General features: G+C 34.3%; 13 protein-coding genes and 1 long non-coding RNA gene across 18 annotated transcripts; 7 read left to right on the top strand and 7 right to left on the bottom strand.

The window, feature by feature from the left end:
- Positions 1-6,913: 6,913 nt before the first annotated feature.
- Positions 6,914-8,534, bottom strand: LOC146958970 (FBD-associated F-box protein At3g52670-like). Its single transcript, XM_085740483.1, has 3 exons — positions 7,745-8,534; positions 7,478-7,645; positions 6,914-7,395 (listed from the first exon to the last, which is right to left on the bottom strand). The coding sequence occupies exons 1-3, from the start codon at positions 8,471-8,473 to the stop codon at positions 7,120-7,122; spliced, it is 1,173 nt and encodes a 390-aa protein (XP_085596609.1). The 5' UTR covers positions 8,474-8,534; the 3' UTR covers positions 6,914-7,119.
- A 678-nt stretch (positions 8,535-9,212) lies between these two features.
- LOC146958969 (protein DETOXIFICATION 16-like) lies at positions 9,213-12,907 on the top strand. 4 transcript variants are annotated; one of them, XM_085740474.1, is made up of 9 exons: positions 9,215-9,401; positions 9,549-9,598; positions 9,919-10,463; positions 10,933-11,019; positions 11,147-11,203; positions 11,339-11,577; positions 12,167-12,285; positions 12,382-12,468; positions 12,627-12,907. In XM_085740474.1, the coding sequence occupies exons 1-9, from the start codon at positions 9,302-9,304 to the stop codon at positions 12,702-12,704; spliced, it is 1,362 nt and encodes a 453-aa protein (XP_085596600.1). In that variant the 5' UTR covers positions 9,215-9,301; the 3' UTR covers positions 12,705-12,907. The 4 variants fall into 4 exon arrangements, with proteins under 4 accessions (XP_085596599.1, XP_085596600.1, XP_085596598.1 ...); XM_085740475.1 differs by having other exon boundaries at positions 9,304-9,401; positions 12,382-12,518; XM_085740473.1 differs by having other exon boundaries at positions 9,213-9,598; positions 12,382-12,518.
- Positions 12,908-13,720: 813 nt separating this feature from the next.
- LOC146958968 (putative FBD-associated F-box protein At3g50710) lies at positions 13,721-15,424 on the top strand. The gene is made up of 3 exons (XM_085740482.1): positions 13,721-14,576; positions 14,676-14,843; positions 14,927-15,424. Exons 1-3 carry the CDS (start codon positions 13,854-13,856, stop codon positions 15,212-15,214), a joined length of 1,179 nt encoding a protein of 392 aa, XP_085596608.1. The 5' UTR covers positions 13,721-13,853; the 3' UTR covers positions 15,215-15,424.
- Positions 15,425-19,109: 3,685 nt separating this feature from the next.
- Positions 19,110-22,032, bottom strand: LOC146958967 (B3 domain-containing transcription factor VRN1-like). The gene is made up of 7 exons (XM_085734142.1): positions 21,858-22,032; positions 21,080-21,527; positions 20,810-20,973; positions 20,431-20,689; positions 20,266-20,343; positions 19,828-19,982; positions 19,110-19,668 (listed from the first exon to the last, which is right to left on the bottom strand). Exons 1-7 carry the CDS (start codon positions 21,957-21,959, stop codon positions 19,420-19,422), a joined length of 1,455 nt encoding a protein of 484 aa, XP_085590268.1. The 5' UTR covers positions 21,960-22,032; the 3' UTR covers positions 19,110-19,419.
- A 3,087-nt stretch (positions 22,033-25,119) lies between these two features.
- Positions 25,120-29,145, top strand: LOC146958966 (ATP synthase subunit beta, mitochondrial-like). Its single transcript, XM_085740468.1, has 9 exons — positions 25,120-25,695; positions 26,600-26,675; positions 26,783-26,871; positions 26,971-27,088; positions 27,195-27,298; positions 27,378-27,536; positions 27,656-27,880; positions 27,992-28,303; positions 28,760-29,145. Exons 1-9 carry the CDS (start codon positions 25,213-25,215, stop codon positions 28,871-28,873), a joined length of 1,680 nt encoding a protein of 559 aa, XP_085596594.1. The 5' UTR covers positions 25,120-25,212; the 3' UTR covers positions 28,874-29,145.
- A 235-nt stretch (positions 29,146-29,380) lies between these two features.
- Positions 29,381-34,488, top strand: LOC146958965 (ATP synthase subunit beta, mitochondrial). Its single transcript, XM_085740467.1, has 9 exons — positions 29,381-29,907; positions 30,763-30,838; positions 30,945-31,033; positions 31,128-31,245; positions 31,336-31,439; positions 31,535-31,693; positions 32,852-33,076; positions 33,188-33,499; positions 34,065-34,488. Exons 1-9 carry the CDS (start codon positions 29,434-29,436, stop codon positions 34,185-34,187), a joined length of 1,680 nt encoding a protein of 559 aa, XP_085596593.1. The 5' UTR covers positions 29,381-29,433; the 3' UTR covers positions 34,188-34,488.
- Positions 34,489-48,550: 14,062 nt separating this feature from the next.
- LOC146958964 (uncharacterized) lies at positions 48,551-49,738 on the bottom strand. Its single transcript, XR_015022189.1, has 2 exons — positions 49,511-49,738; positions 48,551-49,013 (listed from the first exon to the last, which is right to left on the bottom strand). It is a non-coding gene; the product is annotated as an uncharacterized LOC146958964 (long non-coding RNA).
- A 6,601-nt stretch (positions 49,739-56,339) lies between these two features.
- Positions 56,340-58,192, bottom strand: LOC146958963 (putative F-box protein At5g55150). The gene is made up of 2 exons (XM_085752844.1): positions 58,073-58,192; positions 56,340-57,119 (listed from the first exon to the last, which is right to left on the bottom strand). Exons 1-2 carry the CDS (start codon positions 58,190-58,192, stop codon positions 56,340-56,342), a joined length of 900 nt encoding a protein of 299 aa, XP_085608970.1.
- Positions 58,193-60,441: 2,249 nt separating this feature from the next.
- Positions 60,442-69,043, top strand: LOC146958962 (FAD/NAD(P)-binding oxidoreductase). Its single transcript, XM_085740466.1, has 5 exons — positions 60,442-61,040; positions 67,219-67,318; positions 67,422-67,517; positions 67,601-67,681; positions 68,702-69,043. The coding sequence occupies exons 1-5, from the start codon at positions 60,487-60,489 to the stop codon at positions 68,762-68,764; spliced, it is 894 nt and encodes a 297-aa protein (XP_085596592.1). The 5' UTR covers positions 60,442-60,486; the 3' UTR covers positions 68,765-69,043.
- A 2,370-nt stretch (positions 69,044-71,413) lies between these two features.
- Positions 71,414-74,460, bottom strand: LOC146958961 (FAM133-like protein). 2 transcript variants are annotated; one of them, XM_085740464.1, is made up of 3 exons: positions 74,346-74,460; positions 74,092-74,175; positions 71,414-72,720 (listed from the first exon to the last, which is right to left on the bottom strand). In XM_085740464.1, exon 3 carries the CDS (start codon positions 72,659-72,661, stop codon positions 71,702-71,704), a length of 960 nt encoding a protein of 319 aa, XP_085596590.1. In that variant the 5' UTR covers positions 72,662-72,720; positions 74,092-74,175; positions 74,346-74,460; the 3' UTR covers positions 71,414-71,701. The 2 variants fall into 2 exon arrangements, with proteins under 2 accessions (XP_085596590.1, XP_085596591.1); XM_085740465.1 differs by having other exon boundaries at positions 71,414-72,686.
- An 11,829-nt stretch (positions 74,461-86,289) lies between these two features.
- Positions 86,290-93,244, top strand: LOC146958960 (Endosomal targeting BRO1-like domain-containing protein). The gene is made up of 8 exons (XM_085740463.1): positions 86,290-87,069; positions 87,614-88,564; positions 88,663-88,752; positions 89,469-89,537; positions 91,253-91,393; positions 91,849-91,897; positions 92,145-92,248; positions 92,427-93,244. The coding sequence occupies exons 1-8, from the start codon at positions 86,386-86,388 to the stop codon at positions 92,955-92,957; spliced, it is 2,619 nt and encodes an 872-aa protein (XP_085596589.1). The 5' UTR covers positions 86,290-86,385; the 3' UTR covers positions 92,958-93,244.
- A 2,232-nt stretch (positions 93,245-95,476) lies between these two features.
- LOC146958959 (S-adenosyl-L-methionine-dependent methyltransferases superfamily protein) lies at positions 95,477-98,317 on the bottom strand. Its single transcript, XM_085740462.1, has 4 exons — positions 97,784-98,317; positions 97,593-97,698; positions 96,109-96,765; positions 95,477-95,966 (listed from the first exon to the last, which is right to left on the bottom strand). Exons 2-4 carry the CDS (start codon positions 97,683-97,685, stop codon positions 95,628-95,630), a joined length of 1,089 nt encoding a protein of 362 aa, XP_085596588.1. The 5' UTR covers positions 97,686-97,698; positions 97,784-98,317; the 3' UTR covers positions 95,477-95,627.
- Positions 98,318-99,853: 1,536 nt separating this feature from the next.
- LOC146958958 (uncharacterized) lies at positions 99,854-107,217 on the bottom strand. The gene is made up of 11 exons (XM_085740461.1): positions 106,759-107,217; positions 105,754-105,811; positions 104,381-104,470; positions 103,857-103,951; positions 103,674-103,727; positions 103,284-103,421; positions 102,317-102,374; positions 102,116-102,230; positions 101,257-101,326; positions 100,389-100,460; positions 99,854-100,232 (listed from the first exon to the last, which is right to left on the bottom strand). The coding sequence occupies exons 1-11, from the start codon at positions 107,161-107,163 to the stop codon at positions 100,116-100,118; spliced, it is 1,272 nt and encodes a 423-aa protein (XP_085596587.1). The 5' UTR covers positions 107,164-107,217; the 3' UTR covers positions 99,854-100,115.
- Positions 107,218-114,624: 7,407 nt separating this feature from the next.
- Positions 114,625-115,538, top strand: LOC146958957 (uncharacterized). The gene has a single exon (XM_085740460.1). It carries the CDS (start codon positions 114,753-114,755, stop codon positions 115,272-115,274), a length of 522 nt encoding a protein of 173 aa, XP_085596586.1. The 5' UTR covers positions 114,625-114,752; the 3' UTR covers positions 115,275-115,538.
- The last annotated feature ends 5,768 nt before the right edge of the window (positions 115,539-121,306 follow it).

Genomic DNA, 121,306 nt, shown 5'->3' with positions numbered 1-121,306 from the left:
GGTTAGGTACATTACAAGAACAAATGGATATTCATATCCAAGTTTCAATTGTTTTCTCTAATTTGTGTGTTGCTGATTGTTGCAAATGGATGTCCATACTCAAAATTGTTGTTACGCCACACTATTACACTATTAATAAGTTGCTTCTTCAATATAAAATGATTTGGCTAGTGAATCTGTGTCACAAATGAGCATATAGTCGAGAGCATAAACTAAGGCATAACAATAAAGAAGGAAAGTTACAGGTCACAAATGGGTTGGATTGGATCGGCAAAGCCATAAAAGCATACATCCACAATTGAGAGATCCCATGTTGCCTTGGTGAGAAAAACGGAAGCTAGCAGCCTAGGACATGGTTGAAATTCAGAATCGTCAGGGAACATTTATGTTTATTTCTTCTCAAAACTAACAGTGTTAACCACAAGGGAGATTAGTGTCTAATTTAAAACTAGAGGGGGTGTTTGCGACATTCAATAAAACTTCAAGGGAGGTGAGTGCAATTTGCCCTAATAATTTTGAATATCATGAATCAATGATCGGGGTATGACTAGTTTCACTGTTGTGTTATTATTGATTGATAAATGAAAATGACGCAAACACAGATGTAGATAGATTTCCATGGTGTTAAATGAAGGTCTTGTCCTGTTGTTGACAATGGAAACATCAAACAAATCTTGAGACTCCACTGTGATCGGATCAACATAGAAACTATGAACTCGAAGCACAAACAAACATCTGGTCAAGGTTGCTGCAGCAGAGAAGATGTTGAGAAAGCTAAAAAGCAACTATGTACATTTTGGTATTGCGGTCGATACGGGAACGGTCCTAAGATTTTTGGTGTTCTGGGCGAAATAATTAAATTGCGCGGTTGTGCCCTTTTAATTATTTCAATAGTTTTCATTTTACATTTTTTGTTGCAAAGATTCATTTACGATCAAAGTTTTCTAAAAATATATTCTCAATATAATTAATCAAATCGAATTAAAAAGATATATACATATATAATACTAACTACTAAGTGAAAATAATAATTTTGGTGCCCCTAAAATAATGGTGCCCTGGGCTACCGCCTCTCCCACCCACCGACCCTCAGAGCCACCCCTGGGCGGGTATACCAACTTTGATTTTGCATAAGGTATAAAATGTAGCTTTTGAAAAATCAGAGTGAATTGCTGTGATTCTGATAAACTCATCGTGATGTCAAACTAAGGCGAAACTATGCTTGTATGTGGCATGGTAGTTTTGGCTATCCTATTTTTTTTATTTGAATAATTTAGTACATTGTGCAATTAGCTACCTCAACAATGTATATTTAGCTTATACAAATGAGTTTATTTCTCGAAAACTAATAGAAAAGGACACATAAAAAAATTAATTTATTTAATCTTATTTTGATACTTTCAATCTCGTAAACAACTACAAATAGAGTTTTGCTAACAATAAAAATTGTCAAAACAACACAAAATATATTTTATTTATTTTTTTTAGATTTGGCCCCCTTGTTAAAAATGGCTAGCTTCGTCGCGGATGCCAAACATAGGCTATGGCTAGCAGGGCGTTGTTAGTTTGTTGCAAGAAAAATGATATTTGTACAATCAATTTGTGACAACTCTCTCTCTCTCTCTCTCTCTCTCTCTCTCTCTCTCTCTCTCTCTCTCTCTCTCTCTCTCTCTCTCTCTCTCTCTCTCTCTCTCTCTCTCTCTCTCTCTCTCTTACTCGTGTTCTCATCATATTATTGTCTTTTTTTTTGACAAGATAGTATGGTCTTATTTTCTCTCTTCCTTTTTCTCTCTCTCTATTGTTTTTAACCAATGAAAAGAGATAGAAAAGAAGTTGTCATAAAAGTCTATAATGATTGTTCAAATATCAAAACTCTTGTTGCAATATAATTTCCAAATGATATCTATTAGGGGAAATTACACTCACCTCCTTTGAGATTTATTAAAATGACACTGATACTCCCTCTAATTTTAAAACTTACATAAACCTCTCTTAAGTTTTTATGAAATAGACAAACATCTCCCTTATCTATTAACACCACACCGTTAATTTTCCGTTATCTTTTCTAGTTTGAAGAATAGCGACGCGAACAATGAAATTGGCAACACAAACAGCAAGAACATATTCTTCATGATTGTTGAAAGAGAACATTCTAACATACATGTGTTTTTAGCTTCTCATAAATCAACAACACATGAAATGAGTTTAATAACAATAATTCCATTAAAATCTCCCTCAAAAAAATTCCATTAAAATTGACGCATGCATAAATAACATGGTAAATTTAAGCGTCAAAAAGTGAAAAAGATATGATGGTGCTTTTGATATTCTATCGCATGTCGCATGCTGTTCTTGAATTGTTTGGAATTTTCTTTAACGAAATTAATCGAGTAAACTGATTTGAGTTGTATATCTAATTTCGTTGGAATAAAAGGTCTTTTGGAGATTTAAATGTTCTAAAATGTTCCACTAGTTTCTCTTCAGATTTGTTTTGAAAATCAGTTCTGAATTATAGATTTTTCTATGATGATTTCTTGAAAATTAAAAATATATGTATGTTATTAGAATGTCGTCTATTTAATTTCATTCAAGTGTTGGTTGATTTCTAAGAAACTAAAAACATATGTATGTTAGAACGTTCTGTTTCAGCAACAAGAAACAATATGCTCTTGTCATTCATGTCGTCGTTTTCATTGTTCGCATTGCGGCTTTCTAAAATTTCTAAAATTTTGTTAACAGAAAGTTAACGGTGTTAACGAAGAAATGAGGTATTTGTCTATTTGATGGAACTTAAGGGAGGTCAATGTAAGTTTTAAAACTAGAGGGGATGTTAGTGTCATTTTAATAAACCTCAAGGGCGGTGAATGTATTTTCCCCTATCTATTATGTTTGTTGGTCATCATTGGAAACTACCTCTTTCATGTGCTTCCTTGGGTAACTCATTTGGTAGGTGGCTAATCTTGATGTTCATGATAGGTTAATGTCATTCTAGTGCATGTTGTACAGGATAATACTTGGGTGACATTGTGGTTGGTGACATTGGTGACATTGACCAACCACAATGTCACAAGTGTACAAAGAAACAAAAAAAATATTATGAAAGAGAAAGAAGAAAGGCACTTGTGACATTGTGGTTGGTCAATGTCACAATGTCACCAACCACAATGTCACCCAAGTGCTATCCGTTCATTTATCTAAAATTTATGTTGATTCATCTTACAAATGTACATGACTACAAGTATATTTGACATGTTTGAACGTGGGTTTGAATCCGCATCTCCCTCTTCTCTGTATTTAGTGTGTGAATTCCATCATTAGTTTCTTTGTCACACAAAAACCAAACATAAGATTAAACCAACGTACAAGACCTCCTAGTTATGGTTCAACTGGATCAATAAGATGACAAAAAAAAAAGGTACAACAAATATAAATAAATGTAAAAAATATATAAACTGGTTGAACCAACCATGGTTCAATTCAGGGGCGGATCTAGACATGATGATTTGGTGTGGCAAAAATTTATAATACGATATATATATATATCGGTAATGAGAAAATTAAATAGAAAAAACACTACAGCCAAACGGCTAAGGTAAGAATGTTTCAATTCTAAGTCTCATGTTCTCATGTTCGAATCCCATCCACTACTTTTTTGATGATTTTCTTGTTAAAATATGGTTTTCTTCTTAAAAAAGTTAAAAACGGAGGCACCTGTTTGTTAAAATATGGTTTTCTTCTTAAAAAAAGTTAAAAACGGAGGCACAGGGAATTGAACCGCAGACATGACAATGGTTAAAAGGCATCCTACCACTGCGCCGCACCTTGATTTCTGAAAAAGTTGTCAAATTATGTTATATATTACCTTGTTGGGCAATAATCTGGTGTGGCAACTGCCACACCATGTTTCAAGCTAGATCCGCCCATGGTTCAATTACAATACAATCTAATCCAATTAAACTACGATACAATCAGAAACGAACCAACCAACGTTCAACTAGTTTAATCGGTCAATTCAGTCCAATTTTCAAAACACTAATTGAAAGTCTCATATAGGACTAATTGTAGAAAATCAAGAAGAAAAAAAAAATACTTTGTTGATGACCTTCATTACAGCTTTTAAACTAATCAACTATGCCACTTGGTTTGTAAGCATGTCTGAATTTTCTATGTTTCAAAGATGTCTTTGAAGACATGCTAGGAGTTCACACACAAAGGGCAATGTTTCTCCTTCTAGTGTTGAGCATTCCCTTGGTTTTGATTTGGTTAACGCAAGCAATATTCTCATAGCACTAGGCCAAGACCATGAAATATCAACAGAAGCTGCTGGAATATTTAATAGGTGTATGATCCCTGGCCTTTTAGCATATACTTTCATTCAATGCCTCAATAAATTTCGACAGATACAACAATGTTTTTCCAATGCTTATAAGCTCTGGAATCACAACTTTGGTACATATTGTCTTTTGTTGGGTTTATGTATTTGAATATGATGAATTAGGAAACAAAGGAACAGACTTGGCAATCAGGTTGTCCTATTGGGTTAATGTGTTTATGTTGGTGATTTATAAAAATTCGACCCAGCTTTTGGAAAGGAGTTTCCAAAGAAGCTTTGAAAGATATTCTTAGTTTTTAAAGCTTGTTGCTTCAGCAGTTAAGATATGGTAATCTAACTCACCTTTTTCTTTATTAATAAAACTAGAACATTTTCCCCTTTCACTCAAACTCATCTCTATCTCTACTAAGGCAATGCTTTAAAAATCAAACAGGAGACGGAAAAGGTGAGATCTCTGGGGCTTGGTTTAATTGGTTCCACCATGGTTGAATAAAAAAATTAAAAAGTAAAAAAACAAAATGAAAATCGGTTCAATCAACTGCAATTGAACCTGGCTCAACCCAATACAACCTCAGTTCAATCTGGTTCGACAGACTGCTAAGTAACCATTAGCCAAGAAAACTATCGGACCAACTGACTGATTCCTGATTGAACCAATTGAGCCATCCAGTAAAGTTCAGTTTTAAAAACATGGTATGAAGAGAAAAGAAGAAAAATATTATAGTGTAGTGTTAGTGAAGAATGCATCATGACCCCTTTCTACAAATTACAGCAGCATCCTATATATTATATTACCTTGTGGATCTCTTACGACAAACAATTTGATGCAGCAAAGATCATTTACAATCTTAATCTTAAAGCCAATACTAATACATACATAAGATAAACAAGATAAGGACAGAATGAAAATAGGTACATAAAAGCTACTATTCACAACTTAAAAATTTCTATAAGTTAATCAGAAACATTTATATTTAAAACTATCATAAGTATAATAATTGGAAGCATTTAGTACATGGGATCATTTCTTCAATCAAACAAAAATATAAGTCAAAAGGTCCTAATGCAAAAACAACAATGCTTGAAAAAACAGAAAGTTGAGCAAAACCAAAACCAAACCAGAAACACCGATAGAAGGAATCACATAAAAATCTAAAAGAACCAATAATAATAACATAATGAAAAGAGGCGGTTAAAATGGATGCTTAATGGGTAATCTCAAAACCACGAGAGTGACAGCATGTCAATAAAGAATCCAGACAAATGAAGAGGGAGAGACTCTGAAACATAAATTCATAAAAATCAGAGTTCGCCAGGAAATTGGCCAAAGCTTCATGTTCGATGTAAAACCATTCATGGATTTCCACCAAAGCAACTTAAGCTTTTGGGAGTGGTTCTTGAACATGTGACAACTTGGCCAAAGATGCTTTTATACTGTGGTTAAATATAAAAGGATTATGTAAAGAGTGACAAAGAGAACTAAGAATTAATATGAATTAGCCAGAGGAACAGTAATTGTAGAGGATTACAATTCATAAGCTAATGTATCCCATCAACAGAGGAACAGTGAATTAGCCAGGCACTCAATACTAGAAAGTATTGAGTTACCTTTCTCACTTTGAAATGAGTCAATTTTTTCAAGACATAACTAGAAATCATGTTAATAGTTGGTTATAAGGCCTACAATAAATTTTTTTTTGCACTTTACATAATTAACAAAGAGCATAAATTGTATCTAGTTCGGTTCACCGCCTAAACCAAGAACAAATTATACAAGCATAACGACAAGCAGGACTGTTTGTAAAGAGTTTTGTATCAGATTGCAGAAAATTTAGGAAAACTTGAAACTTCGGCGAGTTATTGGATCAGAACCACAAAGGGGCATAGCAAATTGAAATTAAATTCAAGACAACAAGAGAAACAGCACAGCGAACGCTTACCGTCCAGACAAAAGTTTCTTTCAAAGAAACACATATTGATCCATGCTTGCACAGGCGTATCTCACAAAACTCACCATTTTTTTGCAAGGATTGGGCATAGCATTTTGTCTATAATAACATGTGAGGAACCATGAGTAGTATGCATAGTGAATGAAAGGAAGATCAAAACAAAACACAGACACTGTCTCAAACCTGACTTCCATCCCCGTAGCAGCAACCTCATCTTATATGTGGCATATAGCCATTTTTGTAAGTCACTGCATTGAACAAAGGATTTAACAGGAATCCTTCTCCGTGTTCAATAGCAACTAGTAGCATTTTCAATATTTTCATTTTCACTGATAATCTCCTCACAATCTATCAATAGATTGATTATCTCTTCTAAAAGATGGTGATTTTCCCTCAAAAGTTAACAATTATGTAGTTGTCAACCATGCAATAGGTGAAGGACAAATTTAGTGATTTTCACCTTTAATGATCTAAGCTTCATCTTATTGAAAAACTATATATGATAATAATCTTTCTAGCAAGCATAATGAGTGAGGGCAGAGTTGCAGAACACATAGTACATAACAAACGAGAAAGCAAAATTGCAACATTAGAAGCAAGTTAAAGATAAACTCATATGGGAGAGAAGATATATGGTAGCTAATAGATAGTTAATTCGCTTAGATTAGCAACTAAATTTATCCATAGCTAAGAATAGACAATTAGGTTAATATTACAGTTAAACTATCCAATAATGAAACATAAATTGCAAAATTCTTCCACGATAATGGCAGTTAACCGTCAAATTAGATCATATTAAAAGGCTTCTTTCCTGTTCATTTGTATGAAGAGACAATCCTATGTCCTTCCACTAACTGAAAGCTTACATTTGCGAGAAATCCTTGGAAACGAGGATAATTCTTCTTTTAAAATACGCCGATTTGGCTTTGGATTTGATGTATGGCTAATGTTGATCTTCATGACCCCTAAAAGCTGCGCATTCTGTAAAATATATTTTGTAAATCGAAGTTCATCTTCCCGGCCTTCATAGTTTATAGTACATGATCTAAGCTGAGACGAAATGCATTCAGGAACAAAATTTGGGTATTTCCAATTTATATTGCCGGGTGCCAACTGCAAAACATGTACAAAATAAGATTTGTGAACTACAGTCAAAGTAAAGAAGGAACAAAAACAATCCACAAACATAAGAAACCTTATTAATTCTGAGAACTTGAAGCTTGGGGCAATGCTGAAGCACTTCCATTACATGATCCCAATGGTGAAAGTTATACATGCATAATTGAAGGAGGATTAAGTTTCGAAATATAGGAGAGCGTGTGTTATAGGAATTGATCTCCGGATCAGGAAGCCTGCTCCTCATCTACAATTAAAACAAAAATGAAACTCAACTTCAAGTCAAGTATTACGACAGAGTCGACTCATTATATATCATCAATAATTCATTGGTAACTTAACTTACAGTGAGTGCTAAAAACTCGACATTGTGAATTGCTCTAAACGGAACCTGGTCTGCATTGATTTGAACTCTGATTAACTTGGGTAAGATTTTAAACTCTCCAGTGGCGGTGGCTTTACCGAGAGTAAAAACCTCGTCAGGCTCAGGTGTTGGTTCTTTATAGTAAATGTTAGCAATCAAATCTTCCAAAACGGGACATCCATAAAGAATTTTGTCGAAATTGGTCTTATTTTTCAAATAAACGCGATCCAAATGAAGAATTTTCAGCAATGGAAGATCAACAGTGATATTACCAACGATTTTAAGCGTCTTCAATTTGAGAACAACGAGTGATGGAAATCTGAAAATACTTGGCCGCAAGGGGATCGATCGCCACGTACCGACGAGATGGAAATTCTCAAGGGGATGTCGTTTTGCAGTTCCGATCCAAAGGTCAAGATTGAAACGTTTCCAATTAGGAGAACCACAATTGAGGTGAAGCGTTTTGATGAGATAGGTGGAGAGCGTGACTGTGTCGACGAAGCGACAGAAACGGAGGAAGGTATCTTCGTCGAGAACGGATTCGTCGTCGAAGGAGAGAGATGTGAGTAATTTGTAGAGTGGGGACCACCTTTTGGAGAGAACGGTGGTGGTGAAAGCGAGTTTTATTGGAAGAAAAGAGAGGATTCTACAGAGTATATCATCTGGTAAATGGCTGATCCTATCGATTGTATTTGGGGTTGAGTTCTCCATTTTTAGGGTTTGTGAGTGGAGACGAAGCTGTGGCTATGGTTTGGGATATGACAATGGCCTTGCATTAAGGTCGACTTTTTGAAAGACTAATCTAAAAAATTAAGAGTATTCGTGTACACCATTGACTTGACTTGATTTATACCAAATCTAATCTATTGAATTACGGAAATACTTGGGTGTCTTTGGCTTTGGTGTCTTTGATGTTTTTAGTTCATTTTGGATGAGAGAATATTGAATAAATTATTTAGATTAAAGAGAATGGATGGTTAAAAGAGATATAGGAACAAAGGGACCAAAGATAAAGGTATTGAAGTGCAACCCTTGAATTACATCAATCCTTGCTTGAAAATCGTGCAGATAATTTTTTTTTGGTTTAATAGCAGTTTTAGCCCACTAACTTTTTCAAAGTTGCGATTTTGGTCCCCTAAGAAAAAAACTACAAAACCGCCCCCTAAGTTTTGCACATGTGGCAGTTTTAGCCCCCAAGACTAATTTTGACTCGATCTACGCTGACGTGGCACCATAAGTGAGTGCCACGTGTTATTTTATTTTTTATTTTTTTTGGCCTTGGGGCCCTAAGAAAAATGTTTACTATATCACTAAAATAAGAAACTAAAATTGTCACATTAGCCTAATAGAGACATAGCTACATCCATTATTTATCTCTAATATGACAAGGCTGGATGTTGTCCACTTGTAAATGAGATTAATATATTTTATGTAATGAATTGATGATTGGGGTATGATTAGTTTTTTATTATGTAATTGATGACTGATTAATGAAAAAGACGCAAACACATATATGTAGATAGATTTCCGTAGTGTTAAATGAATATCTTGTCCAGTACTTTGACAATGGAAACATCGAATCTTGAGACTCCATTGTGTTCAGACCAACATGAACTGGATGCCCAAACATTTGATCAAGGTTGTTGCAGCAGAGAACATGTTGTTGAGGAAGCTAAAAAGCAATTATGGCTTGCAGGGCCACTCATTGCTGTTAGTTTGTTGCAATATAGTTTGCAAATGATATCTATTATGTTTGTTGGTCATCTTGGTAAACTTCCTCTTTCAGGTGCTTCTTTGGGGAACTCCTTTGCCTCAGTCACTGGTTATAGTGTTTTGGTATGTGGGCTATGTTCATTTTCTTCTAATAAATCTTTGACTTGATTTTGTGATATGTTAATGTTACTTATAACTAATGACATGTCGATCAGTTATTTTCAGCTTATTTTCATAAGTTCTCCATGATAACTTGGGCAAATCACTTATAACTTATACGAAAACTGTTTGGCTTTATTTTACTTCTGTTATAGAAATAGGCTATACAAAATATTTCTACGATAAGTGCGTATGCTATGATCGCTTAGTTAAGTTGTTAATACAAACATGGCTTAGTTTGCAAGCTTAGCTGAACTTCCTATGCTTCAAATATGTCTTTGAAGTTAGGAATGGGAAGTGCATTGGAGACACTATGTGGCCAAGCCTATGGAGCAGAGCAGTATCACATGCTAGGAGTTCATACACAAAGGGCAATGCTAGTCCTTATAGTGTTGAGCATTCCCTTATCTTTAATTTGGTTTAACACAAGCAACCTTCTCATAGCATTAGGCCAAGACTATGAAATATCAACAGAAGCTGGAACATTTAACAGGTGGATGATCCCTGGCCTTTTTGCTTATGCTCTCGTTCAATGCCTTAACAGATTTCTACAGACACAAAACAATGTTTTTCCAATGCTTATAAGCTCTGGAATCACAACTTTGGTACATCTTGTCTTTTGTTGGGTTTTTGTGTTTGAATATGAATTAGGAATCAAAGGAGCAGCTTTGGCAATAAGCTTGTCCTATTGGGTTAATGTGTTCATGTTGGTGATTTACATAAATTCAGCTACAGCTTGTGCATCAACTTGGACTGGAGTTTCCAAAGAAGCTTTGAATGATATTCTTAGTTTTGTAAGGCTTGCGATGGCTTCAACACTTATGATATGGTAATCTAACTCCCCTTTCTCTTTATTTAACTAATAAAGTTATAACTTCTTCTCTCTCACTCAAACTCGTTTCTACCGGACATTGTTTTAGAAGTAGGACTAGATATCAAATCGGTAACACTTCTAAGTCATTATTCAATTGGTTCAGTCGGTCCATTTACGGCTGAACCAAATGACAAATAAAAGAATTTAAACTATTAAAAAAAGTCTTACAAAAATGTTAGAAAAAAAAAACCTTGTTGATCCAATTGCAGTTGAACTGTGGTTAAATCCGTTCAACCCCGACTCAACCAGTTTGCCATTTAATCTTTAACTAGAATCAAACCAACACATAAACTGACCAATCCCTGATTCAACCGGTTGAACCGGCCGATTGTTAAAACATTACTATGAGAACAAGAGAAGAAAAACAATGATGTATAACATCCATTTTTTGCTTTACATTTTCCTAAGTTTGTTTCTTTGACAGTTTAGAATATTGGTCCTTTGAGATGGTTGTTCTTCTCTCTGGCCTTCTACCAAACCCACAACTAGAGACATCTGTATTATCAATAAGGTACATTCCATTAACTCATTGATCCATTATTCTAAGACTACCTCCTCGTCAATTGGTCAAGGAAAAGTGAAAAGAGCCAATTGACCAAGATTCCATCATATTCATATGAACCTTTTCTTTATGGCAGTCTTAATACATGTTGGATGGTCTATATGATCTCTGTTGGTCTTGGTGGTGCCATAAGGTTAGTGACAATACGTTAACTGTTTTTATTTTATAATAATACTAACATAGTTGTAACTTGTGATGCAAGTTTTGTTACTTCTTGGCATGAATTTTTCTTGTTATAATACTTACTGAATTAATGGTTTCAATGAAGCACACGGGTGTCAAATGAATTGGGTTGTGGGAATGCAAAAGGTGCACTTTTGGCTCTCCGTGTCATGATAGTGATTGCCATAGTAGAGGGTACAGTAGTAGTATTGGTTACCATTTTGGTAAGGAATGTTTGGGGAAAGCTTTATAGTAATGAAGATGAAGTTATCAAGTATGTTGCCAAGATGATGCCTCTTCTGGCACTGTCTGACTTCCTGGATGGTTTCCAGTGTGTGCTTTCTGGTAACTCTCATTCCTCACAAGTCACAACAATCTAATCATGTGATCATATGACTATATAGGGCATGTCCAATTTTGGAAACCAGTTTTTGTTGTCACTTTGTTTTCAATTTTAATTACATTCTCTATTAATCTAGATTTCGTCCGGGAGGTAACGATTGTTTGAGCTAGGAATCAAACTCGACTCAAGTACTCCTAATCGATATGACTTTGACTGAAGTTCATTAATTACTTAAGGGAAACCTGTTTGAACTCTTTTACTGACATAAGCAAGCACTTGTGAGACTATTTGAAAGAACTTACGAAAAAAGCTTATGTCATGTCCATAACATCTTTTCACTATAAGCTTTTCAAGGTAGCTTGTGAAAACGATTAAAGACCGTTTAACTTTTTTTATTTTTTATTGTTGAAATAGCTTATAGACAAGCATGTAGAAGAGAAGTGCTTATGCTATAAGCACTAAATTAAGTTGTTTATCAATATAAAATGCTTATTTAAACCAAACGGCCCTGAAGTTGCTCATAATTCATAAATTTTTATGATACTAATTAACAAAATGGTTTCCATTTAATATCTTGTTTTGCTTGAACAGGAGCTGCTAGAGGTTGTGGTTGGCAAAATCTATGTGCATCTATAAACCTTGGTGCTTACTATGTTGTGGGAATTCCTTCTGCTATCCTGTTTGCCTTTACCTTCCATATTGGAGGGATGGTGAGTGAGATTCTTTGTCACCAAAAATTATGATTGTTAAGAGAAGTGTTTGTGCTTTGTGTTCCTGCTCACAAAATTGAAGATTGTTATTGGCAGGGGCTTTGGATGGGAATCATATGTGGCCTTTGTGTTCAAGGGATAGCTTTGGTTACAGTGAATGCATGCACAAATTGGGATAGAGATGTAACAAACATATTTTATGCTTCAAAGTTCAACCATTTCAATAGGTTGAGGTGAGCAAGAACCCAAGAGTAATCAAATAACAGACAAAAAGGCCAAAATGACATTTATTTGGGTATGCCAAACAAGTGTTGCAATTGATTAATATTAATTACATGCAGGCTATGAAAGCAGTTCACGCGAATCAGAAAACTGAAGCAATGACAGAACGGTATATAGATAGGCAAACAAGTGAATGAAGAGATGTGAATGAATACTACATATAACCGAGTTGTTTTTGGTCATATTTTGATATATGTGAGGGATTTACGATTGTTGAATTTTTATAGGAAGCACATGACATATACTTGTTGGATTTTTATAGGAAGCACATTTAGATACGAGGGATTCTGTACAATTATATCCTTTAAATTATAGTAGTAAAATTTTTTTAGATAGCTCACTATAGCTGTTTCTATTGTTGTTGTTTTTCCTTCCAGTGAACCAAGCAATTTCATTAGCTAAATCATAGAAAATTACAATTCCATTGGACCCAATGTGTTGAGACATTCTTTATCCACACTTTGAAACCAGAACAACTAGCTAAACAAACTAAGACTTTGGCATCATTGAACAAAAAGAAGAAATTCTCTTACTTATATGCAATAAAGTATGGATAAAAGATGTTTTGATTCAATCTTTAAATTTTTATAGAGATTGATCGAACATCCTTGATTGTTTGTGGGTGAAAAAGGTTGAAAATTTTAAAATTACAATGAATGAAATCAAGATTTTAAGGAAATTTATATAAAAGAGCAATTTTGGTATTATTGTAAAATTTTAAATAAAGTTAGGTGTAATAAAAAATAGATAGAATGTGAGTTGAAAAATTCATAAATTTTTTGCCCAAAAAAGATTTTTTTATTTATTGAAAGAGCACTAAAAGTAGAATATTAAGGTTTTAATATATACACTAATTTTCGGACGAGCACTTTATGCACATATGGCTATACTCCTTAAAAAAAAATGCACGTATGTCTATTCATTTTATTATGCTAATGGAGACAAATTACGAGCATACAAATTACAAACAGTAATGTAAAAATATTTTACACTTTTATATTATAACAAACTATATTTATATATTTCAATTGCATAAACAATATAGATAATATAATATTAATTCTTATATTATATTTTTCAATATAGATAAATCTAACAAAGTTTTGTTAAATTTCTAAAAAAAAACTTAGTTTTGTTAAAAAAATATACGAAGTTTTTGGTTTTAAGATTTTAACTTTTTTTCGTTCCCTAGCAGCTCACAACGACACAAGCCCTAAAAAAAACCTTAAATATTTTTCCATAGCCACTCCCTTAGAACCTTGCAACGTGATTCTATCGGTTCTCAGATGAAGAACTCACCCCCTGTCGATAGGATCAGCCATTTACCTGATGACATACTTTGTATAATACTTTCTTTTCTTCCAACCAAATTCGCTTTCACCGCCACCGTTCTCTCCAAAAGGTGGAAACCACTCTGCAAATTACTCACATCTCTCTCCTTTGACGACGAATCCATTCCCGACGAAGATACCTTCCTTCGTTTCTGTCGCTTCGTCGACACAGTCACGCTCTCCACCTATCTCATCAAAACGCTTCACCTCAATTGTAGTTCTCCTAATTGGAAACGTTTCAATCTTGACCTTTGGATCGGAACTGCAAAACGACATCCCCTTGAGAATTTCCATCTCGTCGGTACGTGGCGATCGATCCCCTTGCGGCCAAGTATTTTCAGATTTCCATCACTCGTTGTTCTCAAATTGAAGACGCTTAAAATCGTTGGTAATATCACTGTTGATCTTCCATTGCTGAAAATTCTTCATTTGGATCGCGTTTATTTGAAAAATAAGACCAATTTCGACAAAATTCTTTATGGATGTCCCGTTTTGGAAGATTTGATTGCTAACATTTACTATAAAGAACCAACACCTGAGCCTGACGAGGTTTTTACTCTCGGTAAAGCCACCGCCACTGGAGAGTTTAAAATCTTACCCAAGTTAATCAGAGTTCAAATCAATGCAGACCAGGTTCCGTTTAGAGCAATTCACAATGTCGAGTTTTTAGCACTCACTGTAAGTTAAGTTACCAATGAATTATTGATGATATATAATGAGTCGACTCTGTCGTAATACTTGACTTGAAGTTGAGTTTCATTTTTGTTTTAATTGTAGATGAGGAGCAGGCTTCCTGATCCGGAGATCAATTCCTATAACACACGCTCTCCTATATTTCGAAACTTAATCCTCCTTCAATTATGCATGTATAACTTTCACCATTGGGATCATGTAATGGAAGTGCTTCAGCATTGCCCCAAGCTTCAAATTCTTCTAATTCTGAAGGTTTCTTATGTTTGTGAATTGTTTTTGTTCCTTCTTTATTTTGAGTGTAGTTCACAAATTTTATTTTTGTATATATTTTGCAGTTTTCAGATGACAAAGTAAACTGGAAATACCCAAATTTTGTTCCTGAATGCATTTCATCTCACCTCATATCATGTACTATAAACTACGAAGGCTTGGAAGATGAACTTCAATTTGCAAAATATATTTTGCAGAATGCACGGCTTTTAGGGGTCATGAAGATCGTCCGTGCTTTTTTATTTAATCGAAAGCCAAATCTGCAACCTTTAGAAGAATTATCCTCATGTCCAAGGATTTCTTCCGAATGTAAACTTTCAATTATTGAAGGACATAGGATTGTCTCCACTTAAAAATGAACGGGAAAGGAGGTTCTTAATATGATCTAATTTGACGGTGAACAGCCATTATGGTGGGAAGAACTTTGCATTTTATCATTTTATGTTTCATTTTTGGATGAATATATTATTATTTTATCGAATGGTTTTTATTGTAATATTAAACTAATGGTCTATTTTTAGCTACCGATAAATTTAGTTGCTATTAACTATCTGTTAACTACCATATATCTTCTCTCACATATGAGTTTATCATTAACTTGTTTCTAACATTGCAACTTGCACTCTTGTTTGTTATGTACTATGTGTTCGTCAACTCTGCCCTCACTCGTTATGTTGGGTGGAAAGATTATTATCATATATAGTTTTCAAATGAGACGAGCTAAGATCATTAAAAGCGGAAAATGAATTTCTTCAGTTCTGCGCCGCCCTCAAATGTGAGCTTGATATCTTTGATATCTAATTTTTTTTAGTCAATACTAGATTTGAGTTTAATCAAACTGTCGAAGTTGAACTTATTTGAAATCTCTTTCCTTTTTTTGTCTAGATTTGAGTTTAATCATTCTGTTGAAATTGAACTTGTTTGAAATCTCCTCTCTTTTTTCGTCAATAAAGAAATTTGTATCAACAAATGTAGCTTGTTGAGAATCATTATGTTCTGTTAAGAGTTGTTCCAACATTCTATATTTATAGGATCACACTTATCATCGTCACACAGATTTCGGTTGCTATATATGTAGCTCATGCTTTTCGTATAATTACATCAAGGAACAAAAATGGCTATATGCTACGTATAAGATGAGGTTGATGCTACAAGGTTGTAGGAGTTAAAGTGCTTCAAACTGATGATGCTAACAAAAAATATCAATAGTACTATTGAATTAATATGCTTGTCATCAATAAAAAAAAAACTATATATTTTGTTGTCTTTGAGTTTCGGCAGATAGTTTGTGAATTAATATGTTTTCAAACGTTATCTAAAAGAGTTGATGGTCCCTTCAATAATATAGTGCATAAAATCAATGAAAATTCTTACAAGGTAGAACTGCCAGGAATCTATATGGTGTCTCAGCATGCATCAATGTTGCCAATCTTTCACCATATTGGGATGATGGATTTGATATTAAACTCGAGGGTGAGTTCTATTCAACCTGAGGAGTATGATATAGATTAGACAAATTTCCAAATTTTGCCAGACTGTTTCCATTGACGTATTGATTACTGCTTTCATATGTAATTTTGCCTCTAAAGATTAGTATAAATAAGGTTATTCCTTTCATGTAAGATCATTGAAGTTTATGTAAAATTGTGAGTTTCTCATTTGAGAATTAAATAGTAGATTCTTGGCTTTTGATCCACTCGACCATGTGAACCTCCAGCCTATCAAAGGCAATCAATTCTGAATCTGAAATGAATGAGTTAAAGGCTAACATCTCTTCCATTCTTTTAAAATCACCAATTCCTTTCCTTTCTAAAGATGCTATGATGGAGTTGAAATTGCTGAGTTCACACCATTTTGCCCCTGGTTTCGACAATATTAAATCTTTCAACTTACCCCTCATATCTTTTCCTCCCCGCCTTACAAGGCGCATATACATTTACTATAGAAACCGGAGTTTCCTCTTGTCCCCACAATCCATCCAAGCAAATAAAGTTATCCCCTCTAGCCTCATATTGTGATTTAAAAAATTTATAATTCCAAATCACCAATAGTCTTCCTGATCTTCCCTCTGATGCCTTGGCCGCACAAAATTTTGCAAACTTTCCTATACACCGCGGCTAATTAGTTCTTGTACACAATATATCTGGATTATTTTTCCTGATCACTTATAATATTCATGATAAAATTCCTTACTTCCACCCACATTGATCAGGGGCTTCATTAGAGTTACCAATGCCCTGTTTTCTCTATTTTCATGAACATTTAACTGTTGTGCTAACCCTCCTTCTTCGCCTGATTTCACCAGACTGATTCCATTCCCAAAATCCCAAACTCCTTGTGCTACTACTCTAGAATCACTATGCAATAATGTCGAGGATTTCCATTATGTACTATCAACAAAGGTTTATTGAGTTGGAATGATTGATACCTGATTTTCGCCGTTTGTCCTTTCCTTTTTTCATTCAGAATTGAACGCCTTCTTTTTCTTCTGTCTTTAGAACATGATGTTGCCAATGTATTTAGGTTGTGTATCATCTTGGTACGTCTTAATTGACTCATGGTTTTCAGATAATGAGATTCCCATATCAGCACCCTTTCTGTATTTTTTTCCTTTTATGCTGGAACCATTCTCCAAATGCTCTTCTAATTCATCGTCCTCGCTGAAAAATTGAACAAGGTTTCATTGGAAGGCTTATTCAAACTTGTATTTTCATCTCCTTGAATTTTGTGTTCAACAAAAATTGGAGAATTTCCCATATTTTCTTCATGACTTTGCTTTGCTAAATTTCGTCTCATACTCCTCTTATCTATCAGGTCAACAGAAATTGAGATCATTATGACAAACAAAACGTGGAACAGATAGCTAAAACATGACAAACCAAATTCAAACTTGGCAAAAGGATTTATAAGTCGAATGTACTATTTCCAAAATTTTAGATGCGCAAATGATTGCGATCTAAAGGAGCTCATACAGTGATGTAGCTTTTGCGATTAACAGTGTCATCCCCTTCAACATCGTGATTCCTCCTCCTCTTCTTCAAGCCACCCAATGGAGCCTTGAGCTTGAATGGCAAAGAAAGTGAGAAGAGTGCTCGTGGATAAGATCTTCAATGCATAGGATACCATACTTGCGCACTGATGGAGTCGTCAGTGAGAAGAGTTCGCTGCCTCTCTAGCTTCCATACCCTCGCTTATAGATGAGTTCCCTTACACTCTTCAAATTAGGGTATCCGTAAGTTACATAAGGCTCAACCTTGTGCAACATGTTCATTGTTGCTTTGTTAACTTAGGAAAACAAACATGTTCATTTTCTTAAAGTATTACTGTTATCGACCTGTCAGTGCCGCATCCATCCAATATTAGTATCGGTCTCAGTGCTTCATAGCTAGTTTGTGAGACTGATTGAGAGAGTTTATGAAGACATCTTATAACATGTCCATAATCTTTTTACAACTTATTTCACTAAGTTCTTCAAGACATCTTATGGAAACTAACTTATAAAAAAATAGTTTGACTTTATTTTTTCTTTTATTATAAAAATAGCTAACAGATAAGCACATGTTAGATGTCAGGGGACATATGTATGAGGCTATGAGCAGACTTGACATCTTTACACTTTCAGAAGAATGGATCCAAAGGTTCTCGAGACGAGACTGATTCAATTAAGTATCAACATTTTAGATCATTGTCAAATTGTTCATCTGAATAATAATAATAATAATAATAATAATAATAATAATAATAATAATAATAATAATAATAATAATGATAATAATAATAATAATAATAATGATAATGATAATAATAATAATAATAATAATAATAATAATAATAATAATAATAATAATAATAATAATAATAATAATAATAATAATAATAATAATAATAATAATAATAATAATAATAATAATAATAGAACTGGGGTACAAAACCTTCTAAGGTGCTTGGTGCATGGTGCATGGTTCATGAGTACTGATTTCACAAAAGTAGTGGAACTGTGGAAAAAAAGTGGAGGTAGCTACAATTTTCAGGCTGGAGTATATATGTTTTAAAAGAAAAATAAAGGATTTCAAGCATCATCTAAATTGGTAGAATCAAAACAGTTTTAGGAATATGGAAGGCAAACTTGGTTTCTGCTACATACAAGAATGTTATTTCTATGTCCTGTTGTTATATATCAAGTTTTGTTTCTAGCTTTCCGGTGGAACGGCTAATCTATGTGTATCTTGACAGTTGACATCTCTGGTGTATGTTGTGAGCATAACATGTGCGCAGATTTTGCACCATCTTTCAATATATTTGATTCTATTATCCAAGAAAATAACATGTCACAAGACTAAATAGAAAATAAATTGAATATACCAGCAACATAATGCATACTAGTATTTGAAAAATTTAGGTATTGTGAACCTACAGCCAAAAGTATTCAAACCTATGATCTATCTTCTAGATTTGGGACTAATAAATACCATAAAGGTCAATTTTATCTGTTGCATTGGTATGTAAGGAGTAATAAATCTTTGCATAATTGCGGTAATAACATCTCCCAATTGGTTGCCTAACTGCGTCCTCTGAAAATATGAACATCAAGCACAACATCTTCCTTGTTGGCAAGCACAAAAACACATACATCTCCAGCCTGCAATTTATTTTCTTCTACAAACAGACTCCAACCTTCACCCAACTTTGTTGCTGGTTCGGATGGATAATACATCACTTGTACAGGCCACAATTTTTCCTCAAACTGTAACATTGCAGTCTTCTTTTTGGGACCCAAGTACTTGCTCGAGAATGAATTTCGTACACGCTGCGCAAATTAGTGTTTCTTTTACAGTTAGTTAGGGTATGTCAATAACTGCATACTTGCTACTAGAATGCATGACATGAAACAAATACCACTCCAGTTTTAAGCATAATCACTAGATATATGTATTTGGTTCAAATATCATAAATACATATTCCTTACTGGTCTGTAAACATCCCAATGACTTGATCTCAAATTGATAGTGAAATTTGGTTTTTCCAAAGTGGATGTGAATTGATTGGCTTCTTTCTTAGCTTCAGAATTTTTGAAGGAGCATGGCCTAGCCTGCAGTGAATTTCTTTGAGTTTCCTTCGTTCCTGAGGTATGCCAACAAAAGCATATAATCAATTTACAAATAAGCTATGTCTATTTGTAAAACTTCAATAGTTGCATTTTTTTTCTTGATTCTAGTGTTGTCAATCGTGAGTCGTAAAAAAATAGAGGATTATTCAAGCTACATTGTAGTGCCATTAAACAGCATTTTGTATTAAATAGTGTATCGTAGAACAATCGTGATTTGTTCAAATTCCATCTTGACAATACTGCTTGATTCAACTTCAAATTCCCAAAGGGAGTCACAACAACGGTGTTGAGATTTACCTTTATACGACATAATAGTTTTACTTTCAACTTCTGTGATTCCTGCAGTTTCTAACCAGTTAATTCCATCTCCATGAACTGATTCAAAGGATGAAAAATATAATCATGATCGTGCAGATCCAAAAGATTACTAATAACTTTAAGGAAAAAACCATCTTGGATTACCTTGTGGTGGAAGGGAATGTTGTTCTTCGTCAACTCGAAAAATTAGTACTTTAAAAGCATAGGATTTTCTATTGATCATCTCAAAAAGGCAAACATCTCCCAATTTCAAATTATTATCAGATACAAATGTTTTCCATCCGCTACTAATTTTTCTCATACAATATTTAACAATCCAAGTTCTCTCATCATCCAAGACCTGAAGGGCGATTTCGCTTTGCTGTTCCTTCAAATACTTTTGTTCAAAATTTAAAGGGACATACTGGATTTTCATTTTGTGACAGTTAGAAAATGTAGTAACTACTTAAGATATACATTAGCTTAAAAAAAAAAGATAATAAACAATCTTAACATAAAAAATTGAAGCTGTTCAGAGACTCACCATGTATTGATTAACATATGAATGTATCATGACAGCAGTGAAAAAGGGATTGTTAGATTCATAGTTTTTTGCTTTGTTTAAAGCTTCAAGAATTTTAGCAGTTGAATTCCTCTGCTCTTGACCATGCTTCACATTCAGGCATTTAGTGGTAGAATCAATCTCTTCTGAGAAATTGAATATGGTATGTAATGAAAAATCAACATCAAAAATCAAAATCTTGATTAGATAAATGAAATGATAGAGATTAATCCAATCATGAATTTATTATACCTTTAACTTGGACAAGTTTAGGAATGTTTTGCGATTTGGAGCTTGTTCCGACATCTTCACTTGTGTCAATTCTCAATTTTTTAAGTGGTTGAGAACTTGAAATTTGTGATTTTGGTCTACTCTTCTTGTGAGAAGGTTGCTCATCCAAAATTTCAATTGGATTGTTCCGTTCATGTTGATTATTACCGTCAACACGATATTCAATTTCAAAAGTACTCTTGTCAAATATGTAAACCTCAAAATGAGAGGTTTTCTGATATTGAAACACAACCATGTGACCATGATCTAATGAATAATGTGTAGCAAATTCCTTCCAACCCCTTTGAATCCAAATATCACCATCCTTTTTAGTCAAATGTATTTCCCATTCTTTCTCATCGGGAGTCTTGAGAAACATTGGCTTTGATAAATCACCACTATATTTCTCAGTGAAAGCATTTGGAATTCTCTGCAGTACATTGAAATTTATGTTAGCATGCACAGAAACTCGATATTATGTTTTTTTTTTCATTTTACTTGCACTTAGTAGAAGTCATATCTAAATGTATAAAGTTCTAGCTCTAGTCTTTTTTTATAAGAAACAATCAAATTGTTTTTTCTTAGAAAGATACATATGGCTTATATATTTTGTTTATAATTAAAAGTTCAAGTGAGTTAGGTCCTGAGGATACAAGGAAGGAATCTCCGCGTAAAACATAACAAACAACTATCATACAGTACTTAAATTTCGGTCGTTCAAAAGTTAAAAAATGGAAAGAAAGAAGGAAAGAATGCTTACAAGGGTTCCATCTTGAATATTTGTTGAGGTAACAATCTTAAAGAAACGAATAGCAGAAGCAGTGAGACTGTACATATTCTTAGGGTTGCTGGTCATGGACATTGAGATTTTATGTAGAAGAAATCATTAGGATTTGTGATGAATTGTATGAGTGAGCCTTCCTTGGCAATGGGAATTGGCATACGTCGGTTATGATCTTGACAACATATTACTTTGACATGATCAGGTTTATTTGTAACGGAATTAGGTCAATGCTTTGTCAATTCAGCTACCGTCCAAAAACTATCTATTCTGGGTTTCGGCCCGACAAAAGGCTTTTTTCGTATATACCAAGTACTAGTGTATTTTATGACTTAAATTGAAAAAAACAAAGATGATGTTAACTAGTGCTCTGATACACTAATTAAGAAAAACAAAAGTAAATTTTTTTGCATTGAAATTAATATTGTTTATATTTTATTAAGAGTTTAATGATATAAGTTCTAAGAATTTTTTTACTATATTGATCTCTACTCTTTAACTAATGCTCTAGGAACACTATTTAACATTTTTTTTCATAAAATAATCCAATTAGGTAAACGTAGTTAAGTAAAATATATATATATATATATATATATATATATATATATAATCATTATTTACACTTGAATAGAAGGCAAGCGGGCAACAAGCTGCGCCGCTAGACCTTTTTGGATGGCAAAACCAATCCTCGTGAACACAACATTCATGAACCTAGGAGACATGACATTGCTATGCATGACCTTTTGAACTTTCTGTAGAAGGTCAACAGCCTCTGATGCTAGGAAACCAAAAGTGTCAAAAGCAAATGGTATAAAAGCATGTTGATTGTCAGAACACGCTTTCTCATGTTTGGCCACTTTGCTTGACGCAGCTTTTAGGGTTGCCTGTCCTACGGTAAAAGGTCTGACGCCTAATCCCACAAGTGGTGAACCCAGTCAAGTCTACACAAGCATGTTTTCCACCTACCCATCCGTACACCATAATGTCCGCAGGCCTGAGTGTTGATCTTCTATCTAGTGGGTCAGTCAGGAAGTTCACATGCGCCTCCTTCTTCGCTGATATCCCCGCTCGTCTGAAAATATCAAAAAGTACATCCCTAACAAAGTCATGTCTGTACTTAAAGCAGGGAAGTTCCTTACAATGAACGGCATGCTCCCCAAAAGTATCCAGACACGCCTTACGACAAACAGGGCACACCTCATCAATAGGATGATACTCCAATGGTGACATATGCTGACCTAACTAATTTTGTAAACATAAATACTCTATTACTTTTTACTATTTGACTTTGTTTTTGATAATTTAATCATATAATTTATCAACTACTCTTATAAAACTAAAAACAATTTGCTTTTTTTTTTAAAACAAAGTTTGTTTTTTGTTATGTGCAAATTTAACTTTTGTTTTTTTTGATCAAGGCAAATTTAACTTTTGTGAAACTAAACTTCATTCTCATAATAACAGTTTCACGATAAGATCAATTGACGAGTTGCATTTCTATAAATAAGATCAATAATTTTGTTAAAAAATTTAAGTGCAAAATAGAAGAACAATTCTAATCGAAAAATAAACGATTCATGAATGTTTAAAAAGAATAAAAAGTGGACAACTAATTAGAATCGATTATGTCTCAGACCGATATGTAATACACGCCAATGACCTCGACAAGATACTAGGAACCACATTGTCCCACCTCATGTGCGACGTAGCTCATATGTTATCCACTGCCTCAAAGCATAACCAACATTTAGGTAGTTACTAGGTCATTTTTACATACCCGGACCTCACCATGCACCAATCTACTTCGGGTACCGTTACACTTAGATATACATGAGTATGTGGGACTCGCTTAAGCAAAATAGACTTCCCACTATATGGCCAATTGGTTACTCTGATATGCATATTAGGCCCATAACAACCAGACTAAATCTAAGGGGAGAAGATAACAACCAATGAGGAGTCTATCACCTGAATCACTACTATAAATAAGGGGTGAGAGGCCTCGCGCCCCATGTATGATAACTTCAACTCATTTATACTCACATATAATCACCTGATTTGCTACCTGCTAGCACCCATGCTTATTTAGACGTCAGAGTGTCTTCTGCAGGCATATCCCCTACGCTTGGAGAAGCAACTTACGAAAAGAAGGAGAAGGAATGTACGAGAAGATAGAGCATACAACCAATCGCGTTGAGTTCGATCACTAACGAAGGAAGCACACCCCTTGTTCACGAGATACACTGTATTTGATCATACATGAACATATAGTTTAGAGACTTATTAACTTCTTTTGCACGAGATCTCATGAAACCCCCTAGGGATGGAAACGAGTTAAGTCGAGTCAATCTCGTTTGTACTCGACTTTATATGAATTCGTTTAGTTTGAAACTCGACTTGATTTTTAAGGGAAAACATCAACTCATTTTGATATGGAAAGAAAAATCCTTAAATATAAATCAGATTCCAAATTACTATTAGTTATTTTAATAAAGATAAAATTATAATTGTGGTTCTTTAACTTAATTTCAGGTAACAATTTGATCTTTTTTTAACGTCATATTTTCCCTTTTGGCCTATTTGTATATGTATTTTCAAACTTCAAATGTAAGATTCATACACAAACATCAGTAAAAAAGACCATACATTTGAAGAATCAAAGGTCACAGAACATAAAACCATATATTCAAGCTTAAAAATCTATATGCAAATTGACAAAAATGTCAAATAAAAAAAAAATAAACGCCCAAATCATTATTGAAACTAAGTTAAAGACGAGGAGTGTAATTTTTCCTTTAATGAAAAATTTTTATAATAAATTGACTATTTTATGGTGTAAAAAAAAGTTTTAAAGTATAACAACATACACAATAAATTCATATAACATACACATGACAAAATAGATTTTTTTTTTGTTGACAAAAACATGACAAAATAGATATAAATTCAATTTGTTTTTTTTTAAGGATATAAATTCAATTTGTTATACATTTCATTTTATCAATACTCACGAGTCACAGTTGCAGAAAATTTCGGCGTAGCAAGAGTGTGAAAATGTAAATGTGGTTAAATTAAGAAAGTCATATACCACGTCACACCTTTGAACACAAACTTTGTCAAAGTCAAGAACTTCAAACGCCATATTCGCGCGCAGAAAAACAAATCACAACCATGAAACTCGAACTTAATACTACACGTGTTTCACCTCAAAACCGTTGAACAAAAACCCACCTTCTATTCTTTCATTTTTTGAGCAATGTACCTTCTCCATTTTGCATATACTAATTAACTCTTACTTCTTCACTTCACAAACCTCTCTCTCTCTCTTTGAAAGATGGCTTCACGGAGAATCGTTTCATCTTTGATACGTTCCTCCCTCCGTCCATCTCTATCCAAATCATCCCTCACCACCTCAACATCCAGAATCTCTTCTTCTCAATCACGTGCATCTCCCTATGCTTACCTTCTTAACCGTGTTACCGAGTATGCTACAGCCGCGGCTGCTGCAGCTCCCGCTCCTCCTCAGACTCCTCCGGCTAAGAAAGTTCCTGACGGTGGTGGAAAGATTACAGATGAATTTACTGGTAAAGGTGCGATTGGACAGGTTTGTCAGGTGATTGGTGCTGTGGTGGATGTGAGATTCGAAGAAGGTTTGCCTCCTATTCTTACTGCGCTCGAGGTTCTCGATCATTCTACCAGATTGGTGTTGGAGGTTGCACAACATATGGGTGAAGGTGTTGTGAGAACTATTGCTATGGATGCCACGGAAGGAGTTGTTAGAGGGTGGCGTGTTCTCAACACCGGCTCCCCTATCAGTGTAAATACTTGTTCACTTGCTGCAATTTATTCATATTTCTTTAGTTAAATGTCATTTTTCCAATCTATATATCACCATCATCTTAGATTGAAGAAATAGACACATTTTTACATTCAATCACTTCTATTTTTTGTGTGTATAGCCATTTCAAAAAAAAAAATTTGTGTGTATATTTCAATATGTTTAATGTCTGTGTTAATGTTTCATGATCTTCCTTTCGTGTTTGTAACAAATAAAACATACAATGGCTTAAAAGTATCATATGTTTCAATTTCTATTTAGATTGAGATAAAAACAACTTTATATGTTGTTTTGTGTGAACATATATACATAACTTTTTTCTATAATGATCACAACATTCGTAACCATTCACTGATTAAATTACTTCATAGTGAAATATCAAAAAAAGTGTGTTTTCTTATCATTTTCAACACATTTTTCTATGTCGTTGTGTTTTCTTCTATCACATTTTCTATTATGAAGAATATTAGGTGATTTGATATAAATCAATATGAGTAATTTTTTATTCCATTAATTAAGTTTCTTGTTTTATGGTGAAGTTCTTTGCAAGGATATTGTTTTTGTTAGTTAGTCTATGAATTATACGACTATGAAACACTCACTTATAATAAGCAAATGAAAGTGTTAGTAAGTCTATCATATCATATATATCTTAAACGTGAAGTGTCTGTGCTACATTGGTTTACGATCATATTGCTATTGTGAATGTGATCTAATCAATCTGCTCAATCTCAACTTTCTTTTGGACTTGCATTTTGCTGACATGAATTTAGCCCCACATAGTTTATACTTTTCATTTTGTGTCTCTCAGTATCATTGAATTTCTATATTTTCTTTCAAAAAGCGTTTAAGTATATACTAAATGCTTGTGAATTCCATTCAGGTTCCCGTTGGCAGGTGTACTCTTGGACGTATCATGAATGTTATTGGAGAACCTATCGATCATAAAGGCGAATTTAGTAAGAAACCTCAAAATCTTTTTTCAGTCCATTTGCTCTAACAATGTTTTTCTATCAATTCCATGGAATGTTTTTCAACTCATGATAAATTTTGTGAATTGCTTTAGAAACCGAGCATTTTTTGCCTATTCATAGAGAAGCTCCTACTTTTGTTGAACAAGCAACCGAACAACAAATTCTTGTGACCGGTATCAAGGTATTGTATTTGCAAATGCATCAATCTCATTTTATTAAATGTTGACGTCTGCAAATATCTAATGTCTTTTACCAATCTTACATGATTTTTTTCATACAGGTTGTTGATCTCCTTGCACCATACCAAAGAGGAGGAAAGATTGGATTGTTTGGTGGTGCTGGTGTAGGAAAAACTGTGCTTATTATGGAACTTATTAACAATGTCGCAAAGGCTCATGGTATATATATGTGCTAAGTAAACATGCACTCAATTATTCTTGTTAAAATGCTCTTTAACATTTGTATATATACTATTGTATTCTGAGTGTTTCCATTTATTATCAGGTGGTTTCTCTGTTTTTGCCGGTGTTGGAGAACGAACCCGAGAGGGTAACGACTTGTATAGAGAAATGATTGAGAGTGGAGTCATTAAGCTTGGTGATCAGCAGGTGAACACAATGTTGTTCATGACTCACATTCTATTTATGTTTATCAAAGTTCTTAACTATGGTTGTTTCATGGATTCAGAGTGAAAGCAAATGTGCTCTTGTTTATGGTCAAATGAACGAGCCCCCTGGTGCTCGTGCCCGTGTTGGTCTTACTGGATTAACTGTTGCTGAACATTTCCGTGATGCTGAAGGACAAGATGTGCTTCTTTTCGTTGATAACATTTTCCGCTTTACTCAAGTATGCAAATTATCTAGGATAATCTATCTTCTATATATTTATCGATATTTTTGCTCATGTTCTCCTTTTAATATGAGAGTTATAATTGATCGACATTATAATGCCTGATGTAATTGTAGGCCAACTCAGAGGTGTCTGCCTTGCTTGGTCGCATTCCATCTGCTGTTGGTTATCAACCAACATTGTCTACTGATCTTGGAGGTCTTCAAGAGCGTATTACAACCACCAAGAAGGGTTCAATTACCTCTGTCCAAGCTATCTATGTTCCTGCTGATGACTTGACAGATCCTGCTCCAGCTACCACCTTTGCTCACTTGGATGCTACAACAGTGTTGTCAAGACAGGTTCGATCACTATGTTAATATTGATTAATTAAACTAAAGTGGCAATTGTAATGATATTTTTGGTTGTTATCATTAACTAAATAATTTGATTTGGATAAATATTGAACATAGATCTCTGAGCTTGGTATCTATCCTGCTGTTGATCCATTGGATTCAACATCTCGTATGCTTTCACCACTTATTTTGGGTGATGAGCACTACGAAACCGCTCGAGGTGTACAACAAGTACTTCAAAACTACAAGAATCTTCAAGATATCATTGCTATTTTGGGAATGGATGAGCTAAGTGAAGATGATAAATTGACCGTTGCACGTGCTCGTAAAATTCAACGATTCTTAAGTCAGCCCTTCCATGTGGCAGAAGTCTTCACTGGTGCCCCTGGCAAATATGTCGACTTGAAAGAGAATTGTACTAGTTTCAAGGTACTTTTTTCTTTACTTTTCTCTCCATGCTTTCCTTATGATCATACAGGAACTTATTTGGTTACTATCATTTCATTTTTTCTACTCAAAGCATTGCCTGCCAGATTTGTTTGGAAGTTGCTTATCTTTTGCTCCTTCACTAATATCACTATCTATATGAACCTATTCCTTGGGAATTTTCTTTTCAATACTCGAAGCTTATTATAAGGGTTTAGAGTGTTTGTTTAAGCTAATGTTTATATACACTTCTTTCTGGAAGTGTTTGTTTAAATTAAGGTTTTTATAGGAAAACCGGTATTTTAGTTAAAAAATATAAAATAATCTGAAAATTATTTATTTGACTAACTTCTGAAAATAAATGTAATTTTTTTTACATATGAGTTCACTTTAACTACCAGTTTGTTTCTATGCAATCCACAAACAATTTGACCGGATTTTCTCTATGAACTAATGCAGGGTGTGTTGGATGGCAAATACGATGACCTTTCAGAACAAGCATTTTACATGGTTGGTGGTATTGATGAAGTCATTGCAAAGGCAGAGAAGATTGCTAAGGAAAATGCGGCTTAATTATAATCTCTTTTTTTAATAATTTAGGAGGATCTCTTTCATTTTTATTACAATTTTGTCCGATACTATTCCTTTCATTTTACTGTTGTTTCGAACCGTAAGATGAAACATGGCCCATTGTCCCCTTTTTTGACCGTTGTGTTATTTTAATAAAGGGGAAAGAAGCACGAGCATGTATATTTGTCACAAAACTAGCCACAACAATTGGTTGGAGAGTGATCAAACATATTCTACCACTATATGATTTGGTCAATTTTATTTTATGCTAGTAATTTAATTGTATAATTTTTTTTTTAATTATCTACCATATACTGCTTTGCGAATTGAAATTTTTATTGCAAAAATTATTATTCATTATTACATATTAAATTTGACGGGGTAAAGAGAAAAGAAGAAACAAACGGGTCGAAAATGAAAAATGGAAAAAGAATCGAGGTGGAAATGAAAGAATAAAGGCTTTCATTTTGCAATAACGCTATATAGTGTGTCACCACTCTCTCAGTCCACAAACCCTAGCATCTTCATTCTCTCTCTCCCTCTCTCTCTCTCTCTCATCGAAGATGGCTTCACGCAGATTGGTATCATCTCTGATTCGATCTTCCCTTCGCCGATCTTCATCGAAACCATCAATCACTGCCTCAACATCGAGGCTAACCTCCCAATCTCGCGCTTCACCTTATGGCTACCTCTTAAACCGCGTTGCTGACTATGCAACCGCTGCCGCCGCCGCACCAGCTCCGTCTGCGCCTCCGGCGAAGAAGGAGGTTCCCGGAGGTGGGAAAATTACTGATGAATTTACTGGAAAAGGAGCGGTCGGTCAAGTTTGTCAGGTTATTGGTGCCGTCGTTGACGTCAGATTTGAAGAAGGTTTGCCTCCGATCTTGACTGCTCTTGAGGTTCTAGATCATTCTTCGAGATTGGTGTTGGAAGTGGCTCAGCATTTGGGTGAAGGTGTTGTGAGAACCATTGCTATGGATGCTACTGAAGGTGTTGTTCGTGGATGGAGAGTTCTCAACACTGGTTCTCCCATCAGTGTAAATATCTATTCAATTTATTTCATTCAATTTTCATTTCTGAATTTTTTTTGACTTTACTGGAGTTTTCACTGTTTTGTGAGATCTGATTTTGAGATAATTTTGGTTTGAATTTTTATGTTGCGGTTCATGGATCTGGGTGTATTTTTTCTCATTATGTAATTACGTAATTGATTAAGTTTTGATTTTTTGAGAAGGAAATTTGATTTTGTTTTTATTGTTTTTTGATTGTGGATGCATGAATAACTAGACCTTTCACCCGTGCTGACGCACGGGTCATATACATTATAGATGCAATATATTGATATTATAGATGCTGGTGATACATGGAAAGTGATATTCCAATTTCAGTGTGTAGAATTACAGATCAATTAATTTATTTGACCTGTTCTAATCTTAAAATAGATGCTTTACCATATATCAGAAGGTACAACAAACTCCTTGTATTTATGTTTTAACCATCCATTATGGGGTCTTTTTAATGGCGCCTGTTTGGTTTGGGCAATTTATCCGTTTAATTTACTGTAATCACGTTTAAATGCAAAGTTGTACGCTGTACATATTTTAAATGGGATATTTTTGCAATTAAAAGTAAAAGCAGGAAATGATGAAACCACATGTGTCTGTGTTACTCTGTCAGTGCTACATAGCTATATAGTTATATTGCTTTTGTGAATGTGATGTGATTCATTTGCTCCAATTTGACTTTCTTTTGGACTTGAATCTTGCAAGCACGGATTTTCCTGCTATTGGTTTTTACTTTTGATTATTGTGTCTGTCACTACCGTTTAATTTCTATAACTTTTCCAAAAAGCGTTTTAAGTATGTTCTAACATTGTTGTGTATTGCATTTAGGTTCCCGTTGGCAGGGCTACCCTTGGACGTATCATGAATGTTATTGGAGAACCTATCGATCATAAAGGCGAATTCAGTAAGAAACCTCTAAATTTATTTTTAGTCTAATTGATACAATAAAGTATTTTCTATCAATTCCATAGTGATTTTCAACTGATGATAATTTTTCTGAATTGCTTTAGAAACCGAGCATTATTTGCCTATTCATAGAGAAGCTCCTGCTTTTGTTGAGCAAGCAACTGAACAACAGATCCTTGTTACTGGTATTAAGGTAATTGTGAATGCATCAATCCCATTTCCTTAAATCTTTTTATGGGCAAATATATAATGACTTTACACCAATTTTGCCTTATTTTTTTTCATAGGTTGTAGACCTGCTTGCACCATACCAAAGGGGAGGAAAGATTGGATTGTTTGGTGGTGCTGGTGTAGGAAAAACAGTTCTTATTATGGAACTTATCAACAATGTTGCTAAGGCTCATGGTATATCCTAACTTAATGCTTTAGCGCTTAACTTATTCTTATTGAGATGCTATTTTTCTATGCTGTATGCTGAGTGTTTCCATATAATAGGTGGTTTCTCTGTGTTTGCTGGTGTTGGGGAAAGAACCCGTGAGGGTAATGACTTGTACAGAGAAATGATTGAGAGTGGTGTCATTAAGCTGGGTGAAAAGCAGGTGAACACAATGCTTTAATTCATGATCCACATTCAATAATATTGTTCATACTATTTTCATGTATCAAAGTCGTTAATTATGGTTGTTTAATGCAGAGTGAGAGCAAATGTGCTCTTGTGTATGGTCAGATGAATGAGCCCCCTGGTGCTCGTGCCCGTGTCGGTCTTACCGGACTTACTGTTGCTGAGCATTTCCGTGATGCTGAAGGACAAGATGTGCTTCTTTTCGTTGACAACATTTTCCGCTTTACTCAAGTAAGCACCAAAATTTAAATCATGCACCCAAAACTTACTAATGCAAACTGAACTGTAGATTTTAGTAACGGTTTGTTCACATAACTGCACGCTTACATTCCAAACTGAACTGTGTGCTATTGAACTGTTGGTTATTTAATTTAATATTGTGTTGAACACATGTTCTTTGTGTTTGGTAATTGGCAGCAGCAAGCTTGGTCACTATTTTTTCCGTGTTTGTGTCTGAAACTCGCTACATAGTTTAAATTAAGCATGAAAAATAAATTAAAGCAAGAGTTTAGCCTTTTCTACTTGCTTTTTGCACTCACACTGCCTTAAATTAAGCTCCAAAAATAAATTAAATCTTTAATTTATGTATATATGTTTCTGATAATTAAATTAAATTTTGTTGGTAAAAAATGAGCAAAATTACAATTTTAGTCCCTTAACTTAATTTCAGGTAATGTTTTGGTTCTTTATCCTTTTTTTATTCCATTTTTGTCCTATTGGTTCATCTGCATTTGAATTTTCAAGCTTGAAATCCACGGTTTTCTTTTGCAGCCTTTCAATCTTCAAATATGTGGGTCTTTCATCTATGTTTTTGTATGAATCTTAAATTTTAAGCTTGAAAATCCATATGCAAAAGGACAAACTGCAATGAAAAAAGATAAAGGACCTAACTGTTGCCTGAAATTAAGTTAAGGACTAAACATGCAATTTTGCCTAAAAAATGTAATTCCACTTTTGGTATTTTTTTCACACACAGTTCGCTGCAATGGAACAAACCGTGACACCAAATTTTCCTAAAACACGCAATTTATTAGCTCGATAGAATCAGGTTTTTTTTACAATAAGTGATGATGGTTTGACACAGACCATAATAATAGCTATACACAGTTAAATTTTTTAATTTTAGAACTAGTTCGGTAGGGAAGCATAAGAACCACTGGACTGAACATTAAAATAGTTCAATTTGGTTCAAGATTAAACACAAGCAGTTCGATTTGGTTAAGGTAAACTATTTTTTTGGGTTTGGTTCAGTTTTCCATACTAACCAAACCATGAACAACTGTAATGTTTGGTTTTTATGTATGGTTTTTTATAGATGGACGTTGTTCTTATCCTTTTTATCATTGTCTATTTATTTGATGTGATATATGATGCCTGATGTAATTGTAGGCTAACTCAGAGGTGTCTGCCCTGCTTGGTCGTATTCCATCTGCTGTTGGTTACCAACCAACATTGTCTACTGATCTTGGAGGTCTTCAAGAGCGTATTACAACCACCAAGAAGGGTTCAATTACCTCTGTCCAAGCTATCTATGTGCCTGCTGATGATTTGACAGATCCTGCTCCTGCTACCACCTTTGCTCACTTGGATGCTACAACAGTGTTGTCTAGACAGGTTTGATTATTATGTTACTATTCATTAAACTGAAGTTGAAATCATAATAATTTTTTTTTGTTATCATAGTCAAGAACTAAATGATCTTATTTGGGTATATATTGAAAATAGATTTCTGAGCTTGGTATCTATCCTGCTGTTGATCCATTGGATTCAACATCTCGTATGCTTTCTCCACTTATTTTGGGTGATGAGCACTACCAAACTGCTCGTGGTGTACAACAAGTTCTTCAAAACTACAAGAATCTTCAAGATATCATTGCTATTCTGGGAATGGATGAGCTTAGTGAAGATGATAAATTGACTGTTGCACGTGCCCGTAAAATTCAACGATTCTTAAGTCAGCCTTTCCACGTGGCAGAAGTCTTCACTGGTGCCCCAGGCAAATATGTTGAGTTGAAGGAGAACACTCAAAGTTTCCAGGTACTTGATTGTTTTAACTCATATTTTTCCCTATTTACTTCCTTACTCTTATTGACACAGTATTAGTTGTTGTTCCAAGCATGGAAGAAACCTTGCCTTGTGGTTTATTGTCTTTTCTATAATTTAAATTTCTGTTGGTCTGTTTTTACTTTCAAAGCATGGCTTTTAAATACGATACTTGTTAGTTTTGTTTGGAAGCTGTTATTGTTTGCTCCTTCTTTATTGAATTGCATCGTACTCGAAATGGTACACTTTTCTATCTGATATGGACCTCTTGGTTTTTTCACTGGGTGAAAATGGATCTCTCTTTGTGCTGGACCTATTCCTTAGGAGTTTTTTTTTCAAATTTTTGACTTTATTGCAAGTGTTTGGAGTGTTCGTTTAAAATTAATTGAGTTTTGACTAATTTCTGAAAGTAAATTTTTGACTAACTTCTGAAAATCCTGTTTTTGAAGGTTATTATGTATAATCACAGCCCTAGTTAAGTTATAATCAGAATCTGTTAGTCTTGTCATCTGTGAACTAGTGCATGGTTAATGACCTTTTTGTATGGTATAACTTATAGGGTGTGTTGGATGGCAAATATGATGACCTTTCAGAGCAGGCATTTTATATGGTCGGTGGTATCGATGAAGTCATTGCAAAGGCAGAGAAGATTGCCAAGGAATCAGCAGCATCTTCATCTTAGTCACAGACATCCCTCCCCTCATTTTGTCCTTTATCTATAATTGCGAAAATTTAATAATTTAGGAACTCTTTCTTGGCAATGCCAAACAACAAAATATTCCATTTTGAAATTTTTATAACTTGAATGGGTAATTCCTTTCATTCTGAGTGTTTGTTACCGACGGTGAGATGTACCAAGTTCTGTGGTCAACTGCCCCCTTTTTTCCTTTGTGTTATTTAATAAGTGGAAGATGCAAGAGGATGTACATTTTTACTTTCTTGTTAAGAACGTTGGATGCATCAATGTTACAATTTATAACTGATTCATGTGTTGTGAAGCATAATTCTACTTGCTGAATTTGTGATGGTACAAAATATTCTAAATATCATTTTTTGCCAATATTTTATTCTCAGATTATTCTACATTTTATGGTCGGAAGATATATCCAACCAACTTTGATTACATTCATATGCATAATGACCCTCGGGATATACTGTACACTTCTCGTCATCGTGACCCTGGGACATGCTTCTGGGTGGGAATTGTGTGTATAAAACGTAAGATCTTTAAAACAGACCAAAGGATGATAAACCAAAATAAGTGTAGAGAGAGATGAAACGTATAACACTGGCAAAAATAAAGCTTCATTTATAACGTAATTAATATATATGTGACCGAGTTAAATGAAGTTGATTGAGTTATTGACATTTAAGGATTTAAAAAACAAACAATAATTTGGTAGATAATTTGCAAAATCTGAAATATAAGAGTAAAATCGGGAATTTGTACTAAAATCAAGAACTTCGTTGTAAATCGGAGATAAATCTATAAATCAAAACACACTATGAAAACTTTTGAAATATTCAAAACACAACACTATCAAACGGTACATTATGAAAGTAGTTACTAAACATGAAAATATACCCAATTATTAATGAAAACAATATTATTTTTTTGGGTAGCCTAATTGTTCTAATACATTTTATATGTAGAAACGTTCGAACTTGCAATTATTCACTTATATTCATTTAGTGTAAATTTTTAGTGTATCTAATTGAAACAATTTTCAATATATGTAGTTGTGTCTTTAAAATTATAGTTTTCTGAAAACTCGTAAAGAGTTTCAATAATTAATGAAAAACCACTAAAAGTACTCATTTAGAATGCATAAAATGGTACAATCTCAACTTAGTCAATATAAATAATATGAGTAAATAGTCAATTACCCCCTGAAATTGTAAGTTTCGTCAATTACCCTCTTGAAATTAACAAAACTTCAATTACCCTCCCGAAATTGCACGACGTTAATCAATTTACCCCCTCCGTCAAATTTTTCTGTTAGTCAACATGATGTTTTGCAAATACCCCCCTGAAGTTTTGCACTTATGTGCAAAATGCCCCCTAAACTTGAAAATTTATATTTTTTTTTTCTTATCCTTAAAAGTGATTGCATTATCACTGAATTGTTGAGCATATTAGCTAAGTTTTGACGATATACAACCATATATTGGCAGTATGGTAGAACAAATTGGCAGTATTTGATAAACCCTACAATAATGTTCAAAACTCAAGAATATTTACAAAACAAACATAAAAGTATTTCTTTGTTCCAACATCAGATGTTGTTTTTTCTTTTTCAAGTTGTCCTTCACCCATTAGATATCAAAAGGATGGTGGCTATCATGTTTTTTTATTCTCTTAAAAAAACATAATGAAATATACATAATATAATATTATTATCATTCCTTTGAATCCTAACGAGGGGAAGAAGATCATGATTCCTTCAAGATCCTTTATAAAGTGAGAGAAGTAACATGTTTATGTATTTTTTCTTGAATGTGAGAGAAGTGTGTTGGTGGTGAGAGAAGTAACATGGTTAATGTTTGATCGTATAAGGGAATATATGGTTGTATACCGTCAAAACTTAGCTAATATGCTCCACAATTCAGTGATAATGCAGTCACTTTTAAGGATAAGAAAAAATATATAAAAAATTTCAAGTTCAGGGGGCATTTTGCACATAAGTGCAAAACTTCAGGGGGGGCATTTGCAAAACGTCATGTTGACTAACAGAAAAATTTGACGGAGGGGGTAAATTGATTAACGTTGTGCAATTTCAGGGGGTAATTGAAATTTTGTTAATTTCAAGGGGGTAATTGACGAAACTTACAATTTCAGAGGGGTAATTGACTATTTACTCTAAATAATATATTAGGAACATCAAAAACTACAATGAATTATATATAATGCTTAAAGTTGAACCTATCAATCCCATTGAAAATGTGGCAAGACCCAAAAAGAACTCTTCTCGTCCGGACAAAGAGCATAAGAGCTTCCACTCTTCTTATTATAGATCTTTAAACCATTATCTCTTTACAAATACTTTGAGAAATATGATGTTGACATATAAATTGAATCACCGGCTCCTAAAAATAAAATGTTGTCTTCCAAACTCTTAAGTTTAAGCATTTGTTCAAGCTTTTCACTCTTAGCATTTAGTTTCACTTTGTATACATGGAATATACTTTTAGGCCAACTACACCTTCTCACCATCCATAGCTCTTCTTTTAAGTATTCCACAAGAAATTTATATTGAACAAAACATTCATCAACCTTTTCTTCTAAAACCACATTTGAAGTTATTGCCTTTTTACTCGAAGGATCATTAAAATAACAATTGAAGGATACAATCTTGTTTCGGATATTGAGAGCAGATAATAGACCTTTATAAAATATAACATCAATGAAATAAGAATTCGATATATCTATATTGGTCCAATTTTTTTGGCGTCTTTTAATAAAAGCAAGATTACCAGAAATGTCGTAGATTGCAACAACCACATAATCATTTGGACTTATTATTAGATCAGCAGATAAATAACCTTATAAACCCAATTGAGGGGTGGCAGAATAATGGGAGGTATATCCTTAATGTAGGAAAAATATGACATAGAATTATTATAAGGTAATAAACAACAAGAAATATTAGCATCAAAATAATAGTACACTAAATACAATAGAATAGAGAATAAGTAAACTTATCGATTATTGACTGAGGCGTGCACGAAGCACTGGGCTTAAGAGTATTTCGCCACCCCGGATAGGTTACCCGATGCAGTAGGTCTCATAGCTAGTACTCTCCAGGATACAACAGTCACATCTTGCTAGCACCGCACGTGAATTAGCAAGGTCTCATGAACCACTTTTGGATGCTCGAGGGAAATTAATTTATATTTATTATTAGAGAACAAAAAATGAAAAGTAGAAGCTAATATGCATGTTTTATACACTCTGTTCCTTTTATTCTCAAACCCATATCTTATATACACATAAAGGAGAGCTCCTTCTTAATTGCAAATTGAAACCGAAAGTAATGGAAATAATGTAGTGTAAAGGCTATTTAGTCAAGCATGAAACGGTTAGTACCATTAAAATAGGAATTGGAAAAAAAACGTGCAAGACCCATTCAAAGTAAAATAATTAATGTATAATAAATAATAAATATAATAATTAACTTTAAAATAAATTATCAAATAAAATTCCAACAATCCCCCACAATTTATTTTAAAGTTTTAGGTGTTCCCAAGAGCGTGAAAAATCAATGCATAAGCACTAGTGTCTTTTGGACTATGAACTAGCACATAGAGCAAATGAAATTTGATCCACTAGAATGTCGGTGAGATTATAACCTCTATGAACCTCATTCCGTATGTGAATCAGTGACCTCATCACTCACATTGACCTCTCGTCCAAAGTTGTTCAACGCGGTGTGGTGCATTTTGGCCTTGCACCTATGCCTGGATTTCATGAGTGGCTCTAGAAAGTCTGCCCAAGCTTTCATAGAGGCGGCCCCACCTCCAACACTCATATAGGTAAATCTATCAAGTGTACACCACAGTCAAGTACACCACTCAAATGTATGAGCTATAGATTTATTAAGAGTATGAACTCAACCTTCAACGTTGTAGTATACACTACCTTACACCATAGGGATGAACTCTAAAAAATAAGTTGGATAGTGTCTCATCAAATTGACAAGCGACTTGTTTTTACCCATATGAACATAGCCTCGCGAATTTTCACAATCTATGTTGGGTTACCATCACTCTCAATTTTTGTATTGGACATAATCCATCCCTCTTCGATGTATTATATTTCCCACTATACAGCTGTATCACAAATAATACATTGACCAAGACGTCTCTCAGTCAGTATCTCATATACATTATCAAATAATCATCCATGATATATTATCATAGGTTTGCTTAAATAAATTCTAAGCCACAACACCCCCACATCGGAGGAAATTAAATCTACATTTAGATTTATTATACAGGTCTACTTGAAAATACTTTCAAGCGACAACACCCCCACATTGGGTAAATATAAATTTATGTGTGAATTTTATGCAAGTCTGCTTGAATTATTTTTCAAGTGACGACAACCCACATTGGGAAAAATAAATCCACACATAGATAAATTAAACATCATTGTATTATTTTAATACAATGGATAATCCACAATATATGTCACCAATATTTTAAGGTGTATCTCATTATATATCTCATGAGTTTATCAAGTGCCACAAAAAATATATTCAGGTCTGCTTAAATTAAGCGACAACATAACATCTTTATTTTACTCGTTTCATTTATGCATATCTATATACATCTTCATAAGTTTCTCAAATTTGCTGCCAATAATTATTCGCAATGATATAAAATTATCTCAAAATATACAAAATAAGAACCACAATATTATAAAGGCAATACACAAGGTAATATTGATTTGGCAACACAAGGTCATGTAATACTCTTATAATTAATATAACAATACTGCCATAGATCAAACGAGAAGCTAGCTTAAAGGATATATCCACACAAACTCATTTCTAAAAAGCTTCTCACATTCAAAAATAAGCATTTCACTAAAATAATAATTCATCAACTAGAACATTAAAATATAACATGCTTTATAGTAGTTGTTAATCATAAAGTTGAAGACATAGAACATGAAGAAAACATGTGAAGTCATGTACCAACTAAATACAAACAACTCTACACAAAACTCTCCACATTCTGAGATTTGCATAAATTAGATCACTAGTAAAAACATAAAAAAAAACACATTCGATGTGATATTCACATAAAAAACATAATAGGTTATATACAAGTGTTGATTCAAATAAAGCTAAGACCCAGAAAGTTATCAAATAAATCACATAAATTTCAACATGCTTCAATTTCATTGTAAAAGTTATAAAACCATTAGGAAGCTCAATAATCATCCAAGTCTCATATTAAATTCAATAATAATTATCAAATGAGGCACATAGCATTAAACATAGCACTCGAATTCCACCAACACTAGGCACCAGTATTCACCAATTCATATCAGCTTAAATTTGAACACAATATAGCTATTCATCATTTATAATTGACACAAGTAAATTGTATCTAACAATGAGAAGTAAAATGAATATATATAGAACCTGCACCGATGAATGCATCAACTTTTGATGTATTTGCCATCTCCTGTAAAATAAAGTTCACCCATTTTTGGATCTTTCGATGCTCATTAGCTTCTAATTTCGTCAAATATGAAGTCGCCGCAAATTTACTTCCCAATCACATTTGGTATCAACCAAATTCCAATTCTCTAAAAAAAATAATTAGATTTCATCCATCAGCAAATAGTCTTTTATTATTCAAAACAAAGTAGTTACGAATAATTAGATCTTATGATAAGTCATGATATATGCACAAATGAACACAGGATAATCACTTCAACACTGAAAGTAAAAACAAAGAAAAAAAACAGCATTATGAATCATCGATTCAACATTGGCATACTAATTAATCCAATCAATTTTGTAGTCTACAAGCGCATGTTTATCAACACCAATTACTTTTCCACAAACTAGCTTATCTTTAATTTTATTTTACATCAACACATCATTCAATTATAAAAAATAACATTAATAATAATTCTATGCCAAACAAAATACTCTTAAGATTGTAGGAAAAATATGACATAGAATTATTATAAGGTAATAAACAACAAGAAATATTAGCATCAAAATAATAGTACACTAAATACAATAGAATAGAGAATAAGTAAACTTATCGATTATTGACTGAGGCGTGCACGAAGCACTGGGCTGTTTACGTTGGATTTTCGTAAACAACCGCTGGTTTACAAATGGTAACTTGCAAGATCAACCAGTAAATCTTAGGACATATTGTGTTTGTTCTTGTTGTTAGAAATTCTGTGTCTCTGGTGTCGAAAATATAAGAAATATGATAAAAACAATCGAATTCAATCCACTTGAACTCAATCGAACTTAATAAAGTAAAGTGCAAGAACACTTAAAGAAAAAAAGGTAAATTGTATTGATTAAACAAAAGTTGGTACACAGATTCATACATTGCAACTTGTGACTCGTTTCTCGCTTCCATACGGATACTTTGAGTGTAAGTTTGTATGATGGAATTGTGACCCGTTTTTCCTATGAAAAACTACTATTTATACTAAGTCTAGAAATAACTACACTTCTTTGAAATTCAAACTACAACTACCACAAGTCGACAGTTTTGCTTATTTGAAAACAAACTTAAAATACAAACTGACTTAAAGAATAACTGTTGATAACCACCTTCGAAAACTGCTCTGTCGAAGTCTTCTACCATCTTCGAACCTAAATTTGCTTTCAATACAACACTCTGTTCGAATCTTCTTTAAATCTAGGTCAACTATACTTTGACCACATTTATTACAGCTAGTAAAATATATTGGCTAACAAATTGCCCCCCAGAAACGCCATTTTCGATTTCACCGAAGAAGAAAAAGACGTTTTTGAAAAAATAACTAACATTCTCCATCGAAATGAATGATGTCAGTATTTAATTCAAAACTAATTCAAATTTCCTTTAAATACTGACCCCACAATCTTAGTTAGTGGGCCACGTTCTCTAATATTGGAAAAGACGCCATTTTTAATGGTAAAACTGTCAAAATAAGATCTTGACATGTGTCATGATCAAAGGTCCATATAGAAACAAACTCACCTTTACTCTTCTCACTTTTCACCATTTCATTTTCACTTTCACTGTTCCTCTTCTCTGCCAAAATTCTCTCAAAGAAAAAACTTCGAATTTTCTGCAACTCCTATCTTTAAACACGAAATCTTCACTATTCATCAACTTCTCACAAAAACATTGAAACAATGACAAACGCAGCAGAAACTTCTCATGTGAATCGCGAAGAACCCATTGATTTCACTGAAGAAATCGTCAATGCTGCTCCTGCTTTTGTGAACGAACCAGAGATCAATGAAGCTGAAAAAGCTATCTGGAAAACCCAGGTAATCATCCCTTGTACTGATACTCCACATGCATTCTTAGGCCCCATTTCTCTAGAACCTGAAACTCCAGAAATTAACTCTCTTTTTCCATGTATTGAAACTCAACCTCCTTTAATTTTCACAAAAGGTCCTTTTGACCTAAGTTTTGTAAAATCCAAAATTAGGACTGAACCAAAACCTTCTCCAGAATACATTGCTTGGTTAGACAAAGTTCAAAAACAAAAGGGACAATTCTGGAAGGAGAAAGGGATTTTTGATCTCATCCAAATATCTCGATATGGTCCAAAATACCATAATGAATTGATATTTGCTGCTTTACATTTTTGGAACCCATCGAACAACAGCCTTCACTTGAAATGTGGAATGCTCACTCCTACCCTTTTAGATGTGGCCGGCCTTACTAGCTTAAAACCAACTGGATACACCTTTAATCCAGATGTTACCACCTCTCAATACTCAGTAAATTTCGATAGCCCTGCCTATGGTTTGTTTATAGCTAACAACCATGATACCAAATGTGCTGAAGTATCTGCAGATGAACATGTAGCTTTCTTGACCTACTGGTTATCTATGCATGTTTTTTGCTCAAGGTCAGTACAAGTCCCTAAGAAATTCATGTGTCTAGCTAATCAGTTACATGAAGGAACAGATATCTGTTTAAGCAAACTGATTCTAGGTTCTTTGTATGAAACCCTTAACCATACAACTAATAATCTTAGAGATTATCCCCGAACTGGTGGGAATTTAGTTGTATCAGGACCCATATGGTTGTTCCAACTATGGCTTTTAGCCATTTTTGGATCAAAACTTGCTTCGATCCTACCTTCCTCTTACACATCAGCATACTCAGAAAGGACCACTGAAGGTATAGGCTTAGCTATGTTTCACCCTGATGGGAACAAATCTTCGCAACAACTTTTTGAGAATGCTTACAAAACCTTGCTTGATTGTCCCATTTTCACCCCTATAATGGCACCATTTACCACTAGGAAATATGGACCTAACTGGTTCAAAGAGGATTTTCCCACTACTTCGAAAACAGCCAACAAAACAGAAATCAATGCTATATGGGAAGCTTATTTGACCCCTACCTATCTATCTAGCAGACTTACACCTGGTAGCCCTTATGGAGTATATGGTTACCAACCTAACCATGTAGCTAGACAGTTTGGTATGGTTCAATCGAAACCTAGCTCTTTGTTCAAAAGTATAAGTGAATGGAAAATTCCTCTGATCGAACCTGTGTGGAAATCCATAATTCAAGCCAAGAGAACAACTGTGTTCGAGCCTACATATTTCTCAACATCATTTGCATGCTCTGAAACATTCTTTCGATGGTGGCGAAATTATTACATACGCCAATCCAATCGAGGGAATCCTGATGAATTGCTGCCTCAACTGACCAGTACTTTTCACACTTTGCAGAACAAAGACAAGAAGACTAGAGGTACGCATATTAAAGAAATTCAGCAATTTCAAAGATATTATCAAACAGCATATAACCCTTTACATCCAAGGAGGACAGTATATTATGCTGCTCAGACCTTGAGAGACAAAATTCGAGAAAAAATTCCAGAAACAATTTTTCCCCCTGGAACACCCAATAAATATCTTTATGTTTTAGAAAAGAAAATGAGACTAGCAAAATTTCCATCTTGTAATCTTGCTTTGGCCTTTAGGCCACCATACCCAAAATGGTTACTTTATAATTTCAAAATCCCACAGAATAATTTAGTAACCTATGCTAAATGCAATTTATATCAATATAGTGGTGAACTTGGCTATGAATTATCCCAAGTTCGAATCGAAACTCCCAGTATCATGGGTATGATTTTTTCCTTTACTAAAATATATTAATACTATTTTTAGAAAAAATAGTACTTATCTGTATAATCACATATTTCAGCTTTGCCTTTAACTCCAGGAGAAACAAAGCTCGATGATGCCAGCACCCAGAACACCTCAAAAAGCAAGTCTGACAAGAAGAAAAAGAAAGCTTCCCAAACTAAAGAAGTTGAATCGAAGAAATCTGAGGCTGCATCGAAGGAACCTCCTAAATCAAAGGAACCCAAAGTGAAAACAACTTCATCGAAAAGACCTTCTAGATCGAAGAACAAAAAAGAACAAGCAACTGTCGATCTCTCTGATGATGATGACGAGGTGGAGATAACTAAAGAACAGATCGAAGCTTCCAAAGTAACACTTCCCAAAGTCAATACTGAAGGAAGAAGGAAAAGAAAACAAGAACAAATATCACTTGTCCAAGAAAAGGAAGTCGAAGTGGAAGCTTCTGAAGGTTCTCCCACCATCTCACCATCTAAACCATTCAAACGTCTTCGAAAGAATTCTCACTCTAGTGCTCATTCACATGTTGGTGATAATGGTTCGAAGGTATTTTATCAAAACCATATTTTATACGAAATATTTCTAAGTGCCTTGTTTTAAGCATTTATCTTATTCTTTTTAGGGTATCGAACAAGAACAAGCTAATCCATCACAACATGGGCAAGACCTTCCTTCTTCGAAGACCACTTCACCAATTGCTGAAGACAAAGAAGATGAGCATGATGATGCTAGCAGTCCAGAAGGTCTTAAAGTGAATCTTTCTCAACAACAACAAACAGAAACACCCACTGATGACTTGGTAAATGATGAATCACTCAACAATGATCAATCTTATTCTGCACCCACCCTTGGAGATAATGTATCAAACTTTGCTACTGGAGATACAAAAATCACTACTCGACAAGATGCTCCTGGTGATGCAGAGATGATTGCTCAACAAGATACTCCTATGATCGATCTGGAAGAAATCGATCGATTGGCCAAAGATGATCCTTTCAACGCTTTTGCCTTGATAGCTAAGAGTAATACTCTTTTCTCAACTAGCACTGGCCAAACTTCTGATTCATCCAAGGGAAATCCCTCTGAGACTTCAAAGAACAACCTGCTAGCAGAATTTCAAAAGAAGATCATCGAAGCCAACTTGCTAGAGTTGATTGAAAAGGATGCTGGAGCTCTTGCTGAAATCAGGAGTTTATTTGAAAAGCTTGGTGCTCTCCCAACTGGTTGGAAATTTCGAAACCTGTTTAACTATCTTGAACCAATGTTGGAGAGTGCTAATCAAAACTTCCAGAAGAGGAAAACTGATCAAGCTCAAATGGAAGAGAAGAAAGCGTATCATGATCAAATTGTGATCGAACTGTCATTCTTCCAAGAAAAATTTAAAACTCTTCAGCAAGAAAGAAACAATGCGAAGCAGCAAGTGGTTGACATCGATGCCAAGATTAAAGAGCTGGAAGCTCAGAAAGCTGAAATTTTGGCTAAGGATGAAGCCAGAAATCAAGAAGCCAATGAAGCTGTTAACAAATTCAAGCTCTCCAAGGAACTAGAGTCTACCATTGCTCAACTTGCAAGTGACAACCATGCTCTCGATACTCAACTGGCTGAATACAAGAGCCAAATCGAGAAACTCATCTCATCATTTGAGATTTAGTTCTGTTTCTATTTTATTCTCTAAGACTTTTATTTTATTTCAGCCTTATCGAATATCTTGGTCTGTAATGTCTTTATAACAATTCTATGGACCATTTTCTGTTTCGAATGACAATTTCTTTTCAATCATCGAAATTCCTTTCTTATTTTCTTATATCGAATTCAAATTTTATTTAAATCCAAATAAGATTGGAACAATTTCCAAGACATTTTAATGATGAGGAAACAAAAAAGTAACTTTTTTGTTTAACCCAACAAGTTAAACTTGTCTAGGAAGTTGAAAAGAAATAAAACAAATAAATAACCTTTTAACACAGATTAATCCTTTTAAAAGAAAACCTTTAAAACTTCCCTCAGATTACAAAGTTAAGTAACCATTGGCCATCAGAATAACTGTTCCCACGTGTCATCATCTTCAAAGCAAGAAGAACCGTCTGATTGAACCACTTCTTTCAACTTCCCTCCCCTATAAATATGATTTTCCTTTTATAAAAATCACTCTTTTCTTTGTTTCGTCTTCGTCTGAAAAATCCTTCTTACTCAAAACTTTCTTTCCCAAATCATCATGACCACCATTGATAATCTGAGTGATGATCTTTTAGTCAAGATTGCTGCAAAGATTGCTGCTCAAAGCAGGAAAGATCTTTTCGCCTTTCGCCATACCAGTAGCAGGCATTGGCGTGTCAGTGAGGATTCTGAAGTTTCTAGGGCTTTTGGAAATGATGTCCTCTACTTCCTCTACGACCCCAATGAATGGTACAACAATGCTATGGTGGCTCATTCTAAGTTTGCTTTTAAACTTAGACTCTGGAATCATGGCAACGCCATGTTCTGTATTCTTCGAAGCACTCAACACATGTTGGATGCTAATCCAAACATTGAAGAAATGAAACGCCTCCTCACTACTGCTATCAACGCCACTGGCTCTCTGAGTGCAAGGTACTACCGTCTTCTCATCAATGCACTCTCCATGCCTATGCCATAAAACATCCTCGAAGACTTCGAAGATCTTGCATGGACACATCGATTGGCAGAATTTCGAAGCGACATTTTGGGAGGGACTTCAACTTATCGATTTCGCTGTCCTTGGTGGAATAGGCCCATGCCTATTTGGCTTACTAGGCGCCGTTTTTGCAACAACTACCACAACTGTGCAGGAGATGGGAGAATTGGAGGCTGGTATGCACTTCTACCTGGGCCAGATCATGAATACTACTTGGTCAATGCTTGCTTCAGGTGTCGTCTCGATACGGAAATTCGCTGGTTTCTCGATCGTTTTGGGATTGTAACTGAATGGTGAAAACCATCTTTAAATGCTTTTTAGTCTTTAAGTATTTTATGTTTTCTTTTGTAATGGTTTTTCCATTTTAAGCATTTCGATGTAACCTGCCCATCAGTTGGCATTTTTAAATTAATGCCAAGTTTTTATTTCGAATCAAATTACTCTTGTGTAATTTTAATTTCTTGTAACATCGGTTTATATTTTTTCAAATATTTACCGTTTATGCGTAGAATTCTCTGATCTTCTTGTAGTTCTTCGATCTCATACGCATTATTCGAAAAAACTCTTAGAATTTTCCATGGTCCTTCCCAACTAGGAGACCATTTTCCTAAACATCGATCCTTTTTATCCATAGGCAAGATAACTTTCCAAACTAAGTCCCCTTGCAGGAATAATTTCGATTTAACTCTTTTGTTATAGGCTTTTGCTATTCTTTCTTTTTGCTTTGTAAGCACTTCTAAAGCCATTAATCTTTCTTCATCAATATCTACTAATTCATCCAACATCATATCCAAATATTGATTTGTTGGAATTTCGATTTGTCTTTGAATTCGAGTAGATTGAAGTAAGATTTCTGTTGGCAATACAACATCATGGCCAAATGTTAATCGAAAAGGAGTGGTATTTATAGATTCTTTAGGAGAAGTTCGAACTGCCCATAAAGCTTCATAAAGAAACTCATGCCATTCTTTGGGTTTTTTCTTTTGGCTAGCTTTTCTTTTGATTATAGTAATCAAATTCTTATTTGCTGCTTCTACCTGACCATTTGCCTGAGCATAATATGGTGTTGAAGTCAACAATTTATATCCTATTTCTTCAGCAAATTTTACCATCTTTCGACCAGTAAATACAGATCCTTGATCTGTAGTAATAGTTTCTGGTATGCCAAATCTATAAATAATAAATTTTTGAATGAAGTTTATAACTTCATCTTGAGTAACATCTTTTAGTGGAACAGCTTCTATCCATTTAGTGAAATAATCTATTCCAACCAAAATATATTTGTAGCCTTTGGATGACTTAGGTTTGATTTCCCCAATTACATCTAAAGCCCATCCTCTGAATGGCCAAGGTTTCACTATTGAATGTAATTCACTAGCTGGTACTTTTTGAATTCCAGCATGTTCTTGACATTCTTTACAACCTTTAGCAAAATTTATGCAATCTTTTAACATGGTTGGCCAATAAACACCTTGTCGAAACAAAAGCCATTTTATTTTATGGCCTGCTTGATGTGTACCACAAGCACCACTATGAGTATTCGATACAGCCAAATATGCTTCTGCTTCACTAAGGCATTTAAGTAAAACTCCTTCTGGAGTCTTTTTAAATAATTCATTGCCTATTATCACATAACTCAAGGCTCTATATTTGACTTTTCTACAAGTTGTGCCATCTGGATTTTCCAAAAAATTGACTATTGGTTTTCGCCAATCATTATCATCCAAATTGTTAATGACCAAAATTTCAGAAAATTTTGCACTCTGAAGGTATCCTTGAGATGCTTCCATGCCCCCAAGTTTTGGTCTTAACAATTTGTTAGGCACAATGTCTATCGAATTACGCTTTGTTTTAATTTCAATAACCTCTTGCTCTTGTTCCTTCGAAAGTTTGTATCCAGAAGCTAATTGAGCTAAATCATTAGCTTCTTGATTTTCTGCTCTAGGAACATGTTGAACTTCAATTTGAACAAAATGTTTAAGTAATGCATTAACTATAGTGTAATACATTATCAAAGTTTCTTTGAGGCATTTATATTCTTTTGTTATTTGCTTTATTACTAATTCAGAATCACCTCTAATAATTAAACATTTTGCCCCCAGTTCGAGCAAAATCTCTAAACCATTTATTAAGGCTTCATATTCTGCCTCATTATTCGAACAATATTGGCTAATTCGAAATTTATATTTGGTTACTTCATTTGTTGGTGAAACAATAACTATACCTATTCCAGAACCATTTTTATGACTAGACCCGTCGAAATACAATGTCCATGGAAATGTTTCGATGCCCCCAGTCACAGGTTCTTCAATGGAATGATCAGCAATAAAATCAGCCACTATTTGGCCTTTCACAGTTTTCAAAGATTGATAAGTTAAAGAATATTCTGTGAGTGCCAAAGCCCATTTACCAACTCTACTATGCAGAATAGGTTTAGATAACATGTGCTTAATAATATCGAAATGGGAATAAACATAAACATCAAAAGGTCTTATATAATGCTTAAGTTTCACACATGAGAAATACAAACAAAGACATAATTTTTCACTAGGATGATATCTTGTTTCAACATCACTTAAAACTCTACTAAGATAATAAATGGCTCTTTCTACACCATTTTCATCCTCTTGTGCTAACATACTCCCTATAGTTCTTTCAGATGATGCTATATATAACTTCATCTTTTTGTCTTTCAACAAAGGTGAAAGAATAGGAGGATTAGATAAATATGACTTTATGTCTTCAAATGCCTTTTGGTGTTCAGGCTCCCATCTAAAAATTTCCTCTTTCTTTAATCGAAGTAATGACGAGAATGCTTGTGCTCTGCCACTTAGATTAGATATAAATCTTCTGAGGAAATTTATTTTGCCTAATAAAGACTGCAACTCTTTTTTGGTAGAGGGTGCTTTAGCCTCCATTATAGCTTTAGTCTTATTTTGATTGATTTCGATGCCCTTTTTATGGACAACAAATCCTAAAAAATCACCTGCACAAACACCAAACGCACATTTTAATGGATTCATTTTTAATCCATATTGTCTCATCCTTTCGAATGATAAACGTAAATGTTCTAAGTGTTTGTTTTCAGAAGATGATTTCACAAAAATATCATCAATGTAAATTTGCATAAAATCTTCAATTAAATCATGAAACATTGAATTCATTGCTCTTTGATATGTAGCACCAGCATTTTTAAGACCAAATGGCATTACTATCCACTCATAACATCCTAATGCCCCTGGGCATCGAAATGCTGTTTTAGAAACATCTTCTTCAGCAATAAATATTTGATTATAACCTGAATAACCATCAAGCATACTCAAATATTCGAAACCTGCTGCAGAATCTACCAACATTTCTGCTACTGGCATAGGATATTCATCTTTAGGAGTGGCGAGATTTAAATCTCTAAAATCAATACAAACTCTTATACTTCCATTTTTCTTTTTAACAGGAACTACATTAGCTAACCAATCAACATACCTTGCAGGTCTGATGAAGCCACATTTGAGGAGTCTTTCGATCTCTTCTTTTATTTTTGGTAGAATCTCTGGTGCAAACCTTCTTGGAATTTGCTTCACTGGTTTCTTGTCTGTCCTGATTGGCAATTGCAACTCTACAACCTTTCTACTCAAACCAGGCATTTCATGATAATCCCAAGCAAAGCAATCCTTGTAATTTTTCAAAAGCGCCACAATTCGATCTCTGAAGCTCTTAGGAATCTTTGAACTTATGTATGTTGATCTTTTTACAGAACCATCTCCTATATCCACTTCTTCAAGAGGATCTTGGGCCTTCATTTTTATTGTAGATTCCATTGGATCTTCTTCAAAACCCAAAGGTTCATCATCGTAAATACAGTCTAATTTTTGATCATCAACGAGGTCATCAGAATTATTTTCTACTGAAGCATCGAAGACCTCTTCTTCTTTGGCTGTTTCAGCCAAATCGAAGTTTTTCTCGGCTACATAAGCCGTAATCTTTTCCCATATGCTGGGCTCAACCATTGATCAATTATTGATATCCCACCCAGTTGGTGAGATTCCATTTGCTGAATATCCTTGGTCATCAGTAACCCTCTTGTACGAAGTACTTCTTGTCTTCAGCAAATCTGTTTCCTTTACAGGTATCTTCTCATGGCAATCTTCATTGTTCACCACTACGAAGTCATCGTCGAATGCAGTTTTCCAACGAAAACCCCATTCTGGTGCAAGTTTTACAAAGAATTTTTCTTCTTTAGTCATAGAACTTGATGCATCATTTTCCATGAATGGTGCAATATATTGAAGCTGTTTGTCAAAGTTCTTTTTGTTGATATCTTGATTATCAACTTCAGCTTTGAAATAATAACTCTGATCAGCCTCAATATTCTCTACCAAACCATCTTTCCTCCAAATCACAATCCTTTGATGCATTGTAGAAGGAACTGCACCTACAACATGGATCCATTCCCTCCCTAATAATGCATTGAAATTGGCTTTAGAAGGAACTACCAAAAACACAGTTGCTCTGGTTATGCTTCCTACTACCAATTCTAGTTCGATAGCACCAAGAGATTGTCCAGTAGATCCCTCATAATTAGTGAGCACTACATTATGTGGTTTCAAATCACATTCATAAATACCAAGTTTCCTTAGAAAAGATTGTGGTAGGAGATTAACAGTAGCACCACCATCTACTAACACTTTGTTAATTCCAACACCATTTAATTTAGCTTGAATAAACAAAGGCTTTAAATGAAGCTTCATGCTATCATCAGGTTTTTCAAACACTGCATGTTGATCTTCGATGCAGCCATTGTTCATAACATAATAACACAGAGGCCTATGACGAGCCATTTCCTCAGTGAAATCACATTCATCATCATGATTGGCCTTCGAAGATACATCATATGCATATTCAATTGGTAGTACAGAAACCACACATATAATGTCAAGACTTGGTTCAGAATCTGAAAAAGTAGAAGTTAGAATATCATCATCCCCTTTGGGGATGTTTAAAGCAGAAGATAATGGAGGGAAAATTCTTTCAGTAGCTGGTTTTTTAACCATTTCGAAAACTATTGGTTGTTTTCCCTTACTTTTGTCATCATTAGTGACATCTTTCAAAACTCCTTCCTTTTTCTGGCGTTGAAAACGGCGCCATTGAGTTCTAGTCATAGGATTCTTACCTTTATAGTTATTTTTGTAAGCATACTTGTTAGGATTAGAACTCTCTGGTTGGTCTGGAACTTTGACAGCTCTCTTTACCCATTTTGTTGGTGGTGCTGGAGGCGCAGAATGACCAGTTTTCTTGCCCCCAGAGAAAACCCAAGTATCAATAGGAGACTTCGATGAAGGAACGAACGTCTTCTTATGGTTCTTCACTTGATACTTCTCTGAAGTTTTCATCTTGTAAGGAACACCTCTTTTGTTAAAGCCAAATTTAGAACGGTTCTCGAACCACCCTCCTTTACGTTTTGTTTGAGGTTGATATCCTTCAACTGATTTCGCAGCTTCTTTATCGAACACTGCACTGCATCGAGGACAAAGCATAGCATTGGTGTTAGATATTTTACATCGATTTAAAAAATCAACCAAATCTTCTTCAGCCTTTGGATATGCTTTCTCCATTTCCTTGGCCAATTGATCTTCAGTAACCACTGGCTCTTCAATTTGATGGTCCTCAGTAACCATTTCTGCATCAATATTCTCTGAAATTTCCACCATATTGATAGAAATACCAGCAAACATGGATTCTGCCACATTGGCAGAAACATCAGCAAACATGGACACTGCCTTTTTCATAGGATCTCTATCCACTTGCTGTTTTGATTTCTCTCCAAATTTCAGCCTCCCTTCATCAAGAGCTTTTTGTACAGAATCCCTGAAACGAGTACATCGAGATAGGTTATGACCTAAAAAACCATGGAATTTACAAAATCCTCTTTTCTTCCTTTGTTCCAAAGGAGGCAACTTCATATTAGGTGGCACTAATATTATGCCATCATTAACTAAAAGATCAAAAATTTCTTCACTTTTAGTAATATCAAAAGTATAAGTTTTAGAAGGATATTTGTCACTCTTGGGATCTTCAGGATTTTTTCCATTGGATGGCCTCAACATTTTACAAGCATATGGAGGTCCATCTTTTAATTCTGCTAGGTTTATATCATTGTCTTCAACGATATCTAAACCCCAATCGAATTCGGGTTCACTATCTCCTGTTTCTATATAGGCAATTTTTTCCTTTTTAGGAAATTTGTTATGAGTTCTAGTTTTTTCAGCTTTAAGTCTTTCAACTTGTCGAACTCTGTCTGCCAATTGGGTCATGTCTCTTAAGTACTGGGTATCTAATTTCTTTCGAACAGAATAATCGAGGCCACCAGCAGCCATTTCGACCAATTCATATTCTGGAACAGAAGTAAAACATCTAGCCTTAAGGAGACGAAACCTATTGAGATAATCATCGATTGACTCATGACTTTTACGTCGAACACTGGCCAATTCTTTCAAACTAATCTTAGATTGACCCATGTAAAATTGTTCATGAAAGGCTTTTTCTAATTGGTTCCAACTATAAATTGAATGAGGAGGTAAAGTTGTAAACCAAGTAAAAGCATTTTTTGTCAAAGAACTTGGGAAATATTTCATTCTCAAATTTTCATTTTCTGCAATATTTCCTGCTTCCATGAGAAACCTAGCAATGTGTTCGACAGTAGATTCATTAGTTTCTCCAGCAAATTTGGTAAACTTTGGAATTTTCCAATTTCTAGGCAATTCAGCGTCTAAAACATACTCAGACAAAGGAGACACAAAATTTGGTCTATGTAAACCCATATTAAAACCATTTTGGGCTAACAAAGCCTCGACAATACCCGCTATATTATTCTGACCATCGAAATTGTTTCGACGGGCTTGTAAAACCACTTGATCGGCATCTTGGTTTCTATTAACCAAAATGGGTTGTCTTTCAGGTTCTGCCTGAACTTGTGGTTGTACTACTTGTGGTTGGACAATATTTTCATGATTTCGAACCACTGGTTCATCAGCAATTATTTCAATTGCCCTCAAATTTCGATTTTGAGGCAATTGGGTATTTTGGATTGGTGGAGCGCCAAAGAAATTAGCAATTCTTTCCATTTGATCAGACAACCTTTGATAACTAGTGCTGGTGTCTCGAATTAAAGGATTTATGATAGTACCAATTTGTTGGGTCATCATATTAACCATATCACGATTAGTTTCTTCCATAGTTTGCCTAATGGCAGCCATAGAAGCATTGGTTAAATTTTGTTGGGGACTTCTATATGTGGTAGATACCCCAGGACCAAAAAGTTGTGGTAATGAAACATTTAAATTTTCTGAAAACATATTACCACTAGTTTGTAAGCCTTGCATCAATGATGATGGCATACCATATGGCATTGATCTATGATCCCAAACTCCTTGAATAGAAGTATTATTTGGATAATCATGGGAAGTTTGGGTAACCATCGAAGGCATGGCTTGAGAAATTACTGTGGCCATCGAAGGCATGGCCTGAGACGATATTTGAGTGGCTGTATTACTAGTTGGAACAGCCTGTGATGTTCTAACATTCTCTGGGGATGGAACATCATCTTCAACCGTCACTTGATCCACATCTTCATTTGAAGATGTTGGATTTGTTTTCTTTTGGTTGTTAGCGCGTGCCATATTAAAAAGCAATTTCTTGTTTCTCAATTGCATACACAACAAAACAAACCAGAATTAAAAGAAACTCTAACAAAAACTATAAACAAAAAGCACAAACAGTCCCACCGGGCGTGCCAATTGCAAACTTAGAATGAGCCACCATAGCATTGTTGTACCATTCATTGGGGTCGTAGAAGAAGTAGAGGACATCATGTCCCACTGGGCGTGCCAATTTGTTTACGTTGGATTTTCGTAAACAACCGCTGGTTTACAAATGGTAACTTGCAAGATCAACCAGTAAATCTTAGGACATATTGTGTTTGTTCTTGTTGTTAGAAATTCTGTGTCTCTGGTGTCGAAAATATAAGAAATATGATAAAAACAATCGAATTCAATCCACTTGAACTCAATCGAACTTAATAAAGTAAAGTGCAAGAACACTTAAAGAAAAAAAGGTAAATTGTATTGATTAAACAAAAGTTGGTACACAGATTCATACATTGCAACTTGTGACTCGTTTCTCGCTTCCATACGGATACTTTGAGTGTAAGTTTGTATGATGGAATTGTGACCCGTTTTTCCTATGAAAAACTACTATTTATACTAAGTCTAGAAATAACTACACTTCTTTGAAATTCAAACTACAACTGCCACAAGTCGACAGTTTTGCTTATTTGAAAACAAACTTAAAATACAAACTGACTTAAAGAATAACTGTTGATAACCACCTTCGAAAACTGCTCTGTCGAAGTCTTCTACCATCTTCGAACCTAAATTTGCTTTCAATACAACACTCTGTTCGAATCTTCTTTAAATCTAGGTCAACTATACTTTGACCACATTTATTACAGCTAGTAAAATATATTGGCTAACATGGGCTTAAGAGTATTTCGCCACCCCGGATAGGTTACCCGATGCAGTAGGTCTCATAGCTAGTACTCTCCAGGATACAACAGTCACATCTTGCTAGCACCGCACGTGAATTAGCAAGGTCTCATGAACCACTTTTGGATGCTCGAGGGAACTTAATTTATATTTATTATTAGAGAACAAAAAATGAAAAGTAGAAGCTAATATGCATGTTCTATACACTCTGTTCCTTTTATTCTCAAACCCATATCTTATATACACATAAAGGAGAGCTCCTTCTTAATTGCAAATTGAAACCGAAAGTAATGGAAATAATGTAGTGTAAAGGCTATTTAGTCAAGCATGAAACGGTTAGTACCATTAAAATAGGAATTGGAAAAAAAACGTGCAAGACCCATTCAAAGTAAAATAATTAATGTATAATAAATAATAAATATAATAATTAACTTTAAAATAAATTATCAAATAAAATTCCAACACTTAAAAGGATTCATTAGTGTTATGATTGACTTAGAATAATCTACTAATGCAAGCCAACCATGGCTAGAGCTACAAACCTAAAATATACGAATGGCAAGGTATAATGGAAAAATGAAAAGGCACCGTCTCTCATTTGGAATGTCATACAAGCAATTCTTCTCTATCATACCTTTTGGATTAATAGAGTTATATGGATTCATATCATATTTAAATTTAAAATCACAAATATAATTAAAAAAAATATGTTATATATTTAAGATATATTTAAAAGTAAAGAAGATCAGATCTTTCAATATTTTTTTTGAAAGAGAAACAAATCTTATGGATATGTTGGCATTGACTTCGGAAAATATATTTACAAAAAGATTCAATTCAAGCTAAATTTCTTCTCTTGTTTTTTTTACTATTGATACATATAGAAAATTCAAAAGTTACGAAAATCATAATCCTGATAATAAAACTAATTTCTTCGACAAAGCAATAACAAACGAAATTCATAATATGATAATAAGACTAATTTCTTCGACAAATGACCAAAAATTAATGATAATTCGAGATCCACTTTAGATTTCTTTACATTTATACTATATATAAAAAGAATAGGGGATTTTGGAAGGATTTTGGGTTGGTTTTTTTCTTATTCCAATTATACCTTAACAAATTTTCCTATAATAATGTTATATTGTTTGTGTTATTAAAAAGTATAAGATTTTTGATACATTTCTTATATTCTTGTTGTCATTGAAAAAGATAAATATGATTTGTTGAGTTTGTTACATTTAAAAGTCACAAATATCTATACTTATAATTTTAATCCATATAATTTTTTTTATATAAAATATCGTTTGTAATTTACACAGAAAATTTCTATAAAATATCGTTGATAATCTACACGTGTTAGCGCAATAAAAAGAGTGGAAAGACATACATTTTTTCGCTAGTAAATAAGAATGATTTTAAATACATTCACTATTAAAATTCAGTTTAGTTGTAAAAAAAAAAAAAAAAAACCTAACGCAATGCATGTACTCTATATTTTTTTGGTGTACAGTGCATGTACTCTATATAAGATGTGAATCTTTGACTCTTCAACTAGAGTAAATTTGTAAAAACTTCATTGTTGTATATATTGTTAAAGGGTTTCGATATGTAATGAAAAACTTGTGAAAGTAATTTAGCAATCATAAAACGGTACAGTAACATATTTAGTCAATATCAATGATATATTAGGAACATCACAAACTACAATCAATTATATATAATACTTCAACAACTATACATAATACTTGAAATTGTACATATAAATCTCATTGAAAATGTGGCAGAATCCAATAAGGACTATCCCAATATGGAAAACGATAACTAGCAGTTCCATTCTTCATATTATAGATCTTCAATCCATTAGCAAAGTAAATTGAGTCTCTCTGCAAAGACTTAGAGAAATATGACGCCGACACGGAAATTGAATCTCCGGCTCCTAAAAATAAAATGTTATCTCCCAAACTCTCAAGTTTCAACAAGTGTTCAAGCTTCTCACGTTTGGCATCTAGTTTCAATTTGTATACATGGAATGTACACATACTCGTGTCACACCTTCTTACCATCCATAGCTCTTCTTCTAGTGATTTCACAAGGAATTTATCTCGCACAAAGCAATGTTCATCTTTTTCTTCTAAAACAACGTTTGAAGTTATCGTTGTTTTACCCGAAGTATCATCTGAATAACCAAAATTAAAGGATACGATCTTGTTTCGGTTATTGAGAGCAACTAATAGACCTTTATAAAATATGACATCAATGAAAGAAGATTTTGATGTGTCTATATAAGTCCAATTTTGCTGACCTCTTCCAACATAAGCAAGATTACCACAATCATAAATTGCTACAATCATATAATCATTTGGACTTTTTATTGGATCAGCTGATAAAGTAACCTTGTTAACAGAATTGAGAGGCGGGAGAGTAATGCAAGGTATATCCTTAAAAGGACTCATTAGGGTTATAATGGACTTAGAATCATCTACAAATGCAAACCAACCATGGCTAGAGCCACAGAGCGAAAGTTTACGATTATTAGCACGGCATACCTGATATTGAAAAGGGTGCCATCTTTTGTTTAAAATACCATACAACCAATTCTCCTCTATAGAAGAACTATTTATTTTTTTAGATATCATTAGCATTGGTAGTGCAATGGTTTTGAATTGATGATTTTGATGGCTAAACTTTGCAATTGATCGCCAAGTCTTGCACACAGCACCAAACGAAACATGATCTATGTGTTCTTCTAAGTTGTCAAGAATCAAACTAAGAGGAAGGGCTTCTAAATTTGCCCAATTTCGTCTCTTCATTCTATGATTAATGAAGCAGAATTAAAAGTAAATTGTGCGCAAGCATAAACCTACTTAAGAAACCTAATTTAAAAAGAAAAAAGAAACTTGATTACAAAAACGAAAAGAGGTTTCAAAACTTTTTTACATAGATTCAAAACTTGTCAAAGAAGAAACCTTATTAAAAAATCGAGAGGATTCGAAACTTTTTTCAGTCACACTTTTTGAAGAAGAAGACGGGTTCGTCTACACAGCGACTCAAAGATTACACCAAGCAAGAACTAAACAAAGCTTAATGGAAACAAAACCTCCCAACAAATTAAAGCCGTCCCACTAAAGAGAACATCAACAACACACACAAAACCAACTGCACTCATTATCCCTAAGAACACAACAAACAAATAAGAGGAGACAACTCCAATTGTTATAACAACAAGCGGACACAGGAAAAAGAATTGGATGTTGCAGGTTGACAATCAATATATGCAAGTACTAATAGAAAGTGAACCACCATAACATGAATCAGAAACTAACATCATAACATGAACACAACCAAAAACCAATTGAGAAAGAAAAAAAATCATGCAAAGGTCATGGAAAATACCAACAACAGTCGTGCAGAGAAGATGGGTGGAAATAGAAAGCATACAATATAAAAGACAAAAGCTTTGAACAAGTAGAAAACAACCAGATTAGAAATTAAAGCTTACCAAAAAAACAGTTTGAAGCTTACCGGCACGAGAAGAAGCACGATCAGAAAGTGAAGAAGAGGCACAAAAGTAGAAGTAAGTACGATTGGAGCGGCAACAAAGAGCAAGCCCTGGTAGCATGCACAGAGTCGTCGTATGTTCTTTTTACGTCACAGTTTTGTAAACCCTAAATTTTTTTAACCAAGTGTCTCAAAAAAGAAAGAAAAAAGAAGTTTGTTTTTTATTGGGTTGGGCTTCTCCATTTCTTTCATAATTTAAAAAAAAAAAATAGAAACAAATCTTACAGCTATTTTGCTATTGAATTTCGAAAATACTGTTACACATATATTTAAAAAAATTGAGCTTGCTATCTCCCTCAGAGAAAAATTGCTATCGATTGTTTTTGCAATATCTTATAAAAAAAAAATTGACCAGAAAAATTAACAAAATTATTTTATATTTACACGATTGAATTTTGAAAATATATTAAAAAATTTGTTATCGATTTTTTTACATTGGGATTTAACTTTTTTAATTAAAGTTGAAAATACATTATTAAAGAATAAAATAACAAATAAAATAGTTTAAATGAAGGGTAAAATAGATAATAAAAAGTCAGTTCAAATTGTCAAAAAAATAAAAGTCAGTTCAACCTCATGTATTTTAAGTCTATTTTATTTATGTGAAATGATATTCGTACAACCATTTTATAACAATTTTTGTGACAACTTTATCTCTCATACTCACATTTTATTTTTACCTTCTCTCTATTGCTTTGGTAAAAACATAGTTGTCCATTAGGTTATCAAACAAATAGAAGTTAAAATAACATAACTTTTTCTTTATACTTTTTTTTTTTGAAATGACAAATTTATTCTCGTCTAGTAAATGCAAGGCGCATAAAAACTCGCGGAAAAGATGAAAAAATACAAGCGGCGCCGCATATATACGGAACACCTCAAACACAAACTCCAAAAATAATGGTCGGAGTATACATAAAGAAATGAACCAAACGCATACCCACGCCTCACTATCCCAAAACAACCAAGTCGCAGGAGCCGAACAAAAACAACAACGCACCAGCTGCACATCCTAAGCAAAAACAATGCCTTGTTCACGCCTCGCATGAACAAAAAACTACCTTCCCCAAAAGAGTATAGATGTAGCTTTCTCAAAAGTCTTGCTAACAATCACACTTGTTAAGTATTTAAAAAGGAAAAGTTTCAATATATTAAATGCGTATTTTGCAAGACAAAATTTCTTCTTTTTTAACTTTTTAACAAATACCCTAGCATTTTCCTTCTCAAAATTAGCTCAATCCAATACAAGTATGTTTATAATATGTGAAGACTTATATAAAAAGAGAAATGATATTTGAACAACTATTTTTTAACAACTTTTGTGATAATTTTGTTTATCATACCCACATTATGTTTTTACTTTAAGTTTTTATGTTAATATCTCATTTTCTTTATTAAAATTTTGTTGTCTCAAAAGTTGTCATGGAAATAAATGTTCAATAATAACAAAACTCTATCAAAAATTCATGTAAAATGTTAACTTGTCCCCTTGGGGCATAAGTTAAGAAACCAAATATATAAGGTTTTTCTTGAAACTTGTGCATTCAATGTCTTAAAAGTTGCAAAAGTTATATTTTCAATATAAAATTTATTTTTAATTTCCTTTTTAAGCTGATTAAAATTTATCCGCGTGAGTTTAGCTCAGTTGGTAAGGATATTGCATATTATATACATGGGCTGGAGTTCGAGCATGGGACACTCCACTTCTCCACTATGAAATTGTGTGAGTTCTAGCCACTAGAGCTACTTGACAAAAAAAATCATTATAATAATAATTATTTATTTTTATTTTTTTTGAGAGAAAATAATAATAAATAATTATTAGGAAAATGTTAACTGGTGCCCCCGAGGCACTAGTTAAGAAAACCAAATATGGTATGAGTATCTTGGAACTTGTGTAGTTTAACTTTAAAAAGTGTAAAAGATGATGTTTTCAATGCAAATATTACTTTTTTTGTTTCCTTAACTAGTGTCCCCGAAACACTAATTTTTTTTTCGTTAGTGTAAAAGATGATGTTTTCAATGCAAATATTACTTTTTTTGTTTCCTTAACTAGTGTCCCCGAAACACTAATTTTTTTTCGTTCAAAAAAAAAACTAGTGCCCTGGTGCACTAGTTAAGAAGACCCTGATTATTATTATAAAGTCTTAACTTGGTTATGTACCACTCACTTTTCTAAGACATCTATCATCTTCCACTCCAATTCTATCGGACCATCAAGAAAGGTTTGACACGTGGAACCGTGATAACCCTCAATTATACAATACGCACCTAAAGCGTATTTTATCAAACACCGCCCCTCCTGCCGCCACTTCCGACTCTGACCAAACTCATCACCAAATAATAAAAGTTAACATGTCACTCCTTTCATTAACACCGCCTCATCCTCTTACCCTCCACTCCCATGCGCACTTTAGCCCCACCCCCTTTCCCATGTCCATCCTACGCCGCTTCAATCTAAACCCCACCAACCACCGTCTCCGTCACCGACTCGCAACCCTTTCCGCCGCCGTACGTCAAGACACCACCGTCTGGACTCCAGCTCCTCTCTCCGAGATCGAACCTGCCGCTGAGTCACTCTTCCACGTTTCCATCGACGTTTCCGACGCCCCTGACCTTGCCACGTCTCACACACGCGCCGGTCAGTATCTTCAGCTTAAAGTCGGTGATTCGCCGAAACCGTCGTTTCTTGCTATCGCTTCGCCGCCGAAGCTTGCGATTAAGAGTGGTGTGTTTGAGTTTTTGGTGAAGAGTGTTGTTGGGTCCACTGCAGAAGCGTTGTGTGGGTTGAAGAAAGGGGATGTTGTTGAGCTTAGTCCGGTTATGGGGAATGGGTTTGATATTAGTCGGATCGACCCACCCGAGAAATTTGGAACTGTTCTTGTCTTTGCCACTGGATCCGGAATTAGGTCAGTTTCTGCCTCAATTTGGGTTGAAAATGTTAGGATTGTTATCTTATTATTTTGCAAAATTTGATTTGGTGTTGATAATTTTCAAAGCTGAATTATAAATTCTCTTGCAATGCTGTAGTAAACATGTTAATTTTGTTTGAGCATATTAAATAAATCAGTCGACTATTCATTCCTTGTATAATTGTCAGTATTAAGGAGAATATTGCATCTTCTAGTATTCTTTGTTTTATTGTCAATCTATCTTCGCATTTCGTATTTGTTATGATCTAGTAAAGTAGGCCCCTTTAGAAATTTTGTGTCCTGTTAGTGATTCATTGGCACTATGGTCTTCAATATGATTTTGTGTTGCAGATATTAAGATTATGGTCTAAATAATAAAGCATTGTTTCCTATATATATGTATTATTAGTGCTACTCTGTTCGGAGTTTTTTGTCATGCTTACATTAGAAAACTAAGAAGCTATTAACAATTGGCGTTGCCTTTAGGTTGTGAATGTGTCATTGGTGGATAACCTAACTGATAGACAGTCGAGGGGAACTAGGAGATCTATGTTAATAGCCAAAGAAAGTAAGTGCAAGAGTTTGATCCTTAGAATGATATGGATTGTACTGAATGTACTCGGAGGAATAACAATCAACACAATAACATCGAATCAATATATTGTTAAATATATTGTATAAGCTAGTTGGACCCACTTCTATTGTTGAACCTATACATGAGTGACACGTGTATTGGGTCTATATATATTAAATGAATACAGTGATGCCATTAGTAATGCACACTGAATATTTCTGTTACAATTTTCAGATCTAACAAATTATTCTCTCCATCATTGTGAGTGTGTGTAGTGTAGTGCAGTGAAGCACTGAAGCTCCAACATATGGTATCCAGAGCTTAATCGTTGAAGCTTCGAGAGAATAGTGAGTGCAAATCTCAATTGTGACCAAATCTGTGAGTGAGCAACAATGGCGACGAACAGTCATTTTCCGGCGACTTTTCCGATCCTTGACGGCCGCAATTACGATCAGTGGAGCATGAAGATGAAGGCGATTCTTGGTTATCAGGATGTGTGGGATCTGGTGCAGAACGGCTTAACTCCGTTACCTGAGGTCGCAACCGTTGCGCAACAGAATGCGTACAAAGAATCGAAGAAGAAGGATTGGAAAGGTTTGTGCATCCTTCATCAGTGTGTGAGTCCTGCAATTTTTGAAAAAATTGCCAGATCTGAGACGTGCAAGGAAGCGTGGAACATTCTTGCGAATTCCTACGCCGGAGATCAGAAATTGAAGAAGGTACGTCTTCAAACCCTCCGAAGACAATACGAACTGCTAGGGATGGAGGAGAATGAATCAATTGCTGCCTATTTCACTCGAGTTCAAACTATGACGAATCAGATGCTGTATTGTGGTGAAACGTTGTCTGATGAATCAATTGTGGAGAAGATCTTGCGATCGGTGTCTTCGCGCTTCGATCATATTACGGTGGCGATTGAACAGGCGAAAGATCTGTCAACGATGACGATTGAAGAACTTCAAGGATCTCTTGAAGCTCATGAACAGAGATTGAATGAGAAGCGCGCAGTGAAGCCTAGTATCGAGCAAGCACTAGCAGCACAAACAGGCAACAAATCTGGTGGATATCAAAGAGGCCGAGGTAGAGGAAGAAACAACTATAGAGGAGGCAGAGGAAGAGGTAATTACAGCACCTCAAACTATGCTAAAGGCAATTCTAGTGACAACAACAGCAACACTGACCAAGGACCTCATGGTAATGACAATTATAGAGGGAGAGGAGGTAGAGGCCGAAAATTTGATAAAAGCCACATACAGTGCTATAATTGTGAGAAATATGGGCATTTTGCTGATGAGTGCTACCAAAATGTTCATAATGTTGATGCTAAATTGGCTGAAGAAGAGGAGGAGATAGAGGAATCTCTACTGATGGCTATTGAAGAAAGGGAGAGTAGTGATGAGGTAGTGCAAATGGTGACAACTAAGGAGGAAGGTGAGCGTGGTGATCACTGGTTTTTGGACACAGGTTGTTCAACTCATATGACAGGCAGGAAGGATTGGTTTGCTGACCTTGATTTCTCCATCAAGAGTAAAATAAGATTTGCTGATGATAGAACCATGAAGGTGAAAGGTGTGGGGAAGGTGATGATAAGCAAGAAGGATGGCTCAATGTGTTTCATTACTGGTGTGCTCTATGTGCCAGGTATGAAGAGTAACTTGTTGAGTATTGGACAGCTGTTAGAGAAGGGATATAGGATGGTGCTTGAAGACAAGGCCATGAAGGTGTATGACCCTGAACAGAGGCTACTGGTGAAGGCAAATCTGTCCAAGAACAGGATATTCACAGTTGAGCTGGGAGTGATGAAGCAGCAGTGTTTGGCTACAACAGTTGATAAAGAGGAATGGTTGTGGCATTTCAGATATGGACATCTGAATTTTGGTGATCTGAACAGGATGCAGAGCAAAGTCATAGTGACAGGTCTGCCTCATATCCATGTTCCAAAGGATGTTTGTGCAGAATGTGTTGAATGCAAGATGCCAAGAGGTGCCTTCAATCCAAATCTGCCAAGAAGATCAAAGAGAAAGCTGCAGGTGATCTTCTCAGATGTGTGTGGTCCAATTCAGACTGAAACCCCTGCAGGTAACAAGTACTTTGTTACATTTATTGATGAGTTCACTAGGAAGCTTTGGATTTATTTGCTTAGGAGGAAGAATGATGTGTTGGGAGTATTCAAAAAATTCAAAGTTCTAGTTGAAAAACAGTGTGGACAGAATATAGAGATTCTGAGAACTGATGGTGGTGGGGAGTATGTTAGCACTGAGTTTAATGAATATTGTGAGAATGAAGGCATAACACATGAGGTTACACCTCCATATACCCCTCAGCACAATGGGGTGGCTGAGAGAAAGAATAGGACATTGCTCAACATGGTGAGAAGTATGTTAAAGAGTAAGAACATGCCCAAGACATGGTGGGGAGAGGCTGTGAATACTGCTGCATATATTATAAACAGGAGTCCAACAAAGAAAATGGAGGATGTTACCCCTGAGGAAGCTTGGACTGGTGTCAAGCCAAATGTAGCACATTTTAGAGTTTTTGGTTCTGTTTGCTATAGGCATGTGCCTGATCAGTTGAGAACCAAGCTGGATGATAAAGGAGAATTGATGATTATGGTGGGTTATCATTCAACTGGTGGTTACAAGCTAGTGAATCCAGTTAATAATAAAATTGTGATAAGTAGAGATGTTGTGTTTGATGAAGGGAAAACATGGAAATGGAGTGACAAGGGTGAGAGTTCTACTGGTATGGAACAAAATCTGTTTGATGTACCTGCTGGTGAAACAGAATTGAGTCCTGTTGCTGAACCTGAGGCTGAGGCAGAGGCAGAGGCAGAAAATGAAGGTGGTGGTCCTGAGTTACCAAGAAGATCACTAAGACACAAACAAGTCCCTGCAAGGTTAATTGATTGTGAGATGTTGTCTGATGGTGCTATCAATGATGAAGGTGACATAGTGCACTTTGCACTTCTTGCTGAAACAGAACCAGTAACATTGGAGGAAGCAATGAAGAATTCTAAGTGGCTAGAAGCTATGAAAGAAGAAATCAGATGCATAGAGAAAAATTTGACTTGGGAATTAGTTGAATTACCCAAAGGAAAGAAAGCAATAGGTGTGAAGTGGGTGTACAAAGTGAAGGTCAATCCTAAAGGTGAAGTGGTGAAGTACAAAGCACGGCTGGTTGCTAGAGGATTCCTCCAAAGACATGGTGTTGATTATGAAGAAGTATTTGCACCAGTTGCAAGACTTGAGACTGTGAGAGTTGTGGTAGCTCATGCTAGTATGCAAGGGTGGAAAATACATCAACTTGATGTAAAATCTGCTTTCTTGAATGGAGAATTGGAAGAGGAAGTGTATGTTGAACAACCAGCAGGTTTTGTGAAACAAGGAAGTGAGAACAAAGTTTTGAAACTGAGAAAAGCCTTATATGGTTTGAAACAAGCTCCACGTGCTTGGAACAAGAAAATAGATAGGAGCTTGATCAACATGGGGTATGTGAAATGCATTTCTGAGCATGGTGTGTATGTGAAGTCAGGGGGTGGTGATGTGGTAATGCTGTGCCTCTATGTTGATGATTTACTGGTTACTGGAAATAATGAAGAAAAAGTAATTGAGTTTAAGAAGGAAATGATGAATGTCTTTGAAATGACAGACCTAGGGGAGATTTCTTACTTCCTAGGAATTGAATTTCAAAGTACAAAAGATGGTGTGATGCTGTCCCAGAAGAAGTATGCTTCTGACATACTAAAAAGGTTCAATTTACAACACTGTAATGGTGCTGAAACACCAGCAGAAGCAAGATTATGGCTGGATAAAGATGCTGATGAGCCAGAGGTTGATGCTACAGAGTTTAGACAAATGGTTGGGGCATTGAGGTATCTGTGTAACACTAGACCTGATATTGCTTTCAGTGTAGGCTTGATTAGCAGAGTTATGGACAGGCCTACAACATCTCACTTAGCTGCTGCAAAAAAAATACTGAGATATGTCAAAGGCACAATGACATATGGAATTCTGTTACCCAGTAAATGTAAAGAAAATGTGAAAGGTCTTTATGGTTTTACTGATGCTGATTGGGGAGGTGATAAAACTGACAGAAAGAGCACTGCTGGCTCTGTATTTTTGCTTGGAACAGGTCCTATTTCATGGAGCTCAAAGAAGGAATCTGCTGTTGCATTGTCCTCATGTGAAGCTGAATATATAGCAGCATCAATGGGAGCCTGTCAAGCAATCTGGTTAGACACTTTGATGCAGGAGTTGATGATCAAAAAGGAAGGTGCTGTGGAGCTATTTGTGGACAACAAATCTGCAATTAGTCTAGCCAAACATCCAGTTGCACATGGTAGATCCAAGCACATAGAGACTCGCTATCATTTCTTGAGAGATCAAGTCACTAAAGGAAAGCTGAAGCTGAGCTACTGCAGGACTGATATGCAGCTAGCAGATATTTTCACCAAGGCATTGAAGTCAGAAACTTTCAAGAAACTGAGGAGTCTGCTGAATATTGTTGATTGTAATGAACTAGTTTAGATGCATGTTTCTTTTGCTGTTTTGCTGTTATTTGCTTTATGTTAGAAACTAGCTTAAGGAGGTGTGTTAAATATATTGTATAAGCTAGTTGGACCCACTTCTATTGTTGAACCTATACATGAGTGACACGTGTATTGGGTCTATATATATTAAATGAATACAGTGATGCCATTAGTAATGCACACTGAATATTTCTGTTACAATTTTCAGATCTAACAAATTATTCTCTCCATCATTGTGAGTGTGTGTAGTGTAGTGCAGTGAAGCACTGAAGCTCCAACATATATTTAGGGAATAGAAATATTAGAAAGTAAAAGATAGAAGAAGAAGAAGAAGAAGCTAAGCACAAGTCCATAGGGAGAAGGAGACTTTTCTTCAATTTTCTTCATACCCATTATTGATCATCATTTTCCTATTTATGTACAAATCCAAGCTTCCTTGATTTTACGATGAATAGCCACATGTCAATTTGCCTCGACCAATTATGTTATGCCACAAGCGATTTTGAATCGTAAACGACCAAGTTCCCTATTAAGTATACAATTCTTTTTCACTTATATCATGGTTCGCATTTAACTCAATTGTAACCAATGTAGCATTACTTCATTACTCGGCAGTTGAATTTCAACAGTGCTCTCAAAATTTTCGATTTTTTTATTACCTTTCGAATATAGATATTTTTGGCCAATGTAAGTGCTATAAAGTGTTTCAGCCATGGCTGTAAGAGGGCAAGTTACCTTCCTTGGTAGACTTGTAGAGTGATTGGCTTGTCTTTGTCTTGCTATTCTTTGTTACTTTTTCTAAGGATGATATTGTTTTGTCCTTTTCTTTGAATTCATTGTTTCTACTGATGGTGTGTTTTTCACGTTCGACACATAAATTGTTTCGGACCTTGAGTATGATTTTGAATGTGAAAAACACTTTGAATGGTAGAGTTTCTGTTGCAACTCTATCTGGCCTTTGCATGTAAATCACTACTTACTATAATTGTAATGCAATATGCTGCTATTAATCCAATATTTTCTCTTTACTCTCTTTGATATTGGGTGTTATTCATTTACTTTATTGTGTGCAGTCCAATTCGGTCACTTATTGAGTCAGGATTTGATGCTGGCAAGAGGTCTGATGTGAGACTATTTTATGGGGCCAGAAACCTGAAGAGAATGGCTTATCAGGTTAGTTGATTTGTTTGTTAGCCTTTTGACAATATGAAGCCTTGTGATCTGCGACTCTGTACTGTACTAGAGCTTTATCTTACAATTTTCTTTTATGTTATAGGAGAGATTTAAAGACTGGGAATCTTCCGGTGTCAAGATTGTACCTGTATTGTCTCAACCAGATGATAGTTGGACTGGAGAAAGTGGCTTTGTACAGGTAAAGTGTGTGGAATTTTGGATATTTTTGCTTGACTACCTTCAAGTGGTAAAGATTGTTTATAGACATGATTACCTTTGCAGGCTGCATATACGAGAGCAAAGGAATTATCCAACCCTTTGTCAACTGGTGCTGTACTTTGTGGGCAGAAACAGATGACTGAGGTGCGTTATTATTGCTATCATCTTTCATTGTCTAGCTACATAGCCACTGTCGTTCTTGTTTAGTTACAAGAAGAAACCTATCATAGAGTGAAAGAAAGACGACAGTAATGATTGTTTTTAGGAAACCGAACCTACTAGGACTAGCTCTAGAATAAAAAGAATAATTAGCACACAGATTTTAGCCATTTCCTAATTAGGTAGACTTCAAATAGAGCCGCGATGATTAAAATTGCAAAGAATACGACTAAAATTTAAAACAATCAAAAGGAATTTAATCAGTTGATGCACATCGCAGAAGAAAAACTGTCTGTATAATTCAAAAATGCATGTCTCTTTTCTTGGAAGAAAAAGTGCACAATCAACAAAAACATCAATTTCCTCTTTTTCTTTCTTCTTCCAACAACTGCAACTACATTATTCAAAAATAGGGTCCTGGTCGCTCACTTACTACTTGTACACCGGTAGAAGAATCACCAAAACTAACAAGGTTTTATCCTTTACAAATCCAAGACATTATTGATCCATCATACTGTCCAAAATGATGACATTGTTGTCACTCGGGCCTGGTCTAATTGGACTAGCGAGGCCATTTTGGAAAGGATGTTCCATGGAGGAGTATGAGGGCATCATCATTGAAGGAGCTAGAGGATGGATTGCCAGTTAAGCTGGCTCTTGGGGGCAGTGGGACAGAAAACGGCACTAACACCACCACATAAAGTATGAGAGGGTTCCAATTGGGAGAATATCATGACAAATATCAGGAAGGTCAAGATATTATTGATGTAACATATCATCTTTGCTTCATTTGTTACCTTTGTTCTTTTATTGATATATCTGATGCACAATAAGTTTAGTTCACCCGTGAACCAGTTAGCTGCTTCATCTCTCAATACAGTGTCCTGGTTTGTGTCAACTGGTGTTTAAAAGAGAGAGCGTCAATAAGTTTCAACTAGGATTTTACTTGCATTTCATGTTGTTATTCTGATGCATGACCTTTCAATATCAATGTTATTATTGCAGGAAATTACATCTATTCTTGTTGCTGATGGAGTATCAGCTGAGAAGATACTAAAGAACTTCTGACCAAAATGGAATGTTGGCTTTGTTGTATCATTTTTTGAATTATGCCTTTGCTGAGGATCAAACATCTCAGCATGGAATGTAAAATAAACAATTTTGGAAATTAATTTATATTATCACTTTTGCAGCTCAAATATAGGACAGAAACCCACACCTTTTTGCTTAAAAAAAGTTGGAAGGGTCTATTACTGCACACTCTGGACAATGTAGATCTTGTTATACGAAACTATGCATTATCAGAGAGGAAATCATCAATATATTGACACAAACTTATGGTTGCAATGAGCTTAGCCAAGCTTTTGTTTCCTTCAAAAGGCAATATGTATTTTGCAGCTGTCCTGTTTAAACACATTGTATTAGCAGAAAGAAGAACATTTTTTTATCGTAAAAAGGTTTCGAATGAATTCTCAAATTCCTCCCTTAAACTGTAGATCCCTGATAAATTGGCATCTGTAATCATAATAAAGTTCACAAAAATATGTCTGAAATAGTAAATTGTTGATGTTTTAGTCCAATTTTTAATTTCTGTTAGCAAATTTTTTAAATTATTACCTCGCATTGATATCTAAATAATTGATCGTTGAATTAATGAAACTAAATGTCTACATAATTAATGTGTCAATGTCTAGGATTTTCTTTCGGACAAGAATCAGTGTTGTAAACTACAACTGTTTTGTTCAAATTCCTCTACACAACTAGAATGTTATAGTGTTGCGCGTAACGTGATTTGCTATATCGCCACTATTTAACAATGCCAACATTAATCAACGTTTGTTAAACAACATGCCAATGGATGAGGTAGGCAGCTCCCTTAAGAGAGAAAGAGCTTTTAGAGTCATTTTTTTTAGTAGGAAGAAGTTTTGAAAAAACTTATAGACCAAAAAATGTGTATGTCGCTTTGGTACAATTGGTTATAGATATGCACACATACTCTCATGGTGTGTTATACATTGCTGACAAAAATAAAACAGGTGTAATACGTACTATTTTGAAGCTCGTTATAAAGGACTCATAATGGCACAATTGAAGTAGTCTATGGTGTGTTGTTTTTTCCAACAGCAAATTGAAAATTTTAATGAAGAGAGATAGAAATAAGTACAAGTGGTAGTAAGATCCCAACCTAAAAATGAATTATAAGTAATAATGAAAACCATAACATACACAAAAGAATCACCTTAACACTACAAAAATGATAGTGAATACCATTCATAATAAATATAAGGCAGACTGAAATGCCTACTCAAGAACCAACTCTAAGATAACATTTTAATGGCGTCCACCATTTCCATCACCTTTGGAATTTTATCGGATTTTTTTTTTATTTCTCGCCTTCCAAACTAGCCAAAGAACCAAAGTGCCAAATTAATACAAAAAAAATCACCTTCCACACTGAAGTGTTTATATGGTGTACAATTTAATTTTTCATCATTAGATCAAAGACACCAAATGTTATGATACATCATCACCGAATTTCCATCTTCTTCTCCTTCGCCCAGCCTCTCCCTCGTCCTTCACCTCAACGACACTGCTCCTTTCTGTTGAGAGCAGCTCAAATGCTCAATGCTTCTTATCTCATTCCTTCTTCAATCCCACTTCTTAATTTCTCTTTTTGCTTCCCTTTTAGCTTCGTTTTTTTCTTCCATAAACTAGTTTTGCTATATTGCTTGATTGATGAAGTAACTGTGTTCTAATGCATTTTTTTATTCTTTTGTACAAATGATTGTTTCAAAGCTCTTTTTCGTTTTTACTGATTTGATTGCTAACTGTTGGCAATTTAAAGAAGCACCATTGAAAAAAATAGGAACCAATATTACTAAGTCACACTAAGATAAAAAGAAAGGCCTGACTACTAAGATACAAAGAGAGACATGATTTTGCAAGCTGTATGTGTAAATTATTCTTTCTTGGTTAGTCTATTCTCTAAACGGCTTAGAACAAACAAAGACCATCTTTTGTCAACAAAAAAAACGAAGACCATGCATGTCCTCCATACAAACACCAACCATTTCCTCCGTGCCATCTTTCTATCTGTCACAAACTCTCTTGCCACCAACGTTTTAATTAACAGCATAAGTCTATCCGCCAAAGCCTCGCCCAATAGCCAATGCCACCCTTGGTCGGAGCTTGTTGACCGCTCCACCAAGCTCCACCTTCTCAAATCGTTCTTAGAAGCAATGCTTTTCACATCCACAATAACTTCTCATAGTCTTGCTTCGCTCCACTCTCTCAAGGTTCAGAAGCAGAAATCTTTCATCCACAAGAACTTCGCATACTCTCGCCTCAAGTACTATGCCACCATTGCTGCGAGAGGTGAGGAAGATGAAGGGGAATAAGAAGGAGTGTATTGGGCATGGAGAGTATCTAATGGTAAAAAATAGAGTTCGTAGACCAACCAAGTAACTTGTGCACATTACAAACGACCGATCAAAATAACCTATATTGATTGAGCAATGAATATATGCATCTTTTATTTTTGTGGTGGAAGTATCTACGCATCTTTCTATATACAAGTGGTACTACTGTAACATAACTGGTGATCTTGAACTGTAGTAACTAGCAAGCAAGACCAAGAAAAGAAATACAGAATCCCAAGCAACCCCGCTGAACAAAAAAAAAAACTATAACCTTCAAATGCAAAAGGTAATAGCTGAATTATAATAAGAGGATCAAATTATTTCCATGACGAACAATAAAAGTCAAGATCAGCTTTCATAATCAATAATACTGCTGACACATAACGTCAGACATCAATGATGAAAATTGTTCACAAACTTTGGATCAAGTAATGGATAGACACAGCCAAATCTGGTGAAGAACAATGATAAAATGTTACAGAACATATTCTTTTTCTTTGACAAGATAACATATTCTTATAAATCAAGCAATTCGATCATCAATATTCTCAGGCATGGCTCTTCCTTCACGATGACCAGTCTTTTTTTAAGTTCCAGTCTTGGCTAATTCCTCCTCATGCTTTCCATTTGTTTTTGGTGAGAGGTGGGGAGAGTGATTTCTCTCGTCAACCAAGTGGTATTCAAGTTTGTTATAATGATGGCGGCGGTGATGGTGATGATGTCCAGAGCGTTTATGCACTGGTTTTTTGCTTTCTTCTTCAGAATTTTCGTCCAAGGACTTCTCTGATGATCGGCTTCTTCCACCACGACCCTGATAATCAGAATCAGATGTCCTAACCTCTGTATCATGTGATCTCCTATGATGCTTATGGTGCCTTCTGTGGCTTCTCTTCCTGTGAATATCATCACTTTCATCACTTAACAAATCAGATTCACTAGATTGCGAGTGGCGGCGGTGTTTGTGATGCTTTCCATGACCTCTCTTCCGATCTGAAAATTCCTCTTCGTCACTATAGAAATCTGAATCACTAAATTTTGATGGACGCTGACGCCTGTGCCGCCTTTTTCTCTTGTTGACTTCGTCAGCATAAGAATCGGAATCACTGGAATTTGATCTTGAATCTTGATTTCTTATCTTCTTCCTTTGCTTCTTCTTTCTCCTTCTCTCCTCCTCAGAGCTGCTTTCAGATTCATCACTACTAAAATCACTAGACTCCGAAGACCGCTTCTTTGTCTTCCGCTTGGAACTTTTTTCTTTCCTTTTTTCATGATCACCAGAGTCAATGTGAGAATGCTTCTTGTGCTTCCTATGAGATCTTTTACTAGCCCTTTTACTCTCATCATCAGAGTCACGATCACTATCAGTATCAGAGCCTGATCTTTTTTTATGTTTTGCAGTCTTCAGCTTCTTCTCTTTAGCTTCAGCATCAGCCTTTGCCTTGGCAGCAGCTTCCAGCTTCTGCTCCCACTTCAAAGGAGCTTCCTTCCTCTCCAATATTTTCTTCTTTTTCTCCTCAACAAGCTGCATGAACCGCTTGGTGTCCATTTAAAATCAATATCCAACTCAAAAACTGCATTATGGTAAAATGATGGCCGGAAGTGCATCTCACAGAAGAGAAAAAACAAAGTTAGTTCTACTATCAAATAAAGTCATAACATTAAATATTTCGAAGTACTAATCACACAAAAACTAATAGTTAGCAGGTCTTCCATGTTATTATACGCAAATATATATAATACTTTTTGGTGCAATAAAGAAATAAGACTTGATAGTGCAATAAAGAGATAGGACTTGCTACCGACAGAAAATAAATAAAGGTAAAAGAAAAACAAGATATTGTGCAAACCACTCCACTCTCTAGCTAACTAATAAAATGACTTACAGCACGTTGGGGGTTAAAGCATATGATAGCTTCAAACAACAGGTTGGAACAAAAGGGTTCAGGTTTTATGATTAACAAAAAGACTTGGGCATATTTTCAACGCATCTATTACCATAATGAAATCAGCTCTCACTAAACAGGAATTTGTCAACTACTATAGTAGAGATAATAATTATGACAGTTGGAGACAAAAGGACTAGACACGAGATGAAATAAAAGACAGTTTCAATAACTGATAAATGCAAGATATTAACAGTTAAGAATAACGCTACAAATCAATCACTGCTATTTTCTATACACTCCTATAGGTAACTTTTCCACATACAGGATAAACGAAGGGCAAAACAATAACACTGTCCAAATAAATATGCATAAACTTTCAACCAATTTTTTACAAGTTATGAGTTATGACTAGCAGTAGCATCTATGGCCAAAACGAAACATGTATCATCAATCACTATGGTTTTCTACTTTTCTTTATTAAAGAGTAAAACAAACGGTTACCGAATGATAAGACCGAATAATTGAAGCTAAATTGTCCTAAACTATGTCCCCAGCTCATGGCAAAATATACTACCCTAAAATATTAACTTTTAATAAGTATCTTCCTCTAAAAAAAATAAACTTCTAAAGTGCCCTAACATGAGAGGTTTAAGGATGCAGGGGCGGATCTCTGTTGAGACCCCCAGGTGCCATGGCATCCCCCAACATTTCTATATATATGATATTAGGCATAGTTATATCACAAATTTCCCTTGGTTGCAGTGGAAGGGGTGCCGAACTTTCACTGAAATTGCGCAGGTTCGAGCCCTGCCTTCATCTAATTTTTAATATTTCAACTGTAATTTTTATATTTTATTCAAAAAAAACCTTCCTGGGGGGTATCGAACCAGCTCCCACAGAGTGCAATGAAAAGGGACTAACCACTAGACCGTTGGTTTCTCACTGATTTATTCATGAAACTGTTTAATTTATATTACACACAATTTTGGTACCCCCATGAAATTTATTCAAGATCCGCCACTGTAAGGATGTAATTTCGAATTCAATAATACTAAAATAATCACAGAAAAAACGATCCTTCATTCCTTACCTTTTATATGTGAAAGAGGAAAAACCCTTTAGCAGCAAATAACCCTAAATCCAGCAATAATCAATCAACAGTTTGAAAAAGAATCTGCATCAAAACAAATAAACAATAATTATAATACAACTCCAAGAAATTCTTAGCTTAGTCAAACAAGAACAAAAACGATTAACGTCAATTGTAATTAACAAAAAAATAGAATAGATCGAAAAGAAATAATTGAAATTGAAATTGAAATTGAAAGGAGAACGAAGGCATACCTAAAGGAAAAACGGAGGAAGAGGGACGAAAAGTGAAGAGAAGCGTGAAATTAGGGTTAGGGTTTGGGGTAGGGCTTTGCTGCTTCGAGAATGAAAGATCTGAAATCCAATTGATAAAGAAGAGTTTGGAGAACAAAAGTAGGATTTATATATACACGACACGTATGTCGGTGTACTTTCTAGAACGTGGTTCACGCGATTTAATTTAAAATTAAAATTAATCAATCAATCAATAGTATCAATCAATCAATAGTATATATATAAAGTAAGATTTTTTATGTCACGTGTCGCTTCCACGTTTATTCTCAAAATTTTTATTATTTTTTATTTTCTAAAACTATTATTTTATTTGGCATAAATATTTCAACAAACTTCATATATTATTTTGACTTGATCTTATCAACTAAATATTTCATTTAAATTTTTAATATTTATGTAACATAAATATCTCAACAAACTACTCATTATATTTTAAATTTTTCTAATCTTTAATAGTTTATCTTTTTTTTTAAAGATCAATAGTTTATCTTTTATTCTTTGTTTATGAAAATTAATGACTAGCAAAAACACAATTTGTCTCATCCTAATCATTTCGCACCTCAACATATTTTACCCTTTTATGTCTTATGTAGCAAAAAATCCTATATAGAGTGGGAGAGAGAGAGAGAGAGAGAGAGAGAGAGAGAGAGAGAGAGAGAGAGGGAGAGGGAGAGGGAGAGGGAGAGGGAGAGGGAGAGGGAGAGGGAGAGGGAGAGGGAGAGGGAGAGGGAGAGGGAGAGATAATAACTATATAGAGGAGAAAGAATACTTGATATATGTGGAAATCACTTATTTAGATCGAAAGAAAGGGGAAAAAGATGCAAATGGGTGATTCTAGATCAAAAAATGACATAAAATCACCCCTTCTCAATGAGTGAAAGAGAGAAAGAACTTAGAGAGAAAGTGAAGTTTCTCTCACTAAAAAACAAGGGCCGTTATATACATAGATTCTGGTTTTTTTTTTTAAAAAATGTCAAAAAAAATCTCTAAATTATTGAATGTCAAAATTATTTTCATTTTAATCCGTAACAAACAGGTTCTATGGGGCCGTTTGTTATAACATAAAAATAATTACTTTCAAGAGCATTATATTTTTTTGTTATAGGTGTTTTCAAAAACCATGTCATACAAAAAAAATAATCTAAAAACAGTTTCAAATGAAAAGATATTAAGAGTAGATTTTTTAAAAAAATATATTTCTTTAGAGGCGGGAGAAAATAAATATAAAAAAAATGATGGTAATTTTGTAACAAAAATTCATTTTATATAGCATCCAAACAAATTAAATTGTTTTTTCAAAGTAGTGATTGTTATTAAGATATAAATACAAAATTGACTATGCTTTTTCGTAAAGTCTCTAAAAAAAATCTCTAAATTATTGAGTGTCAAAATCATTTGTTTTTTTATCTACAAAAGACGAGCCATATATTTAATTTACATTTGCTAAAAAAAAGTTTATGATGTTCATGCTCAAAATAAGTTTATGATGTTCATATTTTTATCTCATACTGGATCTATTTGATGCTTCCTATGAGTTTTTTTGTTTTTATGTAATCAAATGAAAAAATGACAATTGTTTATGCACACGTTCTTTTATTACTTTCGAATTTTATTTTGACATAATTTATTTAATTTTTTTTAACAAGCTAAATTAGCCCACCCAATAGCACTTGGGATATATAACCACTTATAATTTATTTTTTCCATGAAAACTAATCACTTATATTATTTTTCGCACTATTTTCTGTGTTTTATTCATGTTGTATTATATTTTATTATTTCTTCCATAAAAAAATTATTATTATTTTATCTTGACTTTTTTTCCCCAACACTCTTCAACTATTTTATTTATTAGGGTTTTCTCCTGCTTTGTAATATTTATCTTTCACCTCTTCCCTCTTAGTATAATTTTTGCGAGTACATGTACTTAAAATTTTATTCAATATGTGTTAATAATTTTACTAAATCAAGATAATTTCATCCGCATGTGCATATATTAATTTGCGGGTACTTAAAGTATGATTTATTTTATTCTATTTGTGTGTACCAATAAGATATTTGTTTCGTCCCGGACCGTGGAAAATTTTATTTGCAGGTATCATACATACAATTTTTTGTCATCCTTAATTATATGTCTAACCCGAGCAACGCCGGGTAAATATACTAGTAAATTAACAACAACAATGTGAATTAAAAAGAATTGTCAAAAGTCCTCGTGAGCTTAGCTCGGTTGATATGGACAATGCATAATATATGCAAGGTACTGGTTCGAATCCTGGCCACCACCAAAAAAAGAATTGTAAAAAAAATAACAATGTGATTTTTTTTTAAGGGAAATAATGTCAACTACTCCTTAAAAAATAACAATGTGAATTATTAATGATTCCCTCCTAAAAAAAATTGTGAATCTAATTATATATAGATTTTTTTTACCGAATTAAATATTTTTAGTTTTAAATAACAATGTGATTTTTTTTGAAGGGAAATAATGTCAACTACTCCTTAAAAAATAACAATGTGAATTATTAATCATTCCCTCCTAAAAAAAATTGTGAATCTAATTATATAGATTTTTTACCGAATTAAATATTTTTAGTTTTTCTTTTACGAAAACATTAATTAATTATATGTAGTTAATTATTTGAAATTCTTTTTAATAGAAAAAATGACAAATAATCGTTAAAACTCACACAAAATTCAAACGTCGATCACAACATCCCGTCTAAAAATTTTAATGTGTATTATTTTATATTTCTTGTTTTTAGATCGTGACTCTTTACTTTCTATGTGTGGAATATGTGTATGCCCTAGGTCCTCAGAGCTGTAAGTTACATGAGAATCACGACGACATTTAAAACATGGTTATGAGATTACTTGTTTGATGATTGATAGGGTGAGTGATAATTCTCTGTTATAGGACAGAGAAGGAACCTCCTTAAGAAAGATAGATGAGAGAAACATGATATAATTTCATCGATAATCAGTAAATGAAAGGTACAACACATATATATAATAGAGTAGTGCTCAATGCCTATTGGCTAATCCACTAACAAATTCTTAACAGCACAATGACTCAGCATTATTCTAGAACAATTCATTCACCCTTAGCTGGCAACAGAGTTATCACAACAAAGTCATCAAACTTCTTGGGCTTGGATGTAATTCTCTTGGGCCTCTTCAATGCATCAACATCAGTTTCCATTTGTTCTTCACGCCCCTCATTTAGCTTGCTCACAACAATACTCCCCTCTTTCGAAACGATATTGTCCTCAAGATCATAAGCAACACTTAATTCGGACCAGGCTTCCCAAGAAGTGTCATCTGGAGAGAGTCCCTGCCATTGCACCAAAACATAACGGACGGGCTTCCCTTCAATAAGACACTCCTGCGAATCTAAAATGGCCAAAGGAGAAATGATAGGGTGATGATCCACAGAGTAGGGAGGCAGCTGATCAATGGTTTCAGGAGGGGGTCCTTCATGACCCTTGAGTAGGGAGCAGTGGAAGACATTGTGGATTTTTGAAGTGGGAGGAAAGGACAATTTGTAAGCAACCTTACCAATACGCTCAGTAATGAGAAACGGTCTGTAATATCGCTTTGACAGTTTGTGATACTTAGCTCCTGACAAAGAAGTTTGCCTATAGGGCTGGAGTTTGACATACACCCATGAATTCACCGGAAATTGGACCTCACGTCTGTGCTTATCAGCTGTTATTTTCATCTGCACTTGCGCCTTAAGTAAATTCTTCCTCAATTGAGACATTAATTCCTCACGATCCACTAGTGTAGTGTCACAAGCCGCAATAGAGGAACTGCCTGGTATGTAAGAAGGAAGTGAAGGAGGTGATTTCCCATAAGTCACCTGAAAAGGGGAGAATCCATAAGTTGCATGAACTGAAGTATTGTAATGGTATTCCGCCCAAGGAAGGAAACGGACCCAGTGGGATGGCTTGTTATGAACAAATGCGCGCAAATACTGTTCTACCGAACGATTCATAACCTCCGTTTGTCCATCCGTCTGAGGATGGTAAGAAGAACTCATGCGAAGTAATGTTCCACTGAATTTGAACAGATCTGACCAAAAGCGACTGATAAAAATGGGATCTCGATCAAATACTATGCTTTTTGGCATTCCATGGTGTTTGCAGAAAATAAAAACAAAGAGTTCTGCTACTTTAAAAGCGGTAAATCCAGAATGAAGGGCCCCTAAATGAATTCCCTTTGAAAGGCGGTCCACAATTACAAGAATCACCGTGAAGCCTTGAGAAGGAGGGAGTCCAGTGACAAAATCCATAGATATGTCTTCCTAAATGTTACTAGGTACGGGCAGAGGTTGTAAGGGGCCAGAAGGCTTGAGAGTGTTGTACTTAGTTTGCTGGCAAACTGTACATTGGCGCAGGAACTGCTGAACTTCACTTTTCATACCCTCCCAAAAGAAATTCTCGGACAGCCTCTTCATAGTTTTTGAGAGACCAGCATGTCCTGCCATCGGAGTACCATGAAACTCTTGCATCAACAATGAACGGAAACGCGAATCTAGACTAAACCAGATACGACCTTTGCGCAAAAGTAAACCATCATGGAGGCGGAATCCTGGCAAAGCAAGAGGGTCCGATGTGAGTTGTGCACAGATGGACTGAAAGGTTGGGTCGGTTGATAATTCCTTCTTAAGTTCTTCCAAAAAAACAACATGAGGAATCGAAAGTGAGAGGAATCCAATGGATGGATTCTGATCAATACGGGAGAGCGCGTCAGCCACAACATTGGTTGTCCCTGGCTTATATTGAATCTCATAATTGTATCCTAAGAGCTTAGCCAAGTAATGTTGCTGTTCCGGGGTCTGAATTACTTGGGTGAGCAATTCTTTCAAACTCTTGTGGTCTGTTTGAATGATAAAATAGGACCCCAGAAGGTATTGGCGCCATCTTTTCACCGCACTTGTAATGGCATGTAGCTCTCGAACATAAGTGGATGCTTGAGCCATTCTAGGACAAAAAACCTTGCTGAAATAAGCAAGTGGGTGCTTGTTTTGGATCAAAACTGCTCCCATTGCAAATCCTGATGCGTCCATCTGAACAATAAACTGTGACTCAAAATTGGGAAGTGAAAGAATAGGAGCAGACACCATCGCTTCCTTTAAGGTATTAAAGGCCTTCTGGGCTTCCTCGTTCCAATGGAAGGAATCTTTCTTGAGCAGTGTAGTTAAAGGTTGAGCTATGGCAGCATAATTACGGATAAACTTGCGATAAAAACCAGACAATCCCAAAAATCCCCTTAAACCTTTAACCGTAGAAGGAACCGGCCAGGATGTAATGGAAGACACCTTAGAAGGGTCTGGAGCAACCGTTCCATCTGAGACAATATGGCCTAAATAAGAGACCTCCTTTTGAGCAAAAGAGCATTTTGGAAGTTTGAGAAAAAATTGATGCTTCTGCAATAACTCAAATACTTGTTCCAAGTGAGCAGCATGACAGTCTTCAGAACAACTGTAAACCAAAATATCATCGACTCTGAATGAAGTTAAGAGAGCTGCCCCCGTCCACTAGAACAAGGACCGGGTTTTGATGAACGGAGCCCACGATCCCGAACGTCTGGCCTGTCTGAGGCCCACTCATAACATGTAATCCAAGCTAGGCTGGTTCGGTTTGCTCACCCGTATCCGATGGAGCCCAATCCAACTCATCCATTTCCTCCTGTTCCAGCTGAAGTTCCCCTTCGTCATCTGCAATGAGGAGTAGAAGACGACCCTTGCAGCGATGAGTACGAGTGAAACGTTCATCACAATTAAAACACAAACCCTTTTCTCTTCGGTCAGCAAGTTCGGATTCGGATAATTGCCGGAATCTGGGTTTCGTCGGCGGCGTCGGAAGGATTGGTGGAGACGGGCGAAAAGGAGCAGTCTCAGAACGAGAACTGGCCGACTGAGTCCAATTGTTGCTTCGCCATGTTAAACGCAACAGATCTTGTATTTTCTCCTCCTGTAACCTAGCAAGACCCTCTGCCTGAGAAAGAGAAGAAGGTTGTTGTGCAAGGACCTCCCGTCGAATTTTCGGTTTCAACCCAGAGATGAAACAGCTGAAAAGATCTAAAGGAGAAAGACCCACAATCTGATTTGCTAAAGCCTCAAAATATGAGAGATAAGAGGAAACAGAAGTGGTTTGTTGAAGCTTAAAGAGCTTCCCACGAGGATCATCATAAGCTGTTGGTGCAAACCTGAGCTCTAGTGCTTGAAGAAATTGCAACCATGAGTGGATCTGGCCATTCCGAAACATCCACTGATACCAGGAAAGAGCGGCGCCCTCCAATTAGAAGGAAGCAACAGTGACACGTTCATCATCCGGCGTGCGGTGGTAAGAGAAAAATTGCGAGATCCTGAAGATCCACGCGTGAGGATTGGTTTCGTCGAACCGAGGAACATCCAACTTTATGCGAGGAGTTGGGTTCGGATCGGTGCTGTTGGTTGAACCTTCCGGTGAAGAACGTTCCGGAGTACGACGTTTCAACGCCTCCATTCGCTGAGAAACATGCGCCATGGAAGTGGCGAAAGTAGCCTGCATCTGGGTGAGTTGTTGGAGTTGAGCGATGAGCTCATCAAAACGGTCTGGTGGAGCGGCTGAGGTGGTGCGAGTGGTACCGGCAACCATGGGGAATTGTTGGATGTGGCGGGGTGAGGACTCAAGTTCAAGACGAGAGCACCAAAATGATAGGGTGAATGATAATTCTCTGTTATAGGACAGAGAAGGAACCTCCTTAAGAAAGATAGATGAGAGAAACATGATATAATTTCATTGATAATCTGTAAATGAAAGGTACAACATATATATAATAGAGTAGTGCTCAATGCCTATTGGCTAATCCACTAACAAATTCTTAACAGCACAATGACTCAGCATTATTCTAGAACAATTCATTCACCCTTAGGTGGCAACAGAGTTATCACAACAAAGTCATCAAACTTCTTGGGCTTGGATGTAATTCTCTTGGGCCTCTTCAATGCATCAACATCAGTTTCCATTTGTTCTTCACGCCCCTCATTTAGCTTGCTCATAACAATGATCAAAAGCAATAAGATTTGACGTCTCTTTCATGTTCTCGCACACTGTCATCCTATCATTCTAGTTTAAAGTTCGAGACCAATATAGATGTACTTGCAATATCTTTGTTCAACAGGTATGAGAGTTGCGTTTAAGCATAATATAATAATTAAAAAAAACATTTTATAAGTTGTGTTATGATTCTAATTGTCATTTTTAGATAAGACTTTGAAAGAAAATATTTCACTCTGATTTTTTGGTTAAAAGACAATTATGAAGGTTTTACCCAACTGTTTTAGTTGTTTTCAAAAGAAGAAAAAATGCATTCTCATTGTTAAAAACAAGTTGCTATATCTGACACATATTTGATGCTGACAATTAATGTTGATGATGGATACGTAGTTCAAAATCAAGTGTTCAGATTCATCACATTAGAATCATTTCATCGTGACCTAAAATTGAGTAAAATACTTGAGAATTAAGTTCATATCAAGACATCAAAACAATGGTTCAAACTCAAACATCAAAACTAAGCACACTTGAAAAATGGGAGTGTAGCGAGTATCTTTTAATTTGTTCTCCAATATTCAAATGATATCACTTTCGCTATAAATAGTCAATTTTCCAGCACTTCCAAAGGCAAGAGAATACACTGAAACATAACCTATTTTCTTAAAGAGTACTAATCACAATCTTATATTTTCAAAAGCAAAGAAAATACACTCATGCTCATGCACTCACACTGTATCTTTCAATCCACATCATTTTTAGTACAATTTAGGATCAGACTTACATTCCACCAAAGAGAGATTAGAATCACTTACAAACTTTTATTAGTTTATGTTTTGTAAGAATTCTTTTAATCTTCTTTAGGTTGTAAAGAATGATTAAGTAAGTATTTATAGATTAAATAAGTTGCGATAAACTTGTGTAGGCCTCCCAAGGAATTGAGAACACAGTGTAAAGCTCAATGTGACAAACGTTAAAGGTGTGCAAGAGTTGAGAAACATTCTCAAGTGCAACATAGGAAAATTCCATAATCTAGGAGACTGTATTATCTTACATCGAGTGAACAAGGATAATACTTGTGTTATATTCTTTTATCCTTGCTATTTTATTTTCATTTACATCATTAAACTTATATCACACCAAATCTTTTTAACTGAATATGTACACATCCATACTTCAAAATCATACATATTTGTCTAAACCTTATTCTCATTTGAAAAGACAAATTTGAAATGGTCACAATTCAATTTTTTTTTTTTTTAAAGAAAACCTCTATTTCTTGTGATTATTATTTTTAATTCACTATACTTATAATAAATTATGCTAGGGAGATTTTGCACTATAACGTAATTCCTACGACCAAGTTTAGTCAAACAACAGTGTTTTGCATGTAGGATCGAAATAGGGATGTTCAAAACCGAACCAATCCAATAGAAAAACCGCAAACCAAACCAATTCAAACCGAAACCGCAAAAAACCGCATTTGGTTTGGATGTATTTGAATCACTTTTTTACTCAACCGCATTGTTTGGTTTGGTTTGCGATTTTCATTTTACCAACCGAACCGAACCAAACCAAACCGCAACATAATAAAAACACTAATTAGAATCTATGTCACCTAAACCAATACTCAAAGAAACTTAATGGAAACTTTTATAAAATGACATATTTTTTTTCTTGTTAACGGTGTGTTTGGTGTAGAAGAGAAGTTGTGAAGAGAAAATTAGGTAAGAGAGAGTTTGAAAAGAGAGAAAAAGATGAGAAGTAGAGTAGATTTGATGAATTGTTTGGTATAAAAGAGAAATGAGAGAAATAGAGAAGAGAGAAGTGTTGTTTATATTTAAAAGTACTATAATGTCCCTATGTTAAAATAACATTTCCAATCAAACTAATTTGATTCTTTTGTTTAAATTCAATTAATTAATTTAACTACTTATTTTAAATGAAACGTATAATTTTTTTTATATAAATTTAAGTATTTTTTCTATCAATAAAAAGAATAGTATTTGCCAAAAAAAAAGTGTAATATTTCGTAAATATTTTGTGAAATAATAAACAGCAGCGTACCAGCACACTCTACATTTATACTAAAAAACAACCACTTCATATGAAATAAAGCTTTTTTTAGGGAATGAACGAAGCAAAGTTGTACTTGAAAAAAAATTACAGTACAATAAAGTAATAAAAGGCATAAAAAAATTAATTGAATGAAAAAGAAATGAGGGGTATAATAGGAATATGAAAAAGCATCCCATCTCTCCTTCTATTTCTCGTCAGTTACAGCTTGTTTGGAAGGGAAGAAATAGGAACGAGAGAAAGACGTGCGAGAGAATAAGGGAAGAAATGGCTCATTTCTTCAGTTTGGCACTGCAGAGAAATAAAGAAGAGAGACTAATTTGTTGTAGGCCCCACACATTTTAGTTTCTCTCCAATAATGCGAAGAAAGAGGAGAGAATGCCTCAAATTTATGGTTTTTCAGTTTTTGTCCCTATATTCTCTTTATGTCTGCATACTTTTTTTCCGGAACTGGCTGCACTTCTTACACACATAGCATGATAGCATAATGCTTTGCAATTTTTTTCCTGTTGCAATCTGCTACTTTTCTGGCCTTTCTTTTATGATTGCTATTTAGTAAACTAATTAATAATAATTTGTTTGAATGAGTTTAAATCTTTTCTAATTTTAGAAATTAAAATTAATAAATCTATCCTGTCGAAAAATATTAATAAATTTATCATGTTCAACTAATGTAAATAATTATTTTTCAGAATAATTAAAGCTCGATATATAATATTCTATTTTTTTTGGTATAAGGAGAAAATTTAATTAAATGAAAGTAAATTAGCTTTGATATACAATGAATTGAATAATTATTTCTATGCAAGGGTGTTTCTGTCCTTTCAAAAAATAAATACACTTCTCTCTCTTCTATTTCTCTTCTTATTCTCTTCTATCAAATAACACATCAAATCAACTCTATTTCTCATCTCTTTCTCTCTTCACACACTCTCTCTTACCTATTTCTCTCTTCTCAAATTCTCTTCCCAACCAAACACACCCTTATGGGGAGAAAGAATCTTGTGTGGGACCCATGATTTTTTAGTCTCTCTCCCCTATTTCTCTTCACTACCAAACAGGAGAAGTTCACCATCTCTCTTCAACTTCTCTCTTCCTTCACTCTCTCTTCCCTATTTCTATCCTACCAAACAGAGTGTAAGTTCCTTCTTGCCTTTTTATTTCAAAAATGTATTTATATGCTACTTAAAATTTTAGAAAATGATAAAATCTTAGTATTTTACATTTCCTACAAAATATAATTAATTTTTGTCCACGGTTTTAATTTGGTTTATGTTGTTTGTCGAAAGTATGTTGTGTTTTACCTTTTTAACTCGATTTTATTGTTAGAAACAAAAAAATTTATTGTCTCAAAAAAACCGCACCAACCCAAACCGCATTGGTTTGGTTTGGTTTGGTTTGGTTCAGATTGTATTTTAAAAGTCAACCAAACCGAACCAAACCGCATTCTTTTTTATCTTGCGGTTCGGATGACTTTTAGTCTTAAAACCGAACCAAACTGCACCGCGAACACCCCTAGTTCGAAATACCCGTCCTCGTGAGCTTAACTCAGTTGGTATGAACAATGCATAAAATATACAAGGTACGGGGTTCAAACCCCGACCACCACAAAAAAAAAAGTTCGAAATACCCAATGGTGGTTTGGCGCTAGCTCAACTATGATGGTGCTATTGATATGAAGAATGCAGTTGCTGTTACGGGGTATTCTAAAGAATGACACATGAATATGGTTCTAAGACTTCACTCAAAAGTTTGATATTTGCATTGCTAGCATACATATGGAGTCGACATATGAGAATCCACAAGCTGGTGCATGAGAGTAACTCTAAGACTCCCATTGACTATGTCAAAGGCAATATCTATGGTCCATGAGGTGGTATGAACTCTACTTCAACGTATCTACAACTTGACAAGGAAGAGCTAGCAACATAATTTTACCACATTTGACATAGGAGAGAACAAATGTGCTGTCTGAATGATCAAACATAGTAGTAGATTAGTAGTTAATTATCTTTCAACTCCACCGTGTTGGAGCATCCTCCCGAGTAGTTGAACAACTTGCTAAGTGAAGACCTTGTTTTTTTTCCTTTTCTGGTTAGTTTAGTACTTAATCTTTTTGGGTAATGTTAACCAGTGCCCCTGGGGCACTGGTTAAGGAGTCAAATATAGTAAATATTACATTGGAACTTGTGCTGTCAACTTTTCAAAAACATAAAAAGTGTTACTTTCATTTTAAAACTTCATTTTTTTGGTTTCCTTAACCAGTGCCCCGGGGGCACCGGTTAACATGACCCAATCTTTTTCTATAGGCCTTTAACACTCTTTATTTAAAAATAAATAAAAAATCACATTTTTAGAGCTACTATTATCACCCAATCATTTTCTAAAAACCAGACTCTTCAAATTTACCGTTACAAACCAAAAAAAAACCATTTTCCTCTGTTTGGATGAATTTTGTTGATGTTGATGTTAACCCTTTGACTATAAGAAGAAAAAAACTTTAATAATTTAAAGTTCGACTGTGATGTAAGTATAACTTAATTAAAATTATTCAATTTAAAAATTAAACTCGAATTCTGCTAAGCACTAAACAATTAGTCTTTTGATGGAGCTCATTTAAGTCCAGATTGATCAATCCAGACCAAAAAGATTTTTAACATGGAGGATGGAAATTGAAGTTTTTTATTTTTACAATACAATAACTCCATTCAATAAATAATAGGTGGGCCATTATCCAAAAATTGCAGCTTAGTTTACTTCCTCGCTAAGGTGAAGAAGTTTCTTTGTAAGAAGGGAGCATTGTTTTTCCACTGCCACGTCGACACACATTCCCTTCAAAACAAAACAAAATCCACGCACACGTTAGCATTCACCACCGAATCATGGCCGCGTCGCAATCTTCCTCCGCCGTAGGCAACACCAACATCATGCTCGCAATCTTCGAGAAGAAAACAAACACCGTAGATCTCTACCGTCCCCTCCGTAACTACATCGCCTTCCATTACTCTGAACGCGAAGCACAAAACCTCGAAGACGATCTTCAAACCCTAAAACAACTCCGTTCCGACCTTGAACGTCACTCCGATCCATCTCTCCCCGCACGACGTGACCTTTTCATAACCTATTTCAAAGCTCTATGTCAAACCGAAACTCGATTTCCAATTTCATCTGAACCTGATCACGTTAACGCACTCACCTTCGTTTGGTTTGATGCGTTCAAACCGAAACAAAAAGCTTCTCAGCAAAATATTCATCTTGAGAAAGGCGCTGTGTTGTTTAATTTGGCCGCTGTTTACAGTCAGATTGGTTTAACATTTGATCGGAATACCGTTGACGGCCGGCGGCAGGCTTCTCATGCTTTTATGGCGGCGGCCGGCTCGTTCGGTTTTCTTAGAGAGAATGCTTCTATGAAAATCTCGGTTGGAAATTCCACAACTCTTGATTTGTCCGTTGAGTGTGCTGGAATGTTAGAGAAGCTTATGCTTGCTCAAGCTCAAGAATGTGTGTTTGAAAACACTATTGCTAAAGGAAGTACTCCTGGTGTTTGTGCTAAGATCTCTAGGCAGGTCTGGGAATTCGATTCTCAAATTGGATTATGTTTTGGTTGATTTTAATTATGAATTATGAATCATGCTGTTGATATGTTTATCTAAGGACTTGTTTGGATTGATATTGAATAATTTGAGTTTATCTAAGGACATGTTATCTAAGCACGGACACGAATGCCAGTCTCGACGTTGACATGTTGACAGTGGTAGTAATTTGAGAAAATGAATTATTTGAACGCAATATCATGTGTTGGTGTACTGGACACACCTTTGATCGGAGGTGTCATTGCTACATGGATAACATGTCTATGAGTTGTTTTCAGCTTGTTTCCATAAGCTCGCGGATAGCTTATGAAAACACCTTCTACCTGAGGGCTGAGACTGAGATGAAAATAATTTGACTTTATTTTATTTTTTGTTGGAGAAATAGCTTATTCATAAGCACTTATATGATAAGCGTTTATGCTGTAAATGCTTAATTAAGTTGTTTATCCAAACATGACCTAGTTTTGATATGGTTTTTGGTTTTGTGGCTGCAAACTAACTTGCGCAATTGATGTAGGTTGGGCTGTATTATGAGGAAGCATTGGCTGCACTGAATGTTGCGCCTTTAAGTCAGCATTTCGATAAGTCGTGGATAGTTCATGTGCAATTGAAGACAGCTATTTTCTATGCTGAAGCTTGTTATAGATATGGACTAGAGCTGCATGAGAAAGAGGAAATAGCGGAGGAGATTGCAAGGTTGAAGGGTGCTATTAGTGTGCTTACTGAGGCGAAGAAAAACTCCAGGGGCGCTGCAGCGCAGCTTGTTGATGCGATTAACAAGTTAGAGGCTAATATTAACAGAAACCTTGAAAGGGCTGTCAAGGAGAATGATAGAGTTTACTTGATGAGAGTTCCTCCTGCTAGTTCATTGTCACCTCTTCCGGCCTTTGCTATGGTGAAGCCGATGGTAATGAGTGAGGTGCTGGATGCGAGTAAAGAGAAGATGTTCGCAAGTCTTGTTCCTGACAATAGTGCCAAGGCTCTCTCCAGGTACACTGAAATGGTTGATGGCATTATAAGAACACAGGCTGAGAAGTTGCAGCAAGCTAGTGAGCTAACCCGGGTTAGGCTTAGGGAAATGGAATTGCCGGATTCTATTCTTGCTCTGGAAGGAAATTTTACTCTACCGACAAATCTCAAAGAAGATGTGGAGGCTGTCCAGATCAGTGGGGGGCCTGCTGGTTTGGAATCAGAGTTGCAGCAGCTTAAGGACCTAAGGAGGGTTAATCAAGAACTGCTGGTCCAGACCGAGGAGTTGTTGCAGAAGGAATCAAGAGAAGATGCTCAATTTAGAAGTCAATTCGGCACTAAATGGACTAGGCCTCAGTCAAGCACTTTGACAAAGAATTTGTTGGATAGACTTAATAGGTTTGCAGGTAACTTGAAGCAAGCTGCGGAGAGTGATGGTAGGATTGAGCGTTCAGTTAGAGAACATGCAGCACTGATGGCCATCCTTGATGCCCGTCCGGTAAAGTGTTTTCCTTTAAATTTGTTATAAGATGTTTGGTTCTTGGTATGGTCAGAATACATTGTGTAAGTCATTCAATCTCATTTGTCTTTTATCAGATTGAATCTGCACTTCCAAGTTTGGCAAGGCCAATTATGTCTTTTGATCAAAATGAAGATGCTATTGTAGGGTCTCTCAAACAAAGCTTGGTATGTCGTTTCTGGTCTTGTTATTGTTATGTTTGGATTTTCAATGTATAAAATCTATGACTAATTGTTTTACTCCATAGTGTAGATATACCTGTCGTTTATTATTTCAAGTATTAATTTATCCACCTATAAGATCTGGTGAAGGATAATTCTATTTTGGTATATCTTGAAATACAATATTTTGGTATATTTTGAACGTGTTATGCCTGGTTTTAATAGGTTTTGCGTTGAGGAATATTTGTAGCTATTTTCAGGATATTTAAGCAAAAATGTAATCTGGGCAAACTTAATACTGTAAATAGTTAAATATTTGAGCTTGCAATGCTAAAATTATGGCTGGATCATTGCATTCACACTCTTCGTAAATTTCATTTAAACTCATGTATGCATGGTAACAGATCTTACATTATATTGGCTGACTGGTTCAGTGATCCTTTTTATATTATACTTTTCGAAACTATAACATCCTTGCTATGTATATAACGGATTATAAAATCTACTGATCAATTGAGCGTTGAATGGTTTTCTTTTCTTCTTTACTATTCTCTCAACTAGAAGAACGAAGAAATCCTGGAATAAATTTGAGATGTGAAATTTGATGTTGTGTTGATTAGAGCTGACAGCTGAGAACATGAGAATTCATTTTTAATTACATCTGAAATATCTGTAGCTTGTCTTTTAATGGTTCATACTCAATTTTATGTTCATTGATACAGAGGCAACTAGAAACTCTAGGAGCTCAAAGGGCTGGTCTTGAAGACATGCTTAGAGAGATGAAAAGAAAGGTAAGACTGATAAGAGCGATTCATGTAATTTTGTTTTTCAACTTGCGGAGCAGAAGTGAGACTTTTCTGTCTGGTTATAAAAGGCCATCTTTTCCTGCAATGTGCATTATTTATGTTCAAAATGCTGGTTTTCTAGCGATATCCAATGATATCAAAGTAATATCACAAAGCCCCCCTGCCTCTAATTTGATCTATAGACTATAGTGATATCATCTGGTTAGCTTTCTTTATTGATGTTTTCAAGGGCCATTTTTAACATGTGATACCAACTAAGATGAGACTCCGCTATCTTTTTACAATACGAGCAATCCCAATTTTCCCTCTAATGATTGCATGTCTAATCCTATTTTGACTTGTGTAATCAACCACCCCCTTTTTAACAATTTCTTCTCTTCTGCATCGAGCTTACTTCCTCAGCTCTTTAATGGCCACAACATCCTATAGAACATTGTAGGTTTGGTGGCTGTACATACAAATTTTCCTTTAAGTCAAGGATACATCATTCAATGACACCTGATATATTTCTCCATTTCAACTACTATACTTGGATTTAGTGATTGACTTATTCCTCTATATTAACATTTTGTATGATAAACTCAACACACTTTAAATGTGAGATTTATGATATTGTATATTGTCCATTTTTTACTTTCAAGCTAGGAAGTATATCTCTTGTTGTACTTGCATTTCATATATTTCTACTTAGCTGATGTGTTCCCAAACTTGTTTCCATATCTCCAACTGTCTATTTATATCTTTTAACTCTCTGACGAGGACATTATCTCCCAGAAAAGCATGCACATTGGCACTCTCCCTTGGACACGTTTAGCATGCATGCCTAAAACTAGAATAAAAAGATAAGGGCTCAAAGTCGACCCTTGTTGGACACCTATACTATACCGTATGATCACAGGCAAACCTTTTGTATTCCATCCCTGTGTTCTTGTACTAGTTTTAACACATCTTGATTGCTCAAATGTAAGCTATTCAGACTCCTTTCTTATCTAAAGCCTTCTGCCAAACTTCTCTAAGTACTTCAAACACATGCATTCTCCAAATCCAAAAAAAAAAAAAATCTCTGTAGGTCTTTTTGATTTCACCAATATCACTCCATCAGTATTCATACAATTATATAGCTTCCATTGTTGACCTAATAAGAGTCTCTTGTCTTATTTTCCATTCAATCACCCTCTCCCAAATTTTCATAGTATGAATATAAAATTTATTCTCTGGTGGCCACTCCAACAAAAGTCTTTGAATTCTCCTATCTTCTTTACCATTCTTCCCCGCATCCTCGTTTTCCTCTGTTTTTTTGCACTCACTCCAGTACCTTCCGTACTATGCTTCATTAGAGTATCAGATATACATATGTGCTGATAATCAACTGCACCATCAGTTTTGTCGTATCTATGCATCACAGCTCCCAAGTGTGGAGGCCATGTTTTCACTCTTGATTCTTGCGTAAAGGATTCATAATTCATGAATTCTTTCTTTTTTTTCCTTATATTAAGTAATTCATTCCCTGTATTTTTGTTACCTTATTTTGCAAGATAAATTAGTGGCTTGTATTCTATTTTATCCATTTAGAGGTTTCTATTGTAATGCTGCTGTAGGTGCAAAGAATTGATGGGAATTTGTTTCCTCCTATGTAGCTTGTTATAATGAAACTATTAGACACAAATCATATATGCTTATGCTTTTGTAAATATCTTCAGGATGATATATTGCCCAAGTTGATGACATCCACCGGTTCTTATGAGGATCTTTTTAAAAAGGAGATAGCAAAATATGACCATATTTCTGAAGACATAGCTCAGAATATTGAGGCACAAGAACAACTGTTGCTGCAAATCCAGGTATGTTTATATCTGGACACCCTTGTAAATAGTCTCATGCATACAAGAAAGAAATATGTCGCAACTATCTAGGAGGTTTAGTTTTCATTTTTTGGGGATTACCTTTTTCCATACATTGGTTATTCACATGGGATTATACTCTTGGAAATACTTGATTTATAGTAAGAACTCTCACTTGATTACCCCTGACAAATGCCAAAATAAATACTCTAGCAGAAAATGCAGACTTGCTATTTTTATATTTCATGCTTCTTAATCTTGATTACCACTCAGAGAGATGAACTAATGTCTGGAAAGGCAAAAATGGTATTGTTGTTGTAAGCAAGGGCATGGCAGACATCCCTTTGTAGTTGTATTGATGGTTATAGCCTTTTTAATTGAATGTGATAGATGTTAGAGGAAATCAGGAAAGTTAAATGATGTTTATTCTGATAATTGTTTGCCATTGTTCACAGGCTCAAAATGATGATTTTTCTGTTATCTTCAATCTTGAAGATTACAAAGGTAGGTATCCGTTGTTCTTCTCTATAAGATTGAATCTGATTTTTATACTTCATCTGGTTAAAAAGGTTAAATCTGTTTTTGTTTTTTTGGAGAATATGTATAATGTATATAACACACGCGCGCGCACACACACTCACATATTTTTAATTTTCAGGTAATTAATAAATAACTTGTTAACTTCATACAGAATGCTCCATTTTTATAGTCCACCCTTTTTGTTTTGATGAATTCCTTGTAATCTTTCCAGCTTCACGTGAAAAATCCTACAAGCAGATTGAAGCTGCCATAGCAAAGTTTCGAGAAATAAAGGACAACATCAATGAAGGGTTAAAATTCTATGTTACCCTGCAGGCAAGACCTTGAGAACTTCCCATTTTATTATTTATATTTTTTCAACAAAGCTAAGCATGCTGTTATCATTGTTAATTTAAATCGTCCCTCGTATTATTTGAATGTGTTTGGATAGTACTGTTTGGATCACATATTTATGATGCAATAGTATTAATATGCAATTTCTTTGTTCAATTAGGACGCAATCACAAATGTAAAGCAGCAGAGCAATGACTTTGTAATGACAAGGAACATCCAGTGCAGGGAAATGATTGAAGATGTTCAGAGACAAGTAGCTGGTTTGAGTTTCCAGGATAAAAACACAGGTGGCTATAACAACAACTACCCTTCAGTGGGAAACCAAAATCAAAGATCCAATACTCAAACAGATCCTCGTCCCCAGAATCCTTATTATCAGCCATCTGAGCAACCACCAGTTTCTTCATATGCTCATCCCCCTCCATCATATGGCCATTCACATCATCAGCCTCCTCCTCCATACCAAATCCCGCCAACATCAACTGCCCCGTACCCAGCCCCTCAGGTCCATCAGCAGCAGCCACCAGCAAACCATGATTATGGTCAACCCGCCTATCCTGGATGGCGTGCTCCATACTACAATAATGCACCCACACACCCACAACAGCAACAACCTGGTCCTCGCCCCCCTTATACCATTCCATCTCCATATCCTCCACCTCACCAAGGTGGCTACTATAAGCAGCAATAGTGTACTTTCAAATATCTTGTAGAATAAATATAATATTCTTTCCGATCACTATCTCTTGAATAAATGAGGTTTAGCCACATCTAGCTCTTCGTCTTAAAATCCTGTGAAAATCTTTTTTTTTGGGTATCATATTTCGCTTTTTTGGGGTATCATATTTAGGTTGCGTTGGTTTGCATTGTCATTGGATTGTGAATAGCTTAAGCATATACAAACAGTATTGTATGTATAGTTTGTTGACTTGTACTTTGCGAAGGGGATTCTATTTCGCAGTTTTACAAAGAAACAAATGTGCATCACTACATATTTTCCTTCTTTTTGGAGTTTTTAAACTGCTGATTGATAATTCCATATATATTGCTAGAGTCGTCTCTGCCTTCGGCTTGGTGGTGTATGTAAAGCCATACTACTGCTTTTGATTGTTTGCATAAAGCTATTTAATTTGAAATCCCTGGATTGTTTGATTCAAATGGTATTGCGTTTCAAACTGCAATTTCAATCTCATCCACTTTCATGTGTTTCTCAGTTTGGATGAAATTTTCATACTTCCCTTTTTATTTTTTTCATAAAAGAAAATATCGCGCCTTCTTTAATTGTGAAACTTTAATTGTGAAAACTTCGTAATACATGGCAAATAATATATACTCCGGCAGGGAGTAGTCGATGTCTCAACTCTCAACTAATGAGGCTGCCACATAATTTAACCGGCAGTGGAAATGATGGGTACATAAAGATTAACCTAACTGCAGCAGCAATAATTCTGTCACTCCCTGATATATATGCACTGGTTTTGTTGATTCATTCCCCTGCTAGTACAGAGGAATAAAAAATGATTGAGCGCAATTTAAATAATTACTCAATGCCTACCGCTTCACACGACACTGAAGCAGCCACAAAAATCACAAGGAATATAGTTACAATTTACTATGAGTTAAGAGGAGTTGGTGTTAGGTTAGCCGTTCAGAGAATCATAAAATGTTTCTCGGTGTCTATCCGATTTACTGCTCAATTGAAAATTCATGCAATTGGTCCCATGCAAATCACCTGAAATTTAAGAGGTATATAAATGTATTTTGATATTTAGAGAATTTTCCTAATCATATAGACACACATACATATAAATGGAAGTCACACTGTCTTCTATATTATAGAGTTATTCAAAAAGTGGTTAACTCTTGTGTTCTCTCTTCTTTTTTTAATTGTGTGCTTATTGCTGAACATCAAAGTTAGCAAATGCTCGGATAATAGTTCTCAACAATGATTTTGTTTTTTCTTTGAATGGTAATGCTAAGAAATGAACTATGTCCCTCACTTGTGGATTCTTTAACTACTTCAAAGAGTGAAAGACGAGATCACAAATTTTAAGAACCAAAATGTTAAGAAAAACATAAGCAAAAGTTAAAGGAATAAAAAACAAAAGGTAAATATGCAAGTAAAATAAGTTGCTTGTTTGATTAATGTGGCTACATGCAATTTACAAGTGCATTTATAGACCAAGATACCTGCACCTATTTCTTATCAGCCAACCATGATTGTTGTCAACTACGACCGTGCCCTTAGTGTGGTTACTCATCTAAACTCGTGTGGTTGTGTTCAAGATCACCTTGTATGCGTGATATTTCATGTTTTGCGTTGTAATCCATGTTGCACGATGAACTGTTTCTGTTATTTTTCTGCACATTCCTCTCATGTGACATGAGGACCATTGAAATCTCCACCATCCATCCATTAGAAAGGAGAGAGAAAAAAGAATTCAGAAAGGAAAAAAAAGAGTTTTAAAGGTGGAGAATAAGAAACATAAAAAAAACGCGAAAGAAAAAAATTGAGAGAATTCATTCACATTCTCACACTCCAAATGATGCTTTGCTAAAATGTAGTTCGGTAGTTGTTCCTTATTTGCTTAAATAAATTAAAGATTTAAATACACTTTTGGTCATCCTATTTTGCCTAAATTAAAGTTATGGTCCCCCAATTTCTTAAATCGGATTTTTAATCCATGTTTCACAATTTTCAGGATTTTCTACCTGTACTCAACTTTGGTTTTTTTTTTGATGTGACAACATCATTAAAGAGTTAGATGATACTCCATAACTAATTTAAGCACAATCACTTAATTGCAACATAATCTCCAAAATTGAGTGTGGGTGGGAAATTCTAACAAATGTGAAATAGGAGGACCAAAACCCGATTTTAGAAATGAGGGACTAAAACTTTAATTAAGGCAAAATAGGGCAAGTAAAAGTGCATTTAAGTCTAGATTAAATTAATTTAAGGACATGAAATGGACATTAAGGCCGAGTTATCAACATGCGTTGATTTTGAACCCTAAGTAATGTATCAAACACTAGAATGGACCCTTTGCAGCTGAGAAAGATTCGACTATACTCGAAATTCAGGTGTAAACCATTTTCGGCTAACAAATTATATTATTTTTATCCATAAGCACGTGGGTATGAGCTTTTTCAAGTATCGATATTTTAATTGAGATAAAGTAACACAATAAAATATGACTTGGAGTGAAATTTGCTATGAATTGAAATGCTATTGCTTAAAGGATAATAGGAAATAGTACATGTTAAAAGACACCGAGAAGTAAAAGTTTACAACAAATTATAAACTTCATGTAGTAATAATGCTTATTTATTATTCATAATGGGCTACTAGTTAATTATTCTACACCTTGCGCCTAAGAAGCACAAAAAGTCCAACTATATTAAGGTTTTGTAAATCCATTATAGCAGGAATTTCCATCACTTTCTTAGTATAGCGATGAAAGAGTTCATCAAGAATTCCATCTCCAAAATGGTTCTCGATTACTCCTTCCAGTGCAGCTCTGTGGAATGAAACATACATTTGAGCATTAACTGGAATGAAATGGCTTTTAGCATCCATTGTTTCCATTTGCTCTATGCTGAAATCATCATTGCTTTCAAGAATTTTTATCACATCCTTAAGGGGTGAGAAAAATATTGGTATATTGAAAGTGTCCACTTTTTCTTCATCAACTTTTCCCTGCAATCACATGAGGCAAATAAGAAAAAAATGTTTTTAGTTTAAATTTGAACTAAATGCATTTGACTTTCTGGATTCTTTTTAGCTTATATTTCGTTCTAGAGAAAGTACAATTTAAGATAATGACGGAGCGGTTCCTTACCTCCTTGGCCATGTCTACTAGGCAAGTTCCAAGAAGTTCAAAGTTTTTACCACAGTGAAAATCAGAATCAAAAGTAACATCAGTTGCAGCAGGAATTTGAAGTGCCATTAGTCCATTTCCCACAAGCTCTTGTGCTCTTGCATGCAAGAAAATTTCCATGTCTTTCTGATACTGATTTGCATAAGCATCTACAACTTCCTTCGGAGCATTTGTGTAATGAATTCTTCCTTTGTTCCAAGCAGTAGAACTTCTGTCTGTGATCTCTTTAGGAACCTTAGAAATCCAATTTAGTGATGCAGATGAATGAACTACATTAAGGCTTTCCTTTGGAAACAATCTTCCATAGAAAGAACCAGGAACACCGGCTGCAAAGTAGTTTCGGTTTGATGGAAGCTTTTTGAAGAGAGTGTTGAAATCATTTGAAATTTGGTCGTTGAAGAAAACTTGGAATTCTGGGATAGTAAGGCCTCGTGACTTGTATTGAAGTTCTATTGCTTCTATAATGCATTGAATTGCAATGAAGGTGTTTGGTCCTGTGGAGCACCCTAAATCTGCAATGCAAATTTGTTTCCTAGAATAAGAAGAGTTAGTGTTGGGATCAAATTTGTTGGCTAGTGCGCCTTCGATTAAGCTTTTAGCAGCTTCAATTCCTATTCTCTGCAGAAAAAATTCCTATGTGGTTAATTATATGATTATATTAATTCCTCCAACATAAGTGTCACATTATGCGTCGCGGCCCTTGCAACCGTGTCGCGATGTTGTGATATAAGTGTGTGTGTGTTCTATTTCACATTGAAGAGAATCATAAACGATTTAGATTTCAAACATGATTTCGTGTTTGGTTGAGCGGTGACCAACTGACATCGTGAATTTAGAGCTCTTTTATATTTTGATTTTTAGAAGCTTTCATGTTTAACTTCTGATCACTGTGATATTGGTGTTTTCTAAACACACTTTTTAAAATGTAAAGGCTTTTGATTTTTGTAGGGAAAAATTGATTTTGCCTTCAAACCTTGGTTTGATTAGAAGTGTGATAAAGAAATAACTTATGCAAGTTAGAAAAAATGTGTTAAACAATCAAACTTGTTTTCACACTAAAAAAGTCCAAATTAAGTCACTTTAGCTCAAATTCAATTTCAATAAAATTAATTTTACAAAATCAATTCTATTAAAATAAGGTTTATCAAAAGGCCACTTAAACACCAAGTATGGTGCAATTCAATCCTCATAACACAAAAATATTTGATCTGCTGAAAATCATCCATGGTCTATTGGAGAATGAAACTCAGCCAGAACTATGGTTGCAACTGATTTTTTTTTTTTTTTTTTTTATGTTATTTGCATGATATTTATTATATGGACAAATTCATAAAGCAAAACAATGAATGCCAGATAAATTAATGTTATATTATATAATTGCACTGTGTTTAAGATAAAAGAAATAATTAGAGATGAAGTAAAGGAAAAAGGTATCGATATAATGCCTGAGCTTTTGAGTTTTGGGCATAACTGTGAGGGCCATCTCCTCCTTTCATTGCATATGATTCAGAAAAGGCCTTACCAAATCCATTCTCCATATTTCTGTTATATCTGCATGCATGCTTTATTAGACCCCAAAAGCAAGGAATTTGGAAAATAAATAAAATAAATTAAAATCATGGCCAAGACTACTAACCCTTCAATCTCTTTGAAGTGTTTCTAAGGTCAGAGCAAATACACCTTGGAGGAATCTGAGTCAGTTGATGATGCAAGAAGAAGCTATAACTATATATATAACTGCGCATTTATTTCATTTCATTCAGTAATGCATGACACAACATAAATGAAATTACCTTAAAATCATGAGTGCAGATGGCGTATGCATGAAGAAGTATTGAGAATAGTGACAGTATAAAATCATGACTCAACTGCCAACTTCGGTTAATAAATTAAATGGCAGGGGTGTTAGTGTTACTTCTCAGTCATCATCTATTATTTCAATTTTTTTTAATGGATCTACTATTTCAAAGTTTGAATTAGAGAATAAATACTTCTAAACTATAGTAAGATCAATTTAGTGCGTGTTTGGTTCAGCTTTGAATAAAATTGATTCTAACAGAATTGATTCTGATAGAATTGATTCTGACAGAATTGGTTTTGAGAGAATTGATTTGTGTTTGGATACAATAATGTAGAATTGATTAAACGAAATGGATGTTGTTTGGATAGATTTGATCAAAATTGTTTTTGAATGTATAATTACTAAAATGGACATAGTTAAATACAAATAAATGAACCAAACATGTTGAAATTGCTAGTTTTCACTTTTAAAGCTACTAGAATTGCTTTTGAAGGATGTAGAAGTTAAACCAAAGAGATACTACTCTTTTTTTTTTATTAAGGGAAATGTTAACTATCAATTTAGTCCCTACACTATCACTATCACTCTACCATTAATTTGGTCTCTGTATTATTAAAATAAACTAAAATGTCCTAAACTATGAGCAATACATCAATATAGTCCTTAAACTATACCCTCATCCATCAATTTGGTCCCTAGATTAGTGAACCGAGGGACCAAAATTTATGTATTTCTCATAGTTCATGGACCTTGATTTTAAAATTAGAGACTAAATTAGTGAGATAATGATAGTTTTTTAGTCTCTAAAGTAAAAGATCAAATCAGTCTATCAATATATATTCTCTTTAGAAAAATTCAATTTATTTGATTATAACTCTTGCTATTGGTAGTTAATTAAGTCACTCAATGTAAACTTTTTAGAGTGCTAACACAATTCTTGCTACGTTCGAGGTAAAAGTTGTTGAATATTTTGGTATTTATGTTATTGAAATTGTAAAATATCAAAGTAAACTATGTTAAAGAACTTAATCAATAAAAGTAGACAGTAGTGATAGTTCTTGGTCAATAATTTTCACAAGTTGAAGAACTTGTTTGCAAATCCCTTATAAACTCTTGATTTTTACTCAATTAAAATATCACTAAAATTTATTTATTCATTTTAAAAGAAAGTCTCAGACGGATGTTGAGAGAGAGGGAGGGGCGTTTTCATTTTGATTATATTTTAACAAAATTATTTTAACTTACAAAATTATTTTGAATACAAATTAAATTAGTCCCGAGGCACATTTGAGACGTTCAGATTATCATCATCTAAAATAAGTAATGGGAAAAAAAAATAGTAATTTAGTAAGGACAGAAATACCTAACTACAGGTATAAGCCTCTTTTGGGATATAATGGCTGATGGACAGCAACAAGATTATGCTCATGTAAAGTTGAAAATTTCCTAATCATTTTAGCCTTTTTCTCTCGTCAAAGTGGAGTTGTGTTAAAAAGATAATTATGCAAGATAAAAAAATTCTTTCTCACCGGTTCCCTACTCCACTAAAGACAATCCTTTTTAAGACATTGTCGGATATTAAATGTGGACACTTCTCATAACAAAAATTTGAATCGTTATTCCGATTTGTGAGAGACTAGTCTCTTCCCCTAGACCAAACCTTTGTTTGTGGAAAGATTACACTTTGATACAACATACAACAAGAACATTACACAAACATACAGTTTTGTAGCATCAAAAAGATAAAAAGAGAATATAAAAAAAAAAATATTTGACAACGAGATATAACATTTTAACATCAAAACTTTGATGTCAAATACGTCGTTTTCCTCAAAAAAAAAAAAAAAAATACAACGTCGTTTGATTTTTATATGCATTTCTGAAATACATACAAGTCGTAGAAGATAAAAAGCAAGAGAGATCGAGATAAATATATACCATGTCGCATACAGTGTCTATATTTTGATGTTCAAATTACATAAAACTATATGCCTAAAGCAAAACTTGATGGTAAAACCATAAAACCAAATGTGAAACTTTACACTCCAGTTTCTTTTTCTATTCTGCGGTTGTTACCCAGACTTGGACAATAAATTCACCTCTATACATGTATTAACTAAATGGACACAACATACAACAGCAACTCATCTATTTAGCAGTGGTCTGTTCATGGTTTATGTTGTGCGTATATCGATGTACGAATAGCTTGCTGAGGAGTCAGAGCTTTTCCATTAACAAGCACTTGCTCATAGAAATCCAGGCGTATAGATTTGAACTGGTAATGCTATTTTTAAATGTACATGAATGAGGCAAGAGAAAACCTTAATCAGAATATGATTTGTTTTATTACAACAGGGAATTAGCACATTATTGCTTTTAAATCAAGAATGTCTTTGTTGTCAAAAAAAAAAAATCAAGAATGTCTTTGAAAAAAGTGTACCTTTTCCTTCCAGGACACATCAACGTCACGAAAACAAGGATCAAGCAATGTGAGCTGATCTCCTCCTTTAATCTGGATGACATTAACAAGGGTTCATTTAACACCATTGATTCTTCAATTGATAACTATAACATTAATAAGGAAAGGGGGAAAAAACTGCCCCAAACTTTTATTTTAGAAAATAATATTCAACATGCTTGGATAAATAGCTTAATGAAACACTTACTCAATAAATGTTTATCATATAAAAGATCAAGTATAAGCTACTTTTTTCCAATCAAAGAGAAAATAAGGATAAATAGCAATCCAAGCTACTTTGAAAAGCTATAAAATAAGTGGAAAACAAATTTAGACATATCATAAACTATTTCGACAAGTTCTTCCAAGCAAGTGCTTCTATTATATGAAAAATTCAAATATGCATGCTCTTCCAATAAAGAGAGAAAAATGAACAAAAAATTTATTTGTCTACTATAACTTGATGGGGTCTTATATCAGCTGGACCAACCCTATATTTCGCAATTCTGAAGCTGCGCACTATCATTACATATTTGGTCTGCTCTTATCCTTGTTTATGTCTACTTTGACAGTTATCAATTCCCACAGCACATGATTTTATGGACACGCCTTAATTGCACCAAAGATCATGTGCTTAGAAGTGATTTGAGATTATGTCAAAAAAAAAAAAAACTGTAGACTACCTACTACCATTATTTTTTTACAATAAGTAATGTGAGAGAATGAATCATGCAACTGGTTTGTCACCCTAGAAATTTATCCAAGATAGTGAATTTTACTCTTTGAAAAACGTTACTGGGAAGAAAGAAAAAACAAGAGAAATGTCATAAAACTTCACAGCAATTCTTACCACATCCTGACGTACACCATAAATTGAAAGAACAAAGCAAGTTTGGTTTGAATCACACAGCAAATAGTATCTGCAAAATGAACAAGATCATCCAGGTCCAATTTCTGCGAAGACTGCAAGTGTAACTATTCTCAAGAAATTAACATAAAGGGAAGGCAAACACATTCTGAAAAACTACAGCCCCCATACCAACATACGTGATTGATATTTTCTTGCAACACAAATGAAAGTTATTATTTTGGAACAATCAGTCAGGTATGTATAATTTTTGAAAAGGAACAAATCAAGAATAATTTTTTAAGGAACATAATTATACAAAGGAGGGAAAAGGCGGCGTATCCTTTCTTTGTTGCATTAGATACAACCTAACCAATAAATATATGCTTGCATATGATTCTATTTAAATTAATCATCAAACAGGAATTATTCTTTTGTTATTGTTGGTCCCTCTAAAGCAGCGTTTATGGCTACGATGCCCTGTATTTGTTAAATTCAAAAGACCCCTTTCCCAACCACTTTTTTCACCTCCACCCCGACCCAATACCCACTGGAAAAATAAGGTTGAAAAGGATAAGGAAAAAACAGTCATTTAAATATTTAACTTCAAGCATATAAAAATTATCACAATTTAAATTGAAAAAGACATAGTATAGGCGTATTCACGGGAGGTTTTTAAATGCATTCGGTATAGTAAACATTTTCCACAAAATCAAGTCACTCCATTACTTTTAAAACTGGTTGGAAAGAAAACGACATTTCAAAACTCCAGAAAGAGGGTTACAAATGCAAGGAAATTGGTCGTTGTTTATACTAAAGATTATAAATAGCGAAAAATATGTTTCTGGAGCAGAAGACTTACAGGGGAGCAACACCCTCACTCCTGATTAAGAATAACACCTTCCCGTCTACTGCTAGAGCTCTATTAAGACCCTCTGACAGAAGGTCTATGGTAACTGTTCTGTATGGCGATTTCACTTGCACCAGAATGTAGACATGATGAATCAAGTCAGTTTATTACTATAAAAAAATGTACTACAGATGATGCTGGAATCATGCTTACAATTTACAGCAGCCAATGATGCTGCCAAAGAGGCGATTCGCTTAGCTCTTACATGTACCTGTACATAATAAAATGTAGGGTAAAATATGCTTTTCGTCCCTGTAATTATAGGCCATTTGAATTTTCGTCCCTGAGCTTACTAATCCTCCCATTTTGTCCCTGTAAATATTAATCATTTGAGATTTCATCCTAATTACAAAATTTTGCTGAGGTGGAGGGTAATTAGTGACGTGGCATCTGTTTAATGGTTTTTTGTCAGAACACGTCAGCAGATGGCGAGGGCAATGACATTTTTGCCCTTAACGAATCTGGGTTCGCGCGCAAAATGGTGTTGCAGAGAAGTGAAGGAGGGATGAAAATGGTTGTTGAAGTGGACAATATGCAGTAGAGAAAAAACCTCCTTCCATTGTTGTTCGTGTGTGTTGCTGGGAGTTGCAGTTGAATCTGCAAGGAAACTGAGAGGGAAAAGGAAGAAGATGAAGCCAGGGGTATTTCAGTCATTGCGCGCGAACCCAGATTCATTAAGGGCAAAAATGTCATTGCCCTCGCCATCTGCTGACGTGTCCTGACAAAAAACCATTAAACAGATGCCACGTCACTAATTACCCTCCACCTCAGCAAAATTTTGTAATTAGGATGAAATCTCAAATGGTTAATATTTACAGGGACAAAATGGGAGGATTAGTAAGTTCAGGGACGAAAATTCAAATGGCCTATAATTACAGGGACGAAAAGCATATTTTACCCTAAAATGTATAAACAAGCTGCCACCCTCAAAATAAGGTGATGACTACAATCCATTTCTTTTAAAAGAAAAAATTGGTACTTCAGAAGATAGTAGAATTGAAAAAGAATCCCCCACGCCAGGATATCAAGTTATTGAAAAATATGAAGAAAGAAAATGAATCAACAAATTACTAGCATATATTATTATTTATTACTACATAGCTAAAGAAAATTTCATTACCCTCAACAGATTGTCCACATTGTCAAGTAAATTGACAATTTTCTGAACCTCCTCTGCAGCGTTGAGACCTGGATCCTTTGAAGCAGCAGCCTCAAATCCACTAAGGGCCCTATCATAGTTCTCTAGATATTTGTTAGCCTGTAACAAATTATTTAGACAGACAATAAAAACTCCAGCCAATACACAATATGTGCACTATACGTGATTTTGAAGATTCAATGTTATTCCTTTATATAAAACATGGGAAGGCAGAAGCTGATAAATATGATACCAAAGATTCAATATTATTCCTTTATATAAAATGTATGCTAACATATTTAATCTCCAAACTCTTCTCTGACAAAGACTTAAACATAATGAAGTAGAATAAAAGGATCAAATGCAACTTACAATGGCACTATTAAAGTAAAAGTCAGGATTGGACTTGATCCCTTCATCTTTCTCCTGGTACATATTGACCAAACATTTGGTTAGGTCTTCCACATTTTTAAATAATAAGCCTATTCACTACTATTAGATTTAATAATAATCTCAATTAAGAGTAAAGTTTAAACCATTCCTCTTCATACTTACAGCATTTTGATATGCTTTTAAAGAATGTGAAAGTCTGGTATGATCCCAACCTCCAGTGACAAAAAAACTTGTCAGATATGCATTTCCAAGATTATCTGTCAAGAAGATCAGATAGTCAGATGGGATTTGAAAGCCAAAAAATATTGCCGGTTATTTATTAAAAAAAGATCTAGCACAATATTAAAAGGAAAATGAAAATTTAATGACGAATTATGTTCAGTCACAAACAATGTACAAGGACAAGCATTAAAAGCATTAAGGTAGCAAGTCTCTTGGGGCAACCAGAAAAGAATAACTGGTTTCCTAGATTCAATTTCAATCATCAGTACATTTCAGGAAAGAAACAACTGAGTTGCATAAGGCAATTTAAAAAGTAAATGTAAATTTTAAAAGGATTTAAATTCATCAAGTTGTTAAAGTTCATTTTCATAGCAACGTACATTTTAAAAATATTATAATAAGAATAATAGTAACAACAACGAGTCAACGACAAGTACAACAAATAATTTAAATTTAAATCTTACACCAAGAGTTCCCATCCTTGACATCCAAAGCAATTGCTTCCTTGGCATGTTGAATGCTTTCATCAACGAGTTCAGCTTGATTATCCGCACCTGATTTCGCAGCAAGCACGGTAATGAATCAACAAGTGCTTGTACAACACATAAAAGAATAGTAGGGTCATAGGAATAGTTTAGTAAAGCTATACTAAATAGGTAATTTACAATTCACTTTTCTATCCACTTTCCCCATTCAACTTCATTCTTACATGCACCAATTTCCCTTAGTCGTTGCTCACTCTCCTTCCCAGTTTTTCATTTTTCCGCATACATGTGTGCATGATCAAATTCTAGGGCATTATAAAACAAACTAAAGTAACCGCTTGCAAGCAGTTTCTGTACCTTAAGACCAGACCACCAGGTTTCTTTATCTCTTTTATGTTTACATCCAGTCAACTTTTATTATAGTAAGGTTACATCCAGTCGACTGCAAGCAATCTGTGGGTAGGCATTCTATTAATAAGGTTTATGTAAGGCGCAGAGGGTCAATGGGCCAGCCAACCTAGTCTAGAATTATGTTGTAATTGAATACAAGGAATAGGAGAAGATGATTAGAAGGGGCACTCGGTTATTACTCCCTCCTTCTCAAAATAAATGTCACTTTTGTATTGTGCACGGTTCTTAAGGAAATGATTAGTTGTGTTGATTTCAATGGTAAAATTAATATCATTTACTAAAACAACCCTAATAATTATAGTTGATGGAATAGTTAAGTGAAAGGAAATTCATTAAATAAGGATATGTTAGTGGAAAAAAATAATAAATGTTGCATTGATATTCTAAAGTGACAATTATTTTGAAACAAAGAAAAAATGCAAACGTGACAGTTATTATGAGACGGAGGGAGTACGTATTGGTTTTGGCGGGTTGGGAGAGGAGGAAGGCTCCTAACTCCTGCCTATATAAGTAACTTCTGTAACTCCTGGGCCTTTTCAACAATTAATCAATCTTCATTCAGAATTTTATATTCATAAAGATACCAGTTCTAACACAATCATAACATATCGTGTTCTCGTAAAAATTAAGACATACTTTCTACAATTATAAAATCTGGTGAATACAACAACAACAACAACAACCAGCCTTATCCCACTAAGTGGAGTCGGCAATTATAAAATCTGGTGAATGAGTGAGATTTTCTCTAGCTACGGCATAAAGATTGGATTAAGAACTAACTACTCTATATAACCAAATCATCTGACCGGTTAGTATAAATATTCCTAAGATCAGTGAAGAAAGGACAGACGAGGAAACAGAAAAATCAGATTCCGCCATATTAGGACAAGTGAAAAACAGTAGATCTTAAAAAAAATAAAGGTTAAAGCGGAATGCCTTACTTTGAGACATACTTCTTTTAAGCATTGATAATTGACAAAGAATCTTCTTGTTAGGACCCTGCATAAACAACCAATATCTATCATCACTTGTAGGTTCAACACATAGAATCTCAACCAGAATAAAGTGAAACCAAGACTCCGGAGTCCGGAGGAAAAAGTAATTTCCTAGATTTTCAATATTCATATTAAAATATAGAAAAAATTTAAAGATAATAATAAATGGTATTAACCCATTTGGGTTGGCCGAGTGGTGCGGGCTTCGGACCTTGGAGTGTGCTCCTCTCAAGGTCTTAGGTTTGATTCCCCCGGTGCCAATTCGGTGGCCAAGTCCATACATAGCATACTGGCTTAAAATGGGGGCCCGGCAAGTGGACGGTTGGGATTGGACCCCTCGGATGTCCTTAGGCCAAATACCGAGTTTTAAAAAAAAAATGGCATTTCCTCAAAGTAAATTACCACAAAACCAAGAACCAAACTATTGTTGTCAACACTAAAAGTGAAATAATTTAAAAGCATGAAAAACAAAGAATAAACAACTCAACATGTATGAGAACCATGACAGAAATTACGTAACATCCATAAAAAATTCATAGATTCTATCAATAAAAATAACCAGCTTATGTAAAAAAATAACTCCGACAAATAAATACAAACCACTAAATACAATTAGTTTAAGCCATGTTTGACACACATGTTCACGGTTATATCCTCCGTCCCATAAGCTTTACTAAGATTAAGGATTAAACTTGTTTTGGAAATAGACAACTGCTTCTTACTCTAATACCAAATGTTCCTGGAGTTAAGATCATATTCATACATCTTCTAGAAATAGAAATAATAGCATTTGGAGGATAGATTATAATCTACCATCATGTTTCTTCAATCATAACCTCAAAAGCCTAAATAAGCACACTATTACAAAAACAGAGTAAAATTTCATTGAGTCAATTTATCAAACACCTCATACGTATTACAATAATGCATTGTGTAGAGTAAGTTAGTTACCTTATTCAATGCAAGATTGAGGCAGTTTTTAGCAGCAGATAAATCACCTTTTTTCCAAATACAGTTTCCTAAACATAACCAAGCATCTGCAAGAGATGGATTCAGCTTAACAGCTTTTGATAGATGATCTTCAGCTTCTTTCTTATATTCAGGAAATACATCCAACACTTTTCCTCGAAGATGTTCAAATACTGCTCGTTGCGTAGGTGATTTTCTTTCTTCTGGAGGAACGGAATCGAGTAGAGTGAGAATGAGATCGGAGTGTTGTTGCAATTTGGAGGTTCTGTCGTCAGGGTTTTGTGGGAAAAATGTATCACGAAGAAGGTAAAGTTCGTCAGTGGATTTTGCAGCTTTCACCAATAACGCTTCTTCTTCTTCTACTTCGCCGCTGCCTGAATTCTCCATCTCACTCCTCAGAATGGAATGGAGGTTTAAACTTTAAACCCAGAAACTCAATTCAAGATTCTTCTTCAACACCGAGCTTGCTTTTCATCCATCTTAGGTTTTTTTTTTTAATTAAAGTTATAAGTTTTAAAAAAAAAAAAAAACTCTCATTAGAAAAACTCTAGAACAATAATAATATCAAGAGTTTAGAGAAAAACTAAAATCGACTAATATTGCATTTAGGGATATGGAGGCATGAATTAAACATATGGGGACCAAACTTAAAATATAGTTTAGTAAGGAAAAAATAAATCTTCAAATGTACAATTTATACAAGAAAATTAAGAAATTATATGATATGTTTGAAGTCAATAATGTCAAACAAATATAAAATAAAATAAAAAGTATTATAGAGTAGAAAATTAAGTGTTTAAGACTCGATGTATGTATACAATATTTTATAAAGTTTACAAAAAGAAATATAAACCTAAAAAATATAATATACAGTACTTTAGAAAATTAAAAAATCTTGGGGTATAGTAATATGTATGCATTACTATATCTATACAGGGGTATTTATGTCAATTAAAAAATATAAATCTTTCTTTTCTTTCACTTTCTATTAAATCAAACAACCAAAACAATCCCTTCACTTTCCACTTCCTTTTTTTCCTCGTACCATCTTTCCTTTCACTATCTTTCCTCATATTTTCTCTTCACATCCAAACATAAAGAAAAGGGTTTGAATGCTTGATTAATGTCTTAATCAGCCTTATTTGGAGGAACATGTGCTGGGTTTGTAGGCAATTGGAAGTCTTCGTCTAAAATAGTTTTGTTCCCCAAATTCCACAAATGTTAACAAAGTAACCATAAAAATATAAGTTCAATCTTCCCTCTGAGCTTCATGCAGTTTTGTTTGTGACATTCTTGAAGGTTTGATTATTGCAATTCAAAGAGAAAAATAATAATTTGATTAGAATCAACTAACATGATCCAAATTTGAATGCCAAGGGGCAACCATTAGGCAGATGATGAAAGTTTCATTCCATGTTCCACTTTAAGTGGATAAAGGAGAAACTCGTGCATCTCATTTGCTCGTGTAGAAATTCATGATAAGACAATCATACGCCTCCATCCACATGAAGTTTAAACCTAATGGATCATTTCAAAATTCACACTGCTCTTGTTAGGAAAAATCAGCATGAGAAAAGAAATGAACACAATCACAATATAAGAACATAACATGGAAATTCCAAACCGAATAAAAAACCACGACTGTTGTCTAAAGACAACCAAAGAATAACACTATATGTAAATTATTACAACACATAAGTTATTCTCAAACACCGACTGCCGAAGTACACCCACACCCTCCAAAGAAATACTCCCTCCGTCCCAAATTATAAGCAAAAAAAAATATTTTCACACTTATTAAGAAAACTAAAATATTGTAGTTTGTAGTATAGTTTTTTGTGTAATCCTTGGAATAAGTTTCATAGAAAGATATAAAAACAACTTTTATTAATTAGTTATAGAAAAAATGAAAGAGAAAGCATAATGAATGCAAATTGCATTTAATTTCTCCTTAAAAAAGATGATTTTTTGAAAAAACATAATTAAATAAGATAAAAGTTAGTCTTTTTTGCTTATAATTTGGGGCAAAGAAAATGAGTTTTTTTCCTTATAATTTAGGACGGAGGGAGTACCTAATTACATCTCATCACTCTAGTATAAGAAAAAAAGTCAAATATAAACTTAAAGTGTTTTCGACTTGTGCAACTTATAACGAAGAAATACAACCTATGTTTAAGCATTGCTCTACTTATCTTGTACTTCAAAAAACTTGCCGAACAAAAAAATAAACAGGTGAATGAACCACCTACTTGTCTTGGACTTCAAGAAACAATCTTATGACCTACAAAAAATTATCAAGCAAAAGAGTAACAAATAAAAGAACCACATAGAATGTCTTCTACGCCATGTGGAACTTTAAAATATATTTTCAACCAAAACTAACATCTTTCAATCCCCTTCAAAAGGTTGATGTTTTTCTCGTTAAATATCATAGGCACTCTATACCATGAAGTGTCTAGTGATCATTCCACCACCCCAACCAATTTTTTTTTTTTTTTTTTTTTTGAATAAGCAAATATTATTAAGCAAGGTTTGCACAAGAAGCACTATAACCTGCTAGGAGGAAAAAGAGTACAAAGAGGCCAAATGACAGCCCCATAAAACAACCAGACTCGATAAAAAACCTCCTACTGTTCGCAAAACTGAGCCGAACAAAGAACAAAACATACAAACGCTACACAAAACACAAACGCAGCAAAAAACTACACCCCTGTGCCTGAAGCCCAACCACAAAACAAAACCTGCAGAATTCTGCAGGCCTCCTTAACAAAACGCAGCTGCTGCTGCATTACCAAACAACAAAACCAGCAGCCCCAGTCAACTTCGAGCAGCTCCAAGACACCACCTAGGATCCCAACACCACTCGTAAAACAAACACGGTTGGATTGCAAGCCTAGAAATACACCACCTCCAGGACGTTACTTTAATATCTTCCAACATATCCTCCTCTTCCAATACACCATTATTGAAAATGATATCATTCCTAACTTTCCAAATAGCCCAAATGGTAGCATGCCAAATAACCCGGAATCCACTTTTCAACTCCTTCCTGTTATTCATTAAATCATCCCAACACCGCCAATGCTCGAACAGATTTGACGGCATTATAAAATTAACTTGTAACCAATTTTGAACTTTAGCCCAAACCTTCCAAGCTACTTTACAATGCATAAAAAGATGCGTAGTTGATTCCTCCCTTTCGTTACACAATACACACAAATTGCTATCATCCGGACGAAGAACATTCCTAATAGTCAAATTCAGCCTAGTTGGTAACCTATCTAGTAACCCCTTCCAAGAATGAGCCACCACCTTAGACGGAGCCTTACTCTTCCAAACTTGGTTAAAAACCCTGCATTCATCTTCACCCCACTGACCAAGAACCATGGACGCCTTCTCCAATTTCTTATACATAGACTGAACCGTGAATACACCTTGATCCTCCAACTTCCAACGCCACTTGTCCTCCCCTAGACTCCAAACAAAGTCTTGAAGATCCATGCGCAAATGACCTAGGAGCTCATTCTCCCAGACAAACAATCTCCTCCGCCAACTAAAGTTCCAACCGGTATCCCCACCTCCTTCCCGCCACAATTCCGCTATACTAGCCTCCTTGTGATTAGAAAGAGCAAAAAGTCTTGGATACTTAGAAGCCAAGGTTACCTCTCCGTTCCATTTACAATTCCAAAAAGATGTATTTCGTCCATTATTCACTTTCCTCACGACCTCCGTATTAAACCACCTCTCGCTGCCCACGTCCTCGTCTAACCGCAAAATATTATTCCACCATTGTGAAGCATACCGGTACCAAGCACCACTTTCCCCTCCCAAAAGATTTTGAATCGAAGGTCCATATTTATCAATCAACACCTCCTTCCAAAGAAACTCCTCACCTTGTAGAATTCTCCATCTCCACTTCGCCAAAAGACTTAAGTTAACCATCCTTAAGTCTCTAATACCAAGGCCTCCTTTCTCTTTCGGTTGACACACATTACTCCACTTCACCCAACTAATTTTCCGACCTCCACCGACTCCTCCCCAAAGGAACTCCCTTTGGATCCGCACCAAACTACGCCAAACCGTAACAGGCATTTTCATAAAGGAAAGGTAGAAAGTTGGAATAGCATTCAACACCGAATTAAGGAGCACAATTCTCCCCCCAAAACTAAGGAATTTGTTCCCCCAAGAGTTTAATCTTTTCAACACGTGGTCCAACAAAGAATCCCAAGTCGAAGCACTCCTATGATTCGCCCCCACCGGTAGCCCCAAATACTTGAATGGCAGATGACTTTCACTACACCCCAGAAAATGACACGCCATCTCCATAAACTCCGTTGGGACATTTATACCGATTAAATTACTCTTCAAAAAATTAACCTTTAAACCGGAAACCTCTTCAAAGCCTTGTAGCACCGCTTTCAAAGTCCACAGATTTCCAACCGTCGGTTTTCCTATGCAAATAGTATCATCGGCATATTGTAGGTGCGAAACCCGTATGCCATCATCCTTAAATTGGAAGCCTTCGTACAAATTACGCCTAACCGCATTCCTCATCAATCCACTAAAACCTTCGGCCACCATTAGAAACAAGAACGGTGCCAAAGGATCTCCTTGTTTAAGACCCTTTTGAATATTAATTTCTTCCGTGGGACTCCCATTAACAAGAATTGACATACTACCCCCACACACACACGCCTTCATCCACGCCACCCACTTACTACCAAAACCCAATCTCCCCATCATGTACACCAAAAAACTCCAATCAACTATCTGATTAGCAGCACTAGCAGGCAAATCATGTATGCTAACTCATGTTGAAGTATAAAAAAGTTGAGTTTGTTTAATATATTGGAATTTTTGTTTTTTCTTATATATAATTAGGCATTATCCATGGTTCCCGACAATATTCGCTCATGACATTGAGACCATTACTCTTTACATACCAACGATTAGCGGGAAAGCAACAACACGCTCTCACGTCAATAGGCCGCTTGTAGCTGTATACTTATCTGGGTCTTGTTAATCATTGTCATAAAAATATTATTTAAGGAATTCATTAAAAGAAATTTTGTCTTGAAAATACAAATAAAATACATGTAAAAGTTATAACTATACAATTTTTAATGTATAAGTTACCACGTTTAGATGCTTAGACAATGTCTTAAGAACACTTATTAGCATTGTGGTAATAAATGCTCTAAGAATATTAGTTAAGAAAATAGAAAAATTAAAATTTTAAGGGTCATGTTAACTTATGCCCTAAGGGCACATGTTAAGCAATCCTAAAATAGAAATATTTCATTAATAGTTGTGCATTCAACTAATTAAAAGTTAACAAATTAAATGCAATACACAAATTTCAATAAAAAGTTTCTACATTTGACTCATTAACTTGTGCCTTGAGGGCACAAGTTAACATTCCCCAAATTGTAATTTTTATAAAGTTGATTTAAGTGGAATTTCAAGACAATTTTTTTAACTTTGTTTCCTTAATAAATGTGACATATGGACACTCTTTAACATTTTCCTACTTTTTATTCATTTTATTTTTTACTTTTAATTTATATTTTGAAAGAAAAAATTTAAATGTTAAAAAAAATACAAATTTTTACATTTAATTTTGTTTCTTTAATTTTTACATTTATTTATCAGTGTATTTTGTTGTGCAAAACGGATTACAACACAAATTTTTCACCAAAAACATATGACTGAAAAATAATTTCATGAACACAAAAACATATGACTGAAAAATAATTTCCTGAACACAATTATACTATGATAAAAAAAAAAGTTTATAAATGAAAGGGAAAAAAAGAAGTAAGTACTTAGGTTTTATCAAGATATTGTTTTAAAAAAAGGTTTTATCAAGATATAAATGAAATTCAAACTATCCCCGTGAGCTTAGTTCAGTTGGTAGAAATATTGCATATTATATGTAGGGGCCGGAGTTCGAACCCCGGACAACCTACTTCTTCACAATTTAAACGTGTGAGCTCTAGCCACTAAACTTTAAACGTGTGAGCTCTAGCCACTAAACTACTTGATCACAATTTAAACGTGTGAGCTCTAGCCACTAAACTACTTGGAAAAAAAAAAATGAAATCCAAACTGTACACGAAAAGGGTTTATGTTAGTAATGTGGATATCATTGAAAATTTGTTCTCGACTGAGCTCTAGCCACTAAACTATTTGACAAAAAAAAAATTTGACAAAAAAAAAATGAAATTCAAACTGTACACGAAAAGGGTTTATGTTAGTAATGTGGATATCATTGAAAATTTGTTCTCGACTTCTCGTCCAATATTTTCAGAAATCCTTAAAATCCTTTTTTTTTTCCTTCCAATTTTGACTCTATTGTTATAGTTAACTAATTCGGGTGAGATTTGTCATTATGTACAAATCTTGAAAATATTGAAGAAAATTTTTACACCTCCAAATCTGGATGTGTAAAAAATGAAAAATCCATAATGTAAAAAAACTGGAAAATTTTGAAGTGTTGAAATTCATTGTATTTAGTGTGGGATGTTAGACTTCTTAAAATAATTTTAGAGTTGATAAAAAAATCCTCAGAAATTGCATTTTCCACCTTTGAAATTTTTTTAAAGTCCATATAAGATGTTACACTTCTTATAATAATTTTAGTGAAGTTAAACCATCTCCACCACCAAAAAAAATAATATCTCAAATGAGAATCTTATCGAATAAGATATTATTATTTAGGTATTTCTATTATGAAGAAAAATAAGGTGTTTATTGAGAAGATGCGTTTAATAATTGCATACTCCCTTCGGGGGATCCATCAATTACGATGACTAGCTGTAATTTTGTCATAATCACTCAAATTCAACATATGATGTTAATAATATAGATTCTTGATTGTGTGACTTTGATCAGCTCATTTATTTTTCTTTTTGGATTGTAGATGAAATGATAAAATTACCGTTAAAAATCCGCACACGTAACTATGATGACTTAGATTATAATTGATTGAATGTGTTCAACTTAATAGTAATATTAACATTTGTTAGTTAAGTTAAGTCTTGATTAACACATTTCTTTCTTTTTGATCAAGTGATTACCACCTTTATATGGAATACTGAAAATGCAATAATAATCTTATGGCAGGTTTTTAGTAGAATCTTATGGCAATTAGCACACATGAGCGTGACTGAAAAAATAAATAAGCAAGGAAAATTATTTTAACTTAGAACCAAAGGGTGAGGTGGGGGCTAGAGACTTGTTGAAGTAGTATGAACAGGCAGACAATTATTGGACCCACACGGACACACGCGTTTGGGTTTATTCATTCACGACGAAATTTCAACCTCAGTGTGACAACCATAAAATAAAATTATGTGACAATCATAAAATAAAATAAAATAAATTGCCAAATTGTGGTAGCATAGCATTGCATTTGGCATTTGCACCTTCTTCCTATTTTCTCATTAGTCTTACCACTAGTGTATAACGCGCATTTCCAAAGTCTCATAATTCCATTTTCCAGCACAGACACACCGGTCAACAAATCTCAATCTGACACACGCACATGCTAATTTCATTTCACTGCATAAACTATAATATCATATCATGCACATTCAATAATCAATATAATATACTATTCCAATATAATAATATTCCATTGACTATACTCTTCCTTACACCCTCCGGTCACTAATATAAGCAAAAATCCACTTTCTAGGTTCATTCAATAAATGATGTATGTAGCCTATAATAAAGACCACATACATCATTAATTGAATGAACCTAGAAATTGAATTTTTGCTTATATTAGTGACCGGAGGGTGTAATTATTATTCTCCTATATATATACTCATACCTTCCCCTTCCTGTACTCAAACCAAAACAGCTTCTATCAACAATCAACAACGCAAACACTTTTTTTCTTCCTCTCATCAATTCAAGATTACTAGCTCCAAGAAGATCAAATTATAAGGTAATATTTTTTATTGATCGTGATGGGAAATTACGTTTCATGCACCTTAGCACCACCGTTGATGAGGAACGCAAAAGCAACAAGAGTAATCCTTCCAACAGGAGAAGTGAAACAATTCAGAGAAATCATGAAAGCTGCTGAGCTTATGTTAGAGAATCCAAATTATTTCTTAGTCAACTCTCGATCTCTTCATATTTCTAGAAGATTTTCTCCTCTTGCTGCAGATGAAGAATTGGAATTTGGAAATGTTTACATATTTTTTCCTATGAGAAGACTCAATTCTGTGGTCACCGGAGCTGACATGGCGGTGCTGTTTTTGGCGGCGAATTCGGCTGCGAAGCGGTTACGTGCCGGAAAGACACGTGTTCAGCCGGATGAGAGTTCGGAAGTGAAGGGTGATTGTGTTGAGAATGATCAAAATGAATGTGTTCCGAGGTTGAGTTTGGAAGGTGTGGAATCAGGGTTTAGTTATAGGTTAAGTTATTGTAGATCAAAGAAACCTATTTTGGAGACTATAAATGAAGAACCAATTAGGTCAAGATAAAGGAATTAATCAAGGTGTTGTAGATGATTATCAATGTTTTAAAAATTGAATAAACACTGATAATGTTATAGTGTGCTTATAATAGATCTTTGGTGATGTTAATAGAATCCGTTAATTTTAGGTAGTAGAATAGAGATTAGTATTTGGTTGATTCATGCAACACTTCAAAAAATTATGTGAGGTGTGGCTATCTATATTCTATAGTATCTTTGATCTGTACAAAAATCATTTGTGGACTGAAGAAAGTTTGCGCCTTATTCATGATATGATATGATATTTTCTTGTCCATGTAGAATGAGATTCATATTTAATTGGATGCATATATAAATAGTTGTATTAAGTAGATTATCTTTTATTAAAATAACTAAAATTTTATAGCTTATATAAATTATCTTCTCTTTCTTTTCTATGGTCATTTTCATTTGCTAATAAATAATAATAATAATGGTTTTTTATTGATTTTGATTTATATGTTTTTCTTTCGATCTACTACTGTTGTAGGTTGATAATTAGATATAGGTATGATACGAGATTCAGTGATGGCTTATTGGATGTGAATAATGCACTATATAACGCATATTTGTTAATGTAGGTTGATAATTAGATATAGGTATGATACGAGATTCAGTGATGGCTTATTGGATGTGAATAATGCACTATATAACGCATATTTGTTAATTTTGAACAAGGGATCCACCATTTATGTATAATACGATTGTTGTGTGTAGGTGTGAAGATCTTACGATAAAATTGTAATTTTACAATTATAAAGTTGAAATTATGAAGTTGAAATTGTGAAGATCTTACGATTTAATATTCCATATTGAAGGGAAAATAAAATGAAGGGAAACAAGAGAAATTCTTAGGTGAACTCTCACCTAACATGTCATCCTTACACACATCCAATTAAAACACAACACCTCATCAAAATAATAATAAAATAAAAAAATAGATATTTCCTTCTATCTTCTCCCACTCTTCCCATGATTTCCTTTCGGTTTAATTTCTCTCTCCAACAATGGTGAAAGCAAGGAAATTTCTATTTATTTTATTTTATTATTATTTTGATGAAGTGTTGTGTTTTAATTGGATGGGTGTAAGGATGACATGTTGGGTGAGAGTTCACCTAAGAATTTCTCAACAATGAAATGTGATGGAATGGATACAATTATATTCTTTTTTTTTTATTCAAACAATGGAATATTAAATCAGTCCATTCCATTCACTCTATTGTCTATTTCATCACATATCATCAGTAAAACTTCTATCTATTCTCCCTTCGGAATTAAAAGTGTTCTTAAGACCATAGTCCCTTTTCGGTATATTGTTCCTTCGGAATCAAGAATGGTCTTAAGAGCATAGTCCCTTCAATTATTTATGTCTTTTTAGAATAAATAATATTTTAAGATCATAATCCCTTTTCGGTATAATATGAATGATCTTAAACATATATATTTTCAATTCATGGAGAAGTTAGATGTTAGAATGGTCGTAGCACCATATTTGAGTGGTTGAAATATCATATTGATATTTGGAAAGGTTAAAAAATTAGAATGGTGGTAACACCATATTTGAGTGGTCTCAACACCATAATAGAGTGGTTACAATACCATATTGGTTTCAGTATTAAAAGAGTAGTCTTAGTACCATATTGAATGTGTAATTCTCGAACGGTTTTCTACAGTGCAGTATTTAACCGCACAGTTGTAGTTTGACTTGTTTTATACTGGAGGCGGCGTGGTTGATAGTCTGCCTTGCACAATTTTGGACAGTGTCACGAAACGTCTTAAAGAGAGCGACCTGATCGTGACTCAACCTAGCTAGTAACAATTTCGGTAGAAAATAGAATTTAGAAAACCAAAATACAACAGTTTAAGAATCCAAAAACAACATTTAACTAATTTAGGACTATAGGATTGGTCTATAAACTTTAATATTACTTTGATATAAGTTTTGTTGAGTGAATTTATCATGCATCATTTCAATTGAAGAAGTATGTGTAGAAATGCTAATCATATAAAAATATCATTTATTTTTTTAAGGGTTAATAGGCTTTTACCCCCCTGTAATATAGGTGACTTTTGGTTTTGCCCCCTAGGAATTTTTTTTTTTAGATTCCGTCCTTGTAAAATGAAGATTCTTTGGTTTTGCCCCCTGACCCCAATGAGTCAGCAGAATCTCCTATGTGGCACGCTGCGTCAGCAGATTCTGCTGACGTGGCGCGCTGACTGTATAATTATTTTTATTTTTTATTTTTTTATTAGTGTACACGTGGCATTTTTTATTTTTTTAAAAAAAAATATTTAAAAAATTGAAAAATTAATAAAAAAAATTTAAAAAAATTGAAAAATTAATAAAAAAATTAAAAAATTCTGGAAAAATGAAAAATTAATAAAAAATTGAAAAAAAAATTAAAAAATTCTGGAAAAATGAAAAATTAATAAAAAATATTAAAAAATTTTGGAAAATTGAAAAATTAATAAAAAAATTGAAAAAAATATTAAAAAATTCTGGAAAATTGAAAAATTAATAAAAAAATTAAAAATTCTTGAAAATCGAAAAATTAATAAAAAATCTGGAAAAAATGAAAAATTAATAAAAAAACTGTAAAAAATATTAAAAAATGAAAAATAATCTAATAAAATGAAAAATAATGAAAAAATTCTGGAAAATAAAAAATTTCTGGAAAAAATTCTTGAAAATATTTAAAAAAATTCGAAATTTTCAAAAAAAATTAAAAAGATTAATCATTTTTAAAAAAATGAAATTTTTGAATTTTTCATTCGTATTTTTCGAAATTTTGTTTTCAACAATGTCTACTACATTCGTTGATTCATGTGTTCTATTATCGCCCATTATTTCCCCTTTTCTCGACCATTTAAAAATTACAACTTATTAGTATTTCCTGGAATTTTGCCGGTTGTTCTTCTATCGGGTGCAATATCGAACTCTATTAATCTAGCTTTCTCATTCACTAATGTTATGACATGTTGGTTCGTTTTATTTCAATTGCATGTCTTCAAATTTAAACTGGACCTAATACAACCATACAAAACTAAATTTTAAAGTGATGAATGCATATATACTAATCAAAATTTCGAAAAATACGAATGAAAATTTAAAAAATTTCATTTTTTTAAAAATGATTAATCTTTTTAATTTTTTTTGAAAATTTCGAATTTTTTTAAATATTTTCCAGAAATTTTAAATTTTTTCAGATACTTTTTTATTTTGATTAATTTTTCCAGATTTCTTTAATTTCTTTAAAAAAAAATTCCAGAATTTTTTAATATTTTTTACAGTTTTTTTATTAATTTTTCATTTTTCCAGATTTTTTATTAATTTTTCGATTTTCAAGAATTTTTAATTTTTTTATTAATTTTTCAATTTTCCAGAATTTTTTAATATTTTTTTATTAATTTTTCAATTTTCCAGAATTTTTTATTATTTTTTTTCAATTTTTTTATTAATTTTTCATTTTTCCAGAATTTTTTAATTAATTTTTCGATTTTCCAGAATTTTTTAATATTTTTTTTCAATTTTTTTATTAATTTTTAATTTTTCCAGAATTTTTTTAAATTTTTTTTATTAATTTTTCAATTTTCCAGAATTTTTTATTTATTTTTTAATATTTTTTTTAAAAAAAATAAAAATGCCACGTGTACCCCAATAAAAAAATAAAAAATAAAAATAATTATACAGTCAGCGCGCCACGTCAGCAGAATCTGCTGACGTCACGTGCCACATAGGAGATTCTGCTGACTCATTGGGGTCAGGGGGCAAAACCAAAAAATCTTCATTTTACGAGGACGGAATCTAAAAAAAAAATTTCCTAGGGGGCAAAACCAAAAGTCACCTATATTACAGGGGGGTAAAAGCCTATTAACCCTTTTTTTAAAATGCTCTTGAAAGGCATACTAGGACAAATTTAATCTTGATATTGTATATCCATTAAGTTCTTTTATGCTTTTTTAATAGACCCTGCATCGTACGGGTCAGCAGTTAAGTTATTATGTTCAACCCTATAGTCACACTTGTGAACAAAAAAATTGTACGCGCTCAAAACCAAACCAAACCTATTATTTTTATTTTTTTTTGAGGGAAAACCAAACCTATATTGGTGAAACGCTAAGTGCAAACTTTAGTAATTAAAAAAAATCACATAGTAGCCACTAGGTAGGAGCAACTTTTGTTTATCATTTATATATTAAATGTCGATTCTTTCTCTTAATAACTTTTTTACAACTTTCTATCAAAAATATAAGGGTTAAATAAGTAAATGATCCTCCTAGATATACTAACATTTGATTTTAGTTCCTCTAAAATATATCTTAGGCTTTTGGTCACTCCAAAATTTTCCATCCATGAAATTAGTTCATACTCCCTCCGTTTCAAAATACATGTCCAATTTTTGCAATGTGCACTATTCACTTGACTTACTTTGACCATAATTTTTAACTAATGTATAAATACAAATATTAGCATGTAAGATGTTGTTTGATTTGTCTCGACAAATATTTTCTAAATATTAAATTTTTATAATTTTTTACTTTAGATAATTAAAGATATTAACGGTCAAAATTGTGCATTGGCATGTGTGAAGTTGTTGACTTGGACATGTATTTTGAAACAGAGGGAGTACTTTTTAGTCAACTCATGTATAATCTTCACATTTCTTAATGAAATTCTCCAAAAATTGTAAGAATATTATGAAAATCTCACCCAAAAAAAATTAATTAATTAATTTTTAACAAAACATAAATTAAATACGAACTTCTATGTTTTTGGTGCTAAAAAAATCATATTAAATTCATGTTTTGTTAAAAAATTCTAATTTTCTTTGAAAAATATTGTCATAATTTTCTACCCATTTCTGAAAAATTTCATTCAAAAATATGAAGGTCAGACATGAGTAGACTAAAAAGTAGTGACTAATTTCATGGATTGAAAATTTTGGAGGAACCAAAAGTCTACGAAATGTCCTAGGAGAACTAAAATCAAATGTTGGTATATTTAAGGGAACCACTTATTTAACCCAAAATATAATAATTTACAGCTTTTACTGATTAATGTTTTCCAGCTTTCTACCCGGTGTGTAGTACAGACTTTTATATTCCTATCATATAAAATCAATTTTGTACCACAAAAAAAATTGGTTAACTTTAACTCATGTAATATACAATCTTTCAAAAAAAAAAAAAACTCATGTAATATACAAGTATGAGATTCATGCAACACACGGGAAAAACTATAGCAACATTAATGTTTAAATTTTTGTGATCAATGGTTAAATTAAGAGTACCAGTTATATTTAGCCCTCTTTTTCCAACAAAAAAAAAAAAGATATCATAGCAACATTGATATTACGGTTGATTATATATTTCAAATTTTAGTATATAAAATTCATGTAATATCATCTCTTACATCAACAAATAATTTAAAATAACAATGTTAATAATAATAAAACAGATAATAAATATGACTAACACTTGTCACGTTGATAATTGTAAAATCATTTTAAAAGAAATAGTTAATATTATAAATTGTTCAAAATTTGGACGATGTGCTGAACATTATCATCACCCTTGTATTGGTATTTGTATGCTCACATTAGCTGCAAAATCGAGATACTTCTCTTGAAACTCAGCTCTCTGGTTCATAATCATTTCCCATAATTGTTGAACATTAACATTTTCTTGGTGTAACCCATGTGCAGGGTGCTGACCACCTAGAACATTTTCTTCAAAAAAACCACTTGCTATCCCACAGATTTTTCTTATCGCGTTGAAGCCTAGCTAACATTGTTGATGATTTTTTATAAGGACCATTGTATGGCACGACCGCGTTATACCTACCAGCGACCTCAATGGAAATCCATCATTGGCCAGCCCTTCTGAAATAACCAACACCAAGACCATTCTGGAATTGTTGCAGATCCATGGCAACTCTGAGAGTCATCGATTTGGGAGAGGACAAGAAGATATCATATCCAAACAACTTTGAGTTCAAGATCTCAGAAAAATTGTTCGGGC

This window comes from Medicago sativa, chromosome 1 (genome assembly GCF_051527215.1).
Source record: "Medicago sativa cultivar Bolivia chromosome 1, Bolivia_mono, whole genome shotgun sequence".
NCBI classification, from domain to species: Eukaryota; Viridiplantae; Streptophyta; class Magnoliopsida; order Fabales; family Fabaceae; genus Medicago; species Medicago sativa.
Note: the sequence above shows the minus strand (reverse complement) of the source record. Positions and strands in the feature narration are given on the sequence as shown.

What these genes read in the sequence shown, in the direction of transcription:
- LOC146958963 (XM_085752844.1), bottom strand. Translation starts at nt 58,192, where the DNA reads ATGCTACCAGGGCTTGCTCTTTGTTGCCGCTCCAATCGTACTTACTTC. An exon ending in AGCTTCAAACTGTTTTTTTG is followed by an intron (nt 57,120 to 58,072) that starts GTAAGCTTTAAT and finishes TTTCAATATCAG; the next exon opens with GTATGCCGTGCTAATAATCG.
- LOC146958969 (XM_085740472.1), top strand. Translation starts at nt 9,302, where the DNA reads ATGAATATCTTGTCCAGTACTTTGACAATGGAAACATCGAATCTTGAG. An exon ending in TCACTGGTTATAGTGTTTTG is followed by an intron (nt 9,599 to 9,918) that starts GTATGTGGGCTA and finishes ATGTCTTTGAAG; the next exon opens with TTAGGAATGGGAAGTGCATT. An exon ending in CCTTCCATATTGGAGGGATG is followed by an intron (nt 12,286 to 12,381) that starts GTGAGTGAGATT and finishes TGTTATTGGCAG; the next exon opens with GGGCTTTGGATGGGAATCAT.
- LOC146958968 (XM_085740482.1), top strand. Translation starts at nt 13,854, where the DNA reads ATGAAGAACTCACCCCCTGTCGATAGGATCAGCCATTTACCTGATGAC. An exon ending in TCGAGTTTTTAGCACTCACT is followed by an intron (nt 14,577 to 14,675) that starts GTAAGTTAAGTT and finishes TTTTAATTGTAG; the next exon opens with ATGAGGAGCAGGCTTCCTGA. An exon ending in AAATTCTTCTAATTCTGAAG is followed by an intron (nt 14,844 to 14,926) that starts GTTTCTTATGTT and finishes TATATTTTGCAG; the next exon opens with TTTTCAGATGACAAAGTAAA.
- LOC146958961 (XM_085740464.1), bottom strand. Translation starts at nt 72,661, where the DNA reads ATGGACACCAAGCGGTTCATGCAGCTTGTTGAGGAGAAAAAGAAGAAA.
- LOC146958962 (XM_085740466.1), top strand. Translation starts at nt 60,487, where the DNA reads ATGTCACTCCTTTCATTAACACCGCCTCATCCTCTTACCCTCCACTCC. An exon ending in TGAAGAGAATGGCTTATCAG is followed by an intron (nt 67,319 to 67,421) that starts GTTAGTTGATTT and finishes TTTATGTTATAG; the next exon opens with GAGAGATTTAAAGACTGGGA. An exon ending in GAGAAAGTGGCTTTGTACAG is followed by an intron (nt 67,518 to 67,600) that starts GTAAAGTGTGTG and finishes TTACCTTTGCAG; the next exon opens with GCTGCATATACGAGAGCAAA.
- LOC146958957 (XM_085740460.1), top strand. Translation starts at nt 114,753, where the DNA reads ATGGGAAATTACGTTTCATGCACCTTAGCACCACCGTTGATGAGGAAC.
- LOC146958965 (XM_085740467.1), top strand. Translation starts at nt 29,434, where the DNA reads ATGGCTTCACGCAGATTGGTATCATCTCTGATTCGATCTTCCCTTCGC. An exon ending in TTAAGCTGGGTGAAAAGCAG is followed by an intron (nt 31,440 to 31,534) that starts GTGAACACAATG and finishes TGTTTAATGCAG; the next exon opens with AGTGAGAGCAAATGTGCTCT. An exon ending in ACATTTTCCGCTTTACTCAA is followed by an intron (nt 31,694 to 32,851) that starts GTAAGCACCAAA and finishes ATGTAATTGTAG; the next exon opens with GCTAACTCAGAGGTGTCTGC.
- LOC146958958 (XM_085740461.1), bottom strand. Translation starts at nt 107,163, where the DNA reads ATGGAGAATTCAGGCAGCGGCGAAGTAGAAGAAGAAGAAGCGTTATTG. An exon ending in ATGTGGACAATCTGTTGAGG is followed by an intron (nt 102,375 to 103,283) that starts GTAATGAAATTT and finishes TATTATGTACAG; the next exon opens with GTACATGTAAGAGCTAAGCG. An exon ending in ATCATTGGCTGCTGTAAATT is followed by an intron (nt 102,231 to 102,316) that starts GTAAGCATGATT and finishes TTCTGGTGCAAG; the next exon opens with TGAAATCGCCATACAGAACA.
- LOC146958970 (XM_085740483.1), bottom strand. Translation starts at nt 8,473, where the DNA reads ATGGAGAACTCAACCCCAAATACAATCGATAGGATCAGCCATTTACCA. An exon ending in TCGAGTTTTTAGCACTCACT is followed by an intron (nt 7,646 to 7,744) that starts GTAAGTTAAGTT and finishes TTTTAATTGTAG; the next exon opens with ATGAGGAGCAGGCTTCCTGA. An exon ending in AAGTTCTCAGAATTAATAAG is followed by an intron (nt 7,396 to 7,477) that starts GTTTCTTATGTT and finishes CATGTTTTGCAG; the next exon opens with TTGGCACCCGGCAATATAAA.
- LOC146958959 (XM_085740462.1), bottom strand. Translation starts at nt 97,685, where the DNA reads ATGGAGAATGGATTTGGTAAGGCCTTTTCTGAATCATATGCAATGAAA. An exon ending in CCCAAAACTCAAAAGCTCAG is followed by an intron (nt 96,766 to 97,592) that starts GCATTATATCGA and finishes TTTTTTCTGCAG; the next exon opens with AGAATAGGAATTGAAGCTGC. An exon ending in TAGTAGACATGGCCAAGGAG is followed by an intron (nt 95,967 to 96,108) that starts GTAAGGAACCGC and finishes ATGTGATTGCAG; the next exon opens with GGAAAAGTTGATGAAGAAAA.
- LOC146958966 (XM_085740468.1), top strand. Translation starts at nt 25,213, where the DNA reads ATGGCTTCACGGAGAATCGTTTCATCTTTGATACGTTCCTCCCTCCGT. An exon ending in TTCTTGTGACCGGTATCAAG is followed by an intron (nt 26,872 to 26,970) that starts GTATTGTATTTG and finishes TTTTTCATACAG; the next exon opens with GTTGTTGATCTCCTTGCACC. An exon ending in TTAAGCTTGGTGATCAGCAG is followed by an intron (nt 27,299 to 27,377) that starts GTGAACACAATG and finishes TCATGGATTCAG; the next exon opens with AGTGAAAGCAAATGTGCTCT.
- LOC146958967 (XM_085734142.1), bottom strand. Translation starts at nt 21,959, where the DNA reads ATGTCCATGACCAGCAACCCTAAGAATATGTACAGTCTCACTGCTTCT. An exon ending in TAAACTTGTCCAAGTTAAAG is followed by an intron (nt 20,974 to 21,079) that starts GTATAATAAATT and finishes TCAATTTCTCAG; the next exon opens with AAGAGATTGATTCTACCACT. An exon ending in CATATGTTAATCAATACATG is followed by an intron (nt 20,690 to 20,809) that starts GTGAGTCTCTGA and finishes ATGAAAATCCAG; the next exon opens with TATGTCCCTTTAAATTTTGA.
- LOC146958960 (XM_085740463.1), top strand. Translation starts at nt 86,386, where the DNA reads ATGGCCGCGTCGCAATCTTCCTCCGCCGTAGGCAACACCAACATCATG. An exon ending in CAATCTTGAAGATTACAAAG is followed by an intron (nt 91,898 to 92,144) that starts GTAGGTATCCGT and finishes TAATCTTTCCAG; the next exon opens with CTTCACGTGAAAAATCCTAC. An exon ending in AATTCTATGTTACCCTGCAG is followed by an intron (nt 92,249 to 92,426) that starts GCAAGACCTTGA and finishes TTGTTCAATTAG; the next exon opens with GACGCAATCACAAATGTAAA.